General features: G+C 46.9%; 4 protein-coding genes and 1 long non-coding RNA gene across 9 annotated transcripts; 3 read left to right on the top strand and 2 right to left on the bottom strand.

Moving 5' to 3' along the window:
• Positions 1-1,461: 1,461 nt before the first annotated feature.
• On the bottom strand, positions 1,462-19,609 carry P32 (complement C1q binding protein P32). 2 transcript variants are annotated; one of them, XM_077652955.1, is made up of 6 exons: positions 19,266-19,609; positions 18,675-18,822; positions 15,108-15,201; positions 10,275-10,386; positions 4,164-4,252; positions 1,462-1,826 (listed from the first exon to the last, which is right to left on the bottom strand). In XM_077652955.1, exons 1-6 carry the CDS (start codon positions 19,477-19,479, stop codon positions 1,677-1,679), a joined length of 807 nt encoding a protein of 268 aa, XP_077509081.1. In that variant the 5' UTR covers positions 19,480-19,609; the 3' UTR covers positions 1,462-1,676. The 2 variants fall into 2 exon arrangements, with proteins under 2 accessions (XP_077509081.1, XP_077509082.1); XM_077652956.1 differs by having other exon boundaries at positions 4,164-4,249; positions 19,266-19,608.
• A 5,841-nt stretch (positions 19,610-25,450) lies between these two features.
• On the top strand, positions 25,451-43,384 carry LOC144120505 (uncharacterized). The gene is made up of 7 exons (XM_077652954.1): positions 25,451-26,358; positions 29,619-29,717; positions 31,352-31,510; positions 37,496-37,620; positions 38,288-38,426; positions 42,417-42,552; positions 43,243-43,384. Exons 1-7 carry the CDS (start codon positions 26,059-26,061, stop codon positions 43,335-43,337), a joined length of 1,053 nt encoding a protein of 350 aa, XP_077509080.1. The 5' UTR covers positions 25,451-26,058; the 3' UTR covers positions 43,338-43,384.
• An 8,530-nt stretch (positions 43,385-51,914) lies between these two features.
• On the top strand, positions 51,915-75,728 carry LOC144120504 (uncharacterized). 3 transcript variants are annotated; one of them, XM_077652950.1, is made up of 10 exons: positions 51,915-52,128; positions 56,363-56,513; positions 58,128-58,212; positions 58,909-58,995; positions 59,909-59,956; positions 60,504-60,559; positions 60,642-60,720; positions 62,942-63,070; positions 67,168-67,245; positions 67,456-75,728. In XM_077652950.1, the coding sequence occupies exons 2-10, from the start codon at positions 56,410-56,412 to the stop codon at positions 67,582-67,584; spliced, it is 795 nt and encodes a 264-aa protein (XP_077509076.1). In that variant the 5' UTR covers positions 51,915-52,128; positions 56,363-56,409; the 3' UTR covers positions 67,585-75,728. The 3 variants fall into 3 exon arrangements, with proteins under 3 accessions (XP_077509076.1, XP_077509077.1, XP_077509079.1); XM_077652951.1 differs by having other exon boundaries at positions 51,924-52,128; positions 56,325-56,513; XM_077652953.1 differs by having other exon boundaries at positions 51,924-52,128; positions 56,256-56,513.
• Positions 74,107-81,810, bottom strand: LOC144120506 (uncharacterized). Of its 2 annotated transcripts, XR_013312451.1 has the most exons (4): positions 81,703-81,810; positions 81,459-81,635; positions 77,217-77,328; positions 74,107-76,266 (listed from the first exon to the last, which is right to left on the bottom strand). It is a non-coding gene; the product is annotated as an uncharacterized LOC144120506 (long non-coding RNA). The 2 variants fall into 2 exon arrangements; XR_013312450.1 differs by having other exon boundaries at positions 74,107-77,328.
• Positions 81,811-86,218: 4,408 nt separating this feature from the next.
• On the top strand, positions 86,219-112,723 carry LOC144119519 (uncharacterized). The gene is made up of 16 exons (XM_077652108.1): positions 86,219-86,246; positions 86,699-86,895; positions 87,987-88,136; positions 89,135-89,530; positions 91,329-91,527; positions 93,030-94,159; positions 94,705-94,913; positions 95,804-95,976; positions 96,559-96,601; positions 103,125-103,247; positions 104,300-104,380; positions 104,462-104,545; positions 105,856-106,018; positions 106,119-106,286; positions 110,576-110,710; positions 112,538-112,723. The coding sequence occupies exons 1-16, from the start codon at positions 86,219-86,221 to the stop codon at positions 112,652-112,654; spliced, it is 3,396 nt and encodes a 1,131-aa protein (XP_077508234.1). The 3' UTR covers positions 112,655-112,723.
• The last annotated feature ends 5,855 nt before the right edge of the window (positions 112,724-118,578 follow it).

Here is a 118,578-nt window from a genome sequence, read left to right as displayed (position 1 = left end):
CCGTGTGCTGTGCGATGTCAGTGCACATTACAGACCCCCAGGTGGTCGAAATTATTCCGGAGCCACCCGCCGCGGTGGCTCAGTGGTTAGGGCGCTCGGCTACTGATCCGGAGTTCCCGGGTTCGAACCCGACCGTGACGGCTGCGTTTTTATGGAGGCGAAACGGCAAGGCGCCCGTGTGCTGTGCGACGTCAGTGCACGTTAAAGATCCCAAGGTGGTCGAAATTATTCCGGAGCCCTCCACTACGGCACCTCTTTTCCTTTCTTTTCACTCCCTCCTTTAGCCCTTCCCTTACGGCGCGGTTCAGGTGTCCAACGATATGACAGATACTGCGCCATTTCCTTTCCACAAAAACCATTATTAGCCCCCCACTACGGCACATCTTTCACTCCCTCCTTCCCTTACGGCGCGGTTCAGGTGTCCAACGATATGAGACCGATACTGCGCCATTTCCTTTCCCCGAAAACGAATTTAAAAAAAAATTGCTGTTTTTTGCGTTGTGGTTGTGTAGTGCAGCTACGCACACAGTTCATTTCAGATCCTATGCATCCGAAGGCCCTTCACTCGAAGTGAGCTGAACGCAGTGTCTGGTGCCTGCTAGGACTAACGTCCGTTCGTCCCCTCACTGGGAGCCATTTATGCAGCAAGTTTAATTCTTTTCAGCGGGAACCTGTGCACTGAAATGTGATAAAGGGAAGTTTACAAAGAGGCAATTTTACAGAGCCTAATGGAATTTTAATAACTGACCATTTCTTCAAATAAAGTTATCAAGCTGCTGCAGAGTAAGACCCAACATCGGTACTTTTTGGTCGAGAGAATTTTCGGTCCCAGCATGCAACACCACTGTGCACACACACTGTCAGAAGTCTCTTGTTTTGTGAATCAGACCAGAAGCACGTGCATCCACAATGAGGCCGGGAGAGATCCATTTGCAAACTTTGGAGAACATGACGGTGCAACGAAATTTTACTCAGCCATTGGCATGTATGAAGCCTGAAAAAACATGGACTGCAAAGGCAACAGACAAGTGAAAAGTGCACCATTCAACACCAAGTTCCTAACCTACACTGGAATTTTTTTTTTTGCAGGAGCTACTATTCAATTCACATTTTGTCGCAACCATACACAAAGACTAGCATTCTCTTGCTGGAACAAAATCTCCCTAACACAAAGACCCCTGCAACAGTGCGTGTCAAACTGTTAGAGGAATGGAACTGTAAATTGTAGGGATTAACGTCCCAAAGTGCTCCATGGTCTATGGGGACAGCGTAGTGGAGGGCTCCAGATTAATTTAGACCATCTTAGACGTGGGAACCTTTCGCATTCCTCCAACAAAACGTGGCGGACCCAGCCGGGATTGAATTCAGGTCCTCAGCCATTTGGCTAAGGTGAAAGTGTAGAGAAATGACAGGCACACGTGTACAAAGTTCAAGCCTTTAAGTAAAGGACAAGTGCATGTATACTGCTTCCACAGTAATGTTTATTGTTTACATACAAACATTTTTTTCTGTGTGTGTGCCGAGTATGAAACCTGCGGTACAAGTGTACACTAAACAGGTTACCAACATACTGAACACTGTTAGTTATACACAAGGTATGTATGCATCTACATCAACATGGGAAATATATAACTATGGTCCTTGCAAGGTTACCTCCTTGCATTTAAAGCACAGCTCTACTTTTTCGAAACGAAGGCCTTGAGCTTCTCCAGAAGACCAATATAAAGGCTGTGCTCATATACAGTGCAGAAATTAACAAGGTTGTAGCCAAATTCACTGGAAATTCCACGTTCCTCAAGCATATTCATGAGCAGGTCGTACAGATACTGGAAAAAAGAACAAAAGCACATAAGATGGTTGACAAAGAAGACCGCGAAAATCAAAAAGGAATAAAGCAGGTGCAAGCTGCATGCGAAGCCAAGCTAACTGAACACTTGAATGGCTCTTGCGTACCCTGCTTAGCTTGCTAATTTGTTGAAATGGATGTGGAAATCTATTGCACCTTAATTTTTATGCGAGATCATTTTGATTACAGTGTACAGGTAAAAGGATTAGATCTGTCACAATAGGCCACTGCAACTATGATGCAAAATGAGCCAGGCCTAGCGACACCCAGAAAGCAGGGCACTTCCAACATGGCTGTGGGTGGTACCTCGCATCAAGAAGGGCACCTTTATCATGGCTGAACCGTATAAACGCATGTAAGGGCCGCACTTTTTTTTCCAATTTGAGGGCCAATTTTTGGCACGCTGCCCATACACGTGATACGCGAAAAGATTTTGTTTTTAAGTAAAAACACATCAATCAGGGAATGGGCGACACTTATTCTACGTTTAATCGTCACTGGCAGAGTATTCCAACTACGAGCTGGTGCTGTGCTCTGGTGCATGCTCATCCCACAAGAAGTCGCGCATTCATGTCCGCTGTCAACGCATAGCCGCTGTTCCACGCTTCCATCACTTAGCAGAGCAGCTCTTCTTCCAGTTCAAACCTGCACGGCTTCCCTTGGAAAGCGCGCTTTTTGTAGCTTGTGTTCAATGCTTGTGTTCATCTGCACCATCGCTGGACGCACTTCTCGGCCACATCGAATTTTTTGTCCGCCGCACACTTGTTGTGTTCGACAGCAAACTCCCCGCCGTGTAGCTGTTAAGGTTCTTGCCCATCGTGCTAAAACTGCAATGCTCGGCGGCAGGAAACGAAAGCCACAACTACGGTGAACAAACACGCTACCACAACTCCCGTGCCTTTGACAGCCACAAAAGGTGGGCGGAACCTGGAAGATCTTGTGTGCATGCGTCGCCTCCGTGATCAAGTGCACCGTTGCTAGCAGCCGGAGCTCATCGCGGAGGCCACGGCGCGTGCACTTCGAAGGCTATTCCAGCGTGGGTTGTGGAAAGTTTGGGTGCGGCCCTTACACGGATTTAAGAAAAAATATTTCCTTCAGGAGAACAGGGTGCGGCCCTTACACGTGATTATACAGTAAACGTCTTCAGAAAGCGCATTCTATTACCATTATTTTCATGCACATAACACATTTTTTTTTTACATCTAGCATATTTTGCAAGAAAAAGTTATGTCTGAGACCTATCAGAAACTGTCATTTTTCCCATGATAACGAAAGAGAAGTCCAAGGAGCGGCCACAGAAACAAAAAGCTTAAAGGCGAGTTTATCGAATTAAATCCTGAATATCTTGCAACTTAGTACTTCAAGTGCAGAGTTCTGTTCTTTGTGTATCATCATCAGCCTGACTACGTCCACTGCAAGGCAAAGGCCTCTCCCATGTCTCTCCAATTAACTCTGTCCTTTGCCAGCTACGGCCACCGTATTACCGCAAACTTCTTAATTTCATACGCCCACCCAACTTTCTACCAACCCCTGTTACGCCTGCCTGCTCTTGGAATCCAGTCAGTTACCGTTAGGAACCAGCGGTTTCTTGCCTTCGCATTACATGCCCTGCCCAAGACTATGGCTTCTACTCGATTTCTACCAGGATGTCATTAACTCGCAACTGTTCCTTCAACCATTCCGCCCGCTTCTGGTCTCTTGTTACACCTATCATTTTCCTTTCCATAGCCCGCTGCGTTGTCCTTAACTTAAGCTGAACCCTTTTCGTTTGTCTCCACGTTTCTGCCTTGTAGAAGCTAACGTGGAGGATAACGTGCGCAGCCATGTGAAAAAGCAAATCTAAATTTTGACCTCTTGCTTGCCACCGTTCATACCCTGCATGGGCAAAAGACTGCCAGAAGGCACACGTGAGGCAGTTCTTGTCCATACTGCTCAGATACTTGAAGCCAGAGACAGAGAATTTGAAACCTGCAGACTACATATGGATGATAAAATAAAAACCTGTTGACTAATGCAAAAAAATAAATAAAGGGAGCCAAGCAGCACCTCAATTTCTACACATGGAAGGCAAGGGGAACTGAGCCGTACTCGTAGTGCTGTGTTAAGCCTGTGTTAATGCTATTTTTGTTTCCCTCAATCCACAAACTTCCCTGCATTAACATAATCTAATCACCAAAGCGTTTTCAACGAAAGAGGCAATAAATTTTTTCTAAATTCCTTCAATTGCTATGCAGCTAATGCAATGCAAGAAATTGTGTGGCACTCAGATGAGCACATACAAATTCCCATCCCCCTGCAAATAGGTGTGACAACTCACCCCGTCCATGATGTCTCCAGACACCGTGTAGACTTCATCCGTCCATTCCCCTTCATATATGGCAAACTCAGCAACGCCAAAGCTGTCTGCTGGAGCAGCAGTCATTGAAAAAAGAAAAGAGGAAAGAAAAAACGATAAGATAAACTTCAACACGGTATGGTCTCACTAGAAAAATCATCATTCAAAGCAGCTCACAAAGGTCAAAGTGCTAGTAGGCTAGAACACCACAGCAGCATGCTCAGAACTGCATGCGCGAAGTCTACACTCCATTTGATGCATAGCACGCAACGCTGTGGAAGCAGTGCACCCTCCAAGCCATATTACTGCTCCACGATCCTTCGTCCTTCTCGAAGCCTCGTTGAGTATTTTGACAAACGCAAAAAGCGATTGAAATATAGTGGTAGCACTGAACATCATGGCTGAAGCTGCGAGGCATTCAGTATTCAGGCCCTGTGGCTATAATTTTCACAGAGTGTGAACATTTTAGGCGCGGATGGAGTATGGGCAACTTGCCTTACCAGCTGCACATCGTACCACAAGTCATTCTTACTTCTCGAAGTCTCGATGAGTCTGAGAACAAAAACGTGGTAGGAGACTACTCTTCACAGCAATTAAGATCTGTCGCAAAGAAAGATGCTCATGTTTAATTTGGTTGTAGGGCGAATTACTTTTTGAAGGCGGACTAAGGCTGCACAATCCGGCGCACTAGCTTTGGCAGCGTTGACTGCTATTTATGAAACTGAGTAAAGCATTAATGTCCAATTCGAGAGAGGCCATTTTGACAGGACTGCCTTGCCTTGCCTTTCCTTGTTGTTCGCCACAGCTCCGGAAGCTGCTTTTCCCACGAGATATGCTCTCTGTGGTGCCAACCTTGAAACTAAAGCAGATCAGCTGAGTGCACAGAGCGAGACTTTTTTATACACACAATAAAAGCTTGGGAATTCGAACTGCAAGGGCCCAAAGAAAATGTTAGAATTATCGAGTGACCTCGAAAGGAACGTGTCAACAACTGCTAGCATCAGTATTTTTTTTTTTTTAAGCGAAAGCTTTACTAACCGCGAACTTGCGATTTCGTCATGGCGGTGCTTCGAGGAAGCACATGACATCACAACACGCGCCTCGCCACGGAGCCGAACCGGTCTGGCCGGGCCAGCGGCGGCTGGCGCACTCTGCACGAAATAGAGACGTGCTCCAAGTTTCCGCCAGTGCGGTCAGAGCGCGCCGAAGCCGCCGAAAGCGTCGGCAGTGAAGCGCAGTTGGAGTATAGAGGGTCGCGCTTTGGCCGACGTGACGACGCCGTGCGCGCACGTTATGCCGGAGTATAAACGCCCCTTAAAGGGACTATGCAACGCATAAAAAGTCACTTGTAAATGTTTTCAATGCTTAGAAATGATGTTAAGAAGCATTCACACCAAGTATGAGTCTTCAGAACTGAGCCGGCAATTTATTATGAACTTTTAAAAACAGTGTTTTTCAAAATTCGTGGGCCAATTGGTGCGCTCGTAGTGACCGATTTTGGAACTAAAATTGTGGAACAAAGACGTCACACAACCCATGACGTCGCCAGGCCACCACACGCTCTCATTCGCTGGAACCACGGCAGCCATGACGTCACGGGCACACTTCCGGTAGCCGTGAAAATCGTCTGCTCGTGCCGCCGCGCGACTCTCTCAGGCAAGCGCGAGCCAGGGCATTGCCTTCGCGCATATGGTTTCAATTTTCCTCTCCCGCCTCCTTCTGTCGGGAGTTCCGGAGCCACTTGCACGCCTCTTCGTGTGCACGCATAGGGCTCGATGCCCATCGCAGCCGTAAAAGCGAGCAGTCGCACCTCGAGGTTCGGGTTTATTACTGCTGATTGCCACAGATGACGAGCAAAGAAACCCGACACGCGCCGCAATCCAGAAAGGCGGAGAGACCGGAGAGATGCCGCCACGCCACCGACGCTGCTGTTGGGGGGCTAGGAGCGACAACCAGAAGTTGCAAAATAAACGTCAGCGGATGACGTATTCATGGGTGGGGCCCAGTCCCAGAGCTGTTTTCTTTATTTTTTTCTGGTGCTCCTCGTGTACGATATGAGGGGGTAGAAAAGGAGCGAAATTTTTAATCGTCTATATCTTCACTGTTATTGATGCTAGCTCAAAACTTCTTGCACTGGGGTGACGAGTGATGAATTGCCTATCTCTCGTCTGCTTAACGTAATCTCAATTAATTTATTGCATAGTCCCTTTAACAGAGCCTGCGCTTAACCGCTAACCAACGTATTCAGTGGCGGCATCTATGGGAGCCACTGAAACCCCCTGCACACTGACTGAACAACAAAAAGGAAAGCCTGTGCCAAGGCTCGGAATCGAACCAGGGCCTTTGGCGTTTCAGGCGGAGACGCTATCACTCCGCCACAACGGCTGAAGCATTAGCCATGAATAAAGGTGCGTCTACTGAATGCACTCTTCCGATGCAGAAGTCTCGGTGCTTTCGCTACTTATATGCTGGCCTAACAGAGCTAGGCCATCAGCAATTTCTTGATGAAAGACTGGGCAATGGCTGCTTGCTTTTGAAATGAGAACAGCGTGGCAGACTTTTCATGTTTCTATCAACATTTTATTGCGTGCATACTGTCAGAAGCATCGAAGCATAAGTGCTCAAAAACTGTAAGGGCCTCCTGCGTCCTTCACAAAGCAAATGTGTTGGAGCTCCATGACTATCGCGTCACACCCATCATAAGCAGCACCGTCACATGTGAGATGGCTTCGCCACACGAACAGTGGATGACATGTGACGAGCGCGCAGTTTCGGCACACTGGAAGAATGGAACCATGTGGACAGAAGCAAAGGAAACAGCCTAGCGGCGCCAACGTGGCAAGAAAGATGGAGGAGGGGGAAAAAAACACTAGTGATGTTCCAATCAGCGTCCGAAACGGTACTCAGGTGGGTCAGGTTGCTCGACTAATACTGGCTGGACAAACTGCAGCAACCTTGGGCTGGCGCGAAGCTCTGAAAAGTGAAACCGAAACTAAACTGTTGGACCGTCCTAGATGGGGGCCGTCTGTTCGTCTTGAGGTCTTGTACTGCACACCGTTGTCAGAGGCACGCGGGTCACAAGTGAATCTGCTACATGGAATCCAGGTTTTGAGTAGGGTTATATCGATGATCTCTTGCTGCACCAGTCATACCTAAATATGGCCTCCTGTCAGGAGCCCGTAGAGCCCGAATTAGCGAGCGTACGATGCCATAGACATACATGGTCATTGGCCATGATCGAGCCAGCAGTTGGAATTACCTGGATTTCTGAATCAATGGGGGTTAAATTATCGAGTTCTTACTGTATTTTATTTTCATGCACAGAAGCTTTGGCTCCCACCATTTGGCTTGATTATTGTTCCACCAATCTACTAAATGAGTATCGCATGCACTGCACCATGGATTTGTGCACAGGGCATACCAGTCTTTCACCGTTGGCAACGGAGCTGGAGAACCATGGCACAACCAAATGCTGGGAGCCAAAGAATCTTCACAGACACAACAAAAAAATAAGCCGTGCACAGCTGCTCCAACCTTGTTTAGTGGCCAGCACTGCAAACAGCACTTCTGATGGTAATACCAAGTGCCAAAGTCATGGTGACCAGTAAGGAGATAAGATCAGACAATACCGTCACTGACCACGCATGCTCACAGTCAGACCATCTCAAAACAGGCATCACACTAGAATGTGTGCATGCAGTCTAAAAGCACGCACCTCTGGTAATCTAGTCAAGCATTCTAGTGAGCCACAGGCACCAGGAAAAGGCCAAGGTCACCATTTGGCACAAGTGCCTTTCACAGCACCAAAAGCTATACTAGTTTAAAGATGCTGGCCATTAATTAATGCGTTAGCATTAGAAAGGTCTGTGCAAGCAGAAATGGCGAGTGCCATCTCTCAACAGCCAGAGGTAACCTCCCTACAAGGCTACAATCAAACCTCAGTATGCCACCTCGGATATAACCAGCTTATGTGTGTTAACCTCAGATAATAACAGATGCTTGGCCACTAACGCATTCAAACAATCACGAAGGATCGCCTAAGAGTATTTTACACAATGACAGCACAGAGAAACAGACAGTACAACCACATAGCAGTACAGTGATTATACGACTTTCATAGGACCACTTAAAAACGTCGTATAAACCACGCACCATATAATCGAAAATCTTGCACAAGCAATGCATTCACGTAATAGCTGCTTCCGTTGTTCTAGCTTTCAAAAATTAATTGAAGTTCCTTTCACCGCATATTATGCAAGCGACCATTTTCATTTTCTGCAAGATTCAGTTCTGAGACCGTGAGCAGCCAGGCATCTCAGCGTCGAAGAGGCAGCTTCAGACAAGGCGTACGAGCGCACCTATCCCTACACGTTAAATAGACATCACATGTGCCTCGAAAACGATGATCTGGACGACGGGCCAGAAATATGACTGCTCCGGCCCTTCGCAGACTTTATGCGGCGCGAGTACAACCATGCCAGCGACGTCTTACTGTTCAGACTTCCTCTAGAACCGCTGTCACTCCGCAGCAATGCGTCCATACCAGGAATTATCATAAAGGAAAGAAGTAAGCGCGATGTTCGCCTGTGACATGACATGCATGCGCTAGTGGCGCGCTGTCAACAGTGATGTGTGGTGAGCCGGGTGACAGCCCGCCGCTCGCTCATGGCTCACTCGGTGTCGCTAGGCTAACGCGCTCTGCATTGAGGATGCAATGGAAAACGTTTTCGAACTAGCTGTCGATGATCACAGAAATTTCTATTCTTATTACAACCTGTACAATAACTACATGCTGATATAGTCGTGCACTCAGTCGCATTGTTGCGCACAGATCTCCGTCCTGATTCCGATCTGCAATCAACCTCATTGACGTCATGTCTGCCAATAAAGTGCTCTGCCAGCATTTCTCATTCCAGAAGATTCTAGCTGGCCGATTCTCATTCCAGAAGATTCTAGCCAACCGTCGTAGGAAGCAGAGCATACATATTTTTTTGCGTCGTATAATCGAGGCTTTATACCCATGAATACTCGCTGGGTCCGTGCCAATTCGTCGTAAAATACGGATCGTCGCGTGAATGGGGGACGCATAATCAGCGTGCCATTGTAGTTCCAACTTGAGGTTACTTTACGCCGCATGGTACAATGCAGGAGCATACAGATCCACAGGCATTCCAATTCAGCAGCATAACACTCACGAATCAATAAAGATTGAAGTCCCGTATTTTGCAATTTGCTCCTCTTGGCACCAGAAAAAATGCTGTTAAGCTGAAGCAAATTCTGCCCACAATTCAAATCACACTGCACTTTCCCTGCACCATATTTAGGCAGGCAGCAAGAACAGAGCCAACTGAACTGTGAGTAAACTGTGCTGAACTAATTGCTTGCATTGCAGCTGCAGTGTCAATTAAGGACAAACATAATATATGACAGAAAAGCACAATGTTGGGGGCTGCATTCTCAAATGCTTGGCTTTCATTTGACTCCCACAGCAGATGGCCTGATCTGGCAGTCACCTGCTAGTTTGTTTGACAGCAGCCTCTTCAAGAGGTGCATCGTACCAACCTTCACTTCATGGTAGCCAGTTCGTGAACTCCAAAGCAAATTCACCGAGCACTACTACAAGTAACCGTGACAGACCGCAGCAGTGGCCCGGTGGTTTGAGCACTGCCTTGTTTGCGGGAGATGCAAGGTTTGATCTCCAGTGCCGTTAGGTACCCACTTAAGGCCACAAGCTTTCCCTTGACCAGGTGCTTAGATACCCAGGGGTGAAATGCTTGGAAAATGGGTCTTTAACACCACTTTGTGTTGATCAAAATATCTTGTGCCATGGCACTCTTTGGCTTAAGCTACTCTCGTGCCACTGAAAGTCATTATCCTCAGAAACTGGCAGAAAAGTTGAGCACAACGTTCTCTACCCACTTAACGGCCACAGACTGCCTCTTTAAAAGGCTGTCTTTGCAGATCAGCAAGCTCTCACCTGCGCAAGCATACTGAAATTTTAAAGTAAAGCATTTCGTACAGATGGGCGACTTCCGCGATGACGTTAAGCGCTGTGCAAAAATGGGCCATGCAACATGCAAGTTCACCACCTACCATAATTCTCGGCCTGACCCTCTGGTTCCCCGCCCTCGCTGAAGGTGCAGCTGAAGAAAAGTTTCTTCCCATCACGTTCAATCTCTACAGTGAAGTTGGGCTTGGACTTCATCTAGAAAGAGAAGTGGACAGAATATGCAGAACGTCAGGGTCTCCACAATTAAAACCTGCAATTTGAACCAAAAATGACATATGTACATGTTAGGTTCCAACAATGTTCAAGAATTAAGCTGTGAACCAAAGTAGCTGCAGTAATTCTGCAGCATGTCTACACTATAACCCAGGTTAAAAATTGGCTGTGGTTTAGCTCTGGTTAAACCTGGTTGAAATGCGAAAGCTTGCTGAGCTTTGGGCTTAGAATTTAACTGTTCCAGTAGAGCAACTAGATTCAGATATAGACTCTTCGTCTAACTTCCATGGCGAGACTGATCAACCAACGTGTAGCACACCACTATATATCCCAGCGAAGCCGCCACGGAGTGAGCGCAAGGAGAGGAGGCCGTCATATCAACGACAGAGAGACCACCTGCTAGGCGCGGCACCAGCTTGGGGGCGACGGCACACACGACGTCCGTACTTGTATGGCCGCCCGTTTCGGGTCGTGAGCGACCACCATTCACTCTGTTGGTTGGCGAACCTGAAGGATCCCTCGGGGCGGCTTGCTCGATGGAGTCTTCGGTTACAAGAATTTGATGTCACCATCGTGCACAAGTCTGGCCAGAAACACAGCGATGCTGACTGTCTATCCCGCGCCCCAATCCTGTGCCCCACTGACGAGTCCGACGACGATTCCGCTTTTCTTGGTGCTCTCACCACGTCCACCCCTGCCCAACAACAAAGGGCCGATTCTGACCTGCTGCCCCTCATAGAATACCTTGAAGGAATCGCCTGATCTCCACCTCGGCTCTTCAAGCGCGGACTGTCATCGTTTTGCTTGCGCGATGGGGTACTCTACAAAAAGAACTACGGCCCAACGGACACTGTCTATCTGCTTGCAATGCCAGCTGCGCTTCGTGACGAAGTTCTGCGCGCGTGCCACGACGACCTTTCTTCGGGCCATCTCGGGTTTTCCCGCACGTTGGCGCGCATACGCACCAAGTACTACTGGCCCAAGCTTGCTGCGGTTGTCCGCCGTTACGTTCGAACCTGCCGAGAATGTCAGCGCCGGAAGACGCCCCCGACTAAACCAGCCGGGCTCCTGCAGCCTATCGATCCCCCGCGCCTCCCATTTCAACAGGTCGGCATGGACTTACTCGGTCCGTTTCCGGCGTCTTCCATGGGTAACCGGTACATTGCTGTTGCCACTGACTATCTCAGCCGCTACTGTGAGACCAAGGCTCTTCCCCATGGTACCGCCGCCGAAGTCGCAAGTTTTTTCATTCATAACATTGTGCTTCGTCACGGAGCTCCAACGGTCGTATTAACTGACAGGGGAACACCGTTTACGTCGGCACTTACGAACGAGGTACTTCGACTTAGTGGCACCAGCCATCGAAAGACAACAGCTTACCATCCGCAAACCAACGGACTGACTGAGCGGCTTAACAAGACAATTGCCGATATGCTTTCTATGTATGTCGACGATGACCACGCGAACTGGGACCGGATACTTCCTTACATAACGTTCGCGTACAACACTGCGCATCACGAAACGACGCGCTTCACTCCTTTCCATTTGGTGCACGGTCGCGAAGCCTTGACCATGCTGGATGCCATGCTTCTTCCGGATCCTACTCCCTCTTCTGTCGTGGATGCCGACCACTTTGTCCGTGACGCCGAAGTTGCTCGACAGCGAATCCGGTGCCAACAACAACGCGACGCCGAGAGTTACAACCTCCGCCGCAGGGAGGTGATTTACACACCCGGTGACCAAGTCTGGGTGTGCAGCCCAATCCGTTTGCGAGGGCGCTCCGAGAAGCTTCTTCGCCGTTACTTTGGTCCGTACCAGGTGTTACGCCGCCTCAGCGCGGTGACCTACGAGGTGCTCCCTCAAGGAACTGTCCGGTCCTCTCGACACCCGACGTCCGAGGTCGTCCACGTGGCGCGAATGAAGCCGTTTTATTCCCGTTAGCCCCGGACCCAACCCCGCCATTACCTTTCGCCTTATTTTTTTTTCTTCCCCCCGCGTGCGGCATCGAGTCGATGCCTCTTAGATGGGAGGGGCAATGCCACGCTGCTGACTTTCTGCCGGCGCCACCTGGAGGTCGAACTGTGTTCCCGAGCACGTGGCCGAACGTCTTCTTTGTCCAGAACGAGCGCGGCGGTGTTGGCAAACCTCGCCCGAGTGAACAGCTTTGTTCTCTGTATTTTCGCCGGTGACAATATAAAGTCTCCAATAAAGCACAAATGGACCAAGGCGCACAGTTTGAATTATCTAAAAATTTGAATTAATCAAGTTTGAATTAATCAGCATACACTACATTATAGAAAGATTTTATTTTGCAGGTGTCTTGCACTGGGAGTCTAACAGGAAACGCTTGGCAACAAAGCTGCAGGAGACACATCAGGATGTAATGCAGCAATCAGCATGAATCACATTACGATTTAGGTGCCTTTTGAAACAGTTGTCTGCAGCCCAACCTACTGAATGGCTACTGCCATGCAGGTGGCTTCAGCAATCAGATTTAGCACACAATCGAACTGACCAGAGAGCAACAAACTCTGCTGTGACACAGATATTAAGCACCTGCACAGTGCACTCAGCTACATGTTTCAAACATATTTGAAGGAAAAGACACTAACTGTAATTGCAAGAAATTAGCTTATAAGAAGTCACTAAGCAGAAGTAAATGTAAAATAGCACAGCTACAAAAATACAGCTCCTAGAAATCTCAATGCTGCCACTGCTGTACAAAATACGAGACATCAACTAGTACAAAGAGTGCATTCTTAAGAGAAACCACAAGAAGAACAAATGTTAGTGAATTTCAGCACTCAATATATTTATACTGCCTGGAAAAAGCAACCCCATAAATATCAGGCTGCACTTGTCACCACCTCGAGTTTCTGGGGCAATCCAGAGCACTGCACCAGACTTTTAAGTGGCTTCTTCAGCAATTATCCCAGCTGAAGGTTAATGTACCTCCTGGAATAAACGTGGGCTGGCAAAGAGAGGTCGACCCACGAGAACAAAAGGAGGATTTCTGAGAGAAATTGCCAGCCAAGCATCTCTATCTTTCCTTTTCACCTGAATAAATGAGCATGCTAACTGGCAAAAGAGCACGATGCACTAACACTTGTTAGAGATGAAAACAGAAGAATGCAATAGGACAAACATGCAGGAAATGCAACCCTGATAATGCAGTCAGGTTTCTATGCTCCAACTTTGCACATGTACACCAGAGTTTTACTTCAACTGTGCAAAGCACATGCTGCATCAGAAAAGTCGCTCATCATGGGAGAAACATGAAGTCATCATGTAGGTGTCTTATACCCATGCTATATGGGCACGTTGAAACAACATTTGAGTTGAACGACTCGACAGTGTTAAGTGGTGCTGCAAGACAACTTTCAAAGGGATTATTAGAAATTTCAACATTCACTATTTAAACTGCAGTGGCGCTGCTGCCATCAAGTTTGATTTTGTCCAGTTGCTAGCTTTGCATTTCTCATATCTGTTATACAATTACAAATGACGATGAACATACACCGCTGATCGCTTTCAGCTTCATTTGAGGATGGCCTTTTAAAATGAAGTCACTCGGACCAACAAAACGCTCGGCTATATCAGGGCCTTTACAATATCATTTCTTGGAGACATCATGGCTTTGAGGATGCTATCTGATAATTAATTGGCTACTTACTCAACACTAAATGTTGGTTTCGAAAACAAAGACTAAGAAATACCTTTGATCCACCTCTAATCATTGAACACCGTATTTATTCAACCACCGGAGCTGCATGTTGTGCAGCTACATAGGCCAAAGCAGAAAATAAAAACAAACATTCCATGTAATGTATGTTGAAACTTCCCAACTGAAAGCACATATTTACTCTGGAAAATGTTTTAGTGGTGTGTCCTGCGTATACACGTGAAAGACTTATGCTTGCATCTGTTTTGAGGTCTATGGACACAAGGCCCCTCTCGGAGGACTCTCGGAGGATTTGACCCTCGGCGCTTGGCCAAATAGTTTGAAAACTGTACAGGCAACGCAAGCGCTCTCATGCTTTTTAAGCGACATGGACCTTGCCTCGCGTTTTTGATGTCAGAAAATGTGCATTTTTTAATGTATTTTTTAATCTGCCTCCTCCCATCATCATCACCCCCCATCGTGACCCGCTTTTTTCTCCTCTTCACGTTCCCCAGTGTACAGTAACAGACCAGATATCTTTCAGGCCAACCTCTCCGCCTTTCAAGTCAATAAACCCTCTCTCTACATTGGAAAACAGTGTAACTAAATGTACTGTGAGCTGCAAAAATTTGCGGGATCTGTGATGGGTGGCGAAGCAATGCAAAACTGCACTCTGGCGCCATATGCCAGCACAGAGCGTGGTGTCAAGGCTCACGGCCCACCAGGTTTGGCAGTACCATCTTGGTCAGCAAATAAAGCCGTCAACATATTCTGCCTTATACTCTGTTTCATACATAGCACGTAATACTGCCAAAGCTAGCACGCCTGTTCATGCAAGCTAAGTTCGCGCCCAGGAAGTAGTTCACCCTACAACCAAAGTGAACACAAGCATATTCCATTGCGCAACATCTTAAGTGTAGGTAATGGCAATCTCCTGGACTTCGTTTTTACCTGTTGCAACGTTTTCGCTGCTACTCCAGCCAACTTCCAGGCGAGATTGGGCACAGTGAGCAATGCAGACAACCATTATGGGGCAACCTACCTCTCCAGCCTCAGGTGTGTTGTCCTGGTTGGCACTGAACTCATCCGCATCTTCTGCATCCACCGAATGGTTCACATTCAGTCGTACTGTAACCCTGGGAAAGAAAATTCAGAGTTGTGAATGCATATAAAATATGCTAAAACTCTTGGGTCTTTTTTCTTACACTGGAATGAAAGTCATGCATCAGTCTTTTTCCCACTGCTTTATTTATGCGTACAATCATCTGGCACTGAAGGAAAAGGACTCAAGGACAGCACAAATGAACTGCAACAGGTCAGTAAAAACACAAGCTGGCATTGGCAAGCAATCCTAGCACTGTACGGAGGCGTTGTAAGTAATGTACAATGCATCCACGGTTAGTGACATGCATACACTATACCCAGTGACAGCGTCTAGACAATGAAAGGAAGGCCACAAGGGTGGAGCATCCGTAACGGTGTCATTGCATTGAATAGTTCCGCTGCATGACGGTGCGCCTGGTTGCCTGGCACGTTCTCTCTACAGTACCTTCAGTCCATCTCTGGTGTAGCTAGCATCTATGGAAGCGTCTTGTAACACGACATACCTAGCAAATTGGTTGCAATCAAGAAAGCAGGTTTTTCCTCGACTTTCTATTGTCGAAAGTTGGTAGTTCTGTTAGAGATATGTCTTAAATAATAAATATTTACAATATGCTATGTACAGTTGAGCCCACTTATAACAGCCGCAGATATAACAAACGCCCGCTTATTACCATGAAGTGTGGTGCAGTTGTTAACTGCTCTGGCTGCACGACTGAGTTCTAGCAAATGCGGAAGTGTTAAACCCCACCCTCCCACCAAAGTAGAACTTGTGATTCCAGCAAGTGCGGAGATCAGCCCCCGCGACTGCTCATGGTCATGGTTTAGCTAGCAAAAATGGTTTGAGAAGTTTGAACGCCTTCCTGGTCATGCAGGCCATGTGGTATGCATTGCCTGCTCAGTCGGCTCCACCTTTTAAGCTGCTGTTCTGTGCAGGCAGCGCCAGATTGCAGACACTGCAGCTGATACATTGTGTGCCACGAGCACTGCACTATTCTGATTGCTGCATGGGCCCCGGAACAATAGATGGTGTCTCAAACCAAAGCGATCAAATGCAAGTTGATTTATGGCAACGCATAGTTGATGTATAGTTGGCCACATGTTTCTTTGGATGACTATATTCGTGTGGACGACATCGCAAATCTGCGTGCTCTGACGAAGCCGTTGTACACCAAGCACGGGCACACCCCCACCGCTAGGAATCCAGTATGGCCGAGCTGCCACCAGCTGCTGTCGACGCTACAACCACTATTAAGTTATACATCCCATCCCCAAAGCTGACTGTTGGCAGCAAGGGTCTAAGCGAGGAGAACATGACCGCCCTGAAGAGCCTGGAGAGTGCCGCGGTAGGGTCTACTTTGAAGAAGGCGTGCATAACGCAGTCTTTAAGAAATAATGCCACATTTGAGCGGACCTAATATTTTTGGCTCTAATGCATAGTGTCCACTTACTATGAACATAAGATATAAGGAACGCAATCCCCATGATCGCCAGGCTTGTTATAAATGAGCTAGACTGCATTAAGAGAAACCTAACGACTACGAGCGGGAACTATACTCCACTGCTTAGGAAAAGAGAGAGAGTGTGTTTCTGTTTCGTAGCTTCTGCTCCATTGCCCGAAAAAGTTGTCGCAGGAAAAAAGCAACCTGCTGAAAAAAACTGGTATTTATTCACCAGCCAACTAAAAACAAGTAGCTACAACACACCTTTATCAATATGACAGTACTTATCCAAAAGCTGCACGTTTAGCTACACTACAGAGAGCTACAGTACTTGTCTTAGAACTATAATTTCAATTTCAGCTGTTGCAAACCTCTCCTAGCCTTCTCTTTTTGTCGCTTCATACTGACAACTATGTACTGCATTATCTACTAACAAGTTATGCTGTCACTTCCAACTTTGAACCTTTAGTCCACCAATTTTCAGCTTCAGAGCGCTGCAACATCCATGTTACATTGCAGACACTTTTATATTAAACACTGCATAGCAATCTTCTCTAAACCATATTAAAGACTGGGTTGCAGTGAAACACCAAAGTAGTTTTGTGTATGGCCACAGGTCTAATGCTACAGTTCGGGGATGTATATTTGTTTTGTTTGCACTAAACAAATCAAAATGCACAACAGCACCTGCTGTCATTATGAAAATGAGACTCCTCCCCTATAACAAATGGAGAAAACAATATTGTATATCACATCCATAACATGCATATATATCCAAATGTGCCTGCTCAACAGGTACCCCAGACTTCATAGCCTTTCATCATGAACAGCAGTGGTTTACAGTCATCTTGAACAACCCAAACAAGCGCAGTTTCCGTTAGCAATCAAATGGACATACCAAAATGAAAACTTTTGGAGATTTAGCCATGAACGAGACAACAGTTTTGGCGGAGCGGTGGCAGTTGGTTTATCACATGCTTCACTACTCTCCCAGCTATCCTATCCAGAAGCATCATGCTACAAAAGCACTAAAGGGCAATTACTGCATATAACACTGCTAAGAACATCAATGGCTGCTTAGATGCAACTACACCATTATATCTCAGCGGCTTCTTATCTTTGAGGAAAGAATAAGAGGCCTGCATCATACACACATGCACAAAACTAAGTTGTGAATGGCATGGAGAAGCTGTCAACAAAAGAGTACATAAGCACTGCCAATGCAAATAAATGGATCATGCATGCAGTGCAGTGACATACTGCAGAGCATCATGCTGCATTCTGCACATCAATACTGTCCTTAGAAGCTAAAAAGAGTAACTGCAGCAATGCCTACAGTCCGAGAAGTCCAAGCATAGCCCCAAAGCAGACATCCAACACACACACAATTATGCAGTTCTCATTTTACACCAGCCACCGATGGCCACCTGAAATGCTCACACAGCTTCAGTGCCTATATATACATAGATATAGCTCCACCACTTACTTAAGTAGTTTTTAGGTTAACAAAACGAAACTTACATGTCTGCATGACTTACAACAGAAGCAAGTGCCAGCTGCTTGCTATGGTTTAAAGGGGTTTAACGTCCCAAAGCGACTCAGACTATGAGGGTCGCCGTAGTGGAGGGCTCCGGAAATACCGCCCACCTGGGGTTCTTTAAAGTGCACCGACACCGCACAGCACAGAGGCCTCTAGAATTTCGCCTCCATAGAAATTCGACCGCCACGGCCGGGATCGAACCCGTGTCTTTCGGGACAACAGCCAAGCACCATAACCACTGGGCCACTGCGGAGGCCTAGCTGCTTGCTACACATGCATGACAACGGCAAATGAGAAGTGTATCAAACCAAACGCTAAGAGGACCCATGTCACCACCTCGAGTTTCTGAGACAACAGACGCATTAAGCCCAGAATTTCTAAGATGGTTCCTGCAAGAATGTTTTGCGTAAGGTGATGTTCCTCGTGGAATAAGCTCGAACTGACAAACACGAGCCAGTCCGTGCGAACAAAGCGAGGTTGACTAGCACACTATTTACACTTGGGAAATGTTCGCACGTATGCTCACGTTTCTTGGTTGAACGTCCGCGTCAGAGTGACCTCCGATCCTTCCAGTTTAACATCAAACCCTTCAATCTTTGGAAGCTGCGCTGACTTCCTCGCTTTCTTCTCGGCCTCGATTTCTTCCACCAAGAAATCGGCAAGCTCCTGGTCCCCTGTAATGAGAAAAAAAAATCTGAGATTTTTTTCTCCGCCACGGCGCGCTTCTCTTTAAAGAAACGCATATACTACGGCGCAATTTTCGGAGCACCAAGACGATTGACAGACAGAATTACAAGAACAAGACATGGCAATCAGCACCTTGCTTACTTCTGTCCGTCTGCTGCGACAATTGTGCAGTTCACAACTAATGCACATCGCGACCACTGCCATTAATACCTTTGCTCAACCTCCTTGGAAACTTGAAGTTTCGAGCCTTTAAAAACGACTCAAAAACAGCCTAACGCGCTGGGCTACGCACGGTTAACTCTGAACACAACAAGGATCTAAGGGGTCAGAGTTAAAACCGCATAAGTTAGGTTAACTAAATGGAGCTCTTTGCTTCCGCCAGCGCATTATTAACAATGCTCAGTACTTAGTAATACGCCAATCTCATCACCTTTAGTGCTTGTTTGGCTGTAGCTGCACGTGGCTGTTCGCAGGAGCCCCGACGATCTTGCTGTGTGCCGGCACGCCAGCGTGCGGGTCAGCGCAGCGCTGGACATAGACCTGTAGCCATGCCCATTTGAGTGCTTCAACGCTCTTACAACAGCGTTAGATACGGTCGGCTTTGTGAAGGCTCGCGACACGGTTCCAATAACGTTTGCTGCCATAATTTTCGTGGTTTGGGCCAATCGCCAAACGAACGCCCGCGAGCCACGAGCTTCTAGGCCTAAGCACAGGACGTGAAAAACGTGCTTTCTCTGCAGAAAGAGCAGAAGCGGAAGAAGCGCCGAGAGCAACTTCCTTTTTTGTCTGTATACATGGATAGATGATAAAGACTTTATTCTTCGTATTGAATGGCAGCTTGCGCTACCTAGGCAATAATTCCTCTTCTCTCTTTCGTTAAATTTTTCCTATGAATTTCACTTTTAAAATGTCTAATTTGACTATCTTCTTTTTTTTCAAATTTATAACCTTCTCTTAGCTACAGCCGCGCTTTTCTATCCATTCGTACCCGATTCGTCCGTCCTCCCCAGCGCTTGCCAGTGCCCCAAAACGTTGAGTGCCCCCTCCACGGTGGCCCCCTCTATCTGTCGCAATTCCCTCGGGTAGGGTGGGACGATGTTCTGTGCACCTCAAAACCAAAACTATATGCTCTATGGTTTTCGTTGCAGTAGCCCTCTATCTGTCGCTATTCCCTCGTGCAGGGTGGGACGAAGTTCTGTGCACCTCAATACCAAAACTAAGTGCTCTGTGGTTTTCGTTGCAGTTCTACAGGCAGCGCATAGTACATCCACTTCTTCAGAACTGGACCTGTACCTGTGCGTCCCCGCGAGAGCGCTGATTTTCCTTGCATTCTTTCCTTCCACATCTTTCTGTCTCCTTTACCTCCGTTTCCACACTACTTTCTCGTATTTTGCTGAGAGAGAGAGAGAGAGAGAGAAAAACGTTTAATGCATATAATGTTTGGGCAGGCCCTCATTCCAGGAGCCCATTGGCTTTTGCCGCCGCTCCTGCCCGGTTCACCAGCGAAACCTGGTCGTCCGAATGTGAGCTGGACAGCGCCGCCTCCCAGTCCTCATGGTAGATATGGGATCCCATCTACCATGAGAGCCGGAGGAAGGAAAGAGCAGTAGCGTTGCAAGCCCGCTTTCAGGGCAGACAGGATGTCTTGTATACGGATGCCGCACAATGCACAAACAGTTCGGGGCACATTTCGGTAGCCACTAGGGAAAACTGAGGCGCGGTAGCGTGCTGCAGCACCAGACACTCGACAGTAACGGAGGCGGAAGAGTTGGCCATTGCGCTGGCTCTAACTCAACAACAGGTTAAAATTATCGTGACTCAAAATCAGCGATTAGAAACTTTGACGCGGGGTGCATTTCAGCTACCGCAGCACGAGTGTTGGCCGGCAGTCCACCACCGGCAGAACTGGTAGCGCTCATTTGGACACCCGTGCACCAAGGGTTGAGGGGAAACGAGAAAGCACACGCACTGGCCCGAGGATTAGCTACTTTCCGGGATCCCAGTGGCGTCTTGTGCACAACTCCGTCCCCCTCGCGCGATGAGGAGCTCCTACAGTTCGATGACGACCTTAACACGTATCAGGAAATCCTAAACCATTACAAATTAGGCCGAGCGGTACTTCCAAAAGCAAGTAAGCAGCTAACCAAAAACGAAGAGGTTGTGTGGCGCAAGCTCCAAACCGGAGTATTCCTTAACCCTCAGCTTTATAGCAAGTGACACCCTGATATTTTCAGCCCCAGGTGCAAACGTTGCGACGGCATAGCGGACATGATCCATATGGTATGGACATGTCCGAGCTTTGGACAACTTGACCGAACAGATGAGTCCTGGGAGGCACTGCTTCACAACGAGGACGAAACTAAACAACCTGAAGTCACCCGTCTCGCCCTTGCCGCTGCTGAGATCCAAGAGATCCCGGTCGACGGCTGAGGGGGAGGACATGGCTGGGACCGAGCGGCGCCTCGGATACCCATCATCCTTTTGACGGGTGCTAATAAATGTTATTTCTCTTTCTCTCTCCCAGTCCTCAGTTGTTGGGTTATTGATTCTTGGTATAGCTGGGTTTTTCTGCCTTGCCCATATGCATACCATATGGTATAATTGAAAATATACCTGCGCTCAAAAGACACGGACTGAAAGATAAAGACACACACAGCGCGCCAGCGCTGTGTGTGTGTGTCTTTATCTTTCAGTCCGTGTCTTTTGAGCGCAGGTATATTTTCAATATGGTAAACCAACTCGCCCAACAAGCCACTCTGCCATATGGTATAAGTCAGCCACTTCACGGAAGGCGCAGTGCGGATCGTACGAATTTGGAAACATATATAGCTGAAGTTCACAGGATTTATATCAGTATTCGATTGCAACTTCCTTAAAATGACCACTTGCTCCCTGTTATTCGGTTCGGCGTATACTTTCCTCGTAATCTCAAATGCTACAGTAAATCCCTGTAGCTTAATATAGTGCTTCAGAATAATTATGTTCCTGCGAATGTTGGGGGACCCGGGGTAATAGCGCACGGGCAGCGGTGTGAGTGCCTTCGTTTCCAACACCCCGCAGAGTGTCCTGGAGTTCATATATGACTGGATTTAAAGTCTGTATTCTTTAGTTCTGAGTATTGTTTGCGTGTTTACAAATCTTCCTCTTGTATAGTTACGACATACAGTCTGGGCCCCATCACTCACGTGTAGGTAATTCGTTCTTAGCTCTCGGGTTCTGTTCGTCCATTTCGTATTGATACTTTTCACGAATAGGTATAATTGTACACCTTTTTTGCCCACCTTAATTGTTTCCTCCATTTCGCTTAGTCTGACCATATCTGAGTTTGCCAATTGCCTCTCGAACTTTGAACAACGCCCAGCCCATGCCCCCCCGGACTCCCTCATTAGGAGTGTTAACTTCCATGTGCACGTACCCAAGGCTAATCTGCCTACACTTCTTTGTCTGATTTCTAGGTGTTTCTACGTGATTGGGACATCGGTGTGGTCTTCTCTTTCTAGCTAGATCGATACAAAACAAAGCTACATTCATCTTTTTTTGTTAATTCACCAATCATGTCTATCTTTTTTATCGCATATGGTTTCATGTTTTGTTATGAGGCCTGATCGCATACGAGGCGAGCGCATACCACTGAAGCAGCGCTCTGTTTAAAGTCGACGCCGAGGACGCAGTTTCCAGACTCAACAAACTATATTTACATTAAATTTTTCCTTGCGTGTTTTCTTCTTTCAAACGATGCGCTAGACATTGGTGGAGCACCCTGCGGTAACCGCATATATGACCACCAAATAATTTATAACTAAATAGATTGTTGACGCCGTTTCGGTTTCGTTTTCATCGATTTAACGACGGTTGTGGCGCGTTGAACTTTAGGTCACGTGAGGCACGCAAAAACTGCAACGTAAATGCTGACACGTAGTCGTTTTAACTCGCTGCAGAACTTAAGCTAGCCTACATAAAGACTTGGAGTTACAACAAACAACGTATCAGCAGTTATTTTGCCGTTTCTTTATTCCTCACGTGGCAACAGAACAGGAGAAGAAATTCCGTTACATATTATTCAGCGGTTGTAGGCGAATACCGCGCAGTGATATCTAACACATGATTTCAAAGAAGTAAAAACATGCAACAAAATTAGGGGTCTCTAGTCCCTGACCTTCAACTGTCTTCGGTATTACAGGATGACGTGAAGGAGAGGAAGCTTTGCTGCGAGAGCAAGCAAGGGCCTAGGTGGTGAGATAGTGGATTGTTGGGGAGAATACTCAACTGCTGGCTCGTTTGAGGTAAAACTGCACATGGGGACTGAAAATTGCAGTAACTTTTGTCTCGTAGTTCGTTTGATAACTGTACTCACCACGGTTCGTCCGCGCATGATGCAAGACCGTAATCGTCTGTCCCGAGATTTATGGACTGAAAGCCGCGGTTTGCGCCAACAACGATAAAGATAAAAGTCACAGTATTCACTTGCGTTTGGCTTGTGCTTGCTTTCAAGTGTTAACATCGGCAGAAAACGGTCGCGAATATTTGGGCTCAAACTTAGCCAGGAAAACAACCTGGTTGCTTTTATAAGCGGAACGAGCGTCGGTTGCGTTTATAAGCGGAGCTCACTCACTCACTCACTTAACCCTTCAGGCCTTCGTCTTTTAGCACATCCACGAGTCGTGACCAGTTCATGGCAGATGCGCCGCCTCTTTGCAGACCAGTGGCAACAGTGGCGCCGAGGAACAGAGAAATGTCTCTCGGCTGACCAGCATGACAACTACAAGCACAGGACGAAGAACGCAGTAAATATGGACTCTGTGAAGGGCAAGCGGCACGCGAGAGTTTTCATCACCACCACCGCCACCACCATATCATCAGCCTCCTTACTGCACCCACATGCATGTAGAACTATATAGGTATAATTCAGAACAAAGGCCTTTCCCATATCTCTGCACTACAGCTTACACTTACACCTATCATTTTTCCCTTCTATAGGTCGCTGCGTTGTCCTCAATTTAAGTAGAACCCCTTTCGTTAGTTTCCATGTTTCTGCGCCATAGGTGAGCACCGGTAAGAAACAGTTGTTACGCGTTTTTCTCTTGAGGGTGCTGGTAAACTGGCACTCATGATCTGAGAGTACCCCTTATTGTTCATCTATTTATTTCACTGTCGTGGTCTGGACCTGCGATCGCTACCTGCCCTTAGCAGATGTATTCCCTTACCACTTCCAGGTCCTCGCTACCAATCACGAACTGCCGTTCCCTTCCGAAGCTATTGAACATTGCTTTAGTTCTTCCTATTAATTTTTAGACCCACATACTGCTCGGCTTTCATTTTGTTTTTTTGAAGCATCACATTATAATCAAGTAACTAAATATAACACCTGTGCTTGGGATACACTTCCTAAAATTTCGATAGGGAAGGTCGTCAGGCAGATCGAGAGAAACGTTCCCGCCAACGCTATTCACCGCCTGTTTGCGGGAGGTATTCAGAGACCTGCATTGGGAACAGTTGGGGATAAGAGTAAATGGAGAATACCTTAGTAATCTGCGATTCGCTGGTGACAACGCCTTGCTAGGTCCCTCGGGGGTCAATTGCAAAGCATTATCAATGACTTAGACAGGCGAGAGTTTTGAAGTCTTTCAAACATGGAGTTTGATGTTTTAGAGTTTCATTTAAGATTTACAAATAAAGTTTGTAAACTTGATCAACTTGATTTTTTCATTTTTCAATACTTTAAGTTCCGAAGTTCTTGCTGCAAAGTTCGAAGAAGCATGTATCGGGATTTTCAAGGTTTCCTAAGAGCAGAGCTTTGTCGATTGACAACTTCAGATTCAGCTGAAATTTAATTACGTGACTAACTGCGCTATAAAATAAAGTAAACACACAGACATCCACTCATTTGTAAGTTCGGTCAGCGAAACCATGCAATTTCATTGCTGGATCCTCGGGCCAGGCAGCAATTTCTTGCACCCCGAGTCTACAACACGTGCGAGAAGTCGGTTTCTTGCTTTCACTTCAATAGGGTTAAGGATTACCTTTTAAAGACCTGCTCCTTTAGTTTCTGATGGTTCTATCCCATCTATTACAGTAATATGGGCTTTGAGATCGGCTTCTCTCTTTTTTATTAGTCTGACCGCTTTCGTAGCATGTGATGAAATATGACGAGCGCATGCAGTGGTGGATAGGATCACTTCAGTGGTGAAAACTGGCGAATGAGGTCCCCGATGAAGGTTAGGGTCGATGTGGAACAGCTTTTAATTGCATCACTTAATAAACTTTAAAGTCGTATTACAAGCTATATAATGCAAGTCTGCTAAAACCATCCGGTGCGTAGCGGTTCGGTCTATGCCCATGAACAGTGCGAGTACGTGAGAAACGAAAGCGCCGAGGTGTTGCGAATTCTGCATATGGCGCAATGCGCAGACAGAAAACAATAATAGATAAAGCAAACCATGGGACAAATATAGCCCGTTGATCCCTGGAAAGGCTGTTTACCGACTCCTTAATCCTCTTGCTGTCCTTGCGTCCTCAGCCTCTCTGCCTTTCTCTACTTCCTCTAATCCTTTCCCTTCCCTTCATTCGATCGACGCCACTCTCGCCATACACCCACTAAAGCGCGGACGTTCGAAGTGTCTGCTGCTGTAGAGGCCGCTCTCCGCTTCGCAGCCGAGGTGTATATAAACTGAAGCATTGTTAGAACTTATAGGTGTCAGCGTAATCGTCTGCCAGGCTATCCCCACCGAAGCTTCTGGCGAAAGTTAAAGTCGTGAGTATTCGCCAGTAGGCCGTGCCCTGCTACAGATTTCTGCTGGTGCTCATTCGCGTGCTCCCGCAGAAACATCACACACCCATCTTCGAGCAGCTGAAGATAGCACCAGTGCTTGCGACGAGACCTGCGATCTCTCTCTACAGAAAGAGGGTTCGGATCGAAGCCGACCTGCAGCACGCGTGGCAGAGCTGTTTTCTGCACCAACGTCAGTCCTCGCCGGGCTCTACAAAACTCTGCACGAGTGTTCTTTCAGGGAATGCAACTTGCAAGAGCTGCTTACGCGCCTGCACCTCATGGCCCACCATTCCACGTGAAGCCGGAATCCGCACGGGCTTCGATTTCGAACTAACGGCGGGTACTGTTCTCTCGCAGCCCGAAGCACGTACTGCTCTCGCTTCGTCATTTTTCTCTCCAGCAAGAACTTCCCGGCAAGGCAGCGGGCTCGTCGCGAGGCCTGAGCGCACCCGCGATGTCGTCGGACAAGGACAAAGGGTCGAAGTACGGGAACGCAGCCATGAGTGTCTCGCAGCTGGACAAAGAGCTCCAGGCCACCTACGAGTCCTGCGTCGCGGACGGCCTGACGGAAGCCGAGATTCGGCATGCGGCACGGCTTTTCCTCAACTGCAGCCAGAGGAGGCGCGCTACCCCGCCACGACGTAGGCTGGTGAAGAAGGCGATCGCCTGCACTACCATCGTGGTATTCCTCCTGCTCGCGAAGGAGTCCATCGAGTGGAGGCTGTGCATGTACGGCAGGCTGGCTCTGATCGCAGTAAGTGCGCTTCCTTACGCAGCCGAGACGTGTACCAGATTAGAAATGCCGCGATAGGGAGTGCTTTCAAATATTTTCTTTTATTTTCGAGGGGAAACAAAAATTGGTTATTAGGAAAGGAAAGGCGGGGTAATTGTGTCACTCCCGGGGGACACCCGAACCACGCCTTGAGGGAAAGGATCAAGGAGGGAGTGAATTATAAGAAAGATTTAGAAAGAGGTGGTGGTGGTGAAAAACAATTTCAGAGGTGGGCTGGCTCCTGGTCGTGGGTGGTGGCCGGTAGCTCGTGTCTGACGGCGACCTTCTCCGCCTACCAGTCTCAATTGCGAGGCCGGGTCGGAGCTAGAGACCACGGCCTCCCACCCCTCCGAGTCCGCGAGGGCCCATTGGGCCGGTGGTTGCAGTTGTCGGCAGATGAACATAATATGGTCGAATGTGACTCTCGGGGCCCCACAGAGGGAACATTCGGGGGTGTGAGTAGAAGGGAAGAAAAGTGCAAGTAGCGCTGGGGAGAGAAAAGTGCGAGCCTGGAGCTGCAGCTCGCCAGGCCGTTTGCTGTTGCTTTGTCAGCAATGTTTGTGGCACGGGGTAAAGTAGACGCTGTAGTGAAGGGTTTTAGGCTGATTTAGACCATTTGAGTCTCTTTAACGTGCGCTGAAATTGCACAGCACACGGTCCTCATTTGCATTTCGCATCAAAACGCGGTCGCCGCGGCCCGGATTTCAGTGAAGGTCTAACTATTCGCATAACTAACACCACTGGAGTGTAAATTATTTCTTGAGACTTTAGATGAAATGCTTGGCGAAAACTGTTGCCACAAGCTTAGTAAACAGGACGTCATATATAATGTGCTGCCCAGTAGTGAAGAAAGAGTACGTCAATTGCTGACACCATTTTTTCTAACCTTTCTCGACGCTGTCATGGCGGAATATCTTTGTTGCTTATACACATGCTCGTGCTTACTCCAATCTCTCATTAATGCAAAGCACTCCAGAATCATGCGTGGTAACCATCGAATAATGATTGCAGTATGAACACCCATTATTTTTTAAATTTATTTAGCAGTGCGAAATAGGTTGTGCATGGTGGCCGTAATTCACCCTGAAAATTGAAAGGGGGGGGGGGGGGCGTTTCATTAGAGCGCAAAGAAGCAAGTCAATGATTCTGTTTTGAGGTTGAGGTCACAGTTCATGACGGCCTCGTACTTGTACTTTATCCAGGACAGATCGGTGGTTAACTTAATTCAGTGGACACTGATGTCAGACAGGGAACAGGAAACATGATGAACAGAGAACGAACTGCGGTGACGGAACACTGCCAGGTATGTGACCGCAAGATCCACTTCGAGGGAACCATTGTGCTGGACACCGAGCCGCGCCCGCGCGGAGGGCTCTTACTTGAGTCATGGCATATTCAGCAGACGCGGGGCAATGTTAACTAGTGTTCCTATATGTGCTCACTCCCTGCGGGAGCATATGCAGGAACACTAATGTTAACCGCTCCCTAAGAACCGTCTCCGGCTCTTACATTTACGGTATACGTTGAGTGACCAAGCGGATGACTAAACGAGGGTCTGAAAAGGCAAGCTGCAACTCTCCCGCTGCAGTCACACCTTATGAAGGAACCTATCGTAGGTTCTGCAACGCAGTTTTTTTTTTCATTTTGTATTCTGGCATTCTTTCTAACCAATTCAGTTCCTTTCCCAATCAGACTGACATCTGTCCAATATTTTCTTTGGAAATTTATAAACGATGACCTGGCCTCAGTAATTAATCAGGGCCTTCGACAGCGGCACCCTTTTCTGTGTATCGCTTTTTTGAAGCTATCGGCTGTCCTCGTATCTCTGTTTCAGGCAAAACAGAGATCCAGCTTCCGGTGATAATTTCGAGCTTTAGAGCCGTCGTGCGGAAAAATAATCCGGCTTAAAAACACCGTTAAAAATCGAATATCAGCCGAAGAGTTGAGTAGCCTGCACAGTCTTTCTTTAAACCACACTATTGAATTGAACCGCGCTATTGCGCGAGCTGTTGAAGCTCGGTGCAGGTCGATCAATTGGCCGGATTCCCGAATTCACTGGCGCGTCAAAGGGGCTGCTTGCTGGCCCTGCAGTGTCCACAATCCTGTCGCCAGTTACTGCGTCAAGGTTACTGCGTCCCTACCAAGAAACATCTCCGCTGGCTCCGCCCTTCGTTAGATGACGCAGGGTGGAATGGAGAAATTTGTTGTCATAAATTCCTCCCTCCTTTCTTTCTTCCCTTCTTTTCCTTCCCTTCCGTTCCTTCTAACTCCCTCATTCCCTTCCTTCGTTCCTCCCTATCTTCCTCTCTCTCTCCTCCTAAAATAGAGCCAAGGCTGATATGCTCGTAGAATGCATAGCTTGCACAAAGCGAGGATAAGTTCACAGCAGTGTTTTTCTCGTAGGGAGCTGCTTCGCAGCAGCCACTCATGATGATGGCGGCCATACGCGAGCCCCTATCTCGGTCAGCACAGGAACGCCGACGCGGGGGCGAACTGTTTGCCGAAAGCATTGCAGGCAGCTGAGCCAGGCGGTCGGCTTATGGGCCTGCGAGTGGGCTGTCATCCCACGACCACGTGTGCGCCGGCCTGTAAACACAAAGAAGAACAAAGACCTCCGGTTGATCGGCTTCGAAAGCTGCCGACAGTGCTCCTCGCAACTGCCTGCGGGCAAGAGCGCAGGTTTTCTTGTTTATTTTTTATTTTCGGTTCCTAGACACCAGTGTCGCCCACACTTGTTCGCCTCTTTTGTTGATTACACTGAGTCAATGTTCTTTGGGAGCAGAGATTAATTAAAAGATGCCTTTCATTAAAAAGCAGAGATTTAGTCGGGAAGGCAAGGCATATAGAGCAAGAAATGAAAAAAAAAATTAACAATGCGAAAAAATATTATCGCGGACAGAAATTTTCCCCTTAGACATTTACATTTTTTGCCATTAGACGTACAGCCTTGTCTTTTAAGAAAGCCAATGTTTCGAAGATTAAAATGCAAAAACTTCAAAACTTGTCGCTGCTAAAAATGACAGGGAAAAGACGCATGCGCACTGCGGTGTCAGCAGCTTCCGCGCGATCTGCTGAAGAACTTGATTGAGCTTCGTCTGTGTTTATAAACTCACCCCATGGAACAGCATATAAAAAAAACCAACCCAAAAAGACAAAAGAGGTTATCGGGAGAAAAACTACAAAGAAGGCAAAAACGGAACACTCTGCCATCCGCTTCTTTCTTTCGTCACGTGTTCTTGCAGCTACTGCCTTACTGGGACTGGACACCGTACCACTACGCGTCCTGCTTGATCTCCAATCCGCTGTACAAAGCCAGGACGGTCACCACTGCAGACTGCCAGGTCGGTTGAATTCTTTGCGACAGTGCTTAGCAGCATGCGTTTTATTCCTCTGGCAATAGACCCCCATACAGTGTCAACGCTGGCCGCTTTAACCACCCTCACAGTCATGTATAGTACTCGCCCCACCTGGGTCCGACAGTGGTATTATGGGGGCCACTCGCTTCTGTACGCGTAAAAGTTACATGCACTAAATCCGCTCGTGACTCTTCTTGTTTACTTCCCCACTGTCTTCTGTCTCCACCTGCGTCACCTATTTCTAAGCGTAATTTCGGACGCACTAAAATTTGCCATGAACACAGGTAGACACAGATGGACGAGCGCTTCTGAAATGGCGCTTAAGCGCCAACTATCCCTATCCACCGCCCTTTGGCCTATTAATACCGAGCCATTTAGACTAGGTAGCACCTTTTCCAAAAGTAACCGAACAACAGGTTTTTTTTTTCTGCTCAACCGTGTAACGGAGCCTTTACGGCATCCCCAAAGACCAAAAAAAAAAAATGCGTGAAAACGCTAGGACAAGGGTTAGCCTTACTAAACACAGATTCAGAACACAGATTCAGGGCTGCCATAAGTGCTTCACTACGTGGCTGAGAAAGAAACCACCGTTGCCCGGCTACTTTTGGCAAAGAGGGCACATGTATGTACCTAGTTCGAAGATGCTCAATTTACTTCACAACCAAGTCTCTAAAGTTGGCTTCACTGCAAATTGAGTGCTTCAGTGGGGAAGACAGCACTTCAAAAGGCAACCAAACAGGGAAGCTAAAGGGAAGATGGGATCAGGACTCCTTTTCTCTCTGCTCGATTTATGACCAGAAAATGCCCGATACAAGAGGGAGAGAGAGCTTTTTACCAATGGTTTTAACATCAGGGGCCTTAAATAGACGCAAGGGTATATAAATCAAGGATATGCTTACGTGGAAGCATTAAGCTGCGCAAAGATTACTTCATTTCGTTTTCACTGGGCTGAAGGCCTGAGAATGTGCATGCGCATCAGTTGGGGGGAAAGTGAAGGTGGGTAAGAACGCACCTCTTTTCTTACGCGCGCCCTTTATCATAGTTAACACAACCATGCGCTTTTCAATTAGTGATTATTAGCTTTTTTGCACCCAGAATACTTGAAGTGTAAGCTTAGAGAACCAAGCTATTTGCAAGCAAAGTTCGAGGCGGTATTCTTTGCAACCTGCAAGTGATGCATCGGGGCCCGGTAGGACAGCGCCGTATAGTCTTCATGTTTTGGGCGCATTACGTGACTGCGCCTGAGACGGGCTCCTTAATTCCTCCTCAGTTTTATCTTCGAAGTATGATAAGTGGCAGTGTTGTGTGAATGAACAAGCGAGAAGCAAAATATCAGAGTGTTGAGTTGTATCATAGCGTATGGCGTCTACCGCCACCGCTACGGTGAGCCGCCAAACCGCATGCGCAGATCTGGGCCAGGTGCAGGGCCATCTGCTCGCCCACTAGCGGAGCGGTTATAGCCAACCCAGAAGATAGAATGCGGAACTTTCGGCGCAACTCTTTTCTCAACAGAAATTAAACTAATTTAGCTTTGTGTATTTCATCATAAAGTTCACAGAAATGCACACAGGCCACCGCGGCGAGCTTTTCCTGCGTATAACTGCAAGAGCACGTCGCAGGTGTGCGAGGACCTTCGCGGCGCGGCGCGGGCGGATGGCGTGGACCCCCAGCTCCTGCTCGAAGGTTACGTAGAGAACCTGGTTCCTGTCGTGGTCCGAGAAAACATGGGCGACTGGGTCGCCTTGGAGCCTTCGTTCGCCCTAACCAACGTCACTCAGGTACACGTCAACTGTTTAGCGTAAGACAATGCTGCATTGAAGGCCAGTGTGCAATGCGTCCGATGAAATAAACCTGAGTGGGATTTGATTTCCTACTGTACTATGGTTGCTGTATGCTTCAACATATCATGGGCGTCTCAATAACATAGCGTGTCACACCAGCATACGTCATGGAAAGTTGCTACCTTATTTTAATGCGAAAGCATTTCCTGTTTCATGAGTGGTGTCTACAGGACCTGTCGGCAGAGCGTGTCCGCCCGAAAACGACCATTCTAAAGAGAAATTCGCCGGTATGGCGGTTCGAACCCAGACCCTCTGTGTGCCAGGCGGACACGCAACGCATACGCTACGAATGTTATTTTTTCTTCTTTATTTCATGGAAGTGCACCCACTTTGACAAGCTTCAAAGTGTAGCATGTCCCGAAACATTTCTAAAAAACTCTTCTTTTCAGCTTATTACGCCACGGAGGGTCGTCGGTTCAAGCGTTTTAGAGGGCACGAAGTGAACGCGTTGTGGCGTGCACGGCGGTTAACCGTGTTGGGGATGTGTGCTGTTGCTGTTATAGACAACGATGACTTGCAAAAAAAGCTGCTGACGTCATCCAAGGATCACGTGATAAGTGTCACGTGACAATGAAAAAAAAAACGCTGCTGGCGTTCAAACGCAAATGCTTTTGCATTTCTCCAATGGAACAGATTGCAGTGCTCTCCAATTTTTTCAAAGTGTGTTTTCCTTGCACCGGAAAACTCACGCAAAGACGCTAAGCGGCTCTTCTCTCATTGTAGTGGAAGCATCCATGTAACGGCGCCCATAAGATATATTTTTGCACCAAAGCTCTGACAACAATCTGTGTTTGCGCTGGCGAACTGCCTACGCCACGGAGCAAGGCGTGGTTCCGCGCGCAGATCTTTTTTAGACTAGTTCACGGCGCCGCCGCAACGTGGCATCGATATCGTTAAAATAATATGCCAGTAAGCATGGTAAGCTTTTTATTTCTGCTTTCGTTTTCTCGGAGGCTTCAGGGACCGGCGCAGACAGGAGTAGAGCAGCACGTAATCCACGCCTGCCAGTGCGCTTGACCAACGTTGGCTTCACCCGGTCGTGAGCATGTCTCCTGCTCTTTTAAGAGTGCTAGCTGTTATTCATCACGCTTCTCGATTTCTTGGGGTCTGCTACCACCTCCCTTCGGCGTGAAATTTTCCCAAGTCCGAGGAATTCAAAATTCCCCAAGTAAATCAATACAGCAAATCAATTGGTGATTGGTGACATCATTATTATATCGAATTGGTGATTGATTGGTGACGTCACTGATATATCTAAGATGGCCGCCAACTGATGACGTCACCGAATAATCCAAGATGGCGGCCGCCATAGGAAATCAATAGCAACCCAATTGGTGATTGAATGGCGAGGTCACTTACCAATCCATAAACGTACAAATTCTCATTTCCATTGCTGCACCTCACTTTAATCTCATTCATATCAATTCTTATAAACCAAACAGCCAGCGCTCGTTACTTCAACGTCTTCCAGACGGTGGCTGCATTTTTTTCGTAGCACGCGCCGCCGCCGCATCCAGTCCGGCCGCGGAACGTCAGCGGGGAGAGAGCACATGACACTCTCTCCCCAGATCTGCTCGTCGGTTTCGGTACGGTGCGTGAAAGCGGCCCACGTTCTCTGTTCTGTAGCTACGACGAGAATGGCGTTTTCGTAAATTTAAAAACTGCTATATGAGTCAGCTGTAGCGAGCCACGAGTATTAAGATTAATTTTGAGCCTAACTGTAATAGTTTAAACGTTAATTATTAGATTTTGAGATAATTGATACGTCCAAGTTCTTTTCTGGTGACTACCAACGATAGCAACATTGTAGCGAAGAAAACGCTCTTTTAACTTTAAAAAAATCTTAAAATTGACTAACAGTCTTAGGTGAAACACTTGCAGAGCTTGTGCTGCCTCGTAATAATGCACATGTTGCCTTTGCATGAACGCAATCTGAGTGCGCAAATATTTGGTGCGTTGTTCGAACCTTGTAACCAAGTCTTCCTATGCCAGTCCCCTAAACTGCTAAAAAAAAACATGAAAACATCGCACTAAACCAAAGAAACGTTGAGAAGCTCACCGTGTAGCACATCGCAATGTTGGCGATCAAAATAGCACCAAATTCCACTCCCCTTTTTGCTTCGACCAGACCCCGTTTTACTTCATATTAAAGAGACGACGTGTGTGAGAGTATAAAGGCTGCTCTTGAGCATCTTCCACGGCATGAAGCAGTCATTTAAAACAAAACAAAAAGGCAGAGGTCAGCTGCAAAACCGGCAGGATCGCCTGAGGCGTTTCAGAGTATCGTTTTTAACTGCGGTCGAAATAACGGTTTTCTCATTTTTGTCTCTGGCCCTGAAACTTATCCCGAAAAGAAAGAAAAGCTCGCAGCACTCCCTTGTGTGCCAAGTAACAATGGTATGTGAAAGCAAATGTCGTGCACTTGTGAAGGGTGAGGGGTCTAGAAATTCAACCGCACAGCAAGCGTCAGAAGCACGTTTAATAATGCTCCCAAGCATAAGCAGTCGTTGCTGTGTCTCGAGATTACGTATGTACATCACAACCGCATCAACACCATGAATATCGGTGTTGAGTTCACAGCAGTGCGAAACTTCCTGGGGACACTTAAGCTAATTACGAGTTGTTACTGCAAAAGCACTGAAGCCTCTTTGCGTGTTGCTGCACAAAGTTTTATTTTTTTCTTCAGGCGGACTTCTAAATTTCTGGGGCCTGGCCCGGGCCAACTCGAAATTTTGGTTACCCATCCTAAGTGTTCACATTCCGATTCTATTCCAATTTCATTCCTTTCCTATTCCATTCAAATCCTATTGCTTTTGATTTTGTTCATTTATAATTAGTGTAGTATTAATTACATGCTAATTGGTTCTTTCAATTAACTGTACACTAACTACTGGTGTTAACTAGTATACTTGCTAGCTATCTTAAGTTGGTCAAGGTAGTCCTCAGTGACCTTGGCAATTTTATGACGCCTGCTTTTTGGCGATGGCGGGTTTCCTTCCGGATGAGGTTTCGCCTGCGTGAACCTCCTGCTTTGTTAGCGCCTTGATCAGCTATAGCTTTGAATGGAAGACGCAACAGCTCAAGCAGATCTGTTTACGACAACTACAAATTCTGCTTCGCCATGCACCCTTTGCTATCAAGATAGTGATAGAAACATTTGCGCGAACAAAGGTTTCTATACTTAACAGCATTTTTTTTTTTTCGGCAAGGTGCGTCTTTCCGGCTATTTGCTTATTTTTCTGGCATGCGAATGTTATTCCGAAACGGCCGCAGATGGCTATACTAAAGCTGATTTTTCGAAAAGCGCATTTCGCGCAGCTTTCATACCTGAAAAGAAGCAAGGAAAAACACGTAAGCTTGGACACGCATGAGAAATTATGTCCGCTTTTTCTTACGATCTTAAATGTGCAAAGACCGCGGCTAAATGATCGAGACATCCGTTTCGGTAGGCATATATATATATATATATATATATATATATATATATATATATATATATATATATATATATATATATATATATATATATATATATATATATATATAAGGTGCATAGGAAAATGTTTTTATTAATATTTTTTAGTTTTTTAGTTTGTGTGCTCAACGATAAAAATTTATATATATATATGCTTATTTACTTGCAGAATAAATTATTTTCTCCCTCTCAGCATTTACTTCCTAAAAACTCGGAACAGATCATCAGACGGAGTCCATTTTGGAAAGCGCCCAAAAATATCAGGTCCTTTCCTCTGCAGAAGCTTGAAAACTCCGTCAGTGTAGAACAGTTAGACGATTTCAGTTCTTAAAATTGTCTGAAATTCCTTGAAACTTTCCTTTTTGCAAATTGTACCCCTCCAATTTCCTCAAAAATGGAAAATTCTTCGAATGTAACATTAATGAAATCAAGAGCTGGGCGAAAACTCGTCTGGTCGGGATGATTCACAAAACGTGACATCTCAGACGCCGACCACAACATAGACAAGAATACACAAAATTCTTTTCTATGTCGCGGTCGGCGTCTGCAATGTCACGTTTTATGTAACTGTTTGTTGCTAGTGATTTCACTTACTAGCATGGTAATGCGAGTGTTAACCGCTACGACTTTTATGCCTTGAGCATCAGCTAACTCGAAGAAGGTCGACTGGCTATGCAACTCTCTCTTTAAATGCCGCACTGTGCAAATACTTCTAAAATCCTGTCTCCCTCCCTCCTCCCTTTTAGCAACTAAACAACAAAGAGAGTGCCTGCCAGACGTCTGAATACTGAATACCTAAAACCGACTAGATGTAACTGAACATCTAAAATTTAATAACATGACAACGAAAGTCCCTAAATCTGCGCCCTAATTGACCTTCCTCGTGTGGTGCTGCAGATGTCCAGCTGGCCGAGCCTATTCTGCTTTGCTAGTTTCATTTCCTTCTGGTAAAGCGCCACAGTCTGCACAGTCTGCTCGTACGCGCCACAAGGCCAGATGAAATCGATCCGAAGGAGGGCGCCACAGGCTGAATGAAAACGACCTGGTAATGAGATTTAAAAAAAAAATGAGGAAAGAAATCTGGACGAATGTCCGCGCTCAGAAGCAGCCTCCCGATGCTAATTAGACATGTGCGCAGCAGAACGAGATTGGTTCCTCTCGGCGGAAACCAAGTCCATTCGGTAATAAGTACCATATGGATGATTAGTTGGGGCATGCTGTGAAAGCTTCGGTGGTGTGCGTCTTGTATGAGAAAATTAGTTCCGCGTACCCAGCAAATCATACTTCCGTAGCAGATTAGAGGCCGACAAAGATATGCCGGATCAGTTCCACTCGGATATATTTATTTGCCGCAGTTATTTTTGGAAGCGCTCGAAGTTGGGTTCTGAATGACGTTGGTTCAAAAACGTTTGGTGGCTCAGTGGTTAGGGTGCTCGACTACTGATCCGGAGTTCCCGGGTTCGAACCCGACCGCGGCGGCTGCGTTTTTATGGAGGAAAAACGCCAAGGCGCCCGCGTGCTGTGCGATGTCAGTGCACGTTAAAGATCCCCAGGTGGTCGAAATGATTCCGGAGCCCTCCACTACGGCACCTCCTTCTTCCTTTCTTCTTTCACTCCCTCCTTTATCCCTTCCCTTACGGCGCGGTTCAGGTGTCCAACGATATATGAGACAGATACTGCGCCATTTCCTTTCCCCCCAAAACCAATTATTATTATTCACACCTATATTGACCAAATTAATTGCGAAATTTGTCATTGCATACATCGTGGTGTAGAGTTACTCTAGTTTACAAGTAAAGCATATCATTTAACAGCTTGAATAGCACTACAGTTTGTCTGGATAATAAATTTTCGCGTTTTCCTCAGTTCCCCAGAAAGGCTGACGGCCGGGCGAGTCGGTACTGAGACATCTTAAACCTGTGAAAAGACGCGAATTAGAAAAGAGGAGAAAACAGGACAGAGGCCCACGCTTTTTTGTGTCGCGTCTTTTGGCTGGTTTAAGATGTCTCATTTGCTGTCTAAGTGTATTTGGCTCGTTTCGAAAAAAAAAATCTTATTTTGCGTGCACCTCACCAATTGCCAACCGATGTGCCCTTCACAGAGTAACTGTGGTTAATGAGTCGGCGTGAAGCAGTTTCCCAAACATGGACACGATGGATAGAAATTAAGCACATATTAGTGCGTTTGCATGATGAGGGGGCACAGTTACAGCTGTAACGATATAAGCTGTATAGGTTTAATTTGTAGCCGTATGGTTGCGCTTGGGTGGATGCCAACGAGTAATTACTCCCTTATTAAAAATCTACTCCACCCTGGGGGATTCCCTTAAACATTTGACCAGCCGCAATGATATTTCGCATGCACGGAAAGCCGCATATATTTTTCCTTTATTTCTTTAACGACGTTTTCGTAATGGGACGTGTTCGTTGTGCTTATGGCGTGAGCAGGCGTACCTGGACGATGAGGAGCTGAAGGAGGCGGCCATATGCAACTTCCGCAGCAACCTGCGCCAGCTCGGCTTCGACGCCTTCCTGCGCAGGTTCCCCACCATGACCGGCTGGTTCGCCCACTGGTGAGCACCTGCACTGAGCACGCGCAGACGGGTGGCCACAGGCTCGGACATAATGTTGCTCGGGCAGTACCGCTTGCCCAATTGCTATTAGAAGAATCCGTGGAATGTGTGTGCGCTTAACTGACGGAGACATAGAGGGGACACAAAGGTCAGGACACGGGCACAACTTCCAAATTTAATGACGACACATGAAGCCAGGCAAGCTTTTACAAGAGCCGTCTGAAATTGCGAATAAGCAACAAAAAAAAAAAGGTGAATGGGCGTGTTTGGGAAAAACTACAACAAACAACCAGGTGGTCCTGAGCAACATGCACAGAGGCCAAGATAGAAGGCAACCGGTTGGACATGCGTGCCCATGAATTTCGGCACCTGACGTAGACACGTCACGCATACGCCGTTATAAATTATGAACCAACTAGCCCGCGAAAAATGCTTACAAAGCAGAAGGAGGCTAAGTGTTGGGTGAGTGCGTGGTTCAGGTCGCGTTGCCTTTTTGGACCAGGGAATAGAAAGGGCTTTCAAGGAAGGAGGTGTAGGTAAGGTCTAGGAGTCCCGACTGAAACCTGTATAGTCCCGACAATTTAAAAGACTTTTAATGAGGCCACATTCGGAGCTTATTAAGAGTTCGCACGCGTGACGTCGTTCCGTACTGTACCAATATGCGCAGGGAGAACTGCGACCGCTCCGGCCAGAAGCACATCCGCCAGTTCTACCGGCGCCCCTCGTTTCTGCCGCTGGCCGTGGAGCTGACGCGCCCCAACTGGGCCGTCGCGTCCCGCGGGTTCATCGGGCGCCGCTTCAAACAGGTGCGCCCTCATTATACTGTTCCACCCACGCGGCGGACGGCTGCAGTCTCTCGGCCGCGCAGAGAAACAGCTGCTGTTCTGCTAAGCGGACGGCGCGGCTGCTCATCACTGTCGACAGCAAAACGAGGCTTCTCTCTCCCCGGAATGAGTTCTCGCAGGAGTGTCGTTGAGAGCACGTTTGAAAACATTTCCTGGCATTTTACTGACAGGCGGTCGCCTTTTGAAATATGTGAACATGTTTGAATGGGATCTGGAAAAGAATTGTGGAACGTTTGGTTTGGAGTACATGATTAATGTCCCAGGTCGACTACGAGGGACACCAGGCTATGAGGGACACCGTAGTTGGAGGGCCTCGGATAATGTACACAACCGGGGGTTCTTTAACGAGCACCGGCATCGCATAGTACACGGCCATATAGAATTTTCACCTTCATCGAAATGAGACCGCCGCGGTCCGGATCGAACCCGCGTCTTTCGCATTTTGATGGAGGTGCAATGCTAGAGGCCCGTGTACTGTGCGATGTCGCTGCACGTCGAAGAACCACAGGTGGTCGAAATTATCCACTACGGCGTCCCTCGTAGCCTGTGTCACTTTGGGACGAAAATCTTATATAAAACCAAACTAATTAAACATTCCATAATACCCTATCCTGAACCCATTCAAACCTAAAGACATTTTTGTTGCTAAACGCCACGCTTTTCGCAGACGAGCACCGTCGCCACACAGAGACGACATTCGATGCTTTCAGGCATGCTCTCTGTCACGATTGAGGCATGCCTCGCTTTCTGAAACGAGCGCTCTGCGTTGCGTCTGCGCTTGTGTGCAGGAAGCGAGGTATTCCCATCTCGTGACAGAGAGCATATCTGAAAGCATCAAATGTTCAAATGTGTTCTGTGTGTGGCGTGTGATACGCCCCTCATGACAGAGGGAATGTCTGAAAGTATCGAATGTCTGTATGCCTCTACCGTGACAGAGAGCATGTCTGAAAGCATCGGATGTCGTCTGTGTGTGGCGTCTATGCTCGTCTGCACAAAGTGAGGCGTTTAGCAATGAATGACGCCTCGTGAGATAGCCTGTGACCGCTTCTATGAGTTGTGCACGTTGATGACAATAACCTCCGCCTCTTACCAGTGCGTACATCTCTACCTGCATGCGTGTTTTGAATGGGAGACAACTGACGAGCGAGGTGCACGCGCGTATTGGAAGCAAGTTTTCGGTCCAGTTTCTCCGAAACGTTTAATGGAAAATTTCGACGCTGGAATCCCGAACTAAAAGCACCAATGCAGCATCATTTAACGGTTGTGAACGTTGCGTGGCTGACGGGGACGAAATATAAGAGCAGAAAACTGCGGGAGCTGCTGGATTCATATTTCAGGAGCGAGCAAAAACGAAGTTAGTTAGTTAGTTCCTTCGTTAGTCAGTTGCTATTTATTAATAAATAACAATACAAGGAAAAGATGTTGCTAGCCGAGGCATCTGCCATCGAAGCCTGAAGCACCTGAGGTGCGGCTATAGCGAGATCCAAATCGTAGCACACCACAGGCGCTGACTATCAAATGAAGTTTTATTCACAGAGGAGGAACGTATATGGGCGTCAGATAAGACAAAAATACAAGGAAGGAAATAGAAGGAATGATTTCTTTTTATTTTTTGTTTTATTTGACGCCTGCACACTTTCCTTTTCAGTGAATAAAAATTCAGTTAGCGCCTGTGCTGTGTTACGCCTTAGCTCTTGTCTTGGTTTTTTCGCGCTGCTAAAAATCGACTATATAATTGAGACTGAGCTTTCTTTTATTGTGTTATCTTCAGAAGCGAAAGCACCAAGTCCCATATAAGAATTGGAACGCCGAAGAAATAAACCATCCCGGATTTTAAGGTTAGGTGGCCAGTTCTTGAACCGAAATTGCTGAATTTCCGTCTGCTTCACGACACAATACTTTTGCATGAAAAACGCAGCCATCATAAAAAAAATATAAGGAGGTCAACCGATTCCTACAAAAGCAGACCGGCTGTTAAGTACCATACTATATTTTCCTTTAGCCGATTATTTATCCACAAATTTATTTTTCACACACATATGCTGAATAAATTGCTGAATTTCCGTCTGCTTCACGACACAATACTTTTGCATGAAAAACGCAGCCATCATAAAAAAAATACAAGGAGGTCAACCGATTCCTACAAAAGCAGACCGGCTGTTAAGTACCATACTATATTTTCCTTTAGCCGATTATTTATCCGCAAATTTATTTTTCACACACATATGCTGAATAAATTGCTGAATTTCCGTCTGCTTCACGACACAATACTTTTGCATGAAAAACGCAGCCATCATAAAAAAAATATAAGGAGGTCAACCGATTCCTACAAAAGCAGACCGGCTGTTAAGTACCATACTATATTTTCCTTTAGCCGATTATTTATCCACAAATTTATTTTTCACACACATATGCTGAATAAATTGCTGAATTTCCGTCTGCTTCACGACACAATACTTTTGCATGAAAAACGCAGCCATCATAAAAGAAATATAAGGAGGTCAACCGATTCCTACAAAAGCAGACCGGCTGTTAAGTACCATACTATATTTTCTTTTATCCGATTATTTATCCGCAAATTTATTTTTCACATACATATGCTGGATAATTGGACTTGCTGCAATCGCAGTGCCACCCCTCAAAGCCGTAACGTTTGTTAGCAGCGCGTGATAGGGTCGGCGCAGCGTTTGTTGCCGGTTGGGGCAGCATGTGCAAGCTGGTGTGATGCAAGAAGGCTAATATAGCCGCGTATACCCGCGTGCCGAGGGCACGCCTCCAGCAAGAAAGTGCCATTTTAAGTGGAAACGAGTGGACCGCTTGGTGTTGAGTAATTCTACAATCCTCATTCATACAGTTCTGCATCTGATCCATGAATGCCCCTTCCCTTTTACTGTTCCTCTCAGAAAATGTAAAAGCAATATAAAAGAAAGAGAGAGCCCGGACCAGCAACGCTTTTCCAGGCTTAACGCCAATCGAAGATAAATGAAAAGGAGCTAAATACTCCAAAAGAAAAAAAAACAATTTAAAAGGAAAATCAAAGCTGTAAAAAAACAAAAACAAGACCCAAAAAAAGAGGAAACAAAAGACATACTACAGTCAAAGTCACATTCAAAGGCAGACAAACAAAGCACAGAGTGCAGGCCACGACGAAAATCAGGGCAGTAAAAACATAATCAAAATAAAACAAGACAAAACCAAACACAGTCAAAACACACAACACAGTCAAAGTCACAGCGACACAGTCAAAGCACAGTATACAGGCAACGACGAAAGGCATCCTTGCCTGCTATATCGGCTGACTGAACGCCGCCGCCACACACATAGCATACTTGAGTTACATAATCTTGATGAGCATTTCCACTGCTCCAGCAACTTGCTGGCCATCCGGCCGTTCAGCCAATGCTGCGCTGCTCACACGACGCCTCTTTACCACGCCCGTTTCCTAGACAGATTCCCTTCAACCTCATTTGCGAAACCGGCTGTGGGTGGTCACGCGACGCTCTCTGCCATGCAAATCGCGCTCGGTATACCCGGAACGCAGCTCGGGGCATCCTTTGCACTCAGTAAAGAAGTTTTTACTCAGACCATTTGGCCACAGCTGCGGTGGCGTGATGCCGCCTCGCATGCGGGAGGTGCGGGGTTCGATCCCAGCGCCACCGGGTACCCACCGGTGATACCGTTGGGTACAAGCTTTCCCCTGGTCTGGTACTTGGCTTAATTAGGGTGAAATGCTTAATAAATTGGTACTTGACCCCACCTCCAGTAGAAGAAAATACCTTGCGCCATGGCGCTCTTTGCCCGCAGATGCCCTTGCGCCATAAAAATCTATCATCATCATCAAATATGTTTTACTACTAATACTATCCGCCTTGTGCTTCCCACTAAAATAAATTGTGCCACTACATATCTGACAAGAAAAAGTCCTCAACACATTCTTATTTTCCCGCCCAGCTCGACTTCGAGGGCGGGAGCACTCTGGTTTGGATTGCGCAAGTTAAAGGTTTCAACTACATACGCCTGGTGCCCGAAGCCGTCTGTTCAGACATCTGCCAAGAACTGGAGCTCCTCCTCGAAGCGAAAGAGATACGTAAGTGTTGCTAATGTCCGCCCACCCTCGTTAGCACACTTCAATCTTACTGCGCAGCGGCGAAACTGCCCGTATACAGATGGCCAGCTTTGAAATCGAGTGCGCTGATTGGTTCGCGAAATTTCTAGGCCTGCAAATTGACTGCTCTAAAAGGGTCGCGGAGTGCAGCCGACGGCCGACCCCGAAATTTTCAGTTGGCATCGCATCGCCGTTTACTCCCACCGCTGGTCTCCCACCATGACAGGTGGCCGGGAAATTAAGGGACGCATTAAAACGGAGCGGAGCGACGAACACCGTCGCTTCCCATATGCAGTCACGTGATTAGTCGCCATGGTAAATGGCGCCCGCGGCCGCTCGCTGTTGGGCCGGCCGAGATGAGTACAGTTTGGAAGGCTTCTAGAACAGGTCGGCTCCGCGTCCCGTTTGAATTAACCGTTGCAAACGGCCGTGTCTTGGAACCGTATATTTAGCGCCAATTCGAATCAACCGCCATTTGGAATTAAGCGAGTTAGAACGAACATGATTCCACTATGTAGGATTTGCATGCATGAGACCTATGTTAAAAAAAACGCACTTTTCTTTTTTTTTTTAGCGCTATGAGTTCTGTCCGGCGGTAGCTCACTGCATATAGTTGCACCGTGCATATTTCATGTACTGTGTACTTATTCAGGGCCTTTGCATTTATTCCAGTACTCGTCCATGCGAAGCTGTGGAAAGTGCACTACCTTCCTGGTGAGGAATCGGAAAACATCGCATTTGCGGCTGGTGGCTTCATTTCAGATTGAAGATTATCACAAACTGCGCGCCCAGCACGATCGAGATGGCTACAAAAATAAAGCAGTTCTGTCCCCATACCGCGCATACAGAAATGAACAACCCAGATTTTATATTCCTACGATATTGACTCATCAGTACACTTTGCAAATATTTGAAAATTTTGAATAGTTTGCGAGTAGTATTTGGCATCCTATTCGACTAGCACTGCACTTTATTATTCGAACTCTTAAATATTATGAAGTAACGGAATTTCCCATTTCTCTTAACTCGGGTATCACGCCGCCTGAAGGTATCGCGCCGCCCGACGGCGCTTCATAAAAGCATTCAGATCATGACAACAGCATCTAGCTTAGAACTCTCTGGCATATATGATGTAAGCATTAAAATTGACATATTAGACTTGTTTACCCTCGGCGATGTGACCCAACAAATATTGGCTACATCGCACCAAAATACATGAGCTTTAGAGAAGCCTACAGGCAAAGCAACCTCTCCAGTGCACGTAACTCGTCGAAATAGCCAAAAATTGTTGGGCCACAGCGCCGAAGATAACCGCATTTTCGAAATTATAAAAAACTGATATGGATATTTCTTACGCAGGGCTACACACCTCTCAATAATTAAGGAGCCTAACAAAAAAGTATGGTGGAGCTGCCATAAAAAAACGTAAACCAATAAGCTCCTGCCTGTGCCACTAAGTATAACAGGCTTAACCCAATCGTAATATAAATGAAAAGGCCCGAAGGCAATGTTGTACTTTTGCCACGCGTAGGTGGGAAAATAAAAAAATTGGGTAATGCTACTAAGCGACCCACAGCCGGGGGAGCGGGCCCGGGGAGACTCCCCTGATCTCACCTGGGACGCAGCGGAGGGGGTGGGACATAGGTTGTGGGAATGGGACTGAGGGAAGGGTTATGGGTAATGTGATGGGAATGGGGACAGCGAGATATTGACCCTCATTTTATCATCGCTCGACTCCTGTCTGGCCAGGACAGGGAGGGCGTCGATGTTGTCCAATGGTGCGGCTCCACTCACAGGATGCCCGACCACCCAACGACGCAATAGCTCCGACTCGGAGACAGGAAATCCTAACCCGGGGCAGCTGCCTCGGGCTCCTCCACGACTTTCAGGGGTCCGGTTCGGACTTGCGAATCGCTGCCCAGCTACTAACCGTCAAGTGTTTTTCGCGGTTTTTCAGACTCCGGAAGTATGTGTGGTGGATCCAGCCAATGGAATTAGACTCCCGGGGACCCACCTGTGCTTCCAACCAACCAACCTTGCACTTATTTCCTCCCCTGGCTTGCTCCACACCTACTGAGGAGGGAGTGTTCAGGGCCGGGCTGACCGGGCCACACGCCTAGAACCTGGCCGAGGGTGAGATAACCCGGGCCTACTCCACCGCTACTCCACAACATCGACGGTTTTCGCATCGGTCGTACTAAGGTCCCCCGTACCTCGGCGTCCCGCGCTCTAGCCTCACTGCCCCGCGGTCAGCCATCCCTGGCTGCTTCTCCGAGGACATCGCTCCCAAGGAGCCCTTCTGCTGGAAAACCCCGCGCGGACCTGGCCTCTCCGTGACCAGAAACCGACGCGCCAGCCGGTAGCCACGCACGCCCCCGCGTGCAGAGGCCTTTTGATTTTCGAGCACTTTTTGAGCCCAATTCCGTGAGTCCAACCTGATTATGAAACCAGGCCTGCCTCCGCACAGGCATCGGACATCACGTGCGCGACTGGCCCACTCAGTCGCTTGGGAGTCGCTGTCACTCCCATGGGGTTTTGCATCCTCAGAGGACGGGCCCCGGCCAGCCCATCCCCACCGCTGGCGTTGCACCGGAACAAAGCCTAGTAGCCGAAACTACACCGGCCCGTATCCGGTGGCAGGGGGGGGCCACAAGCAGGCCGCACAGTCGGATTTCCCCCCCAAGGAGCCTAACAGTCATACTTAAAAATTTAACTATTCATTATTGGTTAAGCAGCCTGCTAGTCAGCACGTTTTCGATGTATTCTGATGTACTACACCGCTGACATTGCTATCACGTAAAAAGCGCTCATCATTTCAAAAATCCTATTTTAAAAATTGCGTAAAATCTCAGGCGAAACACCCTGTATTCATTCAAGGCATGGCACGCAACGTTGGAGCATGTAAATATATAGGGAAAGATTTGACTCGTAAAGACTTCTTTCCAGAGGTGGGCATTTGACCTCAAAAATCTGGACGTCACCTCAACCTCAAAAACAATTTGCCGACCTCACTCAACCTCAACATCATACGTTGAGGTTAAGGTCTCCTTAGACGTTCTCACCTAACTTTTCCTGAGGCCACTGCTGACCTCATTCAACCTCACCTCAACCTCAAATGGTGAGGTTGAGGTCGGCTGCTCGACCTCATACAACAAACGGAAAACAAAACAAAAAGCGATTAAGAAGTTTTTCAGTTAAAAACAATTCTGAGAACCCTGTGAGACAGGAAAGCCAAAATTATGATCGTATTATTTAATAAGGTGCGTACAGACACTATTGATGTGCACGCAATAGGAGAAGTTTATAATCTGGGATGAACCCTCAGAGAGTATATCGCCTGCGGGCAGGGGTGTCCCATACGCGGTTACCACCAGTACATCGGTGAGTACTTTACATGTGTCAATATTTGGCAACCTGCTTCGTGTATACTTGTTCGTATTGGAAACCTCTCGCTCATTCACACACGAACCGGCAATTGACAAACACAGCCCTTGTACACCATGTACCAGAAATTGGGAGGAGGGGGGAGGTATTAATAATAATAATAATAATTGATTTTTGGTGGAAAGGAAATGGCGCAGTATCTGTCTCATATATCGTTGGACACCTGAACCGCGATACTCTTTTCAGCCTTGAGAATAGTTACCGAATATAAAGAAACTGGTCGTCGATGTACTTTCCAATGCGATGGTTACGCAGACGCATGTCAGTATATTTCGATTTTCTAGCTCTATCCGGCATAGCGAGAATGCTTTTTTCAGTCCTCTGTATGTTGCCTTCGAAAACACTTAAGCTGCGACTGTAGTACACCAACAGAGGCACGTTGTATTTATGTCTGTGTAGAAGCGAGCGGCTTCTTTTATTTTAGGCCCCCATCCACCCACATTTCAAGATCCATATGGATCCCACATTACGACACATGCGCGCATGACGCATTACGAAGAGTTCCTACAACCCGGTCCACATTAATGACATTGGGATTGTCCAGCAGGTAAACGCGCCAGTTCTCATGTATGACATACTGCAAAGATCATGCAACGACACATGCCTTTGACTCTCGAGATGATGGCGATGATGATGATGCTAACAGTATATCCTCATGAGCCCGGGGAAGTCTGATATACCGCTACCGAATTAAATGTTGCAAGAATATTGATTAAATATTGTACATTACGCAGCAACCGAAGACAATTATTGTGCGGGAAAATAGGAATGCCTGCAGCTAATAATTAAGGTCGATGATGTTGATGTTCCTGGGAGGTCAAGACCCACGGCATTTTGAAAGAAAGGGCTAGATTACGTCTTAGAACACTGTGCCAAGACCCGCCACGGTGGCTCAGTGGTTAGGGCGCTCGGCTACTGATCCGGAGTTCCCGGGCTCGAACCCGAACGCGGTGGCTGCGTTTTTATAGAGGCAAAACGCTAAGGCGCCCGTGTGCTGTGCGATGTCAGTGCACGTTAAAGATCCCCAGGTGGTCGAAATTATTCCGGAGCTATCCACTACGGCACCTCTTTCTTTCTTTATTCTTTCACTCCCTCATTTAGCCATTCTCTTACGGTGCGGTTAAGGTGCCCAACGATATATGAGACAGATACTGCACCATTTCCTTTCCCCAAAAACCAAATATTATTTATTAACACCGTGCCAACTATTAAAATCACACGGGTCAAAACAACTGGTCTAGAGTGGGCAGCGTGAACCGCTCTCTCTGTCAAGAGCACCATGGCTCTCCGCTCAAAATTCCCCGCAGCGAAACCTTCCCCCCCCCCCCCCCCCGCCCCCCAACCTCCCCACCCCGGAGAAAAAAAAAAACCGCCTAAGCACTCATACGCCTCAACAGAATTCTGGGTACCATTTCGTCAACCAGTCTGAGACAAGCTGCCTTAAGTCAATCACTTGCTTTCCTTCAAAACTGAACTAATAAATGATACGCCAGCATCCTCGACGTTTTTTACCCACGAGCACCGCACGAGCATTCTGCGAAGCCGTTTAAGGTGAACGATGGGTCTCTGCAAAATAGTTAAAGCAAATATAACGTGTAGCGCCTGTTCGTCTGCAAGTCAGACCGCCAACCTGACTGATCCCATACGAGAAAAAGAAAGAAAATGATTAGAAGCATACAAACAAAAATCGCACACTAAAAACAGAAGCGAACAACAGTGTGCCCAATTAAACGTCATATTAGAAGGCTTGAAACAGCGAATCAGCAGCACAGCGCGAGCATGTATTCAGGACTCAGCTACCACATCACCATACATCCATTATAGTATTGCACCTTTTCGCCTCTGCAACACCGCTATGCTGGTGCGTTCACCTCGCGTTGCGGTGTTTCGGCATAATAAGCAAATTTCCGAGAAGGAACAAAGAACCGGAGACCAAAACAAAGGTGACCCAGAAAGATAAAAAGTGAAATTATATTTGCATGTACTAGCATTACGAACCGGGAACATACAGAATTAGTATAAGATTCGAAAGGGGAAGTCACCGATCAAGAGCTTCGACGGTGTTATACAGGTTTTTCTGGCTTCGTGCTTTTAATCAAATCGGCAGATGTCCTTGTTAGGAACCACCTGGATCACATTTTCTCGCCTGTGCCGACTGCTCCAGCTTCTGTTAGGCCAGCTTGTAATGTACAGCAGGATCCCCTTTATTCGACTACAAGGCAAGAGTCGTCAGCGCCGTCAACGAGCATGAACACGAACCAGTCTTGCTTGGGGCCATCCGCGCTGCGACGAATTTATTGCGTGCTTGTTGGATTGAACCTTTTTGTTTGCGGCATCAAACAAAGCTACCGCGGGTCAACGTGAGTTACGTGCTTTGCGCGCTCCCGGGAGTTTGAGCCGACCGGAAGGCAGCCGGGTGCTAGGCCAGCGGGGCAAGGGAGAGGGAGAGTGGCGTGCTGTGACAGTAACACTCCTTCCGGGAAGACCGGAGGGGTGCGTCTTCCTGTAGGCTTGGACTGAACGGACATTACGGCGCAGCATCGGAAGCTAAGAGGGAACTGTGGCATCCGGTTGTCCAAACAGGGAAAACCGAACACCAAGCGTTATTGCATGAACACTGCGGTGATGCGCTACTACTCCGCTTCGGAAGCGGCACTCGTCGGAGTAAGACGTGGCAACTGCAAAAAGTCTGGACCTCAAAATTTCGACCTCACTGAATGACGACCTCATTCAACCTCAAAATCACGCGTGAGGTTGAGGTCTGATTTGCTGACCTCGCTCACAAAATTTCGAGCCGTCGCCGACCTCACCTCACGACGTGAGGTTGAGGTCGATCTCATGAGGTCGAAACCTCACGATGTTGCCCACCTCTGCTTCTTTCATTCCGCTTAAGAACAAGTTGGTTTCTTGAGCGAAAGTGACATGCTACCTATAGAGAGGTTGGGAAAGCCATGCAGTACACAAAACCTCTTTGAATATCCACGTCTACAACGAGTTGCAAAAATTTTTCAGACGAAAAATGTACGCTCAGGATTCAACCATTTGAATCTTCGCATTCCCTCACAGCCACAGCCCCATCAAACGTCGCTGCACATTGCTTCATTTTTGCGTGACTCAGTTAGTATACAGCTGGCGGTCATGTTGAACACCCGGGAGGATTTTTTTATTTCTCAGGTGACTATTTCTATCACACGACTAATTAAGTAACTTTTGAACCACCGGAAATATCAAAATGTTCCAGAAAGTCACAGAGCATGAAAATAATATAGGAAAAGCACAGTAATCCGAAAGTCTGTAGGGTTATTCTGAACATTGCGTTCCCGCGCTTCGCAAGAAGCGCTCAAATCCCACAAGCTCCAGGTTTTGAGCTTGTCCAGGCCAATTTATTCAAGATAGGAGGAAGGGGGGGGGGGGGGGTTGCTTGCAAGAGATGGTCGTTTATACGGCTGGCTACAGGAAATCTATAGATGTAGTACAGTTGTCCACACACCTGTCTACAGTAGGATACATCTCAATAATAATAATAATAATAATAATAATAATAATAATAATAATAATAATAATAATAATAATAATAATAATAATAATAATAATAATAATAATAATAATTGAATTGGTTTTTGGAGAAAGGAAATAGCGCTGTATCTGTCTCATATCGTTGGACGTCTGAACCGCGCCGTAAGGGAAGGGATAAAGGAGGGAGTGAAAAAAGAAAGGAAGAGAGAGGTGCCGTAGTGGAAGGGTCCAGAATAATTTCGACCACCTAGGGACATTTAACGTGCGCTGACACCGCACAGCACACGGGAGAACACTATTTACGAGTGGCCTAAGGCTCAAAAGAACACCGCATCGTGCATTCACATTCCCATGGATCGAGTTTAACTTCCCATATGTCTTTAAAAGTTATATCGAGACAGTCAGACAGTGGCGAACGGCGATCGTCATAAATGTGCAACAGACCGCGCCAGTCGAGCGCTCTAGACAAGTGTGTGGACGACTGTACAATGTATACTGCTGGCATCACGTCGTGTCTTTCCTTTGAGGTTTTTAGCATAGCGGAGACGAACTAGCGTAGAGGTATAACGGTTCACCGCAGGCCGGTTGCGCACGCGCAGTGGTAGGGGCGCGGCCAGGCATGGTCACTGCGCGTGCACGGCCATCGTGCAGTGGTGCGCCTCCGCTACTCTAAACGCCGCTCTTAGGCCTAGTTCTGCACAAACCTCGGCCGACTTCCCAATACAGGCCACCGGCGACCGTAGCCCACACTAATCGAAGACAGAAGTCACACTCTTACACAGGATTGTCGCATCAACCCCTCCCCCATGCATGCAGCTTGATAGCCAGCATGCTCTAAGACACGGAGCAGATTAAGCGGCGCATGCATGGTGCGAGCATATATGTTCAGCCGTTGCCTCGACTCTACGCTCGCGACTAACTGAGATACATGGAAGTACATATTCCCTTTGCACGCATTCTAATTCTGTGATAGGTGCGGCGCTTTCACACCTGGCAGCGAAATTAAGCTCCCGAAACAAAAACGAGTGAAATTTGCTTGCAGCAGCCACGAAAAAAGAACGGAAAACCAGACGGCGAGCGAGAACAGTCGCCCAAGATATGCCTTTCTGCTGATGGAAACTCTTTTTTTAGAGGCCGCTGCTGATCATGGCGTCTCACGGCGCGCGTTTAGAAGCGACTGGCCATGCGGTTAAGCCTAGCGTTAGAATACGATTGTCTGCGATAATACCAGATAATACATTTCGAAAAACCACCAGAAAGTGCGTGAGAACGTACCGCATTCTGTGAGCAAGAGTGTTGGGATCTTGAACAGCAACGCGCAGTACAAAACGCGTGCCTCATGTGTAGACATGCTTCTCGCTGGTCGGTTCAACAGTTTTTTGCATGCAACAAAATCAGGGGAGAAATGCTAGCGCGAGCTTTCTTCACCAGTTCGCGCAGCTCCAAAGCGCAGATGTTTTGAATTCTGCGTACATACGATGGAATGGTGTTACAGCACTCTATATATGCCAGTCTGTACTCATTTTTTAAATTGCCCTATTTTCATCGCTGCTGGCTGCTGTGAACACTTCACATCGGTGCGAAATTGATTTTTACGCGCGAATTCGAGCGTACCATGGAGGAAGGAAATTCCTTCCTCCATGGAGCGTACGTACCACAAAAATAAAGCGATTTAAATTTGCCTGAGAGGTGGAGTGTAGTCAAATCTTCAAAGCAAAACTTGTTCTGGAAAAAAAGCTGCGAGCGACCGTGTCGAACCGAAAAATCAATGTTTAATAACTGCATATTACAAATATAACGATCCGGAGCATCTCCGAATCTGCGAAGGAGTAAGATACCTGTCGCGGCCCAGTCAGAAAAATGCGCATTGAAGGCGCAGAAAGTTTACTCGGTCTCAGACCATCCGGAATTCAAACCTTTTCATTACGTCTCTCAATAAACTCGCTGCTTTGTGCGTGCGTGCGCTTAGATTCACACAACCTTTTTTTGTTCTTGCGTAGTCTACGCAGTCTAGGTATACGTGATGACATTCTCGCAACATTTTCTGTCCTGTTCAAAATGAGATTGCAGGTGGAGAGTATTCGAAAACAAAACTGCATAACTGCAAAGCATGAGGATAAACTATTTTTGCTATTCGAAGCTCACTAAATTACACTGGCTTCGGATCTGTACGACGTAACGCTGCTTCCACTACAGTGCCTTATAGAATACCTGTACTTCCTCCCACGATAGCAACCTACAAGAACCAAGATGGCGGAGCAGGTTCGTGTCACGTTGCTCTCTTCATATGGCGTGTCAAAAATGAGCGAGCAGAAAGCACAAGCAAGAAAGCGTGCTGTGTCGCTTAGCAACGAGACGATTTTGCTTCTCTCTCATTTCCTCTCACAGTTGTCCCCTCTCCGTACAAACGACGTGACTCTCCGGCTCCGCATTCATCATATCCAGCCCCAGATGCTTCATGCTTTTGACGGGCACTCACCTATATATATGTGATCCCTGGCAGGAGATCCCAAGTAGGCTGTGAGTAAACATATGTTACACGCGTATCCTGCAGCTCGTCGGGGCTTCTGATCGCTTCGGATACGCGTTTCCTCAGTGGTAAGCAAACCTGTTGCAAGCGATCTCTGCCTGCTGACGTGACAAGCTGATATGATTTGTGATTCCGCATTTTCGAGGCGCACATCGTGATGAAATGTTCATTGTGGTGGAGAGTACTTAACATTGAACTGATTGCTTTGCTCGTGGAAGTGCATTCTACCCTATCGTTTCGGTGGCACTAACGGCTACTCATTCCGTGCGTGCGCTTGATATGCCCGTTTTTCTTTTGCATCATAAGCAGCACCGCTGCAATCCTGAGCGGACTCGCGATTTTATTTGATAATGGTGACGTTTGTGTTAGTTTTAAATATAGGCGCGAAATGTTTTCCCAGAATAATGTGCCATGTGTGCAATGCGGGAGCACCGTACCGTCTATAGTTTACGTCATCCGCATTGCGTGGATAAACCCGTATAATTAGCACGAATGCCAGAGGTGAGTGCTGATATTATAGTGCTTCTGGTAATACACAGATATATCTCCTGCGCTTATTTGCGAGTCTTAGGAAAGCGAACGTCCGCACGCGTATAACCAGTGATGTGTCCCGATTACGCATGGCACTACTAGTTAGCGCGAGATTTCCATGGAGTGTGTCAGAGGGTTGAGAATGCACGTCCGATAAAATGCGCGCTATGAGCTACATCTGGACACGTCGACTAGCGCTCTTCAGGGTAAATCGCGCATTTACGTTAGTGCACTGATTTTTTTTTTTTTTTGTGACAGTTTCGGTTGTGCCCGTGGGCGCAGCATCCACGAAACGTGCTGAAGTGCAACACACGTAACCGCATTGCGGCTTGCGGTTCATGGCAATTTAATACGCCGTCATACCCAGTAAAGAAAATTGGCGCAGCTGCATGCAAACCATTCTATTTCTGTTGGCAGCTTCATGCGAATGCGTAGCTCACAGAGCTTCATGAAGTGAACCCAGCTAGAACAAGTATTTTGTGGTTACATGCTGAGCGCGATAGCATATCTTTGGCGGATTCAGTAGCACTGCTTCAGGATTCCCTCCGGTCACTTTAGTGAATAAGTCAAGAAGGCATGAAATGACGATCTCTCTGCTCCTCCACCGTCACAGTATATTTCCAGTCATTAGCCTCTCAAGTTTCGGAAATTGCTGACATATATTAACTTGTAGTTTATGAATAAAAAGCTTTATATATTTTTTTCTGTGCCATAAAGATTATCAGTGTGTCATTGTGCGTGATCATTTTGTCTATCTTTACTGCTTAGTTTTCAGTATTTTGTCCAAAGTAATGATCGTTCTAGTTGTTCAAGAATTTCAAATATTTATGAGACTGTGACTATGGTGGCTGTAGGACTGAATGTACCTATCACTGCTACTTCTGCTTATGGCAGTATATGTGAGTTACTTGTAGGTTTGCAAACTGTTTTTAATTTTAATCGTAGTACAATAAACATCAGTTTAGCTCATGTGTTCTAGCTTTATTTATAAATTATAAGTTCAAAATTTATACCCAGGTGCCATTCTTCCTATGCTTTTCTGGACAGGTTGTTTTTTTATGTACAGTGGTGGTGATGTAGTGGATTCTCCTTTATTTTCTGTGCTTTTTATCATTGCTCGATAAATACTGCTAAATACTGTATTTACTCGGACAATAAATGCGCTTTTTTTCCCGAAAATTCTTTGAAAATTTTTGGGGTGCTTTATTATGTGGGGAAAAATTTTCAGGCAAAAATTAGAAGGGGTAAAAACAGGACGAAAAGTAGGCTGTGAAAAAAAAAAAAAATGACAACATGTGCAGGATTAGACTTTCATTTGCCGCTTGTTGAAGGTCCTGCTTCTATGAGACCCACTCACAAGCACTGCATAGCACCATTAAACCATCAAGGGAAGCTTGCACACAACCACGCCAACATCTTCCCTCTTCACCATCCCGGACAGATACACGTGCTTGGCCTCCATCCAGCGCATAATGTGTACACATATCCGTCGGTCTCGCTCCTAATTCCTATGCAAAGCATTTAGCATTTAATCATTGTTACCTGCAACGTTAACCACAGGCCCTTTGATGCCATGGTGACCCTGGTTGTATATCAAGCTTTGTGTCTGCATAAGGGGTATCTGAGGGAAGTCATCTCGCTTCACTTGCATGCTTCCACCTGTTTTCTCTTGAGAGCGGGGTCTCCTGTCTGTTGCTAGCGCGCTTTCTGAAGGCACTGCTTTCTGGCTCAGTCGGCTCGCTGTACAGTCAGGGTCAAAAGTCTCTGGACCACGTGTTACTCAAGCGAAGCCGATAGCTTTGCTATTAGCCGGCAGCTGGAGACCACTTTAATGGAGGGGAAAGGGAAATTTGTTCTTTCATCTCCACAAGTGTGATCTCCAGCCGCTGGCTAATAGTAGAGCTATTGGCTTCGCTTGAGTAACACGTGGTCTAGAGACTTTTGACCCCGACTGTACATCTTTGATGCTTTGTACACTGCTTATTGAAGGTTCCATTTCCATGAGACCCACTCACAAGCACTGCACAGCACTGTTATAACATCGAGGGAAGCTTGCACCCAACCACTTCAATGGAATAGTTGCACCCGGTGTGTGTGCACCACTCTGATATCTCCGCTCCTCTTCTCAGCTCACTTTCCTCCTCACCCTCCACCTTCCAGGGTAGCCACCCAGCAGGTTGTTCTTGTGGCAACCACACTCGGGCCGCACATTCCTCCGCCCCCATCAGAACCTTCTCTGTCCCCTGTCCCTCTGGGTTATTCCCATGGGAGTCGCCTTCCGGCCTCCCCATTTCCTCCCCCACAAGTGTAGAGGGGAAATTTCTCCCTCCACCTTGTCACCTGCCAACTGTAGCAGGTGGTTCTCGGAGATGTCAGACACAGGGAGCACTGCCAATGGACACTTCTTTCCAACATGGGGGTTCTAATGCCATGTGTTAATGAATATTTAATCTGCTACGGCCCACCCATCTCTATGAAACAAAACATACTCTCCACTCCAACATAGTTCCAGTGCTTGAGAACATAGTGAAAAACTTTTACTTTAAACTTGCATGTATAACTCGTTTAGTGGCCCATAATGCTGTCAAAAGAGGACACAACTAGAGTTAACTTTGGCACAACTCACAGTATTCAGTGTGAAGCCCAGCCATTAGAATTTGTTACCACCCTTATTACAGCAGATCGAACAGGGAATTAGGACTGATGAAGCATGTTTTTATTGGTTCTCTGATTTTAGCAGAACATTCTTAATGGATCTTCGTCCCGTAGGGTGAAGTATAGGAGGCATAGTAGTTTTGACATTCAGCAGATTGCACTTTACAGCATTGCATAGGTCTTTCTGGGCTCTAACGAGGGCACCTGCTAGCATTCGATATTATCATCAGCAGACTGCGCACCAAAAAAAAGAGGTGTGTTTATTATGCGAGGGTTTTTGGCAGCCTCGGTAGGATGGTGTGCTCATTATGCGAGCAGATACGGTGTGCATTGTAATGTGTGACCACTATTTTGTCATGGCAGCTTGTACTGAAAAGTCATATGTATTTTAACAAGATTCTCTAGACTTCCGTGTATTGTTGGTCTAATTCTCTTTGCACTTGAATAGACCTCAGAAACCAGCTTAGCTTCATCATTCAGTGCCCTACTCTATGCTACTGTTTAGTGTATCTTTTATCTGTGGTAAGAAAGTAAAAAAAGTACCAATGACATCATCACCTCATTTAACAGCTGTGGGTTTTCAGTATGTTGACTACTGGTTTTACTACAAGTGCAGCTGTAGTTTGGAAAAGTCCTGAAAACATCAAACTGCAGTCTTTGGTTTTGCTGGGCCCAAAAAAAAAAAGCGAGCTGTACCGTCTGTATTTTTTTGCTTTAACATCTTATTTCTCGTTATTGCTTTCCTTACTACTTTTCAACATTATTCAGTCATTGAATCTGTCAGAATATGTGAATTTTAATGGCCGTCAGGTAATGCATTGCCCCAACAACAGTGTCGCCTAACAGACTAATGATTTCGTGTTTATATTTTGTTTATGCAACTGCTTTCCATCATGCAGGCAGTTAAGCCAGAACAAGGGTACAGATACCCCCCATGCTGGCAGAAGTAGTGTTATAAAAGGAATATTGAAAGGTGATTTATTAAGGCTGAGAAAACATTTTTTTGCAGTGTACTGAAAGCAATAGTATTGAAGGGCAAGGCAGTGTCACAGCTGGGCAAAGCTTGGTGTTGTCACAGCTTGCAGACTCTACAGTGCCACAATTACAACTGTGCAGCTGGTGCTGACGGCACTGCAAGAGGACATCTTTATTCCAGCTGTGGAATGAAAAGCGGTCGAGGAGTGCTTCCACTGCTTTTTGTTTTATTCGTGCTCATCACCCAAGCCAGCCATGGCAGGGAAGTGGCAGAACCAGTTGATCCACAAAAGTAAGAAACTTCAATTCATTGCGTCCTGTGATGTCACCATGAATGAGAGGGCATGTCTCCCTGCCGAGTGCAGCTTTGGTATTGGCAAGTGCTGCCTATAAATTCACCACCGTTTAGCAGCACTCCCACTGCAGGCAGTGGTTGTGATGAGCTCTCAACTTTTAACAAAGACCATATCTCTGGTCCTTCAGTGCCCAAATGGAAGATGCAGCTTAAACGTAAGAAAACTTTGTAAAGTTACTTCATAACTGCTTTACGTCAGGTGTGACGAATGACATCTCTCAAGTAACTGTGGTGTGACATGTTGTTCACAAGGTCTGCAAAAAACGAAGAACGTTTTAGAAGCTTATTTGCAGAGAGCTTGCTAGTAATTGAGACAGTTTTGCGCTTAGGTTTGATGCTGTTGGACAATTGGAATACCAGTGTACGCCTATGATACATGATGCACGACAGAAAATTTGAATTCTTAAAACTGTTTTTCAGTCACCTATTCCAGAGCTATCAGACATATTTCCTGCAGTTTTCATGGAAATCCACAAAACTCTATTGCTTACAGCCTTTTGGTAGTATTTTTGAAATCCATGTGTGCAGGTGTGGCCTGATCTGTTGGAACAGTTTTTCAAAATGGTGAAATCATTTGTGTTCCTGTATTATTGTTGTGTGTTCCACTTCTCATATATGCATTCTTCTGTCCGATTATAGGCAGGTTGCAAAGTGTGAGAAAGGGGAGCTGAATGAGTGATTGTGGCCAATGTGCACCATCAGCGTCAAAAAAATCGTGAACAGGAGAACTGATATGCCAACACAAAAACGCCAATATATTAGCTCCTGGAGAGAATATGTATATATGCAGTTGATTACACTTCTAAACCATAGTCTTCACGCCTTCAGTGTGAAATTAATTCGCTCTAATACTGAGCTTTCCATATTTAACATAAGCTCATTTTGCAGTTCATGTTTCAAATTCCTTGTTCGCATTTTAATTGATGCCCATAGTACAAAATTGGTCAAAAGTTCCCAGGCCACACAGTCTGCGGTTGAGCCTTGTAATGGGGAATTTACAGCATCCTCAAAGTTAAAAAATGTGTGGAGGGTGAAGAGGGTTATCAACCTCATCCCTGAGAACCTTGGTCGCTTCATAGGCACCATAAATGGAATATCCTGCTCAAAAGCAGAGCCTGGGGGCATTTGACTAGACCTGTACTTTTTCCAGCACTGTAAGTAATAGGTTCGGAAATGTTCTAACAGATGAGAACTGTAGGAAGTGGGCTAGACCGTAGTCATTTTGAACATGCATGCTCTTGAGACAATACATGAAGGTTATGAGTAAGATCATTGTAGTGAGGCATTGCTTCGATTTTAAGTTTTGCTTTCATGTGTTTTGTCTGATGTGTGTAAAGTCCTGTCTTGACTGAATGCGGCAAGCTTTTCTAAATCTTTTGGGTAGAGAATGTTCGCCACACTGCAATGAAATCAAGTTTCTAAGCTTTCTAGATTTGCTTCTTTCTCTATCAGTTTTACTGATTTACATTTCCAACAAATTTGTCTATGCTTCCGCAAGATAAAAATGAGGCAGAAGTGACCACTCTTGTGACTGCAACATATGCTTCGCAGCCCAGGGGAGGTACCGGAGAAGGTGCAAGATACAGTTCATGGTGTCAAAATGGGAGTCGTAAACCCCGAGTGTGATAATGCAAAGGTTAGTATAACAAAGGCACATGGTTTGAATTTGAAGCTTATGTCAACTTTAGTTTTGACTGTGTATTAAGTGCCAGTATTAAAACCAGCATTTATTTTTCAGTTTGAAAATAGCTCATAATAAAATGATACTCATCAGGAACTAATTTAGTTATGTTGTAATTCCATCCATTTTAGATGTTAATACACAGAAAGTAATTTTGCTGTAAAAATTAAAAATTTTCTTCCTCCAGATGTTATTTTATTTCAACCTGCTGTGAAACTAAAAATAAATACTGGCTTTAAAAATTTTTTCCAACTTTTATTTGCTGAGAGGCCATTGTTGGCCCTTTCCTTTTTACCAGATTTTAGCTTCCTCTATTATTTAGCCTGTGGTAGCCTAGTAAGCAATTAATATATTTTTGAATTGAGTTTTATTGTGTCACAATTTGGATATAATTTTTATTAGCTATGTTGTGGACGATTTATTGGAATGCAATCAGCATAGATGGTGGTTTTGTTGACAGCTGGCTTAGCATAGCAATCATTGTGTGCATATAACTTCAGTTTTTTTTTGCCTCACGCTTTGTCATGATACCTTCATGTTTTGAAGAGCTTTAACAGTTTTTCTTCTTTTTGCATGTTATAAAAAATTTTGTAGATCTGTTTAGATCTACAAAATTGATTAAAATTGTTTCCTTCAATTGTTTTTTACCAGGTCAACATCTCTGTTGACTTCCTTGATGACCCAACAGCGTATATATGCTATCACCCAAAGGCGATGTATCCACTCGGAACAGTAGCTGTAAGTGACTTAGTTTATATTTTTATATGTCATGCACTCACATTAAGCAAGACCAAGTTAAAAAATTACAAGCAAGGAGTTGCAGTTGCCTTTTCATTGTGAGGAAAGCCAACACTTATCATTTGGTTGAAGGAGACAGAATTTCAGGCCAAATCATTCACGAGTATGTGTGGTGATACATTTTCCTATGGAGTGGGTGCCCTGTTGTTATGAGTGAAGATGGCATGCATATATCAACGAGTCCGTAATTAATTCCTCAATTGCCTACTGTCACCCTGTGCCACCACACAGGAACATGCTTGCTTAAGTTTCATGCTGAGTAATGTAAATTGTAATTCTGGTCACGTTTGAATCACCTGAGCTATGGCGAATGCAGGTGGCCTTTATTGCAAAGGCCTGCTAAAAGCAGTGAAAAAATACTGTTTGCTGCTGAGATTAACATTCTGTAAAAAAGTGGCAGTTCTTGCCGAAACACTTGTGTCGCTGCGGGGCACGAAAATGCCATCAAGGAGCTCTATAATTGTTTAGGTGTTGGTGCAATTGACACGATACCATAAAGACAACCTTAATAAATTCTGTCCACACGTCGCTTGCAAGTTGACAACTCATGCACCTGAGACTGTGTGCCGAAGTAGTGTTTAGAAATATTTACTACTGCAAATGTGGAAGAAATCTATGCTCACCATTTGAGTGTCACATTTTAACCATTTTAGACTTGATAGCTGTGTATGCACCTGAAAATGCAGGTAAACTGATCAATTGGGGATTGAGCTGTGGGGGACAGCCTTGCCTCCTTCAAGTATTCTTGCTCGTTTGTATGTGTTTTAAGAAAACGGGCGTGGCGACATATACCTCATTCTGAACGCGAGGTCAGTGGCTGTTTTATTGACAAATCTTCTTTGACTTTTTGCAGCATGGACACTCGAAGCAAAGTTGTGATACTGTACCTAATGATTACCACGTAAGTAAAACAATGCAGTCAAGTTCATTAGATGTTGAAATTAGCATTGAAATTTCTTGTTTTTATATATGTGTACTAGTGTGTGCTAGCCTTGAGTAAGCAGCTTTTTCCAGTGGCTGCAGTAGGTGTGACTGGAGCAACCCTGGGATGTTTTGCAAAATAGATTTGATATAGAGTTGGTGTGCATGCATGCATGAGCATTCATTAGTGCATGCGTGCGCATGTGCTTTGCATCTCGCTTTATTTAATGCACTGAAGGGCTCACTTTTCTTTTTAATGGTTAAAATTCATTACCGATGTAATGAAATTGCTGGCCACTTAAAAGTCAGTATTCTCTGTCCTTTAATTGGTATGTGTGAAGCCTTTGATATTTGTCTTTGCGACTGTATCCACAAAAACCTGACATGCTGACAGGAATACATGTGCACCATTGCTGTCTGTATCAACAAGCAACCCAGAATAAGAAGTTTTTTCATTGTATTACTTTTCCTCATTCAAAAATCATTGATTGTGAATGTACCTGTGATGATATATTCATTTGTTGCAGCCTAGGCACTACTGCATGAACTACAGAATCAAGTATGACTCATACTTGCCAACGCAGTAAGTGATGCTTTTGTAGTGAGGAATTACATTTCCTGCATACGAAGTAGAGCCTCTCCTTATGAATCACTGCGCGTTTCAGTGAAGGACATCGACCTCTGTGGCCTGTGTTTGGAGAATACAAATATGTTCCACCTCAGCGTTGGCTTCACAACATCGAGGTCAGCGGCTGCCCTTGCTTGCTTTACATGTCAGTGTTGGTAAATGGGGTGCTTACCCTAGTTTTGTGGTAAAATTCGAAAAATACTGAACCTAGCCTTCTTGGTACCATCAGTTAGTTACACAGAAGTACACTTGAACCTCGTTATAAAAGACACGGATGTAACAGACAGTCGGGAAAGAGACATAATTCGCTTACACAGTTGGCCGCCCTATCTCTCCCATTATGCGGACCTCTTTTGTAACAGACATTGGGTATAGAAAACACTTGGTAATAAAGGACAAGTAACCTCTAAACTTTGAACAAACAACTCGCTTATATGAAACACTTAAAGTTTTTGTGGAGTTTCTTACCCACTTTGCTGCACCATCGCTTGCAGATTGCCTTCGTATCCATGCACCAGGGAGGAGGTCAAGCGAGATCGCTTCCATGATATTTATTATGCCTGAAACTAATTTAAAGTGGCAAGATAGACGTAAATCATCGACAAGAGCACACTAATTGCGAATGCTGCATGAAGAATGGCTTCCAACCAACCAGCAGGGATACAGGCATGAACGCGCTGACATCTGCCTGTACTAGGGATGGCGGGAGTACGCAGCGGACCTGCAAGCGCTGCTGCAACACTCAAGAGCCTTGAAAACCACAGAAAAAAGGCCATCAGTCAGCAGTTTGCACTGCCTGCAGGTTTTGCCACAAACCAAAGTGCAAGCCTCCGGCAGCGCGCCGCAGTGTGTGACCCTCGCCGATGTGCTGCTAGTAAACATGCGTTGCGCCTCAACTTCCAGTTTCGAAGCTCTGAGCATGTATGATGGAGACCTTTCAGAACTCAAGCGGGATATGAGGCAAATTCATTTCCCAAGGCAACGGGGCAAACCAAAGGAAAAGACATGCGGGAAGACAGGCACCTTCCTTCTCATTTTCCTCAAATAGCCGCGGCCACCTTATCACCGCTATTGCACGCCCAGTGCCCAAAGCAGATGCGCTCTTCTTCATCATTCATCGGCCATGTTTGGTTTACTGGCTGCTACATGGTGCTCTTTTTGTTATAATTAAGTGCCCGGTTTGTATAACGGATTTTGTTGTTTGGAGTAATGTTAAAAATAATGCTTAAATTTTGGCAATTCATGATCAGTAATGAGTACACTGGAAATTTCGATACTTTGCTTATCGTGCAACTCCATCCATTGTAGCATTTCACCGTTTTTGCAACTTCAAGCTACAGAGGGCTAAATGCACTTTTCTGGAATGAATTGGTGCAAAAAAAGCTTGCCAACTTTCTGAACTGCAGTGCAGTGGGTGGCTTGAACTTTTGTCAGGAACACCATATGCCAAGCAGACAAAATTAAACAGCTACTTTTGCACCTGATAAGTTGGTGCTGCATGCTTACAGCCTTCTTTTGTGAAAGGTAATCAGTGAGTGACATCATTACAGTAGGGGCACATTGGTTAATAATGAAAACATGGAATCTTGTTTGTAAGAGTCAGATACTGTGCCCCGGAACATGTTTGCTACAAAGGGATTAACTGTATTAGATTCAACTATGAGCACGGCCCAAGCTTGTGGTCGCTGTACATGCTCCCTGCATGTGGCCTTCTAGTGCATCAGTCTCCCTATGCTGCCTGTATATATTTTTTAACTACTAGTTGTATGCAGCGTGGCCTTGTGGAGTCCTTTGGTCTGCATTTGTCCTTTATTCATGCTTTTGGCCCATGCTCTGATCCCTGGGGCAAAAAGGAACACTAATTTTAAGAGATTCATTGATGTAAAGGCATTATATATCTCATTAGCGCAAAAGCCACCGTCCGACGTCTGTCGCCTTTCATGGCACGAAATTCTGTCTGTCACGTCCATGGCACATGGCATCGAATTTCATTTCGGTGCCCTGTCATCGTGGTCAACACATCTGCGCATGACCATCATGCATTACTTGGACATGCATTACTTGGCAGTGCCTGCATCATTGCTGTATGTCAACATGCGCTAAGTACAGTGCATTTGGATTCCGGGTGGTGGCACAGTTCAATCAAGCTATAAATGGGCTTCGCGCTGGCTTCGCAGTCACTAGGTACGGCAGCATCAGAAGCATGCAAAACACTAATTTGTTCATCTGCCTTGTGCAATTCTGCATATAATTCTTTCGCAAGCATGTAAGCAATCTTAAGTGTTTCTGCCAAAATGTTTTTAATTGCATCATTTTTTTGTTATTTTTTATTTTCAGCATGGTGCCATTGTCATGCTATACCACCCGTGTACACATCCTTACTATGTAAATGAGCTTCGCAGCATAGTCAGAGGGTGTATTCGCAAGCATATCGTCACACCTTATGTGCACCTAAGTCCAGAAAGGGTAAGTGCATATATTGATCCTGTTTCTGCTCCATGAATCCATGAAAGTTTGAGTCAGTAAACATTCCGACTCTTTTCGTTGTGGTGTACTTAGGTGCAGCCAAAGGAATAACTAAGAAACATGATTGTATTACTGCACCTAACGACTGAGTGTCACTGGTTGCTAAACGGATTTCTAACATGGTATTTTGCTCGAGAAATGTACAGCATATTAAAGGGTCAGTTACTAAAAACTGCTTTTGAGCACTGCTGAAGAAGGAGGGTGTCTGATAAATTTCTTTGTGAGCTGACACCTGTGTACAAATGACCTGTACAAATTAATATATCGTTATGCCTTCATTACTCTTTTTGATTTGCATCCCTCATAGAACATATCAATTTGGGACGTTCAACTCTGTATACTATGTACAATCTTTCATATTTGTAAACCCATGCTCTGATTGACATTACTGCAGTCAAAACTTATTTCAAAGGTAAAGACACATTAATATTTCCATACTGTGACCATTGTTTTGTAATATTCCTAGCAGCCTTGACTGCAATTGTTTGCCATACAGGTTGCACTTAATAAGAGGGGAAAGAAGCTGACACTGCAGTGCATACCACAGCCAAATTACGTCTATAAGAATGAAACTTGTAATTTGTCTAACTTATGTTGTGCATTGAAAAAAAAAAAAAAAAAAGAGCATGTAAGAATATATGTACTGGAGGGAAATAATGCTTAGCCAGATGCATAAAATGGAAGACTTTGCTGCTGCTGCATTAAGTGAGTTCAAAGCAGTGTTGTATATTATTGCAAGGCAAATGCACTTTGCGAAATGGCAAACTGGCAGGGAAAATCGTACTTCACACTTCGCCTAGTAACTATGTAGATCCATTAGCTGGCAGTCAGAAAGGGCTTACAGTGGACTCTGTTTAAGTAGAACTCACTTAATTTAAACTTGCAGCTCATTTAAACAAATGCTTTGGTCCGCTCAACATCGGTTGTATTAAAAAAATCTCCCTTTAATTCAAACTCAGCATAATTTCTACCAGTTTTCTCTCCCCTTTAAAGGTACCCCGAAACACATAATTAGTGCATTGTTTTGCCTGTTGGTTGCATAGAATGAGTTATAGTGATGCTATTAGCATCGGTCGTACCGCATATAATCCTGTTTTTGATATTTTAATTAGCTTGCAAAAACAGATTCATGGCGCTGACGGTGTCACCATACAGTGGCGGTTTTTAGCAATAGATATGACATCACTGGGCAGGAGCTTGATGATTGGACAAACAGTAAATATACAGCAAATTGTGTTAATAAATAGAGATACGTTTTGTCAAGTTTGTGCGTTTTATATTACATCAACAAAACCAACTTGTTTGCCTTAGAGAAAACCGCTGTAAAGCAAGTAAAACAAAAATACACCACCAGAGGCTGTGGCTACTTTTTGCATCGAAGGACTTTGCGCCTCTCTGTACAGATCCTACGATCTAGCACACATTTATGGCTACTCTCGATGTATCTGAGAACAGCTCTGTGGAATCGATCCGATCGAGCCATTACACTTTACAAGTGTTTGTTTCGGTTCCAAGGAAGAATACAAAGAAAAAAGCCAATCGTTTCACATTTAGCAGTGCGCATCGTTAGCTTGTAAAGGATCACCCGTCCACAGCGTGCGCGCCTTGCTCGCCGTGACCAATCGGCGCATTCCTAGCAGCGGGCCATGGTAGGCGGTAAGCATTAGTGGTACGCACTGTGCTAAATGTGTCTAGTATCTTGCGCACGCTGTCACTCCATCGCAGTATCTCGCGCTCGAGTTCGGATCCAGTTTGGACCGCTTTCGGATCCGTAAGTCAGGGAATGTCACTGATCAGTGTTCCCTTCCACGCCATGGACGTGACGATGAAGCATTGCTGGGTCAGCTGGGCAGTCACGCGGTTGTTGTAACCATGAAAACGACGCTACCAGCCTTGGCAAAAACGAGTTACAGTGATTAGGCAACCGTGGTGTGCAAACTTCCACGACATGCTCAGATAGGCAGTTTTGATTGGTCCTTCCTTGTGTCGTCATTGAGAGAGTGAAATGGGAATGGGAAGCCGCGCGAAAATCGAGTTGAGGGCAGCATTTTGTTTGCTTCTACTTTTAAATTTCTTCATTGAATAACTCCGGTTCCTATGCATCGATTCCTGTAATTCTTTTTAAGTCAGCATTTGCATGACGTAAAGAATCCATCTGAAGTATAGCTGGCATCTGTTCAGGCAGCGTTTCGCAGCCCCTTTAAGTTCAAATTATTGAGATTCAGCTGTACTTTGTTTCTTTCATTATTTCATAATGGACCATTTAATCATTTCAGCCCAGCTGTGTAGCTACTGACTCTAAACGGTAACTCCGGGGGCTCTTTGAACATTTTGATTGATAATCGCATCACATTGCATAGAGTCCGCACTCCCTGGTACAAAAGAAAAGTTTTTCAAAATACCAAGTAGAAGTAGTTTAAAACAGTAAAAAAAAAATGCAACTGAAACGTGAGTTTCGACCAAACTGTGCCATCACAACAGAAAAACCTATCATGTCATGAAAAATTAGGAGAAAGCTTAAGCTCCGCCTTAAGAGTAGATGCGATAGCACCTTATTCTTTTTTTCTCTTTTTATTCGTTTTCTTTCAAATTTTTTTTTGACATCGACATTATCACCAATCACTCTTTAGGTTATTCTGCACGACGTACTGTGCCACTACGCACTCATACACATACACATAATTTTTCTCAGTGCAGTGAAGCACCATGACACGGCCTTTTTATTCCGCTCAATTTCTTATGCCTAATTAGCATATTTATGTTACATCAGTACGCATCCCAAACACAAGTTAAGGCTGGTTCACATGCAAGCGACTGAGCGATTGAGCGGCGCGTTGCAGCGAAAATTTCTAACTTGTTGGAAGCTCGCCACTCATCGCTGTGATGACTAAAAACAGGTTTTTCCACCGCGGCGGCAGGATTCGCTAGCATTTTCGCTTGCATGTGAAACAGGCTTTACTAAGTCATACACACTACAGTGCGTTCACTAGGTGCCCGTTTAACACGCTTGAACCAATGATCCTCTGTGTCCTATGCGTTGCATGCCCACTTGGCAAGCAGAGGGCCTGGGTTGGAGCCCAATGCCGGCGAATTTCTTTTAATGAATTACTTGCGATATTCTGAGATACCTCCATTGGAGGAACCTCCTCATCTATTTTGGCCTCATTTGGACCCTCCCCCAAATCATTAGCTTCATTCGAAACTTCTGGGATTTTTTTCCGACTGACGCAGGGCAACAGCCAATGCTGGGTCTTCAGCAGTACGAGTTCCTTACGCTATCTCATAATAGTGTCACAAAATCTTATCTTGTGCATTGATTGGCTAAAGTGGTGACTGTATGTGGCAGCTTGGATCATTATTTGTCTGAAATTCTGAAATGACCAATAACAAGCTCTAGTTTTATCCGTTAGCAAATGCAGAGCAATTATTGACGAGCATGCAAGCTGTGATGTCACACACACAAGGTCACCCGTAGGAATTGACGCAAGTGAGGCCATGCAACAAACCACGACCCAGCTGTCAAATTGGGCTCAAAATACCAAAATGCTGTGGAGAATGTTCTATGAAAGTTTCAGTAAAATCTGTGGAGGTAGAAAAGAAAAAAAAGAACCCACATCAGTGGCTCAGTGGTTAGGGCACTCGGCTACTGATCTGGAGTTCTTGGGTTCGTACCCGATCGCGGCGGCCGTGTTTCGATGGAGACGAAATGCAAAGGTGCCCATGTGTTGTGTGATGTCAGTGCACGTTAAAGACCCCAGGTGGTCGAAATTGTTCCCGCACCTCTTTCTTCCTTTCTTCTCTCAGTGCCTTCTTTATTCCTTCCTTTACAGTGGGATTCAGAAACAGATACTGTGCCATTTGCTTTCCCCAAAAACCAATTTTCAATTTCAATTGAAAAAAAAGTGACCGGGTTGTCCTTAAGCTGTAAGCTTAAGTAACTGTTGATGGCAGCTACTTTACGTACAGGTTTTCGTGCTCTGTGACAATGTACAGAGTGCTGTTCTTCAAGTGCTACATCCAACTTGCACATTTTCCAGCCTTTGGCTTTAGTTGCCTGGGGATGCCGCTACGAAATGAGCACCGTTGATCAAGAAGAAGTTGTGGCATTCATCAAAGTGAGTAAAGTGGCCAGGTTTTATTCCTGCATTTAAAATGTGCAAAACTGATTGCTATGGAATTTTTATTTTTATCCCAGTGAAGTGTTATAGTAATATATGCAATGAAGATAGAACACCCTCATTATTAAGTAATGTCATTGGTTCCTGCTTCAAGTTAATAAGCTGTCTGACAAACTCAAAAGACATAACCTCTTCCCTCCACCTCAGGAAAAAGCACTGAAGGGACCCGAGGCTTTTTATCCAAAGGAAGGACAGTACACGCATATGCTCATCAAGACAGCAGTGCCTCCTGTCGGATCTGACATGAATGATACAGTCATCTGCCCTGGTCTGTGATGAGCTCTTTCGGGGTCTTTGAATCATGCCTGAAGATGAAAGGACCTTAATGGTACGGCAAGGTTTTAAGGCTTTGCTTCATCAAGCTGGGCTTGGAATTTCACTCAATGTCTTCTTCAGGGAAGCATGGCAATTGTCATCACAGAGGTGGGCCATAGTGGCATTTAATTTTGAGGCAATTTTGTGAGCCACGATGTGGTTAAAGATTTGCCCTCTTGTTGCAAAATAGCAAGTCGTGAAAGATAAGCACAGATTTGTAAAGGAGTACTTAATGTCTTCACGAATGCTGCCGCTCGGCAGCAGGAAAACACTGTTTTGGGAGTTAAGGGTTATTGATGATGTCTTGTACCATATATGTAATTTTAAAGCTGTCACACTGTGAATGCATGAATGGTTGGGCTAAAATGTCTTCTTTCTGATGAGAAATTTAGCTTCTTATCTCTGCCTATAGTAGGCTGTTTAGCTGCTGGCATGGCGACTACACTGATACCATAGTGGCTTGGGCTTGAAGACCTGGTAGAAAAACAGTTTGTACTTTGGCAGTAAAGATTCAGGTTGATGATGTGACGGCACACTGTTGAATTGTAATTGCTTTAGAACTCCCACTGCTCACTCACAATACACTTACGATAAAAATTGTAACTGATCTATAGCACTTCTTGACCCAATTAATTTGCAGTGAGAGTCACTAAGCGACCTGTTATGATAAGGTGCAAGCAGTAAGAGGAAAGCCACAGTGTGATGCTGCAGATGAAATTGCGAGGTCAGTTATTCGCAAATGACTCTAGTATTAATACCAGGCAACCATTTTGTCTTTTATTTTTCTAGGTTAAGTTATCGCAAAGTCTGCCTCTACTGCTGTGGTTTCTAGTAGCACTGTGTTGCAGTGACTCTAAAGTTATACAAGCAGCTTCTCAGTCTTGCTGCACTGATGTCTAACATAGTGCCCATGTACCTGAATCATACATTGCTGTCATTACCAAAGAAAACCAGTTGTGCATACCCTAGTGTACTTTTACCACCAGAAAGGCCAGTTCAGTTTGCCATTCTGGAACTGTAGAACATCACTCAATTTTATGCCCATTCTTGTTAGATGTCAGACAGCCAATCTGATATAGGAAAGTGTCTAACATTTGATTGCAACTGATATAAGCTGCCACGTTATGGTTTTGTAGCACTTTAAATATATAGGAGGACGGCATTAATGCCTGCACCTTTTCCAGCATAACAAAAGAGTGGCAGGAGTTCTTAGCTCTTTTCCAGCATTCAGCTCATATTTTATTGGAAGTTTTATTATTGTTCAAAATATAGAGGTATTATAATTGACTGAGATGTTGGCTGAGACATTCACACATGTGCAGTCTGCTGAGGCCAGGAATTCCTCGTTTAAGGCCTTGAACAATCTTTGACATTTATAGTGAGGTTTGAAAAGCAGAGAAGTACTTGTTTAATGCAGTATGCAAAGTGATTTTTCACTAGAGGCTGGTGCATTCTCTTGTTTCTGTCCTGGCGTGGCAGTTTGCTCTTGTAATATACTGAGAAAACATGAGTGTATATTGCACGTCAAGGGATCAGGTTTTGCCCAGCTCCAAAATGCTTCAAGTTTAACCATCCTTAGGCAAAAAATTAGTTTCTGCATTAATTCTGCCCGTCTGATAATTCTTTTCGCGGCCTTTATATGTAACTAGAGGTTTGCTTCATGCAACCACAGCAAAATTCTGAGCAAGCACCCACCAAAAATTTGGAGGTAATCACGAAATATTGAGAGATGGGCACTTGTTAGGTTCAGGCATGAAAATTCAGAACAGGCACATGGTGCAGTGGGCCCTTGCTTGGTTTGACGACTGATCAATAAATAATTAAATTCAAGGTGGCGGTCACCAAGGAGGGCGGTGGAGCATCTAAGCACGGAAAATGCCAAAGAAAATGCCCCCCTTCAAAGGTTTTCTTTGGAAACTGCTTGAACTTGAGCTTCAGCGAAACATCTGAATGACCTTATTGCCACATTCAGCCCCTCCCTTTGCAATAAGCATTGCGGGGATACCAAACAATGGGCACTTGATGTATCCTTGCTATGTTTTTGAACTTCTGCCATACATGGGACATGCAGTTTATCCCGGATGTTTCGAATTGTAAGGGGATCGCGAAATAGCTGAGTGTCGCTAGGCTACGGTGTACTAGAATATATGCTAGGCCTAGCTCACTTCACGTAAAAGCCACAGCGGACAGTGCATTGTAAGAAGCCACCGCTAGTCACAAGAGGTCTAATTCTGTTAACGGTACATTGTAATTGGGATAGTATGTCAGTTAAAACAAGGGTACAGTTGTTCTGTGCATTGCCTTCAGCAGAGAAGCAGGCCACACGAGAGCTGCTGCAAAGCCATCGGTCAGCTTTGCTGCTTCACTGCATGATAACCGCTGCACCGATCTTTCAAAAAGCACTTTCTAAAAGCACGCACGAGTGAAGGCCACCCTCAAGCACACTCCATGTTCACCTCATCACGCTGTTTTGCAGTGCTAAGCACTACCGACCCGGCTCTGTGTGGCAGAAGTGGTTGCAAAAGTGCTGTTAGGAGAAGCACCAAATTCACAGGCACAGTGTGCAATTATATATATGAAATTTTCCGCTGAATGGGAGTTCAATAAACGTGAACACTGCTATACATTTGCATGGATTTTCAAGGGGACATTCTGACAGTTCAATATGAGCAATTATTCGGTATATCCGGGATCGACTGTAAGCCCATAGGTACTTGCTTGGTTTGTTAGGGAGATTCCAGATCTCAAGAAAAAAGGGGTTGGGCTCTTATTTGTGCATGTGCAGATGCTCAGTATTTTATGGTAAGTTATGGTAGGTTGTTTAGATCGGGCTATCAGGCATTACTACTCAGTCGAGTTTAGTACTTAGCCCAGAGATATTGAATGCGCTTTCATCACAAATTTTTACAGTGATAGCTTACTTCTTCATGATGACCATCAATTATCTCAGTGCACTGCAGGACACCAGTTAATTTAAACCCTTAATGCTCTAATTCTGTAGGTTGTACTTCATTATGCTGTTATGGTTTATTAGAATTATGAGGTATGTTTATTTTCAAAACATTATGGTTGTGAAAATTTTTGCCTAAAAATAAATTAGCGTTAATCTCATCACTCCACCTGATTCTCTGCTGCCACTAACGACATTAGGAGATGGTAGCAAGATGTGTCAATATTTGTATATTTGCTGGCTTAATCTCCATTGCAATTGTATTCATAAAAAGTTATGCCTCTACATGCTATTATCTGTAAGCTTGCAGTGTGAATGAGGCGCATCTGAAAGCATTGGCAAGCCTCAAGGTTGTGACTGTAATGTCATTTCATAATAACTGACTGTTTGCTGTTATGTGTATGTCATGCACAGACATTTAGAGGTCTGAAAATATGTCTAGATCTGGACACTGCATTTTTGCCCAAGCCATATGTGTGGTAACTATTCCTAGCAAAACCTTTGCTGACACTTTTGGGTTACAATTATGGAGGCTTCAGCTGGTAAGAGAGCACTTATTATAATGACAGCAGTATTAAACCTTGCATACTCTTACACTGTGAATTTACTCAAACTTCACCTTGTTTGCCTCACATGTTGGCATGTCTTTTTTTTGTTTTGTTTTTTTTGTGGAATGGGTAGTGATACTGATGGAGGTGGAGCATTATCCATATGAGCTCAGATACGAACTGATGAAATGAAATGTAAGCATACTTTATTCATTGTTACTCGGTTTGGTGGTATGGCATTGGCAGGTGTTCAGCTGATTATCGAGCTCTAGTCATGTGTCTTCAAGATAAAACACAAACCATGTAAGCGTTCCCCCCAGGAGTGACTGCAGAAGTGCAGAAAAGCATGTGTTTTGCCTGACATAAACTGTTCCCATTTCATCCATACTGATAGCTAGCATTAAAATCCATTCATTTTTTTTTTTACCAAGCTTTATGAATAAAGAAAATGAATAAGTTCAAACATTGATTTAAGGCCATATCTGCTGAGAATTGCCAGTTTACATATTACGGCTTATGTGCTGTTTTTGTACAGAACGTACTTAGTCGTTGCTGTAACATAGTGTATTGGTTGTGCTTTACATAGGGTGTTTTCATATTGTCAAGCCGATCTCGTTTTTCTTAACCAACCAGTTCAGGGAAAGCAAAACTGTGATGCCTTTTATTTGGCATATAAAACAAGAGATCATTGCAAAAATTTTATAGATGCTGATTTTGTTGTAGTTATTTTATTTAGATTATAGCGAGAAAAGTGATTAATAGCTCTATAGTGTCAGCTTTTTGATGCACAAGAATAGCATTTTACTTGCTCACTGCAAGTAAAGTGAGTTTCCTGTGGCGTCTGTATTTAAACTGATGATTATATGCTAAAATCTGTACCCTAAACTTGCCTCTTAATGTTCACTGTATTTTCTTTTATGTGGGCCTCATTGGAGTTGAATTCTTAGCTGTCTAGTATGTGTTGTCATCAGTATACTTATATCTATTATACCTTAGTGATTGGAAATGGTGTTGGTATAATGATAGTGCATTTAGAAAAGGTTGAAACTTTGATTAAACAGGGCCCAAATATATATTCAAGTGCTTCTTTTTTTTAGGCAAAATGACAAAAATGCTCTCTCCTGTATCCACTCTCTGCATTAGAATGACCACACGTTTTTGTGCTCATGAAAGATGTGGTGATAGCACATTCGTCACTGTGCATGTTTGCATGCCAGTTTGCATGTTCTTGAACATGCTTTTCAAGGCCTACTTCATTTTCTGTTTAAATCTCTCTGAGCGAACGGCGCACATATTTAATTAGCGTTTGGGGCACAGTTATTGCAGCACTTGTTTTTTAAGTGGAGTCTGTAAGAGAGTTGCGCACCATGTTGATGTTGCTGATGTGTGCTTGCTTTCTTGGCCATGGCAGCCAGAAATGATGGCTGTTGTTTCAACTACGAAACGTGGCTTTTGAAATTTTAATGCTTCACTGCAAGCCTGGCATTGACTTTACGTCTGCCTGCTACTCCCGGCCAAGGTGCAATGGGCTGCATGCCTCGCTTTGTACATGAGTATCAGCAATGCTTTGTATCCCACATTTGCATGTTGCAACTTGTGACAATTTCCAGTTGTTGTGTGCTTGGGAAAACTTACACATCAAAGTTAATGTCAAATGTGTTCTTTGTTGTAGCCAGTTCAAAGTTAGTACTGTTTAGCCTTAATGGTGTAAGGCTCAAAGGGACCCTAATTGTTTGGTTAAGTTAGGAATTCTGTCTGCTTAGCAGTTTTATTGCCACATATTGATTCTTTCCATAGGCTCCTCGCATTCCATTTCCTTTCTTTTCCTCAGTTTCTTATTAATTTGGGGCGGTGTCAGGTATCTGTGCTTAGTCGAGCTTTATCAAAGAAATGTCTTTTTTTTTGGGAAGTGTTTACGATCATTGTCACGTTTACTATACTGATAAGGTGCTTATACTGTTTGACTAACCACTCACGATGTTTGATATGCATCAAGCTCATAGCTTGAGAGAATAGTCTTGAATCTAATGATAGCATATTTCTGTGAGCACAAATTCCCATTTTATAGCTTGTTCAAATAATCTTTTTGTTGAAAGATTTTTGAGCCACAAATGTTTCTAAAATGCTGTCTTTTACATTGTTGCATGATGGTTCATTGAAACCCAGCTTCTCAGTACTACAGTAAACTCCAATTAAGACGAACTCGGTGGAGATGAATTCTCAGATAAGAATAATAATGCCACAACATTTGGTCGGTTTTCGATAGTATTCAGTGTAAGCAAAATCTGCTTAATGCGAATAGTTTCGTGTGTCCTATAGTTAAGACAAACTTTTGAAGTGACGCTAACCACGGCCAGTGGTTTTTATGGAGCGTCCACGTGGCACTGTCGAGGAAAAAATAATAAAATGCTTCAGTGCGAGAAAGCGCACCCCCACAAGATAGCTTCCGTCAATGTTCACGCAAAAGTGTGGAGAAGCTGTCTTGTGGGGGCACGCTTTTTGGAAGGGACCTTTTTTGCGCTGAGGGTAAGGTAAGGCACCCTCGCTCCTGCTTGCAAGTGGCGCGGAGATCTGGTATGACCGAATGTCGGCCAATGGATTAAAATTTGCTTAGGCATAAAGTGCACTCATTCTTCATTTACGGCTAAAAGGTTTGGGAGGTGAATATTCAAGTGACACGCCGTCGCAACACGCGTTATCGTGGTGGATAGATACTCATATATTGGTGTCACGTGCTCATTGCTTGTGGCTAAGGTAAAGGGACATGGTGCACCTGCTCATAGAGTGGTGACAACCAGGCTGCAGCAGGAGAGAGATAAGAGAGATGGACAACAACTGATCTGGGCACTTTTAGAGAGCTTAGAACCAGATGGAAAGCAACAATAAAAAAAACACAAATATAGGTCGCTGCAGAAGGGCGAGAAAAAGAGACAATGAAAGAAGAAAACTGGAGCAGTAATGTTATCAAGTAGTGTAATGAGTTTGTGTCTTGCCCGCCCTCTTCCTTCACCTCACATCATGCATAGCACAATATATGTTTTATTTGCAATTATGTCCTCACTGCAAGACCATTTTATTCATTGTATCTCACATGAAATATCTTTAGACACAGCTGCATGCTCATAGCTCTTTTTTGGGTGCACTTCTGCTAAGGTGAACTTCTGATAAGACAAACAAATTGTTACAATCTCACCAAGCTCGTCTTAAAGGGAGTCTACTATATATGTATTAACCAGCTGAATGCTCCATTTGTGGGTCCCATCCAAGGATGCATATATGGTACTGGTCATAGCTGTGTGTTCTGGGAATTCTAGTGTCCTTACATGGTATATACATGTGTTCATGTTGTCTATGAATGAAAATGCTTGCAACTCGAGCAGCGAATCAGTACAGCTCTTAAATCTCCTGTTGTGAATGGCTTGTCAGGTGACTGATGAGTTACTAAGTACAGCAGATCACTCACTGTTGCCTGTGCAGAATGTTATCATGCATGTTGTGAAATTGTCAACACTTACAGATCATACCTCTTTTCAGTTTTGGAGTGCAGGATAAATCAATCCTGCATAACGAACATACATAATATGATGTCCTCGTAGAATTGTAGGGATTGATAGCCCTTTTCACATGAGCATGTGATAACAATGCTCGCAAAAAGAAGCGTGGTCTTTTTGCCTGCGCTGTCAGTTGAAAGCGCACAAATGTGAAGGGAAAGTAAAGAATATCTTTTATTTGCGTTCGCTAGCTAATGAGGCGTGCGGCTTGAACTTGGACAAACCGGTGTGGAAGCTGTTGGCTGGTCTTTTATACTGGCAACAAATATTGCTTGTCTCTGTGTGCAGCTGTACAACTTCCGTTGAAAGCTGCAAGCATTCCTGTTTCTGTCATTCCAGCAGCTGCCGCTACTGCAATCTGATATTGCTGCACAAGTGCTAGTCAGAGCAGTGCTCTTTTCATAGTGGATTTTTATGAGCTTCTGTGGAGCTTGTTTTGCTTGAAGCAGCTCAAAGCTTCATGCCACACTGTCAGCAGTCTTGTGTTATGTATGTCATTGCGATCGACAGTCACTGTTCATCACCATGATTGCAAGCTGGTGGTAACTTGAAATGGACTGGGCATTCCAATGTCATGTTATTTCTTGAAGCATGCACATTTTTAGGGCACGTATAAGTGGTGCTAGCACAATGCTAAAAAAAAATTAATTAAATTTTCATTACTTCAGCTTACCTGCAAAATTATAAAAATTTTACTTCAGCACTGGTCGCATGCAACTAATGCCTACAGAAGTCAAGTTTAATTTTTATATCCTGAGAGTTATTCAGTCTTCTGCGTTTTTGGAAGAACAAATATCACATTAACTTACCATTTTGATCCTGGATTGCTTTAGCAGCTCTGGTGAGGTGTTGTGTCAGTTCAACTCTATGAGCACAATCTATCTGTTCACAGTGTGCCAAAGGGTGGGACAAACTACTACAATGTAAATCTATTTTTCATACACATTTATTTTTGAAGAGTGTATACAAGCGCATATATGCATGTATGTTAGATGTACGCAGGTAGCATATATTGTTGGAGTGCACGAAACATTAAATCGAACAATTTCAGCCTCATTTTGTTGTTTGTCTTAATATATGGTGAAGTAACGTTTTGTTTGTCATGAAGGTCTTGCAGGTGTGGTCACCGGATGTGCAGTGTGTTCTAAAACTTAGTATTCTATACTGCATGTATTCAAAATCACAGTGTTTTTGTATGCTCATTCAAGTGCGCTTCTCCTCAACACAGCACTTAGGACCTGTCTTGTGCGAACAAGAGAGATCCTCTTGCTGGGAAAAAAAAATCAGCGGAACTTCTTTCCTCTTCCCTGAAGGAGAAACTAACGTGTGTCTTGTAAACAGTCCTTGGAATTTAACTTATTGCATCCCCGAGCATTCCTTCGAGACTCCACATGCTCAGCTTCTGCTTCGTGGTGCAATCTTTTGGCCTCTACCTGTGTAGCTCGCTCTTTTTTTAAGCTTCTTGTGCAAACGCACTTGCGCGGTGTCCTGCGTCTGCGGGAGGCACGGAGTTCGGTCCCTGCAGCTGCCCTGTACGGGCCGCTTTTCCAGTGGGTACAGGCTTTCCCCTGGCCTGGTGCTCGGCTTCTGTGGGCTGAAATGCGGGGAAGAATGGGTCCCTGACCCCGCCTTGGGCAGAGCAAAACACCTTGTGCAATGCGAAAGGCACATATCTGCCTCACTTTGTAGGTGGACACCATCGCAGCATTACAGGGTGATGAGATGTCCACCTACAAAGTGATGCAGTTATGCGCCCTTGCTTTTCTCAAAACCAATGGTGATGGTGAAAAGCATTTTTTTATTATATACAGAGGGGTCGTTTGTATGGGAGGTGATCCCTAGTGGGCCACCCCCCCTCACAATACAATGGAGAATTTAGACTCCATTGGCTTTTTAGGAACGGAAAGGCACATAACTGGCTCACTTCGTGGTGGTGCTGGTGTCCAGCTACAAAGACAGTTATGCACCTTTTCTTCTCACAGAGCCAACGGAGGGTTTCGACTCTGTTAGCTTTGAGGAAACCTCTTATAACTGCCTCATGAAACACAAAAGGCCTGTGTGCATTGCGCAATATGGGTGCCACCTTTAAACCGTGAAGCGTGCCCAGCCCAATTCCGGGGCCCTCCACTACAGCACCTCTTTCTTTCATCTTTCACTCCCACCTGCCCCCCCCCCCACCCCCTCTCTCTCTCTCTCACGGCGCGGTTAGGTGTCCATCAAGAAGTCGGACAATTACTGTGCCTTTACTTTCTTCAGAAAGCAAACAAAAACCAAATCGGGATACGTGCCATTGACAGATATCGCTGCAAAGGTAACAGGGTTCAAACGTGGCTGCGGCAGCCGCGTTTCAATGGAAGCGAAATGCAAAACCCGCCGCGGTGCCTCAGTGGTTAAAGCGCTCATCTACTGAGCCGGAGTACCCAGGTTTGAGCCCGACCGCGGCGGCCGCGTTTCGATGGAGGCGAAACACAAAAAGGCGTCCGTGTGCTGTGCGATGTAAGTGCACGTTAAAGATCCCCAGGTGGTCGAAATTATTCCAGAGACCTCCACTAGGGCTCCTCTTCCTGTCTTCTCTCACTTTCTCCTTTATCCGTTCCCTCAGGCGGACGGGCATCCAGGCGTTTGGCCCACAGAAGAGTCGTCACATCGTGGGAACCTGTTATGGAATTTTATGTGAACAGAATTCTGTGTGTGTGTCACATATACAGTCAAACCCACTTATAGCAATACCGGTTGGAGCAATATATCGGATATAAAAATGAACAACCGCACCACGCGTCGTCAGCTTCACCATGTGTTCTATGGTAAAATAAACCGCTTACAACAATGCTGTCAGAGCATGTTAGCGGTTATAACAATTGAATCTCGTCACTGAGAGCCAACCTTAAAAGATACAAAACCATGGAAATGCTAGAACGACACCAGCAAAACCACGCTCAACGCAAAAGTGCACGTTGTTAAGAAATAGCATAGACCTTCAATTTCAGGAATTAACCATCGGACTCTTTCTGCTTTCATCCGGGTTGCGTTGGTGCCCGCAAGACTAATTAGCCACTTTACCGTAGACTTGGGAGTCACGGGGGACCGCTTCTACGAAGAAAAAAAAGCTTCCTTGCTTTGAACAGAAAGGGTATAAACTGCGCGGACAAGACTGGACGAGAGGCACACAAATCGACAGACCGTCTTGTTCGCGCCGTCTTGTCCCGTCTTGTTCCCGCAGTTTATACCCTTTCTGCTCATCATGAACCAACTAGCCTGCCAGAACGTCCTTCTTCCTTGCTTTCACCAGCTTTCGGGATTCCTACTTCTGCGGAATTCCACCAACACATGTGTTGTCAAGAGAGTCTATCCCAGACCAGCAACGAGCAGTACACGCTGCGACGAACAGTCGGTCCGGTTCGGGGACGACATGTCGCCCGCTCCCCTTTCTTGCTTCGCTGTCCACCGTGATACTGCCGCTCGTGGAAGCTCGAGACGGCTCCAGGAAGCGGCCGGGAAAAGTTATGAGAAAAAGGAAGATTCCCAGCTTTAGAATTAGGATATGCGTCGACGACTCTGCCCTAGGGACGCGCCCACGAAACCCGCTGCGTGGCAAGGAAAGGGCGGGAACCGTAGGCGAAAACGCTATAAAAGAGCGCCCGTCTGCCTCATCGGGAGGACTTCCCTCAACATTTCTTACCTCGCACAGTTTTTCGTTTGCTCCACGATGTAAATAAGTTAACAGAAATATCTTGTTTTCCCTGAGTCCCCCTCCCAGTCTCCTCGTTTCTCTTGCGTGCGTGCGACGAACACCTGACCATGCACATGGAGACTGTGTGCGCTGCGGAAGCTTGCATGCCACGGCGACGCAAAGGAAGTGAAAAGATTTTCTCCTGCGTCATTCACATTCTGTGGGAATGCCCACAGGCTCCCTCTGAGGGAAGCATAAAGTCTTTAGAACAATGGGAGACCTTATTGCTCAGCTCCGATCCAGAGATACAACTGAAGACCGTCCGAGACGGTCCGACTGGCCGAAACAGCCGCTAGGGTCCAAGGACTCCTGGCCGTCGTCTAGGTGGGAAGGCTTAAAGTCTTCCCTACATCTGTTGGACAAATAAAGTTTTACAATCCAATCCAATCCTGCGCCAAGACAGAGGAGGAAGTGGGGGGTCTCTTTCAGTGGAACAGTCCATTACTTCGTGGTGCACCGCTCATGAAAACATGCCGGTGCAATTTTTTTTTTTGTGCATTCTGTACGGGAACTGGCCACGAGAACTAAAGCGCTGCCCCATCCGCCTTTCCCGGTTTCCCGATGCCAGCGCCGCCGATGGCGCACGCTACATCGAGGCTCCCTATACCCTATCACCCCGCTGCGGCAAGCAGTGTGTGTGCGGTATCTCGACTGTGCGGTCAACCCCTAGGAACTCCCCAGCCAGCTTTGCCTCGAGCGGTCCCAGATGATGGACATCCGACGGTTCTTCAAGCGTCAGCGGGTGTCTGACGGAGCTTTATCCAGCTTTATTGTAGTGTGTCACGTGACAATGCTGCAGCATTTAACCAGAATGATGCAAGCTTTCATCAGCGGACATCAGCAGAGGTCGTCGACTCATAAGGGGGGGGGGGGGGGGGGCTCCACCAACAGTGAGCTCCCGTGACGTAGTAATTAAGCCATGATGATTCCCTTTAACCTTGCTTGGGAATAAATTGCGTTAAAAGCGAGAAAGCAACTAGCCTGTTTCAAGAATGTGACTTGGGAGAGTTTCTAGGCAAAGCTAAACTCACAAGCATTCCGGACTATTTGAAGTTACGCCTTCTTACTAACCCGTGGTCGCCAAATGTTACATACGACTTTAAAAAAGATGTGACACCTGACAACATCACTTCTCGCTACCAATGGCTCGCAGATTACGCTCCTTGGCTTGCGTACTCGGCAACAGCGAAAGGCGCCCTTTGTCGTTTTTGCGCTACCTTTAATTCCTCCGAGTGTTCACTGGGGTATTCAAGGCAGTTTTATCGTGCGCGCTTTCAGTAACTGCAAAAAAATGCACGAGGCGTGCAGGGATCACGTAAAATCCCAATGGCACCAGGAGGAAATGGCTGCATCGCAGAACTTTATGGATGTGATGACCGGCAAGCAACTACTCGCTGTGCAGCAGCTGAGCAGAGCACTACGCAAGCAAGTTCAAAGGAACCGCGACTTGCCAATTCGCAATCTGACAGTGGAGTCTTCAATGATTTCCTTGACTTTCGCATAGAAGCTGGAGATACTAGACTTCAGGAACCCTTCGGTTCTTCTGCTGGCAATGCTAAGTACACTTCCGTCTGCGTTCAGGACGAGATCATCACAACCTGTGGCGAAATCCTGAGAGAGAAAATAGTAGCCGAAGCTAACACAGCATTTGCTTTTTCCCTCCTTGCGGACAAAACTGCAGATATTGCAGAAACAGAGCAAATGTATATACGCATTCGCTTCATTGACAAGCCAGGAACCAAGGTTTTCGCCCGAGAGCTGTTTTTGGAATTTGTAGAGCTGGAGCAACTCAACTCTATATTTTCATCGCCGCTGCGGTCTTGGAAGTTTTTAAATGATGCTGGGCTGATTCTTTTAAACCTCGTTAGACAGTAGTACGATAGATGCTCTACAATGGATGGAAAAGAAGCTGGAGTGAACAGAATAATACAGTAAGAGTTTCCAAGGGCACTATTCTTCCACTGCGCAAGTCACAAACTGAATCTCGCGATCAACGATTTCAACGAGGTCGATGAAATTCTAAACGCAATCATCATCATCAGCCTGGCTACACCCACTGCAGGGCAAAGGCCTCTCCCATGTCTTTCCAATTAACCCTGTCCTTTGCCAGCTGTGCCGATCCTATCCCTGCGAACTTCCTAATCTCATCCGCCCACCTAACCTTCTGCCGCCCCCTGCTACGCCTGCGTTCTTTTGGAATCCACTCCGTTACCCTTCAGGACCAGCGGTTATCTTGCCTTCGCATTACATGCCCTGCCCAAGCCCATTTCTTCCTCTTGATTTCGACTAGGATGTCATTAACACGCGTTTGTTCCCTCACCCACTCTGCCCGCTTCCGGTCCCTTAACGTTACACCTATCATTTTCCTTTCCGTGGCTTTCTGTGTTGTGCTTAACGTAAGCTAAACAAGTGGCCCGATGCGCACTCCCCATAGACTTTTAGAAGTGTGCCTTCACACTCGAATCTGACTGCCCGAGGAGCGAGGCATTCTGTGCACAGCTGGAAAAGTTTCCAAAGGTACTTCTCCTGTACCAAAAAAATTTTGTTGCCGGAGTCATCTGTGGAGCTTCCAACACATCCCTGCCTGGAAGACAATGGCAAATTTTCAATCGCACCGGACGGCCTAAACACGCTACCTCGCATGAAAAAATTAGGAGTGAATGTTTATGGCACCAGAGTAAAAGAAGGGTAAACAGGTGTTTATCATACTATTTACAAATCACATACTTCTCTTCAAATTCTTCACATGGGCTGTAGTCCTCATCATCGTAGTTCTCATCTCCACCGTCTTCTGTGGTGTTCTCATTTTCAATCGCCTCTCTCTGGATTGGCATGGTCGTTTGAGTAGCTGCGTCTATCATGGGACTACCAACCTGAATGCCTAAAAGTCATGCGACATGTGCACCTGCATTTAGTAGTTGTTACCACTGGATTCAATGTAGAATATGCGGAAATTTTTGTACAATTGAAAACCTCTATAGCGCTTTGCCCCCTTCCCCATCAATATTATACAAATGCATGAATCGAAAATGTACGCTGAATGTGGAGGCACATACCAATAGATACAGTATGCGGTTTTGTCTGAGAGTGGCGTGATGCTGTGCTTCTTTTCACACATGCCTGTACAGCTTTGCTTTGTGTTGATGGCCGCACTGTTGCTTGGACAGACTTGTGTCTTCCCCCCTCACAAGACTCTGTCAGTTTGACCTCCGGCGGCACATCCTGTGCTGCATCTGAAATAATGAGCAGGTTATCATGTAATGCCTTGTATTACTCTGCTTGGTCAAGATTGGTCATTACCAGTAAGAGCGAGGATACTTAGTTGCATTGCACAGTTTTCTTGTGGCATTGCACAGAGATCTGCTGCAGCTTCTGTTGTGACATCTGCAACAGAGGCTGAGACATGATTTGATGCACACGAGATCCATGCATAACTAAATGTTCAGACTGAATGTAGTGTCATTATCTGTTGAGTTACCAGAGGAACTGCCCAATTTTGGATCAAGTGTTTGCACGCTTGATCCTTCTCCAAGCAGTTCTGCAAGGACCTGAAAGGATAAAAAGTGTACTGGACCACTGAATTGCTCTTCACTGAAAATTTTTCTATGAAAGCAAGAAAGCCGCGTATGTGATGTCGTTCTCGGCTGTTAGGTGATCATCGAAATGGATGTTGACCTCGTAAGAATAGCATAACGCCTGCCGACTTATCGCATTTGCATAACCACATCGGAATTGGACAGATTTAAAAAAGTGTGAAGCTAGCGGTTAGGGTCATAGGGGAATAGCGAGGCGCCAGTGCGCATTCGCAGGACAGTTACCAGAGTGGTGCTATTGTCCTGCGCCTGCGCTGTGGCTCCTCGCTGTTCCCCTGTGACCCTAATCGGCAGCTTCACCCTATTCTAAATGTCTCTATTAACTTCTAGTCCGTTCTGCGTCCCGCCGCTGCCAGAATAAGTCCGAGGCCGCGCACCTGTGTTTCAAAGCCAAGCTTCAACTCGCCCAGGCTCTGTCGAGTATTTCCGTTTCAGATTGCGTAGCTAATGATTCAAGGCGAAGCAGCAACGGGTGGGAAATCATGACGCCGCATGTGAACAGCTTCGACATTTGTTTGCTTCGACGCGTCGGACCAAACCTCGCTCAGCGCGCCCCAAGACCTGGCCAACCTGGCAGCGCCACTGCTCCGCAGGGGCTTCCCGAGCATGTCAGGCACAGCAGTGGGCTTTCTTCAATTGCCTGTCCCGTCTGCACGCGAAGAATCGCCAGCGGTGTTTCGTTGATTAATTAAGTAACGTTTAGCACAGGGGTCTCTATAGCATATCCCCTTGCGCGAGAAAAGGAAACTCGCCAGTACAGCCGCGCGCGGCGCATGCAGCTGTGCCCTACCATCGCGGGATCGCTTTCCACGTGAGCGAATCACAGTCAACGCTTCATGCCACGCTCCACACAAAAATGAGACCTGAATTTCCGCGAAGTAATGAATTTAAAATCGGAAGTAGAAGCACTCACCTCATGTTTCCTTCTTTTAGCAAATGCACTTCTTGGCGGTGGCGACATGCTTTTTTTGTGCGAAAATACTGAAGGAACCGCGTCATGGTTCAGCCTTGCCCCTCTGACAGAAATCCCTAGCGATCGCATTAGGGACAAGCTCTGCGCGTAGTCGCTGTCACGAAAGTGCTTCGAGCAAAGTACGCTTGCTTTGGTCGGCTTGAAATTCTTCCTCTTCACAGCCACGACCCACTGCGCTGCGAGCTTTTGATCTTTCGGGAAAGTGTGGAAGACGACATCGTCGCGGCCGTAGGTGCTCGTACACCCGAATGCACAGCAGTACCTCATGTTCGATCGCCTGCACGGGGTCGGGTGCTCAAAACTTGGCTGGAACACTTTGTGAGTACGTCCACAGCGCAGCCAACACGAGGAACAACGCGCACTGAAAGCACAGTCCGGCGACTAGGGAGAGTCTCCGACTCCTCATAATCACGTCACACGGGCCGACAAGGAGGCGGTTCTCCTCTCCGCTGTTTCCCTCTCCTGCGCTCTCTAGGGACGCGGGAGATTTGAACGGCGTGATTTCAATCTGTGATTGCGCCGGTGCTTTTGCAACAATTGAAAAAATAACTTCACAAACATGGTCAACAATGAGTATACTTCAAAAGCCTAGTAGGTTAGCAGATTTGAAAACCGCCTCAGTCTCCCTTTAAGCTGAACCCTTTTCATTAGCCTCCACGTTTCTGCCCCGTAGGTTAGTGCCGGTAAGATACAGCTGTTGTACACTTTACTCTTGAGGGATATTGGTAAACTGCTATTCATGATCTGAGAGAACCTGCCATATGCGCTCCAGCCCATTCGTATAACCTTCTAGTTATTTCCCTCTCATGATCCGGATCAGCTGTAACTACTTGTCCCAAGTAGACGCATTCCTTTACCATTTCCAGCACCTCGCTGCCAATAGGGGTCACAACACAATAGGGATCATCAAACAAACCACAAACTTCTTCCGCGAGAGCGTGTTCTGAAGGAAATTGGTGCCCAACATTCTGATGATGTGTGAAACAAGATGGTTTGCAAAATACAAGTCAGTTAGGATCTTCTCTCAGCATTATGTGGCCATAGTCGAGGCACGTACTCTGGGAGCTCGCGTCAATGGAATCAAACTCGAACGCTGCAACTAGGCAACCAGCTCACATCCTCTATTGTGCAACAACAAGCTCATATTTCATCGTTTACTTGCACACTGTAGCGAAGTACAGCGCACGAGTGGAACCAGTTACGAACGTTCTTAAAAGGCATCCATGAACTTCCATTCTGTATACGACCACATCACTGAGTTGCAGAATATTTTTCGCGGCCGCTGGACTAACGCTGAAGAGCATTTCTCTGACATCATGAACACAGCAAGTGAAGCAGCCAATCGCTTAAATGTGTTGATATCTGTACAAAGACAAGTCTGTCATCAGGCCCACCGAGACAACTACAGGATTCAGTTGCCGGAGGCACACTATCGCGTGGCAATATATGTGCCCTACTTGTACTCTCTCACAGCCTCTTTGGCTCGCCGCTTTTCTGAAAGCAGTGCGGAGAACTTCAAACTTCTTCAGCTGCATCCAGCAAAAATGAAGTATTTGAGCCGTGTTGAGTTTGTTGCCCTCGCTGAAGAACTCCAAGGCTTTTAATGTGTCGAAAACTTCAAGGAAGAGGGTATCTCGTGGTACGAGATTTGGAGAAGCAAAACTGGGGACTCACCAGAAATAACGTACTCTGAACTTCTGCTTGAGGCCAAGGCATTCTTCCCCGCTGTTGCAAAAGCCATTGAGGTGGTTATGGCCTTGCCAGTTACCGCTTGCACTGTCGAACGCTCCTTCAGTACACTGAGGAGATTGTAACCCGGCTACGGTCAACTGACAAATTAGCGGCTGGACGGCCTTTGTTTGATGAGTGTGTATCCAGAGCATGTTATGAAGCCCAAAAAGGATGACTTTATCACCCGTGTCATCACGCAATTTGCCCAGAAAGACCCGATACGTCTGCAGCTGCTATTCTAGGAAGACTGATTGACTGCAGTCACATGCTGGTGAACATATTGTGTTGTTCGCTGGTCATCAGTTCACGTGATACCGAGAACCCTCACGCAGCGAGAGTGACCATTCTTCTTCACGAAGTGATAGTAATTTTTCGCATTTTGCTTATAAAGTTTCTTTCTTTGTTCATTAATAAAATCCAATGCATGTTCTCCAAGCCTAGCACTGATTTGCTGTTTGTAATTTTTGTTTCATGTGCGTAGTTTAGACCACAAGTAGTGAATTCTTGGTGCTAACCTACCGCCTTCCCCATACCCGGCCATCGGGTGCCTCCCCCTGAATAAAGTTCTGCAGACGCCCTTGCATGACCCACCTGTTTCCTGAATTCTTCCAACCCTCGTATTACCATACCGCCAAAGGTATCTTTTTATCTCAAAAGGCCTTTTTTTAAAATTAGTGTTGGGCTTCCCTGAAACACCTGGTATAAGGCCGTTTCACCTTGTTACAAATGGGCGTGGTCTTATTCTTCAATATCAGCACCTTGCTCTAGGCCCTTCATTCTGTTTGCCTTGGATGGAAACTGTCGTGAATAGAGCTTTTTGTTTTCATTTGGAACGATGGAATAGCCATTGCTAACATTAGAACCAAATTATGTGTTCCCTAAGTCACTACTGAGTTTGTTATTTTTTCCTTCAAGCTTTTTGCGAAGTGGTTTTAGTTCCGCCTTGCTCACGCTGTCTAAAGAACTGAGGCATCTCAACGAGCGCCTCCGCATAGTACGCGAATTTTTATTTCTTATAGTCGCCACAAAGTTTCATATATCCTCTCGTCATAATTGCTAATTCCTTGCGCCTCGTTACATCCTTGTACCTTTCATGCAACGTCATGCACCTGCAGACTGCTCTATTATTTGACGCTTCCAGAAACGGGAATCACCTGAATAAGAATGGATTAATTCCAGCTCGTGTATTCGGTGTCCTTATTCAAGGTGAGCAATTGTACCTGTAAGCAAAACGCGGTTTAAATTCAGTCATGATAGTAAGGGGCAAGCCGTATGGAGTGGCTTGCTGTATGTTAGCTCTTCCCGAAAAGCATGTCTGACATCTCTTGTGCGTAGTCTTCTTGCGTTGTTCAAGCAGCGTGTTTTCTCACCACAAACCAAGACGAAGTAGGCCACATTTCCGACAGACGACAAAAACGAGCAGCACGAGCAGAAGCAAAGCCATTCGCGCGCTCTTCCTCGTGCACGTGGTCGCACGAGTATTCGCCGTAATCCAGCCAAAGGTTCGCCTCGGAGAGAAATGGATCCTAACCCAGAACCCGCAGGCAGTAAGTACTTGAACTTGTAAGCTTTCCGACCGCAAGCTGTTGCTGACATCTGAGCGCAGGTGGCAGACGGGTATGTTGATCAAAAGAAGCGTCGCGAACAAGTGCAGCGCCCCAATGGACCGAGCCGTTTCGAGTAGTTTCGGAAGGCATTTTCGTTGACGTGGGCGAAGACAACAATACTTCCGCCTCACAGTCAACCTTGATTTCGCGTGCTGTTAAGCGCTACCAGCTGTTATTCACAGGGACAGAGTCCTGATTAGAGGACTTGCTTACATTTACACCGCCTCCTGGCTACAATGAAAAGCTCTTCATTGCGCTGCGGTGAACGAACGCGGGATTTCTTCGCCGACATTTCTGTGCTGATAACTGCGAGCCTCACGATGAGGAGGAGGGCACCGTGACACCAACACGATGGCCGCCGTCTCATCCGTGCATGGCATGTTTGCTTGCAGACGCTCCCCTCGCCTCGTGGCTCCCGGAACTACCGGTAGCGTCGGGGCCGCCTGCGCCGCCACTGAGGACTCGCAGGGGTTCTCTGTATTCGCTTCGCAACTGGACGCCCGTCGAGAACGACCGGTTCCAAAGCCTGTCGCACATGGGCCTGCTCATTCCCCTTTACCTGTCGCCAATGCTGTACTACAGAAGCGTGGTACGCATATATTATTCGTCGCGACGCGAGCACAGCACTCATGCCTAAGTCAGCTTCCCTAATGTATTCGGGTATGTACAGTTACGAACAATATGAAAGGGAACGCTGCTTAGTACGATCTCATGAATAAATGTTGCCTGGGCAACTACAATTCGACAAAACTTTGACAGAAGGCATGTAGTCGCAATAAAAAAAAATCCCAGGAGTTTTTGTGCGGCAATCTCGTCTAAGAGGTGATAGTGTCAACTGGAACTGATTACTGACATACTGAAGCGCTTGTAGAGAGAGAGAAGACAAAGATATCTACCTTTAAAAGGCTCTGAAGATGTTAAGGGACGGCGCCTGACGAAAATCCTCCAGCAAGAATTTTTTGATGCGCTTTATAGAAGCTGAAAATCTGAATTTCAGCGTCTTCGCGCCTTTCTCCTCGTCACTTTTTGCACGCTGAGAGGTCGCCGCTCCTCCACCGGCCCACCGCCGGGGGCGGAGCTTCCTGGCCCGCCGGAGCTACGCCGCTTATTGGCCATGGCCATGGTAGCTGCGCAACGTCTGAAAGAATTTAATAGCCATCTCTGAACTGCTATACCCTGGAGCGGTGCGATGGGGGATGACGCGAGCATGAAAAAGGCGCGGGAAGGGCTCGCCAACTTTCGTGCATGATTGTGGGTTCTCTTCTCTCTCTCTCTCTCTCTCTCTCTCTCTCTCTCTCTCTCTCTCTCTCTCTCTCTCTCTCTCTCTCTCTCTCTCTCTCTGTGTGTGTGTGTGTGTGTGTGTGCGCGTGTGCGTGTGTGTGTGTGTGTGCGTGTGCGTGTGCGTGTGCGTGTGTGTGTGTGTGTGTGTGTGTGTGTGTGTGTGTGTGTGTGTGTGTGTGTGTGTGTGTGTGTGTGTTATTTGGCTGAGATGTTCATGACAAAACAACGCAGTGATTGAGCGAGTTGATGTGCTCTCCTCGGCAGGTGTCTTCACAGCCCCTTTAATATCTCGTCCTTCACTAGATCAGGCTTCGGAATGCTCTTGATCAAGCGTCACTTAAACGACTTTATTTCGGCGCATTGTTGGCCAAAATTTCGACGCGCCGTATGACCCTGCAGTTCACTTCGTGCCTGTACTGCCTGCTGCTGGTGCTGATCATGTGGGCGCTCAACGCGGCGCCCAAGCCGATCATCGCCGTCCTGCACGTGGTGAACCTACCCATGATGAACCTCATGTCTGCCGAGGAGCTCGCCGCACAGTACCTCACCGTAAGTACACCGCAGTCGCTTCTCTGACTGGCGATAAGTAGTCCCGTCACTAGAATGGTGACGACTCCACGAACTGTAACTCTGTGGCTGAGTGATATATTGGCTTTATTTTGCGCTGCACCAATAGAGGATTTGTTACTGCGGTGAAGACTACGCTGGTCTGGTAATTCTCCGGTACTTGGCACCGGTATATATGGTCAGCAGCACCCGGTGCGCTGGTATGGTGCGTCAGTCTTTTCATTACCATCGTCCTCTAAATATTATTAAGCCACCGCGTTGGCTAACTGGTTATAGCGGTCGGCTGCTCACCCGAAAGCCGCGGGTTCTATACCGGATGCGGTGGTCGCATTTCGGTGGAGGCGAAATGCTAGAAGCCCGTGTTCTGTGTGAGGTCATTGCAAAGAACATCAACCCTCCCCTACGGTGTCCCTCATAGCCTGAGTCGCTTTGGGACGTCAACCATAACTATTGTCATCTGTTATCAATGCAGTGTTTCGTTTTGTGGGGTTTAACGTCTCAAAGCGGCTCGGCCTGCGGGTACGTTGTAGGGAAGGGCTCCGGATAATTTCGATCACCTGGTGTACTTTCTCGTGCACTGGCACCGCACAGTACACGCGGTACTTGGTGCTTACCGAGAGGCGCATTCCATGTTAGGAATACCAGTTAAAGCACTGCTTCTACCGTTGACCGAATGATGTAAGACGTCGGGACATTTTCTTCTCTCCGCAGCGCTGCGCCCTCAGCTGGTAAAAGGGCTGAAAGCTTTTTCTTGCATATGAACACATCACTGGCGGAGCTTTTGTGTTATCCGGCGTTGGTTTCGTCGTCAACAATGCCGGCGTTTCGGGACGATGCTCGACTCGGATTGACGAGAATGCGAGCTAAAAGCATTTCAGTGATGCTCAGTGACAGCCTCCTAATTTGGCCGAGGCGCAGAGGCGAATGCTGCCGAGCTTGCTTCGAGTGAACTTTCTTAATGACCCCGACGATGATCGCAGCTGGACGCGCTGCTGCTGGTCATACTGCTCTACCTCGTCGTTCTGGTGGACTCGCTGAGCGACCTGGTGAAGAGAGTCGCATACACGGTCTGCAGCCGCTACGGGCTGCGGCGTAGCGGCGTCTTCCTGTCGCTGTGCTGCGCCACCTTCTTCGCGGCCATGATCATCTCGACGGTGGTGCTGTGCGTGCCGCTGCTGTACGTGGTGGACCGGGTGTTCTCCATCATTTACAAGGAGGACATGGACCAGCAGCTGACCTCCGACTCGCAGTGCAGCCGGCGCAACTCCGCCTCGGTGTCCAACGTCGCTACGCCGGGCAAGCGGGACGTCGATAACCTGTTCGAGAAGCTTGCCGTGTACGCTCACAGCCTCCCCAAGAGGTCCTCTGCCGATCAGGTGAGAGAGCGCGAGAAACACATTTGGGGCCCCATTCGCTCCCTATGAATCTGTCTGCTGTCGAGTTCATTTAAGGTCGGTTCACCAACGTCGCACTTGCAAATAAACTTGTTTGCTCGATCACTTTCAATCGTAGACAGATCCAAAATAGTACACCTAGTGCACTGCGCTAAAGCCCGTGAAAAAAAAAATGGAATAGCGGAAGCGATTGAAGCGCGCCGCGTTTGCCTGCCCGTCTACCAGTAGCTGCGCCAGCCCCAGTCTGTCCTCTCCGCAGCAGCCCCGCACTCCGTGTGCTGTGCAGTGTCAGTGCCCGTTAAAGATCCCCAGATGGTTGAAATTGGCCCGGGATCCTCCACTGCGACCTCGCGCAGCTCTGTGATGTGAAACCCCACATGCCATACCATAACGTACCATACCACACCACATCACACCACACCATACAACACCACACCACATCGCGTTACACCGCACCACATAACACTACGCCATATGCCATACCTTGCCATGGCACGGTGTGGCATTTCGCGTTTGGTCCCTAACCCAATACTTAGGAGAAATTGAAATTGACTCGTACTCAGATTAGAGCGTTTTTTCAATGCGACTGTTCTCTTTGGAAACATAGCTTTCAGAGGCCAAAAAAGGTCAAGAAACTAAATATAGGCTGCGCCGCCACTGGTAGCTTTCTTCATTAAACTGCGGTGCGTCAAGACACTTTTCTAATGCGTTATCATTAGAACTTTCGCTTCGTCCGCCTGAAGCTAACGTTGGCATGTGTCAGAGTGGAGGGATGGAGATCCCCCTGCACTTTCAGAGGAAAGGGAAGTGAAAGAGGGGAGATGAAGAGAGGGTGGGTGGCGAAGTGGAGAGAAAAAAGTCCCCCTTTACTTTCAGGGAAGAGGAGGGAGTAGGAGAGCAAAGACGGAAGAGAGGATGAGAAAGAGTGGAGCGGCTGTACGGTGTGTCACACGGCGATTGGCGGACTGGATCAAGCCACCCGCTCGCACGGTCTCAACCCGGAAGCGGCTGCTCCGTTAGAGGGAATAGCAATGCTAACGCATACTCTGCCGCATCAGTCGCATTGATCGCACACAATTTTTTTTTACGCGTGGATCCCTGAGGCTAGAGAACACCTGAAATCCAGGGTTCGACGGAAACCCGTCTGGTCGGGTATGTTCATGGCGGAAAATCTTCAAGCGCCGACCAATCGTTAAAAATATGACGTTTCGGCCCCGGCTTACGGGGCCTCGTAGGCCGTAACAAGGACCCCGTAAGCCGGGGCCGAAACGTCATCTTTTTAATGATTGGTGGGCGCTTGAAGATTTTCCGCCTAGAGAACACCTGCATTCACTTCCAGTCGGTGATCACGGATTCCTTTTTCGATCTTTGCGCCACAAGTTTTTGAGTCGAGTGGCGCAAAAGTTGTCAAATCTAATTTTCTCAGCAATAAATGCGTTTTTTTTTTGCTTCTTAGCGAACATGAACACAGCCAGAAAGAGACAGCTGATTAATTTTGAATAAGAACAAAAGTTAGGTGCAGTTATCTTCGTTAAAATGATTCCCGGCGCACAAGAAGGAGACTTAGAGCGACATATAAAACACACCACAAAGCGCCGGTATGTGTAACCAACTAGCCCACCAGTTAATCCTGAGCAAATTAGTTATCTTCGGTGTTCCTTTAACAATACCCCTATCATTTCCACAGTATTCTGCCTGCTTCCTCTGCTTCGTAATAAACACATTACTATACAAATGCGGCTTTTGTCGCCAAGCTTCGCTGCAACGATGCATCGCGCAGGTTTCGCTAGCAGTACAGATCAAGCAGCAGAAGCAGCAGGAGAAAAAGAAGCAGCAGCCGCCGCAGCAACCCGAGAGCAGCCCAGATGGAGCACCTCGGGGCGAGCCGTCCGGCGCTGATCAACCGGGCGCGGCAGCGGCTTCTGGTACGGACGGATCCGCGCGCGTGAAGACAGTCGCGAGCGCTAACGAAGCGCCCGGTACGACCAAGTTTTTCTCTTCCATGCTTGTCACTCTATCCGCCGCGGTGGCTCAGCGGTTACGGTGTTCGGCACGAGGTCGCGGGTTCGGTCATGACAGCGGCAGCAGCATTCTAACGGCGGCGAACTGCAAAAACCCAAGGACACATAATTACATTGTGTGTTGGCAATAAGATAGTAGCTGTTCATGCATTTACTGGGAATGACATAAAGTTCGCCCATCGGTTGGAGGAAAGTGATGTCACCTTTACCGGAAGTGATGTTCCTCCAGCCGGTGGTGAATTAAATGACTCACGACATATCCCCCCCGATGAGCCTTACATGCTGTCGCATTAGAAACGTCCTTGTGCTGGGATCTGCTCGTAAAGAAGTTAATGGTCCCCAAGCTCTACCTTACGTCGTCCCTCATCTCTGCAAAATTTATTGGCACGTAAAAGCCCACAAAGATGGTTTGATGACTTTTTGCAATCTGGTCGTTTTCCGGGATGCAAGCGGCGTGCAGAATTCACAGGATATCATTTAGCTAGAAAGAGACCGCAGCGGGCAGTACACGGCACCTCTGTCACCGCGTGGCAAGGGTAAAACCGCCACTGTATGGCACGCAGCGCCTGTAAACTAGTCGCTAAAAAGCGCACCATTAATCGTCAATCAGAAGTGCTCCTTTAAAAGCATTTATTGGGGACCCGTTGGTATCCATACTAGCTAAACAAAGAAAGCGAGGAAATTTATACGGTAAATATATCAACAAGAGACAAGTGCTTGTTCATTGTTTATCCGAGTGTACAAAATTTCGCGATTTCTTTATCTGGTACCGGAAGTTACTCGCAATAATTTTCCCGGTGCCACAGAAAGCAGCACGTTCGTGCGCGCTTGATACGCATGCTGTAGAAACACCGGCCATGTAAACGTTGGTCTCCTTCAGTGCAGACTTTTTTTCTGTTGGTGCTTAAAATCCGGGGGTGTTTGGAATATAACAGCGGGAAATAGTTCATGGTGTTGATTAGCCCCTGTGTAGAAAACTCCATCATAAGGCTTCTCTAGGAGACTATATATGCACCTTCAAATCCGATATGCACAGAGCGTGAGTCCGTCGACACGTGCAAGATTGTATTTCCTGGTGAACCAAGAACCTTGATATAAACGAAAACGATATTTGTCTCAGCGTAATTTCCCTCAACACCACTCATTTGCTGAGGAGACTTACGGCACGATGGCGGTCGTAATCCTACTTGACAAAAATCGACTGGCAGCCTTCACAACTCGCCATTGTCAAGTAACCTTTTCACTTGAGAGTATTAGCATAGCGTTACATTAAACCGCTACTGCCAGTCGCCTTCAGCGCATGCGCAGATGACCCCGTGTGACCAGGTGCGCCCTCAGCTGGCCGGCACATGACTCGCCGGGACCATCCGCGCGTGTGCGGCTTGCGGCTGGTGGTGTACGGTAACGGTATGCTAAAGATCTCTATTTGTGCAAATACGTTGATTTCTCTTGTTTTCCAGCGGCGCCAAAAGAAAACGGGCTCTCTGCACAGCCTACCAGTCATGTTAATGACACGTCGTGTGTTCAAGCCGAAACCAAAGCGCCGCCGGCCGCTGCCGAGGAAGGCCACCAACCCGCGGCCGACGACAATCCCCCCAACGGGGCCGGTGCCGAACCTAATCCCGGGAAGAGCAACGAGCATAACGGCGAAGCAAATGACAAGCATCATGCCGCCGGTGGTGCTCACAAGCATCGCGCAAACACGGACGACAAGCGCGCCGTCGCCAGTGACGACGATGGTGCAAACGAAAATGTTGCGGTCACAAAACATGGCGGCAAGAAGGGCGGTCACCACGGCGGGCACTCGAAGCACGGCGGCAAAGATGACGCCAAAGGCGCCGGAAAGGAGCCTGGCTCGCACTTAGTGAGCAGAAGAAAGTCCAAAAAGGTAGGCGGTCGCCACAACGTCGTCAATCACGACAAAACTGGAGCGCCTACGCAGGCCGACGAGTGTCAAAGCCCAGAAGCTGGAATGATAAGTCCCATGACACCCGAGACGGCTCCGAACGGCGAAGCGCAGCTTAGTCCCGAAGCAGCGCCGAGTCCCGGGGGGATTGTGAACCCCGATCCCGAAGCGTCTGCGCTGGTTGCGCCAGGAGGCAGCGGACGGCCGCAGGACCACAGCGAGGCATTCGAGTCGCGCCGGCACGGTAAGAAAGGATTCAAGGGCCACAAGGGCCATAAGAAGGAGGCCCATCACAAGTCGGGCGTCGCGAAACGTGTCGCCGAGGTCGCAGGTGGCCCGCAGACCGTGGAAGCCGCCGACGACCCCAAAGCGCCCGGCGCTTCCAGTGCCTTTGTAGGGCCTTGCAAGCACGACACTGACGTGCTGGGAATCTCGAAGACCTCGCCACAAGACGGCGCTGGCGTCGCGAACCCCACAGTTATCGGCTCTACGAGCAGCGTGAAGAGTCCTTCAAGCGAGACTCCGCTAGAGGCGGCGTCCGATCCGTCCGCGGTCGCATCCCCGACTGGACCGACTCCTGGAGACCAGCAGACCAAGGCGCTTGCCGAGAAGACAACCGGCGCCGCGGAGAAGCGCGCGCTTGTCGTTAAAGATAACCCTGTGATCCGGAGGGCTGCTAACGAGGTAAGATAATCTCTCATATATCAAAGCGTTACTTGTGAATTGGATTAGCAGTGATTTCGGGTGTCCATTTGCGGGACGAGCCAAAGTGGAAATTACGAGAACGGAAAGTTGCGCAAGTTGGTCGTATAGTGCATACTGAAATGTAAGTAGCGCGACAGATGAATACAAGAAAAGGAAATGAGGCGCCACAAGCGCTGATGGTGTCTTATTTCCTGTTCTTGTCCTTAGCCTGTGCGCTATACCCACATTTCAGTACGTCAAACGCAACAAACGGCGTATAACAAAGCGTACAGGAAAACATGGCGTGGTAGCTCAGAGTGTCAACACTGCGCGCAAGACATCGGTGTGCTTCAAGCTGCATGCTTGTTGGCGTTGGCTTGAGCTTTTTCCTGGACACCATGCATGGCAAGGCAATTAAGGAGCTTACGCTTCGCGTCGTTCTCTCGGTTGTTGAAGCGTTCATAAACCCCACATAGACTGTGGCGCTTTCTTTCGCCTTGGTCATTTTGGATAAACTAGGTGGCGCCGCGCGTGCTTTTGAGCAGGCTCCAAATGCCCGGACGGACGGCTCTCCTGACGAGCAGTCGCTGACGCCTGCGGAGGCACCAGCGCCCTCGCAGATGCAACGCCGAGCCTCGATACTGAGGCAGCCGGGCACCATGCCTCGCTTCGGGCCTGCCCCCGGCCGGGGGTCCTTGACTCGGAGGAGAACCTCGGTCGTCGACTTCGGCGCCGACAAGTACGCCGCATACGTGTGAGTGGGCAGTCACCTATTCCCCAATCTGAAGAGCCTGGTACAGATGCAGAGCAGCACTTTATATATAAAAAAATACTGCCGTAATTTTCAGCCTGTGCTGAGGCGAAGCGGCAAGAACGATTTTCAGCAGGGAAGCTCCCCCCATTCACGCTCACAGACCTTGGTCGCATGACCATAATACAGATGATCGCTGTACGCAAAATGTTAGACGAACCACATACACGAGAGAAACACGCGCAACTTGACCATACATGACGCATTCTCACTGGACCACAGTCAACGCGGCACTGTTCCATTTTTATAGAAACTCCATAAGTTTCCTTTAACGACACGTATTCAGCTACTATACTACTATGACAACGAAAACTGCGGCTGATCAGTGGCGGCACCTGCCTCCTCCAACCACATAACCAGTAGTAGTATTGTTGCCATAGTATAGTGATCCGCGTGTGTGTCGCATGCTATCGCCAACATAACCAAGTATTTGTCTGTATTTCTGTGTGCCTGCATGTACTGTGTGCAGCTATAATCGTGCGGCGTTAGTACAGCAGCAGAGATAAAAAAAAAGAAAACACAAAGGATGGCATCCGATGGAAGGACGCAATTCTGGCAGCAGTTCATCTAACAGAAGTATACGAAGTTCGCTGCATTCGGTTGCGCCACTTGTGAAGTACATTAATCTTTTCAGTGAAACATATTGATCCTGTCCTTACACGGCAAATTGGTCCTTTCAGTGCTTGTCTCCAAGTGACTAAAAAAAAAGCGAATTTTTGGCAGTCTTCGGTCCTGCCCTCAACATGCGGGGTGTCCGTTTTGTGGCAATTCAGTGCTATGCGCTTCAGCTCCCCCTAGGCCGTGTGCTGTAATGCGTTGGACGCGCGTTGCAGGCCGGGCGACGTGGTGACCAAGCCTCGCATACTGTCGGACACGAGCGCGTCGAACCAGAGCGCAGTGTCCGTGCTGGCGGCGCCCGACCACCGGCCGGGGCCCGCCAAAACCATCTCCCTGCGCAAGACGTGGCGGGAAGAGTCGCGCGGCGCTCGGCCCTCGGCCGCCCAGGGTGAGCCGCTCGTACGGTCTGTCTGCCAGACTGTGCTGCGCGGACACTTGAACAAATTTTGAGACGTGAAAGGTTGGAGTTTCACTCCACTGCATACTCAGTCGAACCTTCACGGGTCAGTCGTTCTCAGTCAGTGTCAGCCAGCACGGTGCAGTTCCAGCTTAGTTCAGTCACTCAGTCGGTTCTGTGAAATTCACTTAGTGAATCCTGCAGTCAGTCAGTCAGTCAGTCACTGGGGATAAGTCAAACAATTGATCAGTGACAGTGACTGATCAAGCGGAAACAAGGGGGGGGGGGGAGGGGGAGTTTGAGATTGCATAGATGCAATCAGGATGCACACCAATGTAATACCGGAAGCATGCATGCATAACTTACATGGGTTATTCACTATGAGCCAACCTGCAGTCTTCTTTGATACAGAACAGATGCCAATGAAAAAATGACTGCGCACCGCATAATGGAGCGATGCGCGGTGGCTGAGCGCGCCTTGTATAGTTTGTTTTGACTGTGGCAGCCGCAGCTAACAACCGTGCTGTGTGTACATTTATGGCGTGTTTGCATAGCTTATTTTTTTCTTTACAGCCGCCATAAACGAGGAGTTCTTGAAAAGGAAACGACAAACGAGGTAAGTGCTACCAGTTGCCTTTAAACAGCTTCAGCCTAAATTGAAAGATAAAAAGTGGTAGGGTTTTAACGTAGTTAAACCGAGCAGACGTGCGAAAGCATGTGTTTATTCTTCGCCTCTTCTTGGTGGCATCTGAATGTGCACGCAACCGCGTTTGTCCCTCTTCATCGTCCTGTCTCCACTCGGAGGCAGCTCACGCGACGCTCCTTCGAACTAACGCGAGCTTGCCCGAGTTACTCCGAGCTTCACGCAATACAAGATCCTTGCTCCGGGTTGGTGCGTCTGGTGTAGTGCTTTCGCACCAAAAAGTGTGAGGGGTGAGGATGAAGTGATGTTAAGCGTTATGTCAAAGCATGTCTATGTCACGGAACCAAAAATAAAAATAAACGCTCAGGGGTGTCTGCGCTAATCTCATATAACACCGGACAGTTCTGTTTACAGGGAAAACATTGAAAGCGTTTAGTTCGTAATTCCATACAAACATTGCCCTTCTTTTGCGTGGGGGACTGAGGGCTGGGCTCAGCTTTGAGCGCCGGTCTAACGCCTTATCTGCTGCCGCTGCACTGAAGAGGGGTATGAAGCGAGACGAGTTGTACGTGGCCGCTAACGTCTGCATGCGCTGTTTTATTCCAAGATTTCGACTGAAATCGCTGTATACTTCGGCGCTTAAGCGGTCTCGTGAATGCTCGTGCGAGTGCTGTCCACGAACGCCCACTCGACTCGGGTGTGCGAAAAGCACGTTTTAAAATCCCATTCGAATACGAATAGTGTAGCTTTACACCGAACCGAATACGAATTGAGCAGTGAGAGAACCGAATCGAACACGATTATAATTCCTTTTGCGAATAATGATTCGTACAAAACGATAAATCGAACGAAACAGCGAAGTGTTAACGCCGACTCTGTGGTGCAGTGTTACACCTTATGTAGTTATATAGATTTCAAAATGCGCAACACTGATATCCACTGGAGGTTATGCAACGCAGTCAGTATTTTAGCTACATGGTCGTGATGTTGTACGTATAGGAAAATTCTTTCGCTACTGACGACGACAACGATTTAACCAGCGCCACATCTTATTAGATGAGAGGGGCGAGAGCTACGTATGAGCCATGACCTTCGAGGCAGGGCATCAGCTGAGGGTTTCCTAAGCCCTCCTGAGTCCTGCCGCGCCCCAGTCTTGAAGGCCATACATGAGCATTACGAACGCTGTGGCTTGAATGGACCACGTCGTGGCGCTGAGCCCTCTATTCCGCGCAAACCAATTGTGGCAGCATGCTGTACGGCGTTCGAGTGGGCCCTGTTTTCGTAACAGTCATCCAAGAAAATCTGATTTAATCGCAATTCGTGCCTGTTCGAAAATTATTCGAAAACTTGAGAACATATTCGATTCGTTTCTCGTTTCTAATATTTCTGAACACTGATCACTATGCATTTGACTCATTCGGCGAATCGAATAGGAAGATGAATATTCGATTCATTATATGAAAATCTTAATATTCACACACCGCTACCACTTCAGAACGTTCTCTTCAACCTTTCTTGAAGGTGCGCCTGTTTTTTGGAAGCGAAACCGGAAGTCGGCCGCCTGGGCATTTACTCAACGGCCAGATCACAGGCAACAATGCCCCGGAGTCCAAGTCGATAGGCACCTCAACTACGGAGACCTCCTATTTAAATGCAAGCAACTTAGCTCTGCGCTACTACAACACGTGACGTCTAAAGCTTTGCGTCATGCATGGCAATATTTCGCGATGGGGTATGAGTGCATCCAGGTGGTGCAGCTGGTGGACACATTTAACCTGACGGAGAGAAACTCATCAGAAGCTGCGCACGAAACCTCCACGTTTCCTTTGTATCTGGCGAGTTGAGGCAGGTGCTAACCGGAACATAGGCAAAAGTTCTAAACTTTTCTTTGGCCGCATATGGCTGTGGTAATTTCCAATATAGTTCAAGCCCATTGTTGTTGGCGGTCCATGCCTTTAGATGACCAGCGTAGACTTTTTAAAAAAGATTTAACATAAGCTAAGAAATGACTGTATACTAAAAGACAAAGACGAGGGCCAAAAGACAGAGGTAAGTGCTGAATAACAATTTATTCCTATTGCAAACCAATCGCCTGACGCCAGATAGGTCTGTCGCAACCCTAAAGGCTGAATCGGGGGCGTGCGCAATTAGCTCACATAATGGCGTTGATGCTAACTGCGTGTGATGCCATGAGCTTTTTTAATGTGATGGAATGCACAATAAAACCACGTCATTTTTTGTTAACTACCGCCCTGAAACTCCGTCACAAATCGTTGTCGCAGTTAACGTGTCAAAGGGACACTCAGGTCAACTCCATCCTACCTTCAATTCTCAGAAAAATCGAGTAAGGGCTCTTTTTGGGTATGCAGATGTTTGGCCGGCAACAAAAGACGGATTTATTGCCGAGGAAATTGAATTTAAAAACTTTCCGTTACCCGCCGCGGTGGCTCAGTGGTTAGGGCGCTTGACTACTGAGCCGGAGTTCCCGGGTTCGAACCCGACCGCGGCGGCTGCGTTTTTATGGAGGAAAAACGCTAAGGCGCCCGTGTGCTGTGCGATGTCAGTGCACGTTAAAGATCCCCAGGTGGTCGAAATTATTCCGGAGCCCTCCACTACGGCACCTCCTCCTTCCTTTCTTCTTTCACTCCCTCCCTTATCCCTTCCCATACGGCGCGGTTCAGGTGTCCAACGATATATGAGACAGATACTGCGCCATTTCCTTTCCCCCAAAACCAATTATTATTATTAAAAACTTAACGTCACACGATTCAAACTTGTGATGTCTGCGCCGAAAGGGACTACATAATCACCGTTTTGATGTGAATGGCAGTTTAGCCTAGCCTCCGAGATTCGTGTTTAATTTGTGGACGCACGCAGTTCTTACTTTCGAAATCGGCCAGTGATGGCGACGCCTGTGCATATTAAAAAAAAAATCTTTTCTAACTTACAAAAGATCCGTTTTCCTATGGAGTCTTTGTCGTTAGAACGCGGTAGTCTATCGACACAGGCCAATTTCGCTTTGTTCACAGCGTCCCGCGGTACAGTCAAGTGCATGCGCCTTCCGTTCCTAATGTGTGCCTGTGCAGGCGCCGCGCGGACATTCACAACGCGTTCCTGATGGGGCCGTCGCTGATGACGGTGCTGGGCAGCCTGTGCAGCTACTGGACCGGACCGGCCGCCACCGCGCTCACGACGCTCGCCAAGTATGTGGAAACACCCAGGGCCGCTGCACGCCCGGTGTTTCAGCAAAGAAGTTCGCTCATATTTGAGCACATGGTTTCCGAGGTAAAAACTGGCATTCTATTCAGGATTGGGGAACCGTGAGCAGTATTGCGAGGATCAAGTTCCCTTGGAAGCGTGACGCGTGGAGGAATGGGCAAGATTCAAGCACACACAGACATTCAGGAATAGAGAGACAAGCAGTGCAAACATACAAACACGTAGCCCAACACGAAGGCATATGGCGTCTCTAGAGGCGTGTCAGTTTGTTGGCGCACGGTTCCGCTCGGCGACGTGACGACGGCTCGATGAAGACTCGATCGGCATCTTAACGGCAATTTCGAAGAGGCCCCGATCCATGTGCACGGTGCCGGCTCGTGTGCATGCGTTTCGCATGAGATACGCTCTCATCCCGGCCGCGGCGGCAGCATCTCGATGACGGGAAGCGAAGCGCAAAAGGCGCCCATGTGCTGTGATGTCAGTGCACATTAAAGAACCCCTGCATGGTGGTCGAAATTATTTCGGAGCTCTCCATACGACACCTCTTTCTCTTCCTTCTTTCACTGCCTCCTCCATCCTTTCCCTCACGGCGCGGTTGCGGTGTCCATCGATAAGTGACAATTATCGCGTCTTTTCCTTTTCTCAAAATCAAATTCCATTTTTTTTTTACCAGAGAAAACAACGTCCTTTCCTTTCCTCAAAAACAAAATTTTCATTTTTCAAACAACGTCCTATATGTGGACGCGTCAGTGTAGAAAACTGGAAACAGCAGCCATCACCGTAACAAACAACAAGGTAGAAGAATTGACCAACATATCGGTAAAAATTCTGGACCTATACACAGCAGAAGAAATGGCCTTAGCACTCGCCACCATAAAAGCAAATAGAAGGAACAAAAGCGACATAATAATTACCAGTTCGCAAAACGCGTTTAAAAACTTAATGAAAGTGTCAAACAAAGCAACCAACATCCTACTAAACCACTTGGCCGAAGCACGCTGGCCACACTGGTTCGGGGGTACACTATCCGAACAAGCGAATATACGGTATCAGAGACAGCCTCACTTCACGGCTACGGAAACTCCTAGCGCATGGAAACCTCATCTACCCTCCACCACACAAAACATTCACAAGAACCAAGCCACCACTTGGAGGAGACTACAAACACAAAGCCATATCATAGGTAACAGTCACCGAAATCAAGGAGCATAGGGGGGGGGGGGAATCTATGCTCCTTGGTTTCGGTGACTCTTGGGTACCTTCGTGTATGTCATAATGAGCCCCTCCTCTCCCTTGCTGCATAGCCATGTTGTTATATATATAACAAGTTATGGCCAACGCAATGCCCATCGACATGTACATGGTCCGGGGAACTGGCTACCCTCTATACCGCTCTACATGGGGCTTTCTGGCGTACCCGACACAACTCAAAATTCGGCAGACACTTAGGACTGCTTACGGGGGTGGGAATACGAACGCATTACTGCTCCGGGATTCCCGACGAGACTGCAGCGAAGAATTCTGGCTCCCCTAAGGCTGCAAACCGAAACCACACGGACGAAGTCCGCACGCAACCACACCCACAAGCTCACGCCAGTCGGCGGCGTGTACGTGTCACGTGGCGGTGTACAGTCGCGACCCTCATACGTGGCCCGCTTCGCTTGTCAAACTCCTCTCATGCCTTAACCAGGAGGAAAAATCAAGAGGTACAGTCAAACCTCGCTGTTCTGTTACAGCGAGGTTTGACTGTACTTCTTGATTTTTGTAACCATTGTAACCATTTTGTAATGGTTTATAACGAAATAATTGGTATAACGAAGGAACAACTACTTCTTTTGCAAGCTCCAAAACTTTCCGAAGCGACACATTTCATATAAGCGACGCCGTAGTGGTGGGTTCCGAATTGATTTAAACCACTTGCGGTTCTTTAACGCATATGTATTCGGTATCGCAATTTTACGAAGTCAAATTTTCTTACCAAGGGATATAACGAACCTTAAACGAACCTCACCGGCTTTTTTGCCCTCAGTATATCGGTTTGTAACAATGCGCAATAGTTCCGTAGCCACTCGATGCGGCAAGTTGAAATTACTGTGCACAGACCGCTGTGTCGAGTATCGACAAAAACACGCGTAAAATTTATCCTCCGTGAGGGAAACGTTTCCTTTGTGGGAAGAGGGACCAGTTTGGAGCCTTCTCGGACAAATCGTCGGCGTTGACTTCGGCGCGAAAAGTCTTTGTTGAAGAGGATTTTTTACAGCAAAAAAAAAAGACGTACGCACAAGGGAGAACCACACAAGACAAGGGCTGGACTCTACAAGGGTCGAAGAAAACCTTTCACTTTTGATTCCGCACAGAGTTTGAAAGGCCAGTGCACTAGACTCTTCAATAACTTCTCTCACCGCATGGGACAGTTAGTCGTGAGAGAAAAGGTGCTCTACGTCTAGTGATAAGGCTATCTCTGCTCCTGAAAGGTCTTCTGTGAGTGCTGCAGAGTTCTTTATCTTGAGCCAGTCTTCTGGGATAAGGCTATTCAGATGGCGTTGGCGATAGAATTATATTCCAGTAGCATTCAGTGAGGCGTGTTGCCAGCCGACAACGGTCCTGGTAGCGTCTCTCATCAGCCCAGCCAACTGCGAAGTACGCCGTCACGACTCAGCCAGTCACGCGGGTTCCTGACCTGTCTTCATGGAGCACTCCGAGTTGAGGATTCGGCATACTCTCCTCCATCAGACCGCAGACGGCTCCAGGAAACCAGAGAGCCCCATCACATCAGGCGGAGGAACATCATTCTTGATGGAGCACGTCAGGCAGCGCGCACGGCACGTTGTCAAGGAAATGGAACTGATGCACACGCAAGCGCACTCATCTTGGCCGAAAATTGAGCACACGGTCCTCTGATCAGTGTTACGCAGCATGACTTTAAATCCAACAAATGAATTCTATTCTCCTTTTGTTTTTAGATGTCATTCATTGCTGGCTGTACAATCCCGTTAGGGAAAGAACAGCGCGAACTTAAGACATGGACTGAGAAAATCCATGATTTAAGTCCATGTCTTAAGTTTTCGCTGTTTTCTCCAAATATGAATTACCAACTAGCCCGTAATCACGAAGGGGTCATCTTGTTACGAGGAAAATTTCGTTTTTAAATACTACTGAAAGCCCTGGGCCACGCACGGAATACACGGCATAAGCGCAAATTTCTACAAGGCCCTGTATATACGTGGAGCGTATGACTGTTCGCCTACTGCAAGTGTCGGTCCCTCGCGGTGCGCAGAAACGTGCCCTCCCCAGAACCGGACATGACGGCCTCTTCTTGGTGCGTGCTGACGCTTCCGGGCGGCGTGGCGGCGCTGCTCGTCAGCTACTGCTACCTATCCTGGGTGCACGTGCTCCCGTAGTGAGTACAGTCAGGAGCGGGTGTACAGGCAACCCATGTATCCCGTTTCACAGTGCCTACTTTGAAGTTTATTAGCGGATAAGAGTGTGGTCAATGTGGCCCTTCAGTGCAAAACTTTTCACTCAGCCATTTTGACTAATGATCTGCCAGATGACTTCGTACATATTACGCTATTTCACAAAAGGTATAAAACACTATCTTAAAGGTGACCCAGAACCACAAGAGATAGTCTTTTTGAGGTATATATGTATATGACTTGTACAACGCGTGTATATATAGGTATATATACAACGTGAGCGGAACCATCCGCTTTACTCTCCCTCGCAAAGCTGGAGACAAGCACCGGCATTGTCAATATATATTATTGTTTAATTACTTCGAACATTAGCGTAATGCCTTCGGGTGCCGGGCGTGTCAACAACGCTTGACTGGTTTGAGCATTTATCTTTGGTGGTTCAAATTCCGCACACAAATTTCAATGCTGCTTTAGGCTGTATACACGAGTTCCGGTCGTATCCGATGGCGTTCTGAGCGCACTTTCTGAAAAGCGCCACCTAGCTGCAATTCAAGAAGCTACCAGAGATTCTCCAGATGGCGTCAAGCGTGCTGACGCATGCCGTGAATTTTCTTGCTGCTGATGACGCAGCTCCAATGCCGCAATAAGGCGAGTGCATAGAGATGAAGGCTTGAAAACGAAACCACGCTGCGAGACAGCGCCCGGGCAGCGTTCGAGATGCAGTAGCACATAAGAGCCAGTTTCTAGATTCAAATAGACGAAACCTGTGCAGTGTGAAAGCATTCGCCACGAAAATACCGCTGCAGGCACGCGTGTACCGCAGTTTCGCACTCCCCACTATCCTCCCCAAGCGCTTCGATAGTAGTAAGTTGTGGTACTACTACTACTACCACTACTAGTAGTAGTAGTAATAGTAGTACTACTACTACTACTACTAGTAGCAGTAATAGTAGTAGTAGTAGTAGTAGAAGAAGAAGAGTCCATTAGTGATCATTAAAGCTTACTGGAATGTCTGTCATCTTCCTCACTCACGCAGTGAGCCAGAGGACACAAACACCGAACACTCAGCCGCCGTGCAGACAGCGTTCACCAAGTTGAAATCGCTCGGAACGCCATCGTGAGTGTGCATGAACCCGCGCACTTCAAGGAATCAAGGTGGGGAATTAAGAGTCTACCTTTTTCTCTCCCTCTCGCACAGGCTCGCAGGCGCTCTGGTCGTACACTGCTCGGTGCTGGTGCTCGTGATGTGCGTGCCAGCGGGGTACATAGGGAGCGACATCAGGCAAGGGAGTGACGCCCTTGCACGCTGCGTGTTCACACCTTGGTGAAGGAGTAGCGAGGCGATACCGGCATGCGAATGGTTTCTACGTAGTGTGTGGGAAGCTAGCGAGTGAGCGAGCATCCTTATTGTGTTGCCGAAGGGAAGCAGGAAATTTTAACATGTTTCGATGGTTCAGCTTTCTCATAATGCACAGGCAGGTGAATTTAATCTGGTCAGCGCCATGACAGCTGTCTCGCGGAGTCCTGCCTTCGTCTTCTCGCTTAAGAATACTGCCGCCAAATCCGGATGGATTCTTTTCGCTGAACGCTTTCAACGATGTAGGAGGGGTTCAAATGTCTGAGCAACGCGGTATTCGCCTATACGCATCCGTATCTAAATATTCGCAATAAGAATAAGTTTAGCTCATCTTTATCTCATGAAGGCCAGTTGTGAGTGTTTTGATAATGCAAACGCAGTTCATCGATGCGCCTTAGGTTTTGACACCTCTGTCCTGTAGCTCGCTGACTTTAAGCCACCGGTGGCAGTGCTTGAGGTAAACAAAAATTGCGGTGGATTGATGGCTGCACTGAACGAAACTGTGGCAGGTATACATATGCCTTGTGCGGAACACATTGCCAAGCCAATGTGCTTTGGTGTGCCCTTTTGGTGGTGTGTGGCCACTAGCAATACCAGCAATACAACACGAGCCACCATCCTTGGACTGTTCATGTTGAACCTCATTTTTATGCTCCTCCGGACCGAAGAAATGAGAACTTTACCTTAGACACAACCCCGTGTTTTCCACTCCTATAGTGTCCCTCTCTCAGGTCCGGCTGGGTCACGGGACTAAAGGTGGCATACTGTCAGAACCCTCCCTTGATGGCCCACGAGTAGGCTGAGGGTCAGGCCTACCTGAGTAATATTTGCGGCTTGCGGCAGAAAACTGTCGACAGCTTTACCGCAGCAGCCGCGTTTCGATGGTGGCGAAACGCAAAGGCGCCCGTGTGCTGTGCATGCGACGTCAGTGCACGTTAAAGATCCCCAGGTGGTCCTCCACTACGGCACCTTTTCCTTCCTTTCTTCTATCAGTCCCTCCTTTATCCCTTCCCTTACGGCGCGGTACAGGTGTCCGCCGATGTGAGACAGATACTGCGCCATTTCCTTTCCCCAAAAGTCAATTTTCAATTTTCTTTGCTCGGAGAAAAAAAAAACATCATTGCAGTCAGTGTAGGCATATCCCTACCTTCCTCAAGACCGCGAAAGCGAAAGAGCCAAACGTTCTGATTGCGACGGTGCAGCATTCGTAATTACCAGGTGTGCGTGCGATTCAGGCTGACGCTGCTGAGCCTGCTTACTTGGACAGCCTTGCTGGTCAGCGCATCCGGCTCGCTGGCCGCCAAGACATGGCCTGTAGTGCGCAGCACTTGGTCCAGGGTGCCCTGGGGCGTCATCTTCATCATCGGTAGCGTCCAGGTGGCCAGCAAGGTGGTCGAGGTAAGCGATGCGCATGTGTCAGCTTTGGAAACAAGCCTTGTCCTCCAGGGGACACTCAGGCGCTGCAGCTATGCTATATAGTTAGCGCCGGTGCGCGCAGGATTACGGCCTACTGACCCAGCTATTCAAGTCCTTCAAGCCCACCTTCTGGACGGCGCGGTCTCACATCGAGGTGCAGGCCATTTTGGCTACCATCTCATCGGTGCTGGCCGAGACCACCAACAACCAAACGCTAAGCCTGCTCATGTTGCCTATTGTGCAGGACATTGTGAGTCAGCCCCTCTTGCAACGAAACTGTACGAGACTGAAATTGGCATTTTTTTTATCGCCGGAAGCGATCGCGCAAGGTATGGATGGCTTGTACCGATTTCGCAGCTTTCGCCATATTGTTGGACCAGGGCTAAGGTGAAAGTGCACGCCTATCCCTTCCGCTTATCACAGTCTGCCCCGATACCCATCGTCGAAACTATCTGTTGCCCACAATCACGGCGTACGTGACGTCATGAACAATCATCCAAGTTGCATCATGCCTGTTTTCTCAGGAAGCGATTTGAGCGAGCATATCCGACAGTTCTATATCACCTAATGAATATTAAAACTCCCATCGACGTACGTCCAAGGGTGTTCCAGGGCCCATTGGGTAAGGGTATCGTAATTAAAACAACACATAACAGACGCTGGAGAGAAAGGTTAGTCGCAAACACGAGCGCTGACGCTTTCCCCTCGCTTGTTACATGTGCACTGAGGCTGCATGCCGCTGTACGCAGAAAGTTCAGAACCGCAGGCTCTCAACGGCATTCATGCTGTGGCTGCTTGCTATAGTACGCGGCCGGCGAAGCGGTTTCGTTCTCACACCATCCGTCGATTCGGCTGCATCGTGCAGGCTGCGGGCGTTACGAAACTGCTCAGTGGTTGTTTCCTTATTGTTGGTACGCGCGCATTCAGACACGCGCATGCATGCACGCCGTCAGCGTGTGAAGCGCTATGCAAGCGCATTGTCTTCAATGTTTTCTTCGCAGCTGAAAGGCAAATATACCTTTAGATGTGCTCAAAAATGTCCGGGATGTACCACATGTTGCACAATCACCTATCATTTCGCTCATTAAAGAAAATTGTTTCCCAGCGCGGGTCATCGTGCACGCAGTACGTGAGGCGCCGGCACGCAAGGCAGGGTTTTTGGCGAGAAAAACGTTCAACCAGCTGATGTGTGTTAAAGATTATGCCTGCATCCCCTGCCGACAGCTATAGCCGCAGGCAACAGACTGCAACTGGGCCCAACGTACCCCGATTCGTTTCGTTCACTACCTGCAGGAAGCAATTCACGAACGTAGAAATCGCAACGCCACAGGTGAGACAGTCAAAGAGGTCGCCTACCATCATACGTACTGCGTATAGGCAGTCAAAAAACGCGCGAAATGATCGACAACACAGTGCGCCGTTTGGTGAGAAATGCGGGTGCAGTTTTTTCACTGAGATGTGGTGTTGAATGAAATACGCTATAGAGCGCGACTGCTACTCACATGCTTTTGAGGATCCCACGAAGCATACGTGTACAGTTCATCTCGGCACACAACCCACGTAAGGCCACACGCTCGCGTTATCGTCGCCGATGAATACATGCGCGAGCAGCAGTTTGTCCTGCAGTCAGGATAACTTCAGGTACTAGTTTCGTTCACACGCACGCAGCTTTCAACGAGACGCAGACGCACGAGATGCAGCGAAGAGCCCCCATTGAAATAGCGGGGCCAGAGGCGTTCTGCACTTGCACGTCGCCGGCGTGACCGGACAGTCTGATCGAGCTTCTGGTCTTCGAGAGTGTCGCCTCTGATTGGGCGCGCTCCAGAGACGTCACACGGCACTTCATTCTTCGCACGAGCCTTGAATCTGGAGGGATTTCAGGACCTTCGTTCGCGGTTTTCTCAGCAACGCAGCCGCCCTTCCACGTAGAAAAACCGTCGGTAGTGTTCCCATGGAATAGTCTATCCGACTTGCTGTTTGATATTTCCCTTTAAGCATCCAAGATACATGCTAGTGCATGCAGATCTGTTAGCATGCTGTACAAAATTAGGTACCTGCTTCCTGCCTCGCTTAAGCGCCGGTTATACTACGCCCTTGTTCACATTTCAATTACTGCTTACTAATCTGCGGCTCTACTACCATGTCGTAACCTTGACAAATTGATACTTCTTCAAAAACGAGCTATGCGATGCATCGAAAACCTTGTGCGGCTGGAACACACGGCCCCGGTGTTCCTGAAACATAACGTCCTAAAAATAAACCAGTTATATGAGGTGAAACTTGCTACTCATATTAGGAACGAAATCATGCGAAATCCTTCAGTGTTAACTAACTTGACTCAGCCCAGTACTACACGGTATAACTTTCGGAAGAACTTCCTTAGACTACCCTCCTTAAGAACAAGCTATGGTACACAAACACTGTCGCATTCAATCTCCAACTTTATAAATACACACCCACCTCTTCTTGACATATCACAGCAATGTAGAGCACTCAAAACGTTCAAAATGCCTTCAAAACGTACATACTGTCCAACTCAAAGCTTTAACCATACATGTTTTGAAAACCAACTAAACTTTATGTTGGATGTTATTTTTGTTATTGCATTAGCACTTGTATAATGTTGTAATCCTTTGTACATTTCAGTGCACTGTACGGGTGACAGGGCCCTCGTCAGGCAGAGAGCATTTGCCTTTTGCTCTGTCATCCTAGACCGTCCGTGTCTGAAAGAATGATACAAATAAATAAATAAAATAAAATATCCCTTTAACCAGGGAACCGCAGCACCGCGTGATTGCTGATGGAACTTCCAAAGTCATTCCAGTCATTTTTAAGAACTACTGTATTGCTAAGCACATTCCTCTGTGCGTATGGCCTTCGCAAATGCTGGATATTAAACACACACTCTCCTGCGGACAGCATGTGGCGCTCCAATGCATCGGAGTATACGGTTTGTGTCCAGTCCCGCTCCTGGTCCGGGCGACAACAGCGTAGAAAAGTCAAGCCGTAATCTTTAGACCTGCGGAACATTTTAGGAATAGTGCGCTTACCTGTAGGGGGTCTTCTTTAATGCTCAGTCTGCGATGAGTGTTAAGTCGAGAATGGTAACGCAAATTTATATTGATTTTACATTCCATTTCTTTTTATTTTCTTACGATGCACGCCTTTTTACCGAGAAGTAGCCAGGACTTTATTTCATTTTTTTTTTCACTGTCTCTAATCCTAAAAATACGGCCTCGGTGCTCAAAAAGAAGCGCGTTTTAGCCAAGAAAGTGAGCTACTCGCAGAAGTACTTTTCTGACAGGAGGTCGTGTATTTCCCGGCGACTGTGGCCTGTCCGAAACATGGCTCTTTCCCCCACTTTCAAACTCCGCTTTTCTTAAGATGAGCCGAAGACACATTTTGCTTTCTTTCGAGCTTATGCTCTACTTTTTCGTCGTGGCTGTTGCTGCAAACGTTTCCAGCATTGTCACGATTTCAACGTACAATATACGCCCCTCTCAGCCGCGCTGCTAGACTAGGCAACACTCTACCGCCGCCCACAGTATAGTGGTTTAGACCTCTTCCCAGCTGGATATATCTCACCATGCACGGCAATGACTCGTGATAGTTGAATGAACACAAAGTTGCGGAATCGGGCAGCGGTAGATAGGAAGCAACATAACGCGTGCAGCTGGGATTTTAACGGCGACATTTGTATCGTATAACAGTACACGGCTGTTGCTGTCGAGCGGAAATTCTCTCGTTGCTTTTTTTTCCCCTCACAAAAGCGCACCTTTCACGTAGAAAGTAAGCGTGCGAAGCAGATGTTTTAGGGCGTAGTATGTAGGCACACAAATCCAGCGCTGAAACACTCACGCACACGGGCTCTTTGTATGCGTCTTGTAAACTGTATAGTGCCGCGCATCAGGAATCTTGGATTTCAAAAGTTTTCCGTTTTGTCATTATGCTATACAGCTTTAGTAATACGTAGAAGACCCATTCAATGTTTTGAAAGTAATATAGAGTTTTAGCATTACGGAGACATACTATAACGCTGAGGTACACAGGACCAGCCGAGTGCCCATCGAGCATGCGCAGAGGCAGATGCGCGCCCCTACACCCGGCCCCTCTTGGCAGCGGATGGACAATGGCAGCTTGTCCAGCTATGCAAAATACCCCTGATATCTCTGTTGGCTTAAACTTCCTGAACAACAACCTTAATTAAACAGCTCTTCACTCACAAACGAAGCTTGCAGAGCGGCTTCTTTATTTGTTTCAGTGTTGTTGTTTTTTGCACTGAAAGCGCTGGCACCATTAAACACGAATTGATAATTACGCACGAATAGAAACTGTGTGAATTAAGTGTTGCTCTGTGCAGTGGAGCTAACACTTAACGAACTGCGGGCGTCAGCACGAACCTCGTTCTTAAAGTCAGTCCATGCTGTTATTCATAACGGCGCTTCTCGCCCTTCGGGCCTTTGTATCTGAAGCCACTCGCCCTCTGGAGTAGGGTGTTTATGCAAACTGCAAAGTAATTCTGTCCTCTCGCCTGTGCAGGCGGAGAGCAAGAACATGTACCCCATGTACTACGCCATCCCCGTGGTGGTGGGCGCCTCCAGCAACGTCATCATGCCCATCTCCGTCCCCATGGTGGTGATGCACGAGATCGGGCGAGTGCCTTTCGTCCGACTCGTACGTATAACATTATTGCATTACCGGTCACACGTACGTGTATCTCTCTCTCTCTCTCTGTTGCGCACCGCTATAGTAAATTGCTAAGTCGCGAGTTGGTATAGTTTCCATGTATATATGTATTTCTTTTAATGCCGAAATGAATCATGTTGCTTGCTCTCAAGATTTTCACTCGGTAATACGTTCGCACTGCGGAGCTAACTTGGTCAAGACATCCAAGTTGACCTGAGCATTAATAAGGAGCACCAATATCTTTGAAAGCGTGCATCGTATACATGGGCACGCATAGTATGAACGGCACACATGTGCGCGTAGGTAGGAGGATGCAAGTTATTCCCCATGGGCTTGGAAGAAATAGGTGACGAAGAAGAAGTAGATAGCCTCGATTTAATGAGGTTCCTCTTTCGAGACTAGGACTGCCTCTGTCTCTTACAGTTCTTCTATCGTTCGGTGCGGGCGCCAAGGGATTCCCGTTAAGCAGTGTATGCGGCTACATTCACGATTACATAAATGAAACTAATCGATTATCTTGTTAGCTATATACAAAATTCTTTCGCATGTCCAAAAAAGGCTAGATTGATTCTATTCCGGATGACTCATACCTATTGATTTCATTTTATTTTCCCAATTTTTTTTATCTTGATTCAGTCTTCTGACGTTTCCTTCCCCGCGCAAATGCTTCATTGACATTCTACTCTATACCTTGGCCAATCCCCCCCACGTGAGTATGTGCCATATTACTTGAGGAGAAGAAGAAGAAGAAGAATGCACGGGCTTCTTGGGCCTTCGGTGGGAATGTTTCGGCAGAAGTTGCACACAGAATTTCGCGGCTGGATGTCAATTTTTTTCGTGCACTTCGTTCACAGCCTAGGCCGGGTTTATTGAGTGGGGCTGTGGGTGCATAGGGGGTGAGGGGAGTAGGAGGGGGCGTGCGGTCTTATTTACGCAATGCATGCCTTGGGCTTTCTTATGCAAAAAATGGCTACATTTATGTTTTCCAATTCTTAAACTTTCTTCGTCGAAAAATTGTCATTTTTTAAATGCTTTTCCTGCATAAAATTTCTCGCTTGGGGCAGGGCGCAACTGCCTTCCTTCTTAGTCAGTGTATAGAACGTGGCAGGCGACCGACGTCCCTGCTTCTCTATGAAAATGGTGTATAGACAGTCTGTAGAGTTCTTAAAGACTCTATTGCCTTGCTATAGATATTTTTTTTGACTACTCATAGTCTACAGAAAGAAGTCTACTAAAAGTGTATGGCCATAAATCTGTAGATTGTCTATGGGATTTGTATTGGCTACAGACAGTTCTCTAAGGTTACTCTATAGACTTGATAGACAGATGTCTATGGACAGTCCGTAGACTTTCTAAACAAGTTTTTGGAAGGGTTAGCTGAAATGTAAAGCCCTGTGTCCTTTGTGTAACCACGGCGTCACAAGTTAGGCCGACCACTTTATTTCGGCAGGTGCAAGAGAGGCTTCAGAAATTTCCGCGCATGTTCGCTTGGTCACATGGAATTTCTGAGATCGTGCGGACTTTCTTCCTTGCTGAAAAAACAACATAAAAAGGGTTCGCAAGGAAACACCTCAGTCTGATGTTCTCTGCAGCACTTAATTATTACAATCCGCTGTTGTACCAATGACTAGAAAGTTAACGGATTAGTTTTTTATCACTCAGTAGCCGTATATCATGAACACTGAAGACTAGAATGCACTAGGATCCAATTTGCTTTGAACGCCATTTTTCTACACTTCCATTTTCTTCCAAACACCTACATAAAAAGCGCTTTATTTCGCACAGTTCATTCCCATGGTCCTTTGCACGCTGCAGGTGATGCTTGGGATAGTGTTGAAGATGGTTCTCGTCGGCATGGTTCTGGTCACCGTCAACGCCATCGGCAGGACGCTCTACGACTGGGGCAACCAATACGTCGTCCCCGACACGTGACGGCGAAATCAGCCACCGAGCGCCAAGCGAGGCCCAGCGCGATTCATTTTTGTTCGTTTATTTTCTGCATAACCGCGAACATTTCACCTTTTATGATTGCTAGATATCAGTTTAGATAATTTGGCCATTTTTTTTTGCATCGCGTTATCAGTGTTATTGTTTTCATCCTGTTTTATCAGTAGCCGATCGTGCTTAGGGAGGGCTTTTAAGAACCCTATTAAGGAATGCTTCATCGTCAGAAGACCCTTAACGTCACCTTTCCGTGGAGCGTATTAGTGATGCCAAGTTTGACGAGCGAAAACGCCTGCTGGGCGAGACTGCAAGAACTGTTAGAGTTGTCAGACGACCTGGTTGCCAGCTCCGCACCATCGCAGCACACTGAGGAGCACTTGTTCGAGTGAAGGGGACCAGTTCCGAATCAAGTCCTTCCTCCGGTTTGCACTGCAACGTGGTTAAGAAGCGAGCATGTTTTTGCGTACAGTGGCCCAAATGCGGCCGTTCAACAAGGTGGACGTAACCTCGCGAACTATGGCTGCTTATCTGTTTGTTCTTATAGGAGTATACGTGATCGCTAACGCTCTTATGCCGTACGGAGATTGGAGAAGAAATGGATATTCAAACATTGCGAGAACGACTAATAATAAATAGCTGCGTATGGAGCACGCCTGTTGATTGAGCGCTGTTTTTGGAATAATATACTAAGTAGTTTTAAATCGTCGTGCTGAGACTCTAGTACTGAGTAACCTGTACGATGTACATACGTCCCGCTAAACTGGCCGTACAGGGAGGACACTGGGTGATGTCATTCATGAAAAGCGAAAAAGCGTACCAGTTGCTTCTAATATGACACATAATGCCCCGTGAGCAGATACAACGAGCATGCTGTGCTCGTACCTTTTACCTGGGTAAAAAGGGTCTAAGTTAAAATAAAGGGGCTCTGATAGGGGCTGTAACAAAGTTGCAGTATGCATGGGATGTCAAAGGTTTCCGCTTCACGAATATCCTCCACCAAGAATTTTTTTTTAATGCGTTTTGTAGAAGCTGGGTGATCTGTAGACAAAATATGGATTTTAGCGCGCCTTTTCCTCTCCTGTCGTCAGTCTTTGCACGCTCGGCGCTCCTCTGTCGGCTGCCGACCCGCGCGGGAATTCCCCGGTGGGCGGAGCTTCCTGAGGCGCCGGAGCGGCTGTCTGGCCGCGGCCGCGGTAGCTGCGTGAAGCCTGAATCTAACCAGTAGAGATCTCTGAACAGTATTGCGAAGCAACGCGCGACGGAGGAGGGTGCGAGCATAAAGTCCCCGGAAAGGACTTTCCAACTTTCGCACGCGATTGCGGGTTCTCTGCTGCGTGTAGAAGTTATTTGGCTCAGGTATTCATGCCGAGGGAATGTAGCGATTGCGCGAGTTTATGCGCTCTAATCGGAAGGTATTTCAGAACCCCTTTAGGCTACAAGGCCAGAGCAGCTTGCGGTTCTGCCTTCTTGCATTGCACAACCTTCCTTCGGCAGACATTGTGCGACGTCAGCATGATTGGCGGCTGTCTCCGAGTTATCGTTGTCGGGCACTTGTGTCCACTTGCCTTTAGGGCGTGCCCACCTAGTGTATTAACGTTTTGACTTTATTGAACAAGTGAGTTTTAGACCCAGCTGGGTCCCTGGGCCACTGCGCGGTCCCGCACTGCATCAAGTAGGTCATGCCGGGACATGACGTCGGCAGCCCGAGTCACCGCAGCAAGCTGCGATGTCGGGTCTGCAGACATGAGCAGGACCTCCCAGTCCTCCCAGCTCGAGATGGTGTGCTGTCCCCGCGGGGGAGGGTCGGCAGTGCAGCCGAAAAGGATATGGGAGAGAGTGGCGTGGGGGTCACCGCATAGGGAGCATGCAGGGGATGTGCCGCAATAGTGGGATAAAAGCTGAGGGGATCACAGAGAGCGGGTCCGGAGGCGTCTGAAGAGGATCTGTTGGGAGTGCGTAAGAGAGGGGTGGGGAGCAGGGTAAGTCCGACGGTCCAAACGGGGTATTTGCGTGAGCTCCGAAAATGTGTGCGCCCGCTTCCTCGAGAAACCTGGATCGAGACTGTCCTGAACCCGGCAAATCAAACCTCGGGCCAGTTTATCGGCAGCCTCGTTTCAGGGTTCCCCACTGAAGCTCTACCCTGCGCGGTAAATTTTGGGTAGGGGTGTTCAGCAATTGCCAGGCAGGGGCTTGAATCCTGCCCCTGGCAAAGTTGGACAGAGCCGTTTTGGAGTCGCTGAAGATGTATTGGGGCGTCCGAACGTGCAACGGCTAGGGCGATGGCGGTCTCCTCTGCCTCCTCAGGCGTAGAGCCCGAGGGAAGACGGTGAGTTAGGGGGTGGGGTAGGGTTGGATTGTGGGCAACTGCTACCGCTTCATGCGCTGTACATGCGGCGTCTACCCAAACGGCATCGTGGGCTTGCCCATAGTACTTATGGAGGGCAATAGCGCGAGCTACGCGCCGAGGGATGTGATATTGGGGATGGACGTTTCGAGGAAGGGGTTTCACAACGAGAGGTGTATGGATGCGTCGAGGGATGGGTATAAGGGTTGACTGGTTAGCGGGTATGTTGATGCGAAGGGAGGAGAGTATATGGCGGCCAGTGGCGCTCGTGGCAAGTCTAAGGTACTGTGTCTGAAGGTGCGCGTCAACTAGTTCCTGAATGGTGTTATGCATGCCTAGCGCAAGAAGTTTGGCTGTGCTAGTGCTACGAGGTAGGTTTAGGGCTGCCTTAGTCGCAAGGCGGATCATTGCGTTCACGCGTTCGGTTTCCGTGCGGTTCAATTTGAGATATGGGGTTGCGTATAGAATGCGGCTAAGCGTAAATGCGTGCACTACTTTCATGTTGTCCGCTTCGTCTAAACCCTTGTTAAGGGAGAACACTCGGCGTAGAAGGTGCAACACGGATTGCGTGGAGGCCTTGAGCCTTTTAAGGGTGTGTTCATTTCATCCAGAATCCTGCAAGTGCAGACCAAGGATGCGGAAGGTGGGTGTGATGGGGATAGGGGATCCTTTTAAATTGATCAGGATGGGCGAGTTGGCGCTAGATATTGGCCTAATTAGGAAGAGCGCGGACTTAGATGGGGAACATTCGAGCCCGATGGATGACGCGTGAGAGGAGATGGTGTCTGCTGCTAACTGAAGAGTTTCCTCGATTTCCCCGCCAGAGCCATGAGTGGTCCATGTGGTAATATCATCAGCGTACAGGGTATGCTTTAGGTGTGGGATTAGAGCCAGTTTGTGAGCTAGGGGGATGAGAGCAACGTTAAAGAAAAGGGGAGAAAGGACCGCCCCTTGAGGGGTTCCGAGCTCTCCGAGTGTATAAGGGGATGTGGTAATCTGATCTATGTGCAGGGAGGCAGTGCGGCCCGAGAGAAACGCGCGAGCGTAGTTGTAGGTTTTAGGGCCTACCTGTAGATCCATAATGCGATACAGCGCGAATAAAGACGGGGACGAAGCGAGACAAGACACCACAGCGCTGTGGTGTCTTGTCTCGCTTCGTCCCCGTCTTTATTCGCGCTGTATCGCATTATGGAAAATTACCAACTAGCCCGATCTGCCACTCCTGTAGATCCTGCAGTTCCCGTAAGATGGCATCGTGTCGAATTCTGTCGAATGCCTTGGTGAGGTCAACTGCCAGGATAGCTTTAGTGTGGTTACGTTGTTAGCCGAGCAAGAATTATGTGCTCGTTTTGAAGCATCATCTGTGGGGCGTATTGGTGTGACACCTTTAATCAAAGTACAGCGCAACGAGGACTCACCCCCAACGTTGCTAATGTGTCTCTCTTGTCATGGTTGTCTTGTGTCGTTGTGCTTTGATGAGCGATGTCTTCTCGTTGCCTGTTTGGTCCTTTGATCACATTACAACATTTAGTCGGGAGTTGCATTAATTTACGCTGCATCCCCCCCCCCCCCTCCCCTTTACGAACCTCCTGTTCCTTGGGTTTGTCCGCGCGTCAGTTCAATATCGTACACCAGTCGGAATCTGATCGTTCGGTCCTCTACCGCGGATATGTTGTGGGCACGGGTAGTTTTTGAACTACTATTGAGAAAGTCGTATGATCTACCCACCACCTCACAGAAAACTAGAGACTGAAGAAGCCATCGATCTGCGTAGGCTACAGATTGGCACCTTCGTAAACGCGCATGAGTTACACAACATACACCCCACACATCCCCATGGTGCGCGGGTCATCACCAACCTTGTACCACATAACCAATCCAAACACAGATCAGTGGGAGGCACTGCTGGCCAGCTCAGACCCAGGGGACCAGATCCTCGTGATCAGAAGAGCCAACAGGCTTGCGGAAGCCAGAGGAGCGCTGAAATAGGGGCCCCGACCATCGATAAGCATCACATGAGGCCAGCTCAATAATTATAATTCAATGAATTTTATCACTCCATCGCTCACTCCGCACGTCAGAACTAACATGCGATCACTGCCGTCCAGTTTTGCTCGGGAGAGGGAACTGTGTGGGACCATGTCCGGGAGTACAAGTTTTGTGGCCTGTTTATGCAAACGTAAGCAGCATTCCTTTCGGGTAGTTTGTCAACAGTCGTCCGGTATCCTTGAGCCTCTCTGCCCTCTACCCCCCTTTATTTTTTCTTGGCAAGTGCCTTCAGAATGCGCTACAAAGTCACAGCTGCGGCTTATATAGTGTTCCCGTCTGCACTGGAAATCAAGCGATTCAGAAAATTTTGCTCGCACCGACTGGCATGCTGGCTTCCAAACATCCGCAGCGGTGGCTACGTGACGTATGGAATCCAGGCCGCGTTTCAATGGAAGGCGAAATACAAGAACGCACGTTCAGAAAACCCAATCGGTCGAATGTGCACCTGGGCCTCCAGTTAGGCTGTCCTTTCTCTTTACCCCATTTCACTCTTAGCCTCTATCCTTTCCACACAGAGAACGACAGTTACTACGCCTGTTTTTTCTCCGTTGGCAGCTACTAGCTCTCACCCAGGTTTTGTGGCGTCGTCGTCTGCACCACAAGCAGTCAGGCTGATTCAAGGGGCAATGGCGTCACGCATGATATCACTATAACGCCCCATGGCAACGCGAAGAAGAAACTGGGCCAGCTAATGCTGAAAAACACTCGCGTTGTAAAGTGGCTAAAGGGCCAGATAGTCTGGTCGGGGAATACATAAATGCGTGCGACGAAAAAACAAGATTCATTAACCCAACGACCGAGGGTTGGGAGGCTGCGCTGTCCAGCTCGTATTCCGAGGTGAGCCGGGCAAGAGCGGCTGCAAAAGCCAATGGGCTGGCTCCTGGAATGAGGGCCCACCCAAACATTCAAACCATTTCCTAACCGTTTTTTTTTTCTCTCAGTCCCTACCGTCCTATAGATTTTTTTTGGGGTCAAAATCAAAAGCGGGAGAAAAATAATCTTAATCACGGGACGATTGTTTCAAGAGGCCATATTTTGAAGAATGGCATCGTGCTCTGATATACCGGGTATTTCAGGAAAGCCCGCCACTAATTTTTAAAATTGCGGTTGTTGAGATAGAGGTCTTTGCGGCCCTAGTTATACCAATGTTGGCGAACGTAAAAACAGGTGAATCATGTTAACTAATAAAGTAACTAAATTCTAATAGTTAACTATTAGATAGGCGCCAGCCTGCAATTAGAGATCGTAGGCGGCAGTTTGTAATGGTCGTATCAATTTTCAGAACTTCGAGAGCCCCATTAGCCTCGCCTCTGTGCCATTTGTGCCATCTCTCAGGTCATTTGAAAACCGCGCTCCTGCAGAGAGCACAAAGCGACGTCCATCAAATCGCGCCACTCCGTGACGCACCTACCACGCGACAATAAATCTCTGCCCCGTCCCGGAATGAGGGTCTCCGGCTTGATTGTAAGGGGCGAGACTCAGTATAGGGCCTCTCCCCGAGAACCTCTTTGTATATACG

This window comes from Amblyomma americanum, chromosome 2 (genome assembly GCF_052857255.1).
Source record: "Amblyomma americanum isolate KBUSLIRL-KWMA chromosome 2, ASM5285725v1, whole genome shotgun sequence".
Classification (NCBI taxonomy): domain Eukaryota; kingdom Metazoa; phylum Arthropoda; class Arachnida; order Ixodida; family Ixodidae; genus Amblyomma; species Amblyomma americanum.
The sequence above is the reverse complement of the archived record's forward strand: the minus strand, read 5'-3'. Positions and strand labels throughout refer to the sequence as shown.

Bases quoted from the DNA above. Each gene is read 5' to 3' on its own strand.
- P32 (XM_077652955.1), bottom strand. From the start codon at position 19,479: ATGGCAGCAAACGTTATTGGAACCGTGTCGCGAGCCTTCACAAAGCCG. The intron at 15,202-18,674 runs GTGAGCATACGT...TTTCTTTCCCAG, and splicing joins CGGACGTTCAACCAAGAAAC to GGTTACAGTACGACTGAATG. The intron at 1,827-4,163 runs GTGAGTTGTCAC...TCTTTTTTCCAG, and splicing joins CTGGAGACATCATGGACGGG to TATCTGTACGACCTGCTCAT.
- LOC144119519 (XM_077652108.1), top strand. From the start codon at position 86,219: ATGGATCCTAACCCAGAACCCGCAGGCA. The intron at 89,531-91,328 runs GTGAGAGAGCGC...TGCATCGCGCAG, and splicing joins AGAGGTCCTCTGCCGATCAG to GTTTCGCTAGCAGTACAGAT. The intron at 95,977-96,558 runs GTGAGCCGCTCG...TTTTCTTTACAG, and splicing joins TCGGCCCTCGGCCGCCCAGG to CCGCCATAAACGAGGAGTTC.
- LOC144120504 (XM_077652950.1), top strand. From the start codon at position 56,410: ATGAAAAGCGGTCGAGGAGTGCTTCCACTGCTTTTTGTTTTATTCGTG. The intron at 58,213-58,908 runs GTTAGTATAACA...GTTTTTTACCAG, and splicing joins CCGAGTGTGATAATGCAAAG to GTCAACATCTCTGTTGACTT. The intron at 60,560-60,641 runs GTAAGTGATGCT...TGCGCGTTTCAG, and splicing joins GACTCATACTTGCCAACGCA to TGAAGGACATCGACCTCTGT.
- LOC144120505 (XM_077652954.1), top strand. From the start codon at position 26,059: ATGTCGTCGGACAAGGACAAAGGGTCGAAGTACGGGAACGCAGCCATG. The intron at 31,511-37,495 runs GTACACGTCAAC...TGGCGTGAGCAG, and splicing joins CCCTAACCAACGTCACTCAG to GCGTACCTGGACGATGAGGA. The intron at 38,427-42,416 runs GTGCGCCCTCAT...TTTCCCGCCCAG, and splicing joins TCGGGCGCCGCTTCAAACAG to CTCGACTTCGAGGGCGGGAG.